At 37.0% G+C, this 107153-nt stretch overlaps 9 protein-coding genes across 15 annotated transcripts; 3 read left to right on the top strand and 6 right to left on the bottom strand.

Annotated features, from left to right (window-relative positions):
• Window positions 1-14510: 14510 nt before the first annotated feature.
• LOC121235685 (protein DJ-1 homolog B-like) lies at window positions 14511-19467 on the bottom strand. The gene is made up of 8 exons (XM_041132051.1): window positions 19302-19467; window positions 19022-19222; window positions 17586-17735; window positions 17280-17462; window positions 16616-16696; window positions 15407-15607; window positions 15194-15334; window positions 14511-14879 (listed from the first exon to the last, which is right to left on the bottom strand). The coding sequence occupies exons 1-8, from the start codon at window positions 19422-19424 to the stop codon at window positions 14673-14675; spliced, it is 1287 nt and encodes a 428-aa protein (XP_040987985.1). The 5' UTR covers window positions 19425-19467; the 3' UTR covers window positions 14511-14672.
• Window positions 19468-21749: 2282 nt separating this feature from the next.
• On the top strand, window positions 21750-49170 carry LOC121235684 (increased DNA methylation 1). Of its 6 annotated transcripts, XM_041132050.1 has the most exons (13): window positions 21751-22105; window positions 22236-22376; window positions 31847-31887; window positions 32094-32212; window positions 32302-32832; window positions 32965-35603; window positions 42944-43067; window positions 43556-43638; window positions 45081-45322; window positions 46516-46602; window positions 47344-47443; window positions 48074-48275; window positions 48372-49170. In XM_041132050.1, exons 5-13 carry the CDS (start codon window positions 32676-32678, stop codon window positions 49136-49138), a joined length of 4401 nt encoding a protein of 1466 aa, XP_040987984.1. In that variant the 5' UTR covers window positions 21751-22105; window positions 22236-22376; window positions 31847-31887; window positions 32094-32212; window positions 32302-32675; the 3' UTR covers window positions 49139-49170. The 6 variants fall into 6 exon arrangements, with proteins under 6 accessions (XP_040987978.1, XP_040987979.1, XP_040987982.1 ...); XM_041132044.1 differs by having other exon boundaries at window positions 21750-22105; window positions 32302-35603; XM_041132045.1 differs by lacking the exon at window positions 31847-31887 and having other exon boundaries at window positions 21750-22105; window positions 32302-35603.
• Window positions 49171-50408: 1238 nt separating this feature from the next.
• LOC121235651 (probable beta-1,3-galactosyltransferase 14) lies at window positions 50409-54372 on the top strand. 2 transcript variants are annotated; one of them, XM_041132005.1, is made up of 7 exons: window positions 50414-51040; window positions 52076-52228; window positions 52309-52391; window positions 52516-52615; window positions 53057-53170; window positions 53391-53533; window positions 54136-54372. In XM_041132005.1, exons 1-7 carry the CDS (start codon window positions 50667-50669, stop codon window positions 54219-54221), a joined length of 1053 nt encoding a protein of 350 aa, XP_040987939.1. In that variant the 5' UTR covers window positions 50414-50666; the 3' UTR covers window positions 54222-54372. The 2 variants fall into 2 exon arrangements, with proteins under 2 accessions (XP_040987940.1, XP_040987939.1); XM_041132006.1 differs by lacking the exons at window positions 53391-53533; window positions 54136-54372 and adding an exon at window positions 53262-53384 and having other exon boundaries at window positions 50409-51040.
• Window positions 54373-66087: 11715 nt separating this feature from the next.
• LOC121234817 (TPR repeat-containing thioredoxin TTL1-like) lies at window positions 66088-70440 on the top strand. Its single transcript, XM_041130928.1, has 7 exons — window positions 66088-67453; window positions 68067-68262; window positions 68363-68547; window positions 68639-68972; window positions 69062-69266; window positions 69370-69476; window positions 69612-70440. Exons 1-7 carry the CDS (start codon window positions 66516-66518, stop codon window positions 69762-69764), a joined length of 2118 nt encoding a protein of 705 aa, XP_040986862.1. The 5' UTR covers window positions 66088-66515; the 3' UTR covers window positions 69765-70440.
• A 2430-nt stretch (window positions 70441-72870) lies between these two features.
• LOC121234832 (ubiquitin-conjugating enzyme E2 36) lies at window positions 72871-80190 on the bottom strand. The gene is made up of 8 exons (XM_041130948.1): window positions 80020-80190; window positions 79700-79727; window positions 79346-79432; window positions 78059-78117; window positions 73944-73985; window positions 73775-73848; window positions 73265-73362; window positions 72871-73150 (listed from the first exon to the last, which is right to left on the bottom strand). The coding sequence occupies exons 1-8, from the start codon at window positions 80053-80055 to the stop codon at window positions 73113-73115; spliced, it is 462 nt and encodes a 153-aa protein (XP_040986882.1). The 5' UTR covers window positions 80056-80190; the 3' UTR covers window positions 72871-73112.
• A 2804-nt stretch (window positions 80191-82994) lies between these two features.
• LOC121268808 (AAA-ATPase At3g50940-like) lies at window positions 82995-85267 on the bottom strand. Its single transcript, XM_041173072.1, has 2 exons — window positions 84109-85267; window positions 82995-83796 (listed from the first exon to the last, which is right to left on the bottom strand). Exons 1-2 carry the CDS (start codon window positions 85087-85089, stop codon window positions 83236-83238), a joined length of 1542 nt encoding a protein of 513 aa, XP_041029006.1. The 5' UTR covers window positions 85090-85267; the 3' UTR covers window positions 82995-83235.
• Window positions 85268-87020: 1753 nt separating this feature from the next.
• Window positions 87021-90026, bottom strand: LOC121235320 (AAA-ATPase At3g50940-like). The gene is made up of 2 exons (XM_041131659.1): window positions 88861-90026; window positions 87021-87858 (listed from the first exon to the last, which is right to left on the bottom strand). Exons 1-2 carry the CDS (start codon window positions 89839-89841, stop codon window positions 87319-87321), a joined length of 1521 nt encoding a protein of 506 aa, XP_040987593.1. The 5' UTR covers window positions 89842-90026; the 3' UTR covers window positions 87021-87318.
• A 1216-nt stretch (window positions 90027-91242) lies between these two features.
• Window positions 91243-96137, bottom strand: LOC121235141 (dol-P-Man:Man(6)GlcNAc(2)-PP-Dol alpha-1,2-mannosyltransferase). The gene is made up of 10 exons (XM_041131405.1): window positions 95753-96137; window positions 94733-94820; window positions 94441-94600; window positions 94042-94259; window positions 93601-93896; window positions 92567-92681; window positions 92339-92477; window positions 91824-92020; window positions 91641-91730; window positions 91243-91565 (listed from the first exon to the last, which is right to left on the bottom strand). Exons 1-10 carry the CDS (start codon window positions 96040-96042, stop codon window positions 91434-91436), a joined length of 1725 nt encoding a protein of 574 aa, XP_040987339.1. The 5' UTR covers window positions 96043-96137; the 3' UTR covers window positions 91243-91433.
• A 1667-nt stretch (window positions 96138-97804) lies between these two features.
• Window positions 97805-105235, bottom strand: LOC121234178 (phosphoenolpyruvate carboxylase, housekeeping isozyme). Its single transcript, XM_041130012.1, has 11 exons — window positions 105102-105235; window positions 104595-104782; window positions 103538-103929; window positions 103230-103314; window positions 102112-102334; window positions 101520-101623; window positions 101318-101405; window positions 100570-100724; window positions 99176-100174; window positions 98700-99086; window positions 97805-98388 (listed from the first exon to the last, which is right to left on the bottom strand). The coding sequence occupies exons 2-11, from the start codon at window positions 104760-104762 to the stop codon at window positions 98092-98094; spliced, it is 2898 nt and encodes a 965-aa protein (XP_040985946.1). The 5' UTR covers window positions 104763-104782; window positions 105102-105235; the 3' UTR covers window positions 97805-98091.
• Window positions 105236-107153: the final 1918 nt, after the last annotated feature.

Raw genomic sequence — 107153 nt, 5'->3', positions numbered from 1 at the left:
TTAAATAATTATAAATTATTTATTATATTTTATTTATAAATTTAACATCTAATATCACATGATAAAAAAATAATAAAAAATAGATTTTTTCTTCATAATATAGTAAGGATAATGTTGGCGTGGAAACTAAACGTGCACTTCAAATATGTACATTAGTTAAATGAGTTTTTTTTTTGGTTTTCTTTTTTTAAATTAGTTTTTAAACTTCTTTAACCATTAAAAAAATAATAATTCACTAATTATTACTTTATTAATTATTAAATATATAGAGTAATTCTACGTACAATCTCCAAATGAAGATTGTATTGTAAGTCTAGTTAATTTTATCTTTATATTTTTTTAAAATTACAATAATATCTTTATTAAAATAATACTTTTTTCATTTAATGAAGAGTTTGTACATACCATCCCCGAATAGAGACTGTAAATATAATTTTTTAAATATATATATATATATATATATGAATAGGCATATTTGCTTGACATATTTATGAGTCATATTACTATTTTTCATATAGTAAATATATTAGGTCAATATTTAATCCTTTCCTTAAAAAAAAAACTCTCTTATGGATATTGTATTCATTTTTATGTATTAAATCGTCTAATTTTATGTGATAATAATAATAAAATAAAATAAAACTTCAAATGCTTTGAAGGGAAAAAAAATAGAGATAAATAAATTGTATAAACTAAGAAAACATTGGAGTCTAATTACTTTGTATATGTTAATTAAAACTAGGCGGGAGCAACATGCAAAGCACGTTTGCCTAGTTTTATAAAATAGTTATTTGTAAAAAATAATATAAATTGATTGATTTCACTTAATAATTTAACGCATAGTGAAAAAAATAAAAACATTAGTTCAAAATATCATACAATACAATACATGTTTATAACATCCATAATTTTAACAAAGCTTTCTGTGATAAGTTTAATAAAAGTTTAACAAAAACAGTATTTCAAAACATGTGTTGTTTGATGTTTGTACTATGATTCATCATTTTCTGTTATTATGTACAGGATCAATAGAGACGACGTTGAAATTCTTTTGCTGCTGTTGATGTAAAAAAATAACTGATACAAGTCAACCACCATTATATTTGCCTTTATCTAAAATGTTGTTTTCTACATTATACTATGAACACATTTTTAGATGAAGTGATTGTATAAATATTTTAATTTGTTAATAAGAATAGGATTTTACCTCAATTGGTTGCAAACTTTTTATCAACTCAGCGACATCAAAATTCTTGATTATTTCTCGAATTCTAACAGAGACAGAGATGCTGATGGATATTGTAATGATTTTGCAATAATACTTTCAAGTAATGAATCATTAATCACCTCCCTTAAAATTCATAAAATAAATGGAACATAAGGAATAAAAATATGATGATTTTATTATTCAAGTATAATGAAAATTATATTTTAAGAATATAATATAAATGTATTAACAAATAATGACTTATTTGTTACAATTACCACTCTTGCAATGAAGTGGCCTCAAGAATAATAGGATAGATTGTAAATATACTTTTTGGACGTGATGAAAGAGGTAATCCTTCGTTAGAAATAAGAATTGTGATTAATGCAGACATATATGATATAAAAAAAATATAAAAATGTTAATTATTAAAAATACCGTTATAAGAACGAACTCGTATACTTGTTCAAAGTATAATTGACTTTGTCTGAATTATTTTTGAGATTTTTTTGGATTCATCTTGTACTAATCGACTCCACAGAGTTAAATATATAAGGTATAAGCTACAAAATTAAAAAAAAATTAACAGAATATGCAAAACATTAAGACTTAAACATAATTATGAAAGAGCGAACAATCCTAAAAATATTTTTACATTTTATCAATAACGTATATTTATTGAATAGTTGTTGGTCCTTGAAGTTGCACACTTCTTTGAAATAAATGACTATTTCATATAATTTCAAATAAAAAAAATTGTGAATTCAAATCTTAATTTTATACTTATTAATTTATTTAAATATTTTACGCCAAATATAAATAATAAAATTTATTTATTTTGAGATGAAGAATGATTTGAATCTTTGAAAGACTTTTTCTGTTTTAGTTTTAATTATTTGAAATGATTGCAATTATTCATTAGCTATTTTCAATCTAAAATGTATATGTAATTATGTTCAACAATTGTCTTGACCATGTCTTTAGGCCCCTCGATTTATCCGCTCGTTGAAGGGTAACTTCGATATTTCGTGGGCAGTAGGGGGATAACATAGAGATTTAAATAAAATAATGATATATTTATATCGCAATAATAGTTTGTAGTGGGCTAAAACTAAAAAGAAGTAGAACCCCGCAATTCGCTGACACTGTATTAAAGAACATTCACTGTTAACGGACGGATTTAAAGCAACGCGTTAATTTTAACGGACAAAAGAATAAAATCCGTTAAAACAAGAATTTTTGTTACATAGCCACTTTATATATAATAGAGATATTTAGCCATAGAGCCTCTTTTGCACGCGTCATTCCCAACCCATTAAGAGGAGACACTAGATACGTTATATGAGAATAGCAATACTATATGTATTTATTTATAATTTTAAGTATAAGATTCATTTTATCTTGGGGTGTACAAGAATTGATGGGACCGATTGTCACCTATCGGAACCAGTCGGCAGTAAAAATATATATATATATAGGTAAAAAGATACCGTTTTACTTAAGTTTAAGTGAAACGACGTTGTTATATCTTAAATCAAACAATATCATTTTACACGTAACGTATACAATATATATATATATATATAAGTGAAACAACAACGTTATTTTGCTTTATCCCATTGTCTTCAACCTCCTCTCTCCTGTAACACCCTGTATTTTAATGTATTTTTACTGAAGGATTAGTTTTAATAATTCAAAAAATTTATTCTCTTATCTTATAATTATCGTATATTTTAAATGAGTTATTTTATGATCTTTAAATTGTTATGTTTTCTTAATATTTATTTATTGTTGTACATTTAAATTATTCTTCTTTTAATTTAATTGATTGTGGAATTAATTATTTTATTTTCATTGTATCATTACGTTTAATTTAATTTAATTGATTTGCAGTTTTAAAATCATTTCCATTGGATCATTTTCTGTGACCTAAGATGTGAGGATTGTACCTCATTTCTTTCCCTTCATTTTTCTTTTTCTCATTTTCTTTTCTTTCTTTTCTTTTTCTCCCAGTTTTCTTCTCTCCCGCGCGACATTTTCTCTCCCTCTCTCCGTCCGGTTTTGCCTTCCGCCCAGCCCGCCGCCATGAGCCGCCGGTGACCGACACCGCCCCCACCGTTCAACTCCCCACCGGCCGGCGACCTTCCCCCTTAAATTTCAGCTCCTCTATCGCCGGCGTTCTCCTCCACGCATGGCTTGAAGCCGCGGCCTTCTCTTCCTTCGTGAGCCGCCGTCGCGCCACCTCCGGCCACCATTTCTTCACTACCTCATCCCCGACCTCTTGGCAACCGAATGGACCCAACCCCGGCTTCGATCCGTCACCGGTGAAGCACAACCAAGCCCATCTCTGTTTTAGACTTTTTGGCCTTAAAACTGCCCTTTGCACAGCCACCCACGGCAAACCACAACCACCATTGGCTTCACCGACCTCTCTAGGCCCGATCCTATCAATTTCGGGTCTTAGTTTGTCCTCATTCAAAAGTGGGTATTTGAGACCCACGGCCACAGTGTATTTTACACTGTTACGTTGCTGAGTCACCACTTCTTGCACCTCCGTGATCCTTCGAAAATCATATTATAGCGCTGTAAGTATTTTTCCAAAGAACTATTGTGATTTAAATATATTTTTACACTAACTCATGTTATTGTGAACTGGTTGGTTGGACATGCCGGACTGAGTCCGAGGAGTTTGGGGGTCGGATGGACTATGAACGGAGTTGTGTGATTGATTGGTATTGTAAATTGTTGGTTGTTGGTTTTGGTGTTCATGTACATAGAATATTGCACGCATGATCATGTTTGTAAAGGAAACTGGATTTTCGTGTACATGCATCATGTTCATGTGTTTTATGAAAACTGGGTTTTCATGTGTTAAAGGATTTTGGGTGCGTGTGTATCACAACCCCAAGCCGAGATGAGGTATTATCTCGGTGGAGCTCATCTGATCACTCGGGAGCGGAATATACTGAGTGACGTCCCCCGGATTGTCGCTAAGCGATGATGGGATCAGACGAGATGGTCTCGTGCCGACCCCGTGGCCCCTTTGCTGGTGGGGGCTAGAGGATGCTTGGCCACGTACGCGCTGGGCGCGGAACTGGGCATCGCTCGTTGCGTAGTGGGTGCTTGGCCACGAACGCGCTGGGCGCGGAACTGAACATCGCTACGAAACCAGGACGTGCGGATGATCCCTAGGGGAGATCATGGTGCATTAGTTAATGGAATATTGGGTTATTTTTTAGAAAAATGACAGAGTATTGTTTTTGGGCCAAAATGGGATTTTGGTGTGTGTTGGAAAATATCTATTTTCGGAAAAAATAGTTTTTTTGGATTTAATGCATATCTCATCATATGCATGCATGTTAATAGCATTAATGTATTTTTATCTTGTGGTTATCTGGGTTATACTTACTTGCGGTACCATTTTGTGGTAACGCAGATTTTGATGCAGAGGAGGATGAGGGTGAGCCTGAGGAGTCGGCTCCGCCCGAGGAGTGATTGGATCACTCGTATTTTGGTTGGGACTTGTAAACATTTATTATGGATGACTTTATAATGTTAAACCTTTTAACTGGTTGTTTAAATTGTATTAACAATTCTGATACTTAGTTGTATTAATTATCTGCTGCGTTGTTTTTATACACCGTTGCATGTACACACACTTGGCACTAACGTTGGGATGTGTGACCCTGTTGTCATCATCCCGGTGTCTCGATTCCCGTGTCTCCTTACATGGAGGTAGTGGGCGCCACAGGTGGTATCAAAGCGTTCGGCTCTGGGTAAACCCACATGTCCTTTAGGTGAAGTACCATAAATATTATTTTAAAAATATAAGTTAAAATTATTTACTTTAAGGAATCTTTTAATATGGATTGTTATTTATTTTGTTTATATTATATTATTATATTTTACTTTATTTTAGTTATTTCAATGTTACTTTGTTTTGGTGTTTGATTTTGTTCGGGTATTTAAACGGAGTTAAAGATTGCTATGACAGGAAGATGGTGAGACCAAGAAGGCAAGCTAATGAGCCTGAAGATGAATTACTAAGAGGTGATGGAAATTATGCCATGGCGAGGGCGTTGAATAGGATGACTGAGTTCCTTCAACAGAATTTTCGACTGCCTGCAAGGAGATTTAAATAGAGATGTCCATGTTGGGTGCACCTATGAGCGCTTCCTAGCGCATAGGACTCCTGCCTTTACTGGGGAGGAGGATCCACTGCGAGCTAGGAGGTGGATAGAAGATCTGGAGAGAACATTTGAGATTTGTGAGTGCACGGAGGCCCAAATGGTATTGTATGGAAGCTATATGCTGCAAGGTGAAGCGGCAAACTGGTGGCAGACCAAGCGGCAACTCCTAGAGATGGAGTTGGGATCTTTTGCTGCTGTGTCCTGGCAACAGTTCAAGAAGGAGTTCGACGACTGTTTCTTTCCTGTTACGGTGAGACGACAAAAGGCTCGGGAATTCAATAATTTGGTACGAGGAGACATGACGGTTGAACAATATGCTAGGAAATTCTTGGAGCTTGGGCGATTCGCTACTCACCTCATTGCCACTGAGGAGTTGCGGGTTGAGCGTTTCTAGGAGGATCTGCGCCATGATATACGCAGACAAGTGGCCTGCCTAGAGATTGTGAATTTTCAGAAATTAATAGATTTGGCCATTATTGTAGAGCGGGAGAATACTTTTGTGGTAGGCTCCCCTCTAGGCCAGAAGAGGCGGAGTTTTGCTAGTGAGGGCAGTAGTTCTGGGTCACCGCAGAAATTTGTTCAGAGGACTGGGGCCCGTTTGCAGGCAGCCTCTGGGGTTCGTGCAGGAGGTCGAGCTTCAGTTTGTAGCAGGTGTAATAGAGCTCATAAGGGTGACTGTGGCCAGAGAGGGATCCGGTGCTTTAAATATGGCCAGCCGGGTCACTTTGCTCGTGAGTGTCCTAGTCAAGCTCAAGGAAGTCAAGGAGGACGAGGAGGTCGACGAGGCGGGAGGAGCAGCCAGAGACAGTTGGTACAGGCTCGAGTATATCCTGTGACTCTTGGTGATGTGGATAATGGGGTTCCAGAGACCCACGATGCTGGGGTGATTACTGGTATGTTTTTAATTTAATTGTTGGGCTTGATGTTTGGTGTGAGTTGGTTTTTAGATTTATCTGGTGTATGTATTTGCTTCAGGTAGAGTTCGTCTGTATGATTTTTATGCATGTACCTTGTTTGATTCTGGGGTGTCTCAATCTTTTGTGTCCGCTACTTTTGCGCGGATGTGCAATCTAGTCACCGAGCCGTTATCACAATCATTGGTAGTGACTCTTCCAAATGGTGAGCTGGTGTGGTGCTCCAAGGTTGCTTTAGGCTGTCCTTTGGATTTTGGTGGGAGGACATTGGATGCGGATTTGATTGTATTCAAGCTGCTTGGATTTGACATAATTTTAGGTATGGATTGGTTGCATCGATATTCTGCAAATATCAATTGTAGGAGTCGGATAATTGGCTTGCAACTTACTGATGGAGAGTATTTGGAATTTGCGGAAAGCAAGTTGAAAGCAAGACCTGCAGTTATATCTGCAATTCAAGCTAAGAGAGACATAGCATGTGGAGCAGATGCTTTTTTTGTTCAAGTGGTGTCTACGCCATCTGAGAAGAAGTCTTTAGTGGATATTCCGGTTGTGGAAGAATTTCCTGATGTATTCGTGAATGAGTTGCCCTGATTGCCTCCCGTTCGTGATTTGGAATTTGTTATTGATTTGGAACCTGGAGCGGCTCCTGTGCATAAGGCTCCTTACCGTATGGCACCGTCTGAGTTAAAAGAGTTGAATACTCAATTGCAGGAACTTGTGGATAAATGATTTATTCAGCCTAGTACTTAACCGTAGGGAGCGCCTGTTTTGTTTGTCAAGAAGAATGATGGTACACTCAGAATGTGCATCGACTATCGGGAACTTAACAAGGTGACTATCAAGAATAAGTATCCTCTTCCTATAATTGATGATTTGTTTGACCAGCTTCAGGGAGCAGCTGTCTTTTCGAAGATTGATTTGAGATCAGGGTACCATCAGTTGAGAATAAGAGATAAGGACGTGCCCAAGACTGTTTTCAGGACGAGGTATGGGCATTATGAATTTAAGGTGATGTCTTTTGGGTTAGCTAATGCTCCTGCCGCTTTTATGGATTTGATGAATAGGGTGTTTCGGCCTTTCTTGGATTCTTTTGTGGTGGTGTTCCTCAAAGATATTATGATTTGTTCGCGAGATGTGGAGGAACATGCTTGTCATCTTCGTTTGGCACTTGGACAATTAAGGAAGCATCAGTTATATGCTAAGCTGAGTAAGTGTGAATTCTGGTTGGAAAAAGTTAAATTTCTTGGACATGTGATTTCCTAGGAGAGAGTGGCCGTAGATCCTAGTAAAGTGGAAGTTGTTTTGTCATGGCCTCGCCCTTCAACAGTTCGTGAGATACAGAGTTTCTTGGGACTTGCCAGTTATTATCGAAGATTTGTGGAGGGGTTTTCTCGACTATCTGAACCTCTCACTGCTTTGACTAGAAAGAATGTTGAGTTTGTATGGTCTGATAGATGTGAGAGAAGTTTCCTTGAGTTGAAGAGAAGATTGACAACGGCACCTGTTTTGGCACTTCCGGAGCCACACAAGCTATTTGTGATTTTTAGTGATGCATCTAAATTCGGGTTGGGAAGTGTTCTTATGCAAGAAGATCGAGTTGTTGCTTATGCATCTCGCCAGTTGAAAATTCATGAGAGGAATTATCCCACCCATGATTTGGAATTGGCAGCTATAGTTTTTGCTCTTAAGATTTGGCGGCATTATCTGTATGGCGAAGTCTGTGAAGTCTATACCGATCACAAGAGTTTGAAGTATCTGTTTACTCAGAAGAATCTCAATATGAGGCAGAGGCGGTGGTTAGAACTGATTAGCGACTACCAATGTGAGATCAAGTATCATCCTGGAAAGGCGAATCTAGTCGCAGACGCTTTAAGTAGGAAGTCTCAACAGGTGGAAGAAGCAAAGTCGTCAGATGTGGATTCTCTCCTTTGCGGGATGAGGAGACTCCTTATTGAAAGTTCGCAGTAGGAAGAATTATTATCTTCGGTTTTTGATGTCCGGGTTGTGGATTTTGAAGAATTGAAGACTATTCAAAGAATGGATCCAAAGTTGTTGGCCATCAGAAAGAGAGTCAGAAAGTCTAAGGGACCCTTGCACTATAGTCTGGATAAGGATGGTATCCTTTGGTTTCGGGATCGTAGGGTGATTCCCTGAAATTCAGAATTTAAGGAGCGAATTTTGGCAGAGGCTCATGCGGCTCCTTATTCAGTTCATCCAGGAAGCACGAAAATGTATCGAGATTTAAAGAAAAATTACTGGTGGGAAGGAATGAAGGTGGATATTGCCATGTTTATCGAGAAATGCGACACGTGCCGTCAAGTTAAAGCTAAACATCAAAGACCTGCTGGTAGGCTTCAACCTCTCCCTATTCTTGAGTGGAAGTGGGATGACATTTCTATGGATTTTGTGGTGGATTTGCCGAGGACTCCTAGTGGAAAAAACTCAGTTTGGGTGATTGTTGACCGGTTGACCAAGAGTGCCCATTTCTTGTCTATCAATAACACTGACTCTTTGGGTAAGTTGACTCGGTTGTATGTTAAGGAGATAGTACGTTTGTACGGAATGCCCAAGAGTATTGTGTCAGATCGGGACCCGCGGTTCACGTCCCATTTTTGGAAGAGTTTGCAGGCAGCTTTAGGCACTAAGTTGAAGTTTAGTACTGCATATCACCCACAGACAGACGGTCAATCAGAGCGTACTATCCAGACTCTTGAGCATATGTTGCGTGCTTGTGTCTTGGAATTTCAGGGGAGTTGGGAGAATCACTTGCCACTAATTGAGTTTGCCTACAATAACAGTTTTCATTCCTCTATTCAGATGGTCTCATATGAAGTTTTGTATGGGAGGAGGTGTAGATCACCGTTGTGTTGGGATAAAGTCGGCGAAAGTAAATTGATTGGGCTTGAGATAATTTAAGAAATGAATGACCAAATTCAATTTATAAGGACTAAAATGGCGGAAGCCCAAAGTTGCCAAAAGAGTTATGCTGATACAAGGAGAAGAGACTTATCATTTGAGATAGGCGATTGGGTTTACCTTAAAGTCTTTCCGATGAGGGGGGTTAAGCTCTTTGGCAAGAAGGGTAAACTTAGTCCGAGGTATGTTGGCCCTTTCCAGATTGTAGAGAAAGTTGGGCTAGTTGCTTATAGAGTTGCCCTGCCGGATTATTTTGGAGATGTCCATGATGTGTTCCATGTGTTATCTTTGAAGAAGAGTTTTGGTCAGCTAGAGCCGCGTTTTGTCGACTCTGAACGCATTGAACTTCGGCCTAATCTTTCTTATGAAGTTGCCCCGACTCAGATTGTGGATTGGAAAGAGCAAAGGTTAAGGTCTAAGACAATACCTTTGGTGAAGGTGTCGTGGGGCGACCCGATGGCTCAGGATTTCTCTTGGGAGAGAGAAGCTGACATGAGAGAGCAGTACCCGTATCTGTTCGATTGATTCTGGCGGTATATTCTTAAGTTTGCTCTTAGTTGAATCTTATTCCTGTCTTAGCCTTATGTTTGACTTTGCCAATTTCGAGGACGAAATTATTTTTTAAGGGGGGAGGATGTAACACCTCGTATTTTAATGTATTTTTACTGAAATATTATTTTTAATAATTCAAAAAATTTATTCTCTTATCTTATAATTGTCGGATATTTTAAATGGGTTATTTTATGATCTTTAAATTGTGAAAATTAAATTGTTATGTTTTCTTAATATTTATTTACTGTTGTACATTTAAATTGTTCTTCTTTTAATTTAATTGATTGTGGGATTTAATTATTTTATTTTCATTGTATCATTACGTTTAATTTAATTTAATTTAATTTAATTGATTTGCTGTTTTAAAATCATTTTCTGTGACCCAAGATGTGAGGATTGGACCTCATTTCTTTCCTTTCATTTTTCTTTTTCTCCTTTTCTTTTATTTCTTTTCTTTTTCTCCCAGTTTTCTTTTCTCCCGCGCGACATTTTCTCTCTCTCTCTCTCTCTCTCTCTCTCTCTCTCTCTCTCTCTCTCTCTCCGTCTGGTTTTGCCTTCAGCCCAGCCCGCTGCTGTGAGCCGCCGGTGACCGACACCGCCCCCACTGTTCAACTCCCCACCGGCCGGCGACCTTCCCCCTTAAATTTCAGCTCCTCTATCGCCGGCGTTCTCCTCCACGCACGGCTTGAAGCCGCGGCCTTCTCTTCCTTCGGGCGCCGCCGTCGCTCCACCTCCGGCCACCATCTCTTCACTACCTCATCCCCGACCTCTTGGCAACCCAATGGACCCAACCCCGGCTCCGATCCGTCACTGGTGAAGCACAACCAAGCCCATCTCCGTTTCAGACTTTTTGGCCTTAAAACCGCCCTTTGCGCCGCCACCCCACGGCAAACTACCACCACCATTGGCTTCACCGACCTCTCTAGGCCATACCCTATCAATTTCGGGTTTTAGTTTATCCCCATTCAAAAGTGGGTATTTGAGACCCACGGCCACAGTGTATTTTACACTGTAACGTTGCTGAGTCACCACTTCTTGCACCTCCGTGATCCTTCGAAAATCATATTATAGCGCTGTAAGTATTTTTCCAAAGAACTATTGTGATTTAAATATATTTTTGCACTAACTCATGTTATTGTGAACTGGTTGGTTGGACATGCCCGAACTATGGACGGAGTTGTGTGATTGATTGGTATTGTAAATTGTTGGTTGTTGGTTTTGGTGTTCATGTACATAGCATATTGCACGCATGATCATGTTTGTAAATGCAACTGGGTTTTCGTGTACATGCATCATGTTCATGTGTTTTATGAAAATTGGGTTTTCATGTGTTAAAGGATTTTGGGTGCGTGTGTATCACGACCCCAAGCCGAGATGGGGTATTATCTCGGTGGAGCTCCTCTGGTCACTCGGGAGCGGAATATACTGAGTGACGTCCCCTGGATTGTCGCTGGGCGACGATGGGATCGGACGAGATGGTCTCATGCCGACCCCGTGGCCTCTTTGCTGGTGGGGGCTAGAGGATGCTTGGCCACGTACGCGCTGGGAGCGGAACTGGGCATCGCTCGTTGCGTAGTGGGTGCTTGGCCACGAACGCGCTGGGCGCGGAACTGAGCATCGCTACGAAGCCAGGACGTGCGGATGATCCCTATGAGAGATCATGGTGCATTGGTTAATGGAATATTGGGTTATTTTCTGGGAAAATGACAGAGTAATGTTTTTGGGCCAAAATGAGATTTTGGCGTGTGTTGGAAAATATCTATTTTCGGAAATAATAATATTTTTGGATTTAATGCATATCTCATCATATTCATGCATGTTAGTAGCATTAATGTATTTTTATCTTGTGATTATTTGGGTTATACTTACCTGCGGTACCATTTTGTGGTAACGCAGATTTTGATGTAGAGGAGGATGAGGGTGAGCCTGAAGAGTCGGCTCCGCCCGATGTGATTGGATCACTCGTATTTTGGTTGGGACTTGTAAACATTTATTATGGATGACTGTATAATTTTTAAACCTTTTAACTGGTTGTTTAAATTGTATTAACAATTATGGTACTTAGTTGTATTAATTATCCGCTGCGTTGTTTTTGTACACCATTGCATGTACACACACTTGGCACTAATGTTGGGATGTGTGACCCTGTTGTCATCATCCCGGTATCTCGATTCCTGTATCTCCTTACATGGAGGTCGTGGGCGCCACATCCCCTCTTATTCTCCATAGACACACACACTCTCTCTCTCTCCTCTCTTAGAATTACGTTCACGTTCCACTACCGACTAAAAAATCCTTAGAATCGGTAAGGTAGTATTCCTCCTACTCATCGACTGGTTTGGTTGATCTTACTATCAAAAACTTCCATATCAATCAGTTTCAGTCTTTGACAACAACCGAACCACTTAGTCGATTTTCAACCCCAATTTCATCAATTTTGTTTTTAAATTTAAATTTTAAATTTCATAATTTTCAACATATCTCATCAACACATTATTATGTAAGTACAAATAGCATTTTCTATATTAGAACTAATACTTTTAATAGATTATTCAAATCCACTAAATATTCTAAAAAATCCTTAATCTAACCAACACACTTCATTAATTATCTTGATGGGTAAATATTGTAGGGCAGCTTCTCTTAACAAGTCGACTTACGATGATTTTCAAAGAACCTAACGCACTTCATTAATTGTCTGGTATGATACTAGATCACACCAGCTTGTTGTAGTTGGATCTTTAATTATATTTAAAGCCTCAAGTTTGTGTGAAAAATAAATAAATAACCCTCAAGTTGTGGGTTCACGCGTTGATTCATTTTTTATTGGCGAATCATTTAGCTGACATATTAAAATGAAAAATATTATATATATATATATAGTATTATTTATTAATTATTAAATTCATATTTTCAAAAATAATGAATTTATCAAATAACCTAGTAATATATACTATCACATCAACGCATTATGAATTAAACATAAATCGTGTCAAAAATAATAACTAAATGGAAAGAGATTAGACGAGACTAACAAAAAAAAAAAACCAGTTAATAAATTAAAGAAACACAACATATATTGGCCATTACAAGAGAGAGCTGGAAAAATCAACGGAAGAGATGTTAAAAAAAAAACAATTCGAACTTGAAGATCTTTGATTTACGAGCAAATAATGAGCATATTTGAAAGTTTGAAGGCAAGTTATAGTAGCTTGAGAAAGTCTTTACAGGCCGGATTGCCTCGCCTCAGAATATAATCTTTAATTCACACTACCAATGCTATGAAGTGATAATAATTGTCAGTGGCGTAAGTGAAATTAGGAGTTAAGATCAATTTGATTGAAGTGCTCTGAAAATTTACAGGAACAATAATAAATTATTTTAAATTAATTTCATAATTAAGTGCGTTTATCTCTCATTCTATGTCTTGTGATTCGAGTAGAAATTCTAGGATACCCTAATCTGAGATATATAATTATTTTCATTTTCATTTATTTGGACAAATTGGACTTTATAATTTTCTGTGTGAACACACGTGGCCAACTTAAATCATAAAAGCCGAGACTTTAGACCAGGGAAAAATGTTCAGTTTTGGAAAGCGAAAGAAAATTATAAAAGTCTCGCATTAGCATTAAATTGGCCATCTTATTTTTTAAATTTTAATTAATATGTAACTTTTTCAATTTTAGTTAATCATTCAAAACTTGAAGTCTATATTAAATTAGTCACCACACTCTCCCTAATAATAAAATATTATTATTTTTTTAATTAATTTATATTTTATTTTTATAATCTTCAATAACCTCTAACAATTATATTCATTTTTATTTTCACAATCTATAATATAATAATCTCATATGTATATAGATGATAAAATCTCATATGAATAAAGATCTCATATCTATAATATAATAATCTCAAAAAATACTTTTAAATTTGCTATAGTTCTTTTCATATTTGAAAAGAATAATGGATTTACTGTAGCTTATAGTTTGGATGAAAACAATTTAGCTAATTTAATGTAGAGCAATATGGATGATATTTGTTAAATTTAAAGATAAAAAGGCATTTGGCTAATTCAATGCCAATGCTCTAATATATTTTGGTTGGTCTCGGTACGCAATTTGGATGTGTCAAACCGCTTGTACATAGCAAGGTTCATTAGCTTTTATACTCAGGCAAAATACTTTGCAAATACAATTAAGTACTCTTTTGGATAGTAAGATGAGATGTGATTAGATGAGTTGAATAAAATATTATTACAAAATTATTTTTTTAATATTATTATTATTTTGAGATTTGAAAAAATTGAATTGTTATTATATTTTATACAAAAATTTAAGAAAGTTATAATGATGAAACGAGACGAAACGGATTGAGAGTGTTTTCTATTTTCAAACAGACTTAAATATGATTTTTTTTTTCTTTTGACAAATCTTGAGTAGTAATGAAATATTCTCTCCTGCCTCATTTGAAGTCATTTAGAAGATAAGTAGAGTGGAGGATTACATCTCCTTATATATCTTCAAATAAAATTATTCAAAAATAATAAAAATAAATAAAATTACAGCGAAAACTCCTCTGCAAAAATAAGAAGTTACATACTGACTTGACAAGTCTTTGACTCAACACACATCAATTTGTTCTTTCAATCGGTGTATTAGAAATTCGAGAATTGTCAACATTTACCCATAAGAGAATATCCATATCTATTGGTGAAACTGCTACTTCTTACGAAACTCATTTATTTATACACGAAATCGTTGAACATAAGTGCAAAGTGTATTCATACTCAAACATGAACTCAAACCACCACGTTCATCTCGGTAGATAGTCCTACACAATTTCAGTTTATAAGCTCTATAACGGTCGATATACAATTTATAAGGTCTATGGTTGTAGGAAAACCATCGTCTTGGCGAGCTCTAGTGCTTTCTGGCGCCCAAACAGCTTCTCCACAATTGCAAGTGCAAACTCCATCGAAGTTCCCGGCCCTCTGCTGGTGATGAGTGTACCATCGACCACAACCCTGTTTTCAACTTCACTCTGATCCGACAGCTTGTTGCAAAGTGCAGGAAAAGCTGTAGCCTTTCTACCCTGGATCAGAGAATACATGTCAACCAAAGACGCAACAATGCAAATGATATAAATGGTCAAAACGCTTATATTATAAATTTCAAGAAACTATTGATGCAACGGGACTATAGATTTTGGTAATAATATTACATAGCATTGGACATAGATCAGAAGAAATTCAATAATTGTATGGGGAGTGAAGCCTCATGAATTTGGGCTTTCCAGTCTACAAGGCAGCACTGATTCAAGTGATATGCTTCCAAATATTGCAATTAAAAAGTGTGTTACTCCCAATAGAATTCCATGAGATAATATCTGGTTGTAAAAGGCAATACCTTGAGTAAGCCATGGGGCTCCAAGACTAAAGCTGGGGATGCACATATTGCTCCATAAGGTCTATTTATTTCCCTCTGCTTCTTGAGCAGGTTCACTAGTTTTTCAGAGTTTGCGAATGCTTGGGCACCACCAAGTCCACCCTGAAAATTTCCAGAATGTGGTTATGCTGGAAAATGTTTTGTGGTATATATCAAGCTAGATCCCCAACTTACGGGCAATACTATTAGGTCAAACGAATGATTAGTAGCATCATCTAGGAGCACATCTGCCACGAGTTTAACTTTGCGAGAAGCCAAAATTTCTAGTTTATCCTCAACAGAGGCCACCACAACATTTGCTTTTGCTCGGCGTAGAATACCAATGATCATAACAGCTTCCATTTCCTCAGTGCCATTGGCAATAGGTACAAGAATCTGAAAGGAAGCAAATGCAGATATCCATGATTCCCTGATTTGGTAACCCATGTGTGTGTAAGTGCAAGTGCAAGTAATAAGCCACACCACAACTTTTCATAAAGGAGGGGGGGATTCAGGAGATCTGATGTCAGTGCAGTGAAACTTATAATAAGAAAATATCCCAATTAAATTCTCCTCATTTTAATGGCGAGGGACATACATATCTGGCAACCGAACAAGGACAGGAACATCCCTAAGATATGTATTAAACTAATAGCCACAGATATACTTGTCCAAGTTTGCTTTTGACAACAGAAAAACGTCAAACAATCAAAGAAGGGAGCATATCCACAATAGCTGATTGCATTCTAAGTCGATTGTACATGAGAGGATGAGGATACTGAGTATTGTACCAAAATATTGAATTTGTTCTTTTATTTTAATCAATTGTTAGTCTGATAAAATTTATATTCGAATGATACTATAATTCTAAAGGATACAACTAATTTTAAAAAATAACTAGGAATATAACACAACTTAAGTGTTAAGGCTACATTAAGCAGCTACGTAGTTTGTATGGAATCAATTAATCAAACACAGTTCCAGACATATTTGCACAGGCTCCAACTCCCTATATATTTTCTTCCTCAAAATAGCAATACATTCGTAATTTGTAGTTTTGTACCGAGGCAAAGACTCTGACACCTACAATTTTATTAGACACAACTGGGATAATGTAAATCAATATAAATGTCTATTGAATGCAACCTTTTTTTTAAGTTATTGAAGGCTACATTTATCAAGAAATAAACTTCTTAGCCCATAGGACCCTATAAAATATTGTCTAACGCATTACTGGAACCAAGCAATTCATACAGTGCAATTTATTGAATGGTTGTAACCTAGGTTTTACAAATATGTAGAAACTATTTCTAGAGAAAAAAAGAGAGACAAAAATAAAAATTAACATGGGCTGAACTATGAAGACAGCAAGAAATATAAATGACATGACAACCAAAGCCTCACCTTAGGGCAATCATTAAATGCCCACTCCACCGGATTTAGCTCCCTTACAGTATATTCATCCCCATGGTTTGAACGCATAACCTAAACACGAGACAACAGTGATGCACAAGCTCAGAGAAAGAGAGAGAGGTAATCCCAGTCTAAAAAGAGAACCAAATACAAGAGCATCTAAACTGGCTAAAAAGGCAGCTACAGTTTTAAAAACTAAGCATTTCCATCCCAAAGAGGCAGTATTTTGGGTTGATTCTTGATCTATAGAGTGTAGGAGACTCTTTTTTGTTTTTATGAGAATAGAGTGAAGGTAACATTATAATCCAGGCAATACATTTTTTGATAGGGTAATCCGACAATAAGTAACAGATTAGGATTGTGGCACAAAAGTTGGCACACTCAGGACTCGCACTTCTGAATGGGGATTAACTTTGATAGCATTTGTAGCCACTCACATAATTTATAACAACTCAAGGAAAGTCCCAAGTCATATTTGGACCATATTCCAAACGAATAGCAAATGCTACAAATGAAGTTCTTTGAAATTATTATAAATTGCAAGAACTTCTCATTCCTAGTTAACATGGATCCATTCACCATCCTCTCATATTAAAGTTGTGGTGTTAAAGACAATATCAAGAAGAAAAAGACATGTGCCGGAGAATGTAGATACCAGTGGCCCAGAAACTTCATTTGCTTTCTCTTTCCCATACAATTGCTCTATCAGTGCAACAGCATATTCCATAGTAGTTCCAGGTCCACGACTTGTCACAACCATGCCATCCAATTGCACTCTTGATTCAACCGCAGTCGCACAGGGGGCTAATTGTTCCATAAACGATGGATGACAGGTTGCCTATCAAAACCAATATACCAAAACCTTTGGACTTGAGCTTCTATTATCAAGAACATCTAGCAACATTGATAAGAGTACAAATATATATATGACTGCTTAAAAACAAACAAATAGCTAACTTACTTTCAAGCCCTTCAACACACCCCATGGCCCAAGCGCCACAGCAGGTGAAGCACATACTGCAGAGTAAAGCCGCCCATCAGCCGCCTGCTTCTTCACCAAGCTTTCCAGAATGGCACAATCTCTAAGGTTGGTAGCCCCCGGCATGCCTCCCTATAGTTTAATAAAGTGAATACTTGAAAATTATTTTAACCCCCAATAGAACTCAGATAAATTAACAGTACTTGTAGAATCTTGTAGAGAGTACATGAAAAATACAGAATGAGATAGAAAGACATGAAATCACTTTCACGTGTCGATATAATAAGGCTTACGGTAGCCAAAAAGGGCAAAAAATACTTCTTGGTAACTGAAAAAGATGAAACAAAAACGAGTTTGTTTTTAAGTTGGTTAGTGGCTCCAAACCGAAGTTGCAGTAAACATAAATAAATTTTTTCAGTGAAATGGCTAATGATGGAACCAGAAACTTATATTTAGGGGGCCAGACTGCTTTACAATTATTAAATCTCTCTCTCTCTCTCTCTCTCTCTCACACACACCTAATGTTTATTCGCTGTATAATATTATGATTGTAATCCAGAAAAAAGGCTATTATTAATAACATGTTCATCGATCTATCGATATATAGCACATGCTCATGGTAATAAAATAATATATGAATTTTAGATAACGGTTTCCCTCTTCAAACGAATACATCTTATATTCCATGGTTTCCTAAGAGGGAAAGCAATGAGAAAGAAATTGGTTGAAGGGGGCTTGTTGGAGGATAACTGGATAAAGAAAAGTCAGGCGTGAATGGTGATGAGTTTTATAAAACGAATCTTTTGGCTTTTTAAAAATCCTTTTTGCGCAAACTCATTGTCGAGCGCCTGGATTAGTCGGAAGCTGTTCTTGAATAAATAAATAAAAATATCTGAAATTTAAGGAAATCGCCAAAACAAATCATAAGACTTCGGTTCAAATTTTGAGCTCTAGCAAAATCCTAAGTATGCATATTTTTTAGAATTTTGAGAAATAAAACTGGGTTTTAGTGGGGGCTAAAGGAGGCGAATGGCCTAACCCGCTTTTGTTCATCTGCTACATTAGCACGAGTAGTCTATAAACCACACCATTAACTAAATCATATTATTTTGATTTCTCCTATCATAACCAGAAAGTACTTCATCATGCTCAAAAACTTCAATTTTGTTTTTTTCCTTAGGCTTCTCCACGAGCATACCAGTAAAGTAGCAGAGCTTCACATGCAAAGAGGTGCGGCATTCACTCAATTTAACTGTGGCAAACCGACACAAAATAAATATTTTTTTTTATAAGTACACACAAGATACATATTAAAAGGTTAAGGAACTTAAGCACTCGGCAAAGCTAGATTTCGCCTCCACTATGGAAGCAAGAAGCACCATAAACACGCGCAGAGAGAGAGAAAGATAGAGGTTTACAGGTAGAGTGATGAGATCGAAGCCGCCATCGCCGCAATCAGAAATCAAAGCATCGGCAACAATCTTCACGCCCTGGCCAGCATCGACGGGAAGCTGCTTTTCTACTGAAGCCACCGTAACGTCAGCCCCGGATCTTCGCAAAACGTCGATCGTAATCACCGCTTCCATTGGCTCAGTGCCGTTAGCAATCGGAACCAAAACCTGAAAAGAATCAAAATCAGCCTTGAGCGAAGCTAAATAAACCGAGAGCTTTCTTCGCTATATCATCTTTTACGCTAACCTTCCGAGCAGGAGAAGCCATTGATGCCGAGACGGAGAGGAAGCGCTTCTTGGGAGAAAGGATACTGTTCAAGTGAGAAATGCGCAAGAGAGAGGAGTGAAGGCCCAAATGACGCAACGCCATTTCCTTTTAAAGTTGGGAAAGGTCGGGAGAGCTAGTGTACTCTGTGGATATGGCGGAAATGGGTCTCGAGTTTTTTTCTACGGTGGATGTTTGTCCGCTTCAGGATCGTTTCGCGTTGTGATTTTGCCACGTCGTCTATCGGTCGTAGATCAAACATTCGGGTCGGATTTCAAGTTCGACCCCCTTGCTGATGGGCGTGGCCCCGTGTAAAGGAACTTTGCTATGGGCTTTGTTCTTGAACCGTCTGGCATTAGAAACGAGATTTAGGATTAGTTTCCTTAAGCAGATTACGAAATAAGTTGAGATATTTTATTAAAAATTAAATAAAATATTATTTTAATATTATTTTAATATTATTTTTATTTTAAAATTTTTTAAAAAATGAATTGTTTATTATTGGGGTGCCCAATATTAATTTTACAATTATTAGAGAACGCTATATACTATTTCTAATCAGAAGTATTTGTAATTATAGTGTGTATTTTTTTAAAACAAATTAAATAAATATGAGATCTATATAAGGTATACCATTTTTAACAAGAAGTATTTGTAATTATAGAGTGTGCATTTAAAAAAAAAATGAAATAAATATAATATTTATATAAAAACTTAATTTTTTAATAATAAAATTAAATTTTACTCTTTTTTAAAATGAGTGTGCAACACTAATACAACTCATTCCTATATCTTTACTCTCTCTTCATAATTTTTTTTACAGAACATGCGACAAAAATAAAAGTAAAACACTATCTTTGCTGTAATGGTGTAACTCGAGACAGGTAACATATCAAAATTAAAGATATATTGCTTGATTATATAATCAAACTATATTATCTCATCTCATCTCATATAATTATTATAATTTTTTCAAATTTATATATAAAATATAATAAATAATTTAATTTTTTAAAATTTTAAAATAAAAATTATGTTATAAAATTATATTTTAATAATATTTTATTTAAATTTAAACTTTTACTCATCAAATATTATTTCTTTTGAGAAACTAAACAAGACCTTAGAAATTAACACTGCATGAGCTGTGAAAATTAGATCTAAATATGAATGTTGAGAGATAGGACATATGAAATAAGTTTATAATATTTATTAACAATTTAATAAATATTATAAAATTCACTATAAATAACTATATTTTAATGTTGTTATTATCTTCTCTTATCGTGGAGAGTTGAAAAGGTCAACCTTGAACTATCACTTATCGAACAACGATCATCATTATTACATAGAGTCCCTAAAAACGATGCCGAATGTAACTATGAATTGTTGATATATATCATTACAGTCGCCAAAATGGTTTGACCAAATACTGTACTCGGTCTAAAAGATCAAATGGACAGCATCTACCGGAATGTACTGACCATGCTGGATGAATGATTAGGCAATTTGTATAAGAAAATAATAAACACGTCACTTTTCATAATATATTATATAATTATATTTTAAAATAAAAAATAATTTAATAAAATACTTAATAAAAATAACATCACTTTAAAAAAATATATTTATTTTAAAACATATATTATAAAATATATTGTGTAAATATCATAACTCATTTTTATAAACTAGAAGTGATACGTATATAAATAAATAAATATTAAATTTATTAATGGATAGATTTGATATGATAGGTTTGAAATTACGATATGTTATTAATTTTATAATCAACATATTACATTAAATTATGTTAATTTATAATTCTTTTTAATAAAAAAACAGTTCAAACATAACTATTTTTTTTTAATAATATACACAAATGGTGGATGGTGTATAGATAGAATCTGAACCGCTTGACATATTTCAGTGTGCCAATCCGAAAACACAACCAGGTGCTATTTTATCAAATGTCTTGCTTAATATTTGGTTGTCATTTTTCATCTTCGTTGTGTGTATTAAACATTAGGAAAAAAAAAAAAAAACCGTGCTGTCCAAAATCTGTAAAAGCTGTCAATTCTATAAGAAAAATATACTTTTTTTTTTAAATCAAACTTATCTATTTAAAAGAATAATGTTAGAGATAAGTTATTATAGTAGTGTACATTTTACATTCACTATATATCTACTTCTAATTGATTATTTCTAACACTCATTTAAAGAGATGTATGGTCTAGATGATACCACATTATATATACAAAATAAATATTTCTAATAATAATTTCTATATATATTTATTGTTGGAGACAACATGATTAAAATGGAAAGGTAAGGCGAGACAGTTTTTATTATGCCATCAGTCAGTCGTTGTTATCTTAAAAACGCATCTTCCATTTGTCTTCTTCTTGCCTTCCCAATCTCATCCGAAAATCAAAACCCAAGATATATAAGAGCCGATTCAGAAGTAATTCAAGGTGTCCTCCTCTCCAACTCTCTTTGCCCTTATGAAGGACGGCCTATTTGGAAATCCCTATTCTATATTTCTATCCAAAGACGTAAATTTTATGACATCTGCTACTTGCAGCTATGGCCTCTTTCTTCACCATATACTGGCCAAAGTGGCAAAAATAATTCCAACAAAAGGTAAATGTATAATTCCAGTACCTTAAAAGCAGCAAGATGATATACTCCGTAAAACTCCATTTTAGCTGTTGCGCAGTGAATGAAACATTTTTTTAAGCCTCCCACACAAATAGACAAAGAAAAGCGGTTCGGAGTCTTCAGACTCAGTACAGGTAAGAAGATGCCATATAACTCACATGGGAGAGAGACTTGGAAAGAGAGAGAGAGAGTACGTGTCACTTTGGAGCACTGCTCGGGTTTCCCAAAGCTCTTTTCTATCTGGGTTTGGTCAATTAGCTGGTGACGAGGCCAAAGGAAACCTCCTTATCTGCTCTGCCCCAAGATTCTAATTTTGCTGTCAGCAAAACTCTTTAAGCTTCTTCAAATTTAAAACTCTAATACATTTTTTTTCCTTTCTCGGGAAAATGCATTGCAAAGGTGAGCTTCTTTTTCTAGGTATTTTTTTAGTTTACTTCTTTTGCGTGAAGGATCATTGGATGTGGTTATGGGAGAGGTTAAATGTGATATACAACAAAGGTTTTTTTTTTTTTTTTGGGGGGGGGGGGGGGGGGGGGGGGGGGTGGGGGTTGGGGGCTTTGCTCTGTTGTGGTTTAGATTGTTAATCAATTATTCGTTCCTGGAAATGGGCTTAAAGAATTGTGGCGAACTGTTCATGGACTTTTGGTTCTGTTCGGTGTTTTGCTCACTTGATTTAATGCATGGGTTGTTTCTTCTAGTGCTTCGTTAGGCAATTCACGTTTCCCTCTCACACTTTCCCTCTTCCTTTCTAATATATGCATCTATTTTTTCAAGGCCCAACCTTTTCTATGGGCATTAGAATTCTCACGGTATTGTCATGATCAATGTGCATTTGGTCTCTTGTGCTCACTGTTTCTCTGACCTTAGCTCACGGCGTCACGCATTGTCTAGTTTTCCAGTTTTGGAAATTTGAATTTTTTACAATGGAGGAGATCTTGTATTTTGCAGCTAAAAATTGATCAGTTTACTTGGAGAACATTCGTGGGAACCGTAATCACGCAAACCTAGGAAATTTTATTTATTGTCATCATAAATCCTCATCATTGGAATTTTTAGATGCTGCTCTCTTAAATGAGGAATTTAGTAATGTGAGAATGAATCAAACTTCTTCTTCCAGCCTTTTGTTTTCATTTGTTCATTTTTGCCTTTGCATGCATATGAATGTGGTGTTTATTTATGCTTGCTGGCTACATGCGTTTATTAAAGTGCATGCTTTAATACATAATGAAGGTCCGTTGCTTGATGAAGCTTAGTTAAGTTATGATGGCACGAGGCGATTAACGTAACATATGATAAACAAGGGTTAGAATTCATATCGGATTATTGAAACATTAATAAAAGGGACCTGTACCCTTCATTTGCGATTGGCTGGTTTGAAGTGAAATATCCTAGAAAAATAAAGTTTTTATGCTGGTTTCCTAACAATATTTTCTTATGTGTTGGAATATGGGATTGTATGGATGGTAGTTGTAGATTACAGAAATGGAAAGTGTGATAAGCTTTTCCAAAAACTCTGTTCTCCTATAAATAATCCTGTTACAAGTGCAAGGTGAAGAGGAACCAGTAGAAACCAGTAATAGAGTGACATGTCTTGCATCTTGCGACAATACAGTTGAAACCAATAAATTGGCAGAATTACCGATTGTGTTTGTTATTAGTTTTTGTCACAACATGCTTAGAAGTAAATTAAACTTTCCATCATTCTTTTTACCATTTCAAATCTTCTTTTTAGTTCACTATCTCCCCACAAAAATAAAAGTGAGCCATACTATTAAAAATGTGAGAGAAAATAGTGTGTGCTTAGTTCATCAGGTAACTTCCTCTCTCAATCATACGTGGTGCATATGAGGCATTGTGACAGCTATGGTGTCTTTGAATTCTTGTTTACTTCAAACCTTACAACTGTACATATCTCCTTGTTCCATGCAAAGTGTAGTGAGTTCTGGTCTGTTTTATGTCAATTGAATGAAAGGGTGGAAGAGACAAGAGACTTAAGGAGAAATAAGTGGAGATAGAGAAAGAGGAAAAGAGTTCACAAAAGTCATGTAAGCATGCGTAGAGTTAGAGGGAAGAACATAAAGGAAGAGTTATCAGATAAAGAAGAAAGGCCGCCCGGGGGGGGGGGGGGGGGTGTGGGGTGGGGGGAGGGAGGGAGGGAGCCAATGATGCTATTGTGCTTGGGACAGGCCTCCTGCATCCCTCTTTATGGATGGGTTTATATGGGGAATGCAGCTCTAGTAGAATGTATCAAACTAAATATGTTTTCAAATTTTCATGAGTTTGAGGTATGCTTTTTCATGAGAGTGAGTGAAAGGTGATGGTCATCCTTAACTGTTGGTAACATTTCACTATCACTGCATGTACATTTTTATACTTTTCCCTTCTCTATGACACTTAATTTGTTTAGTAGATCTGGATATAAAATTCGCAGAGAGTATATTTATTGTAGTTGTTTCTTGTTACTACTCATATTTTTGGAATTTTTTAATGTACAATAAATGATGGTTGTAGCATGCGAATCTTTAAAAAGTAGCATGTCCTTATAAGTTTATTCCTGTATTTTGTAATATAATAAGGGTAGTTGAGGAGGAAACATGTCTCATGACTCTTGGTTTACAACCATGCCATTAAAACCATGAATTGGCAGCTACCTTTTCTTTCTGGACGTTACTATTTGTTGTCTCCATATGGTAAATGAGAAGAGTAATGATAAACACACAACACTTTACACAACATTTTTCACAACACATGTTATAAAATAAGGGTATTTTTATAAAATGATGTTAGTTTTATAAGATATTTTACAAAAATACCCCACCTTTTAAAACATTGTTGTAGAAAGTGTTATATAAAGTCTTGTGTGTTTATCATTTTTTTTCTAAAAAAGCGCACTCTATAAAGTCATTCAGTACCATTTTCCTAATAAATATTAGTAGTGAAGATCGACTAATCCTTGAGCTTAGTCTGCAAAATTCTTCTTTTTTTTATTTATTTATTTTTTATAAGTAAACGATTATATTGATATGAATAGGCATAGCTCAAGTACACAAAATGGTATACAAAAGGTAAAACCTATTTAGGCAGAGGAAATAGAAACTAGAAATTCATGAAAATTGAGGCCATGAAAATCCACAGCTGTAGCCCATAGAAAAGAGTGCTGACAAAAAATAATCTAAGTTCTTCCAAAGAACGCTCCTTGTCTTCAGACGTCCGGTCATTTCGCTCCTTCCATAGGCACCACATAATACATATTGGAACCATTTTTCACACTGTTGAGATTTTTGGGAGACCTCGTAAATTGGTCCAACTGGCCATGAGCCCAATCACTGTGGCAGGCATCACCCAAGCAAGATCTAACCTGTTGAACACTTCATTCCATAACGTTCTAGCGACCTACAATGCAACAACAAGTGATCCACAGTTTTACCATTTTTTCTACACATGCAACACCACTCTACTATGATCATCCTTCGTTTCCGTAAGTTGTCCAAAGTCAAGATCTTTCTCAATGTTGCTGCCCATACAAAAAATGCCACTTTAGGAGGCGCCTTATTTCTCCAAATCCTTCTCCATGGGAACTCAATGTTCTGTGGTTGTGTGAGGGCCTTATAGAAAGGGCGAACTGATAATATACCTCTACCGGTGGGTATCCACTATATCGTGTTAGTGCCTTGTGTTCTCGGTATCACTGTGCATAGAAGACCAAAAACCTCCTCAATGTTGCTAACTTCCCAATCTTGGGCCGCCCTAGTGAAATTCACATTCCATTGGACTAGATCCCTAGAGAACTCCATACAATCAGCCACTGATGCATCTTTCTCACGTGCAATTCTAAAAATTGAAGGGAAAGAATCCTTTAGAGCATGATCTCCACACCACCGGTCAGTCAAAAATTTTATTCTAGATCCATTACCCAACACTAGTTGAGTGTGCCTAACAAAAATCCCCCACCCTCCTCTAATGTGTTTCCAAATTCCAACTCCATAAACCCCATGAACTTCTCTAGTGCACCACTCCCCTGACATACCTCCATATTTAAGATCAATCACCGACTTCCATAAAGCCTCCAGTTCCATGATGTATCTCCACATCCACTTCCCAAGTAAGGCTTGATTGAAAGTCTTCTACTTTCTGATACCTAACCCACCGGAGGAGACTGGAGAGCAAACCTTATCCCACTTGACTAGGTGAAACTTGAATTCATCTCCTAACCCACTCTGCAGAAAATCACGATAAAGTTTCTCGATGCATTTTGCCACACTTGCTGGGATTGAGAATTAAGATAAAAAGTAAGTTGGCAGATTAGAAAGAATACTTTTGATTAGAATGATCCTACCACCTTTCGAAAGATACATCTTTTCCAACCTGCTAGTCTGCATTCAATCTTCTTAATCACTGTATCCCAAATCGATATTGACCTTGCAGCTGCTCTCCAAGGGAAGACCAAGGTAATTCATGGGGAGAGAGGAAACCTTACATCCAAGGGTATTAGCCAACTACCGTATATTGCGAACATTACCCACTGGTAGCAACTCTGATTATGATAATTTACTTTCAACCCTGATACTGCTTCAAAACAAAGTAATATTGCATTCAATGCTTAAATTTGGTTTTGTTCTGCCTCACAAAAGATCAGTGTATCATCTGTAAACAATAAGTGAGATATAATAATGGAGCCCCTAGTAGGATTACCAACTGAGAAGCCATCAATAAATTTATTGTTCACCAAGGCTAGAATCATTCTGCTAAGCGCCTCCATGACAATGACAAATAGAAGTGGAGATAAAGGATCTCCTTGTCTTAGACCTCGAGAGCTGTTAAAGAAACCATTTGGGCTGCCATTCACCAAGACTGAAAACTTCACCGTTGAGATACACCATCTAATCTACGAGCACCATTTCTCCCCAAACCCCCCAAGCAAATAAAGTAGGAACTCCTAATTAACATGATCATACCCTTCTCCATATCTAATTTGCATGGAATCCCCGATTGTTCAGATTTTAGTCTACTGTCCAGACATTTATTGGCAATCAAAACTGAGTCTAGAATTTGTCTACCTTTCACAAATGCATTTTGGGGTTTTGTAATGATTCTCCCTAGGCCCTCCCCTAGACGATTTGCAAGCACCTTCGATAAGATTTTATACACCCCATTCACAAGGCTAATGGGCCGGTAATCCTTCACCTCCGATGCCCCAAGCTTCTTGGGAATAAGTGTGATAAATGTGGCGTTGATGCTTTTCTCAAACTTCCCAACCAAAAAGAATTCATGGAACACTTTCATTAAATCCTCGCTCACCACATCCAACAAGTCTAAAAAAATCCCATGGAAAAATCATCTGGGCCAGGTGCTTTATCTTTGACCATTCTCCTTACCACGTTGTGAACCTCCATCTCCTCAAAGGGTCTCTCCAACCACGAGGCTTGCTGTGTATCAATGGACTCAAAAGCTAGTCCATTGAGTTTTGGCCGCCATCCCACCTGCTCACAAAGCAATTGTTCAAAAAAGTCAGTAACATGTTCCCTAATCATAAGAGCCTCCACACAGTCCCTGCCATCTATTTTCAACATCTCAATGTTGTTAGTTCTCCTATGAGAGTTGGCCACTCTATGGAAGAACTTTATACTTCGGTCTCCTTCTTTCAACCACAATGTTCTTGATTTTTGGCACCAAGAGATCTCCTCCAATAACATAACCCTATCTAGCTCTGCCACTAATTTAGCCTTCCGAGAAAATTCCTCCAGGGAGAGAGCCTGGCCCTCTTGTGTCCTCTCTACCTCCTGAAGCTCCTCCAACATAGACTTTTTTTGGTCACCTACATCACCAAATGATTGAGTGTTCCATAATTTTAAATCATGCTTAGAGCTTTTAGTTTACCTGCGAAAATAAAACTTGGGGTACCATGGATCTGATACAAAGACCACCATTGTTGTACCCTTTCCACAAAACTTTCGGTTTTTAGCCACATATTCTCAAATTTAAAATACCGACGCCCTCGTTGAATGCCCCCACAATCAATAATAGTGGAAAATGATCCGAACAAAGGCAAGGCAATCTCTTTTGACAAAGGTCCAGATAGTGTGTTTCCCACTCTGATGAGACTAAGAATTTGTCCAATATAGACCAGGTATGGTTATTGGACCACGTATAAGCACCTCCCATGAGGGGGATATCCACCAAACACAAGTAAAAAATGCACTCCGAGAATTCTGTCATTGCTGGTCGCATCTTGTTGTCTCCTGAATGTTTGCTTGGGAATCGTATAACGTTGAAATCACCACCTATTCACCATGGTAAATTCCACTAGCAATGGATTACGGCAAGTTCTTCCCACAATAATCTTCTACTGCTGTCCAAATTTGGCCCTTAAATGCAAGCGAAGGTCCATACAAAATTATCATCTACATTCTTAAAAGAACATGCCACTGTATACTCCACATTAAACTCCTCCAATTTCTCCACCACCCTTCTATCCCACATCACCAAAACACCTCCCGATGCCCCATCAGAAGCAAGATAGGCCCAATCCACATATGTACAGCTCCATAAACTCCAAACAGTCCTCCTTGTGAGAAATTTAGTTTAGTTTCTTGTGAACACACAATGTCCGCCTTCCACTCATGAAGCAGGTTTTTCACCCAAAGGCACTTACTTGCCTTGTTAAGCCCTCAGACATTCCAAGATACTATTTTAGGCTTCATAAATGTGGAGCTTGTCCCCTCCCCTTAGCTCTTTCTTTGCTGGAGCTTGAGCTATCTTCATAATTTAGAGACCATGTTAGCCTCTTTAGTTCCTTTTGTGTTTTAGAATCTTATTTCTTTAACTAACCATGTCCCACTTCAATGGCTGTTAGTAAAGCCATAAATTGTTCCCCAAAACCTTCACACTCAATTCCTACACAATGATGGATTTCCTTTACCTTATGCAACACCCAGTCGGAAACACTGGACTGATCTGGCAGGAGGTATTGTAGCGGAATCGGGTCCCCCCTCATGTCAATCACATCCTTGGGTGCCCATTGTGTCTTCATCGACACTTTAGATTTTTCTCTATACAGATAGGCCTTTCCCCCCACTCAGACTCAGAGGAGTCCCTTGAAATAACTAGCATCCTTGAAGGCCCCACGGACTCTGAAAATGGTACACGGGCTACATCTATTGGGTAAAAGTCACTTGCCGGCGAAGCTGTAGGCTGAATCTCGAGAGGGGGCTCTCCACCTCTGTCTATTGGTCTTGTCTGTCCTTGTTGGGACTGAATATTGAAACTCATCTGTGCTACATCACCAGACTCTGAAAATAGCACACGGGCTACATCTAGTGGGTAAAAGTCACTCGCCGGCGAAGCTACAGGCTGAAGAGGGGGCTCTCCACCTCTGTTTGTCGGCCTTGTTTGTCCTTGTTGGGATTGAGTATCGATACTCAATTGTGCAACAGTTATAGGAATAGATTCGACCTCTTCCAACACCGTCGTCTCCACCTGGTTACTCACCATCGACAGCTTCTCGGTCAGGGATGAGACTATTAGGATCTTCTCCACCGGCGCACCTTGCAACCTCCTGCCGGTAGATGGGCCAGCCTCTCCTCCCTCCCTAATTCTCCAAACAAGCTGGGCTCCTGCTTTGGATTTGCCCTTGACGAGCCCTGTGGGTTGTGGCCCACAAAACTGGCCTTTTGGCCCTTACCATCCGATAAGCCCACATCCTTGTGCCCCCAAGCCCAAGCCCACCTCCTCATCTTCCTCCACGCACCATATCAATAAACTGATTTGCTCCTGCAATGCCTCTACCTGTGTTTGCATTTTTTGTAAGGTAGAGTGCACGCCTCTCTTCGACAAGCCATCAGAGGACCTGCCATCTCCTCATTCCCTCTACATGCGTACTATACCCAAGGGCTTAGGAACCATTACTAACTTCTGGCCATTACCATGAGTTGTCCTACCGCCAGTGCCTCCACCACTAAGTTGTTCCCTGGACTGCACCAATGCCTCCCTATACGACTGATGCTGTGTATTGAACTTCATCACCGATAACCTCTGCAGAATCCCACCTCCATAATGTTTCACACATTTTTCCTTCGAGATCAGGTTCTTCATCACATCTGCCAAACTCCTCCAGCCCCTTCCCTCCAGATCTTCTGGAATGAAGATAAAGTTACGTCTTCCACCTCCACCATATTCCACCAGTGCCATATATATGCCGCGAGTATTTGAGCACCTCTGTGCTATGAAGCTTCTGTCACCTTCCCCTGTCGTAGCGTACATCTCCTTCATCCCACCCCCCAAACATTCCTCCAATACTCTAATAAACCAGTGTACCATTGCTTTCCCTAGACGTATCTCCTTCAAAACCTTCCAACTCCTCTTAGTAATGATCAAGGAGCCTTCCTCCTGAATCAAAACAAAGTCTTTTGATTCAATAACTAACTCTTTTGGTACTCCCATTATATTGGAACTCACCTAAACTCACTATCCACACGAAAAACTCATCGGAGAGAAAAGTTGTATGGAGAGAAAACTCGTCTAAACGTTTCAACTCAGTCATGGATGTCCAATGTTGCCCACATCCCTTTCACAATGATTAACGAGCATTTATAGCTTGAGCCACAATGAAGATGAAGTTTGGAATATAGTTATTCACCTCCAATCTTTGTCCTCTTCTTCTTTCTTTTTAAAATCTTTTCCCTTCAATTTTACTTTATTTCTTAACAAAAATCAATTTCCAAATACCCAAAAACACGGAAGTGCTACAGAATAATGCTAAATGAGAATGCCAAGTGGAGATAAAGGGAAGAGAGTACAAATAAGATGACATACATGTTAACAGAGATAATTTAGGATACTTGATTGATACTATAATATTTGATTTGTAATATTTTAGGATGCTTTCCTTTATAACTAGCTTGTATATATAGCAGATAATTAGGTTGTAAATATGTTGGAGATACTTACCTTGTATAGCACATAGGCGCTGGAAATATGGCAACATTGATGAACAATCTATTCTATATAATGAAAGGAAACCCTATGGAAAGGGTATTTAGACCAACTTTGACATGGTAACAGAGCCCTTCTGATTTCCGTCGCTTTGGTCTTAATCACAGGGTGCGATTTTTTATCGCTATTCTTGGGAGGATTTTTTTTTCTGATGCAGCAAGTTCTTTCTTGCTCTTAGTGGGTCTCGGTGCTTTCTGTGGGGTCAATACACACACAGGGAGAGTCAGACGGAGGTAGAAAAGAGGGAGGGGGTTCTAGAGAGAGAGAGAGAGAGAGAGAGTCAAAATGGTGCTTTTGTACTTAGTAGCAAGCCTTACTGGGGTTTCCACATCTCTCTTGACTCGTGGACGCTGGTTGATTGTCTCTCTCTCTCTCTCTCTCCCTTGCACGCACTTATGCACACACATCAGCAAAACCCATTAAGCTTGAACGCTTTGACCCTTATTCTAAATGTGTGCCCTTGTGTCCTTTAAATGTTGATCAGAACATGGATGTGAAGGTTAGCCTTATTTTTAATGATTTTGTTTTTTTATGTAAAATTGTTGTATATAGTATATTTTGGATTATTTGGAATCAGAAGTGTTTAATTTCTGTATTGATTTGGTGGGTTTTCATCTGCAAAGATGGTAAGTTAAATAGTGGTGGTTGTTAATTTGCCATTATTTTTTGCAGAAGATTATTGTTTTTTTGTGTGTGTGTGTGTGTATGTGTGTGTTTTTTGTCTGGTGTTGATTTACGGTACAAATTTCATTCATGCTTGAACTTTGTTGGTGATTTCGGAATCTGGTGTGGTATAAGCATAGGAAGTCATTACTCAACACATAAATTTATTGAATACCTGCTTTGTTTGCATTGGTGTTAATTGATGTCATTAGCAGTAGTATGAAGTGATTTCTTGAGCAAAGTTTCAGTCTGATAGGTATATATTTCATGCTGACACCAGAAGTAGAGTTTCTTATATTTCTTGCCTTATATCAAGGTGTGCACTATTAGGAAGCTAATCTGAGGGTTATTTCCAGTTTTGGCCGAGGGAGACTCATTCATTATCACTAGATCACTTGTATTCTTGGTTTTGTTGTCTTTTAACAAGACATTTTGGACTCTATTGTGTTGCATGTAATGCAGGTTTTGGCAGTTTCAAGAGACTCATGTCTTGTGCTTTTGGTCTCCAAATTTTTGGTGCAACGTTAAGAGTTCTTATGTAATTTTGAGGATGATTTTAGTCTGTTTGTCTCTCTGCTGCTGTAAGTTTAAAGATTTAAAGTTTGCGTAAGAGTTTGATTACACCGTACCTGTTTCGTGCTAATTCCTATGGTACTCTTTCTTCTTGCAGATTTTGTAATGATTTTCCGATGCTGTTATTAAGACGGATACTCAATGCAAGCTATAGATTTACTGTTTTGTTACACTAGCTGAATTTTTTTAATTTTTTTGTTAATTCTTTTCTTTCTTCATGCAGATTTAGTAGCAATTACTGGATTCAGCTTGCCAAAAGCTGGTTGAAATGATTTCATATGGATTGACTGGGAGTTTGATCAACAATCAAGGAGATGCAGTTCATTGATTTCTTTTAAAATCAATTTATTAGTGAAGAACTCTTGTAATTTTTTACGACATTAATTTACAATGTGGAAGACTTTCCTTTTGTGATGTTACTTGTATTGAGACTTTAGGGTAGATGAAGTGGAATTCAATCAATTGGTAGAGATGTCACTTGGCCAAGAAATTGAGTTGTGTAATGATGACTTTGAGGGATCAGATGATGAGTGCCCTGTTTTCAGAGAGGCCGTCATTGGTAGTGACACTGATCACACTAGTAGGAGGTGCCTTGTTGCTGGAGCTACTAACTTTGAGTGTGAATCTGGTATGAACACAGACACGTCACTTTCTTCTAACAGTGAAAAATCAGCTGTAACGAGGCATTCTTCCACCAAAAATATACATTCAGAGGATATTTATAATGTATCTGAAGATTGTAGAGACAACTTTGCTCCAGGGTGTCCTGTGGACGGATTTACTTTGGTCAAGTGGAATGATGAGGATGTGAGTGTGAAGCGAATGAAGTTTTCAGTCAATGAACAGCCTAAACATATACCTGGTTCAGGAAAGATTCAGAGTTCATCAGTGGTTCCAAGAGAAATTGTTACAGACATGTTCTGTCCATCTAGAGACTCTGTTGGTGAAACAATAACAGTCTGTGTAGTTGAATCATCAAGTCATGGTGTCACATCTAGTTGCCATCTGTTGAGGCAATATTTAGAAATTGACAGACTGGGTGTTGCGAGTAACAAAGATGTTCTAAAGTGTCAAATTCTGGGCATAGATGGGAATGATGGAAAAGAAGTGGTTTCTAGTGAAGCCATCGCTTCACCTGTTTCCCAGGAAAGCTTTGCGACCAGTTTATTGTTTTCAAGCCCATCTGTCACCATTGCAGAGCAGTCTGGATCGCTACTTACTGAGGAAAGAACAAAGCTATTGGAATCTCCAAAAATGGATGGATCGAATTTGTATCTGAAGACTGACCCCGTTAAGGATCCTCGTCCTCTTCTCCAGTACTATGTCATTCACCTGCTTGAGGCAGCAGGATGGCGTATTGAGAGGCGTAAAAGACCCAGTAGGCGATATATGGAGTCAGTCTATCTAACACCAAAGGGAAAGCCGATTCGTGAATTCCCTAAAGTTTGGAGGTTATGTGGCAAGCTTTTATTCAAAGATAGGTGTATTTTTATGCAGGAAGATGATGGTAAGGAATGGGTTGATTTTAGTCACTTCTATTCAGATCTTTCTGATGTATTGATGAATATAGAAAGAGAGATGAATCATTCAGAAACTACTAGCACATTGGTTGAGAAGTGGAGGCTTTTAAATCCCTTTGTGACTGTTGTGTTTATTGATAGAAAGATTGGTGCATTGAGAAAGGGGGAGGTAGTTAAAGTGACTAAACGTTTAGTGATTGATAAGAAGGAGAAAACTGATGCTGTTTTGGTCTTGACAAGCAGTGTTGAACATCATTTTCCACAGAGACAGGTGTCAGCTGAAGATGCATTGACAGAGTTTAAGGGGAACTACCATGCCTGCCATAAAAAAGTCTCTGGGCAGAAAAATAATGGGGCTGTGGAATTTCTGACAGGTGTATCTGCTTATGAGGCTGATAGTACGTGTTTAGTGGATACCATTAAGGGGATGGAAAATCAATGTAGTGGAATATCTGGGAACAAAATAAGCAGTCTGGGTTTAACTTCTTTACAAGGTTGTGCATCTGATAGCACATTTTTCCATTTGGATTGTTGTCTCTGCAATGCTCTTGTTACTTCCAGAAACAGTAGTGATGAGCTCGGAGGGTCTGGAGACATTACCCCTCATCCAGATAGTAATACAAATTTGCCAAGCTCTGATAAACAGGCTTCTGACCACAACATGGACACACCTAAAGAAGTTGCAGAGTATGTGCCAATGCACTCTTTGGAGGAGAAAAATAAATGTCTAGTAGGCAAAAATACTGATAAGCTGGAAAGTCATCTGCAGGGATCATTGGTTGACCATCCAAACTGCACAAATGATCATCTGTATCAGTCACAGGACTCGGAGGCAGATCAGCAATCTGAACATAGTGAACGTGAACACAAGAAGTGCTCTGAAGCTTCAAAGTTCAAAATGGTGGATACATTTTCTTCAGTAGATATTATTAGGAAAAGGAAGACACGCAGGAAGTCTAGAAAGATCTCAGAAATCAAACTGAGCACATTATACCAAAGTGACATTGTAGGTACAACTTCTACCGACACGGTTGGCATGCCCAATATCAAAGAACATGGGACTCGGTCAGAGTTGAAAGAGGTCCAGGAGTTCCTCATTGCAGTTACTCCTGCGAATGCAAGAAATAAAGGAAGTTGCAATAACTCCTCATCTTTAGGCTCTTGCCACCATCAAATCAAGAAAAAATGCTCAAGGGTGAAGAAAATGTGTCGTGATCATAATAGTTCTAGATCGGGAAAAAAGAAACCTTGCCAAATTGAAGATGATGACCTATTGGTTTCAGCCATAATAAAAAACAAGGAATTCTGCCCAAGCACTGCTCAACATTCTTCTAAAAAGAAAGCCTGCAAATCAAGAGCTCTGAGAAAGCTTAAAAGCCAAAAGGGTTGTTGCAGGTTGCTTCCAAGAAGCATGGGTAGTGGAGGGAAGCAGTTTGCGGATGGAAAGTCGTATTCTGCTGGATCAAGAACAGTCTTATCATGGTTGATCGATGCTGGAGTCATATCTCTCAACGATGTGATCCAGTATCGGAACTCCAAGGATGATTCTGTTATTAAAGATGGTCCCGTTACCAGGGATGGTATTATTTGTAAATGTTGCTGTAACGTGCTTACGATCTCTGAGTTCAAGATCCATGCAGGTTTCAAACTGAACCGCCCCTGCTTGAATCTATTCATTAAGTCTGGTAAGCCCTACACATTATGCCAGCTTCAAGCCTGGTCCGCTGAATACAAGATCAGGAAAAATGGCACTCGGTTGGTGAAAGGGGATGAGGATGATCAGAATGATGATTCATGTGGGTTGTGTGGTGATGGAGGCGAGTTGATATGCTGTGATTACTGCCCCTCTACTTTTCATCAGGCTTGTTTGGCTACACAGGTTTGTCAGTTTGAGTGTTGTGTTTTACACTGGTTTGATTTTCTTTTTATCTGCTTCTTCTGTTCCTGTTCTTTTTCATGCAATGATTTGCAAACATTGCAGGAACGATTCTATGCTTTTAATGCCTCCAGATGCCTCCAGTATAATGTGGCAAATCTATATGCTTCTGCCCGTGTTGGATATCTGTTAGTTGGCAACATCTATGTAAATATCATTTCCAGTTTGTTCACTGCAAATAAAAGACGGTTTTTGTTAGATGCCCTTAAGTTGTAAAAGTTTGGAGACTATCTGGATGAGCTTCTGGAAGCATAGATTTCCTTGACGAGGCTATTATATTTCCATCAATAGTGGTATATTCTGATCAATCTTTAACATAGGCATGAATTTTACGTACATTTCTGCCCTCAGGAAAAACTGGCTGACATATGCAAATTGATTAGTTTTTGAATTAGATGGGATAGACATATAGGCTTATGAGTCCTTAATGCTCCAGCTGTAGATCTGCATTGCTTTCCAAGTTAAGTAGGGAGTAGGGGCCACTGATCCAGATACGTGTGACTGCCACAGAATCCTAAGTTCAGGTTTGGAAATTGTGATTTTATTGTATGAAATGGAGATGACTGTATTTTTAATGAAAGTGTAAATGCCTAGTTACTAACAAAGTAATGAGCTGTTAGTATAGATGCTTTATGCATGGTTTGCATGCAAGGGTGGTGGACAAATGCGTTGTCAATGGACAGCTTTGCTGTCCATATTTGTTTCCATATTTGTTTCCTTGATTTACTCTTCAGAATAATTAGCTTAATATTTGACAGATTGCATAGGGATAGAATTAGCATATCCATCATTCTTTCCATGTATAGAATCCTTTGTACAGTTTATATATTAGAGAGAAACCACAAGGCCGACCATTGGGCTATTTTCACACAATATTTCGACTTATCTTGACATGGTATCAAGAGCTGTCTCCTAGTTTCTTGCCGCCTTCAATTTTTTTTTTAGACTTTCAGCAATCTCGTTTCGGGTCTGGTGGTTTCGGCACTTTCTGTCGTTGGGTGGCTGTCGACGCAGCCTTCTCTACGTCTTTCGGAAATTTCTGTGGTTGGGTGACTGTCGGAGCAGCCCTCTAGTGGTGCTTCCGGCATCTGTGTCTTTGTAGTTGACGTTGCAGCTCTCTGGTGACTTTCGGCTCTGGTTTTCTCGTAGTTGTGACTTTCGGCACGTCTGGTTTTCCCGTGGGCTTCTCGACTTGGTCTGGGTGCAGCAACCCGCACGTGGGATTTTTTTTCTCTCGGCTTGGTCAGTATTTTTTTGTGGCTTTCGGCTTCTTTGTTGATTTTTTGGTGACTTCCGAAACTTCCAGTTTATTTTTTGGTCTCGGTTGATTTCCATTGCTGTTTCTGTTTTTTTGCTTTGTCTTGGATTCATTTATTTGTGATGGACTCTGCACCTGTATGTGTCAAGTTTACGGGCACAAACTACTCTACTTGGGCATTTCAGTTTGAACTTTTCCTCAAAGGAAAAGATCTTTAGGGTCATATTGATGGCACGGATGTCGCCCAAACATCCAATCCTGACAAATCCAAAGATCTCACGGCTTCTCCTTCATGGGCTGTACTTGATGCTTGGATTATGTCTTGGCTTCTTGGTTCGGTAGAACCACATATTGTTACCAACTTACGGGCTCATCGCTCCGCTCAATCCATGTGGAATTACTTGAAGAAAGTTTATTATCAAGCTAATGATGCTCGTCGCTTTCAGTTAGAACATGCGATTGCCATGTTTCAACATGGTAGTCTTTCCATCCAAGACTACTACTCGGCATTTCTAACTCTTTGGCATGAATATACTGACTTGGTTACAGCAGATGTTCCTGTTGCCGCTCTTTCGACTATTCAAACTCTTCACGAGACTAGCCGGCGTGATCAGTTTCTTATGAAACTACGGTCGAAATATGAATCTGTTTGCTCCTCTCTACTAAACAGATCGCCTGTTCCTTCTTTTGATATTTGTTTTGGTGAGTTACTTCGCGAAGAACAACGTCTTAGTACTCAAGCTATTCTGGAGCAATCTCATGGCAATTCTGGGACGGCAACTGTGGCTTATGCTACCCAAGGACGAGGATCACCTATGACTTCCAAAAATTTGCAGTGTTTCTGTTGCAAGGAATATGAGCATATTGCTGCCAATTGTCCTAAGAAATATTGTTCTTATTGCAAGAAAAATGGTCATATTATCAAAGAATGTCGCATCCGCCCACAGAATCGTCAGGCTCAAGCATTCCAGACTTCTGTTACTGTTCCTCCCGTAGCGACTTCTATATCACATGGCTCTTCCTCAGGTGCTTCCTCTGATCTTGCACCTCTTGCAGCAAATTACTGCACACCATAAACGGTGCAACAAATGCTAATTTCGGCATTATCTGCAATGGGATTTCAAGTTTAAAATTCTACTAGACTCTGGTACGTAGACTCGGGTGCTTCTAATCACATGACGAATACTCCCACAACTCTATGTCATGTTCGACCCTATGCTGGTCAATCTGCCATTCAGACTGCCAATGGCAGTTCTATGCCAATAGTTGCTGTCGGAGATGCCTCTTCTACATTTACTGATGTGTTTCTTGCTCCTCAGCTTTCCACGAATCTTATTTCTGTTGGTCAATTAGTTGATAACAATTGTTCTGTTAATTTTTCTGGTGATGGTTGTGTTGTGCAAGACCAGACCATGGGGGAGCCGATCGCGAAGGGACCTAAAGTGGGGCGCTTGTTTCCACTATTTTTACCTATTCCAGCACTTTCTCCAGTTTCTTCTATTAAGTCTTTTGCTTGTAATAATGTTCCTGATCTGAGTATGGTGTGGCATTGTTGTTTAGGTCATCCCAATACTCAGATCTTATCTCATGTACTGCACTCTGGCTTTATTGGTAATAAAGAACGTTCTTCTTCTTTATCTCTTGAGTGTGATTCTTATAAACTTGGTAAAAGCAAAACTCTTCCATTTCCTTTGCATGCTAGTAGAGCTTCTCACTGCTTTGATCTTATTCATAGTGATGTTTGGGGACCTTCCCGGTTAGTTCACATGAAAAATTTAAATACTATGTGACTTTCATTGATGATCATAGCAGATTCACTTGGGTTTATTTTCTTCGCTCTAAATCTGAGGTTTTTCGTACTTTCACTGAGTTTTTAGCATATGTCGACAATCAATTTTCTATGACTATTAAGACATTACGCACAGATTCTGGTGGTGAATATTTGTCTACTGAGTTTCAGGCATTCTTAGCTTCTAAAGGTATTATCCATCAACGTTCATGTCTTGCTACTCCCCAACAAAATAGAGTAGCCGAACACAAAAATCGTCATCTTCTTGATGTGGTACGTACTCTCTTGTTAGAATCATCTGTTCCATCCATGTTCTGGGTCGAGGCTCTGAAAACTGCTACTCACTTGATTAATCGTTTACCTTCCCAAGTCTTACACATGGAGTCTCCCTATTTCCGCTTGTTTGCTAAGCAACCTAGCTACGATAATCTTCGTATCTTTGGTTGTGTATGTTTTGTTTATTTACCTCCTCATGAGCAACATAAATTATCTGCTCAATCTATTAGATGTGCATTCTTCGGATATAATGTGTGTCAAAAGGGATTTGTTTGCTATGATCCTACATTACATCGCACACGCATTTCTAGGAATGTTATTTTCTCTGAAAATCAACATTTCTTTCCCGTGTCTTCTATGCCCTCTTCTCCTACTGTGGTCCTTCCCTCCTTTGAGCAGCAGTTCTTAGATCTTCATCAAGTCAATTCTCGCTTTAAACCAGGTATGGTGTATACGAGACGCTCCCGCCCACAGTCTCTTCCGGTGGCTCACCCGTTATCTGATCCTAACATGCACCGGAATCAGTCAGTTGCAGCGCCTCCAGAGCCTTTGGTACGTCGCTCTCCTCGAGTGTCTATACCCCCATATAGGTATGGGTTCTCTTCTGGCAATTCTATTTCAGCTCTTACTGCTGCATTGTCCAATTTTGATATTCTCACATGCTGTCAAGCATGACTGTTGATGACAAGCTATGCAAGAAGAGATTGCCGCTCTAGAGGCCAATCACACCTGGCACATTGAGCCTTGTCCTTCAACTATAGTTCCGCTGGGTTGCAAATGGGTTTACTCAATCAAGGTTCGCTCTGATGGCAGTTTGGATCGTTATAAAGCTCGACTTGTTGCCCTTGGGAATAATCAGGAATATGGTGTCAATTATGAGGAGACCTTTGCTCCTGTAGCTAAGATGACCACTGTTCGTACGATCCTAGCTCTTGCTACTTCCAATGATTGGCCACTACATCAGATGGATGTCAAGAATGCTTTTCTTCACGGGGACCTTAAAGAGTGTATTTATATGAAGCCACCCCCGGGATTGTTTCCCTCTCCGACCTCCAATGTGTGTAAACTTCGTCACTCTCTTTATGGTCTCAAACAAGCTCCAGGGGCCTGGTTTGATAAATTTCGAACTACTTTATTACAATTTTCCTTCAAGCAAAGCAAGTATGACACTTCATTATTTCTTCGGAAATCAGACATGGGTATTGTTGTTCTTTTGGTTTTTGTTGATGATATTGTGATTACTGGTTCTGATTCTGCTTTACTTGTCCAGCTTAAGACTCATCTCTCAGAATCCTTTCATATGAAAGATCTTGGGTCTCTCACTTATTTTCTTGGTCTTGAGGAGCATCGTAATCCCTCTGGTATTTCACTCAATCAACAAAAGTATGCTAGTGATTTGGTGGCTACAGTTGGACTACAGGAAGCTACCTCTATCGATACTCCCATGGAATTAAATGTCAAGCTTCACAAAGAGGAGGGTGACTTACTTGCTGATCCCAGTTTATATCGGAAGTTGGTGGGTAGCCTTGTCTATCTCACTATCACTAGACCAGATATTTCTTTTGCTGTACAGCAAGTCAGCCAGTTTCTTCAGACTCATTGTCATCTTCATTTGGCTGCTGTCCGTAGGATCATACGCTATGTTCAGGGCACTTCTGCCCGTAGCTTATTCTTTCCTACAGGCAATTCTCCTCGTCTTGCTGCTTGTAGTGATGCTGATTGGGCTGGTTGTGCTGATACACGTCGCTCCATCACTGGTTGGTGTGTGTTCTTAGGTGATGCGTTGATTTCCTAGAAGGGTAAGAAGCAAGACAGAGTTTCTAAGTCATCTACCGAATCTGAATACTGAGCGATGTCTCTTGCTTGTTCTGAAATTATTTGGCTTCGAGGTTTACTTGTTGAGTTAGACTTCTCTGAGACCAATCCTACACCTTTACACGCCGATAATACAAGTGCTATTCAAATCACGGCCAATCCTGTCTATCATGAGCGCACAAAGCATATTGAAGTAGATTGTCACTCTATCTGTGAAGCCTTTGAAGCTTGTGTTATCACTCTTCCACACATTTCCACTGAACTACAAATTGCTGATATCTTTACCAAGGCTCTCACTCGTCATTGACATTGCTTCCTAAGTAGCAAATTGATACTGGTTGATCAACCCATATCAATTTGAGGGGGCTATCAATGGACAGCTTTGCTGTCCATATTTGTTTCCATACTTGTTTCCATATTTGTTTTCTTGATTTACTCTTCTGAATAATTAGCTCAATATTTGACTGATTGTATAGGGATAGAATTAGCATATCCATCATTCTTTCCATGTATAGAATCCTTTGTACAGTTTATATATTAGAGAGAAACCACAAGGCCGACCATTGGGCTATTTTCACACAATATTTCGACTTATCTTGACATGCGTAATGGACATGCTCAAAATACATGGTCCCATAATGAAAATCAAAAGCAAAACCGATAAAATATTATTGATCAGATCCGAAAAGGTTTTTCTCATTACCTGATCAACCAGTAGATAATGGCATTATTTCATCAAACTAGGAAATTCTTCTATGAACGTTTATTTTAGAAGTTATATAAGTAAGGTTTGAAAATTTATCTCATTAACTTTGTTTTGCATCAGAATAGGAGGTTGCATTGCAAAAGTTGTCCATTAAAATTTGTTACATAATATTTTTTTTTATAGGTAAACGATTATAATATATTAATATGAATAGGCATAGGCATAGCCCAAGTACACAGGAAAAATTTGTTACATAATATTGTGCTATGCGTTGCTAGTTATTATTATTCGTACGCTTTTTGTTTATGGTTTTGATTTTGGAAAGGGCTATGTATATTTCTTTTAGTTTTTTTCCTTAATGAACAGCAAAAGATGCAAACAAAAATTTTTCAAATAGAAGATAAATTTTTTTTCTCTAAAAACAGGGACCGATTCTAAGAACCCATTCAAGCCAATGAAAGGCTTTTATTTCCCATCCAAAATTAGCAAATTTTGTTTTTTGTCAGTTAAGAGAGATTGAAATCGCCTATACATTCGTTTTCAATAAAATCTCTTATTACTTATAAAAAAAATGAGAGATTGAAATGAGATAGAGTGAGTTGTGGAGGTCCCTATTGTTTACTTTGGCTGAAGGTCGTTGTGTGGGTAGTAGATATGTTCTACCAAAAGGTCCCTATTTTATGGTGGTTTTTATTTTGTCTTGTTAATCCATCCAGCTTGTTCCATGATTATTTCGGATTCGCCTGATCATTCTTGCTAAAACATTGCCCTTCATGTTATCCAAATTTATCTAATTGAGTAATTGGTCTTTCAAACATCGATCTGTTTGGCATATTTTGGTTAGTATCCTTCTTCTGATCTCCTATGCTTGTGTCCTATTTATTCCTTTTAAAAAGATATAGCTTTTCTAAAATAATTCAGCCTACTAGACATGTTGCATTTACAGTCTCTGGGATTCCTCATAAAAAATAAATAGTTCAGCCTGCTTTTGATAATATTTTCTTCTTCAATGTATGGAGTATGGACCTCTCTCTCTCACACACACACACACATGCGCCTGCACACACACACACACACACAGGTACATGTGTGCATGTAAACTTGAATTCCTGCAAATTGATCTTAGGAAAGAAGTTATTTCCACCAACTTGCGTATCATTACAGTACTTTTGTGTTGCTCTAGAATGTTATATTTTTACGTACTGTAATTTGACTGCTATCTGATTGTTCTCTTGCATTGGGAGAAAGGTGATGATATCTTTTTATTTACTCCCTTAAATAAGATGTCTTTGGCTCTTAGTAGTATAATGTCTGTGAGGAAATAATTGAATGTCATAGTTTACCTTAAACAGGTTTGTGTTGGGTGTATTTTTTAGGAGTTCTAGGTTGTTTCTATTCGTTCTGTAAATGAATGATCTAATTTTGCCTTTGTACTTCAGGAGCTCCCTGAAGGCAGCTGGTACTGCCCGAGTTGCACCTGTCGGATATGTGGAGAATTGGTTAATGATAAAGAGGCTTCAGGCTCTTCTGATGCATTAAAATGCTCACAGTGTGAGCATAAATGTAACCACCCAGCCCCAGTTCTTTCTTCCCTTATTCGTTTGACTGAGAAAAGACATTTTCTCAATAATGTGGAGGGTTTAAATTTTTAATTTGGAATCAATAACTTGTAGCATGACAGTATATGAATATTTAGTTCAGCATATGGATTGCCATATTGTTTAATTGTTTTAAATAGTATCATGGGGGGAAAACCAATGGTTAATTGCCATCATTATCAACTTCCCCATTTCTCTTATTATATCCAGGATCTTGTCTTTGCTAATCTCAGTTTTACATCAATTCCTCAGTTTATAGTTAGTGAGAAGCCCGTAGAGTAGTTGCAGGTTTTTATCCTTTTTTCAGCCATTCTTTATTTATGTTTCTTTTCCAGGAAATATGGTTGCCTGACATACCTGATGCTTATTTACCCAATATGATTGTGTGTGCGCTTGCGCACGTGTGCGTGAAACTTGACGTCAAATTTACAGGAGATTAATTTTCCTGAACAGATCATGAGGCATGCATGAAAGGAAGGTTTGTATATGAGGGAGTAGTAGCGGACACTTGGTTTTGTAGTGGAAGCTGTCAGGAGGTACTTAGCATCTTTTGGGAACTTTCCAAATTTTGATTTAAAAAAAAAAATCTGTTGAATTTAGCAAATGAAGGAATTAGTGATCTTCTCAGGTATATTAATCGTGTTAGTGAAGTAAGGATTGGCTATGAGTTTGATGCATTTTGTTCGTAAAAAGCTTGTGATACTTTCATGTGCAATCCTTTTGGTTTTGTTTAGTTGAACCCTCATCAATTTAATAATATTTTTTTAAGTAATCTTTTTAATAATAGATTGAAGCATGAACTAGTCTTCTTTAATTAGTGAGACTTGTTGTGTCTTATTTTCTTTTCTAAAAAATGAAAGGTATAAAAGTTTTGTTGGAGATGTTGGAACTCTAAACACACAAGTACACAGAATTCCTCTCCAGAATTACAAGTTAACACCACGAAGAACCTCATTTTTGCAGAAATGCCCCATTCTACCATCTTCAACCACGTGTTATGAAACCCAAAATCCTCTCCCAATCCACCCTTATCCAATGCGAAGACTGCATCCATGTGGTCTCCTTTATCAGAAGCACCCCAAGCTTCTCCGTGATTTCTTTCTTGATTACAGCTATCAAAAAGTGATTTTCTTCCTAATGCCACAGCCTTTTGCCAGGAGACTTGGTTGAATCTAGTTATTTCTCACTCCAACCCTCTATACATAGGCGGAGCATACCTGATTTCAAACCACCAAATGAAAACTAAATTCTTCACCTATCTCCCATTAAGAATCTCACTGCAAAACTTGTTTAGCTGATTTGGTACATGTGAGGGGATAGTGAATGACGGCTAGAGATAAGTGGCTAAACTCGGGAGTGCATTTTAAGGGTAATCCTACCTCCTGAAGTCATACAGAAACTTCTTCCAACCCTCCTAGTGCCTCTCCATCCTTTCAATATTAGAATTCCAAATTGAGGCAGCATTAAAAAAAGATCCCCTAAGGTACACTGAACTGAAGCGCTTCATGAATCGCAGAAGACCATCCAGCTCTTCCAAACTGTCAAGATCCCCCCAATGGGTCTCTCTTCCCAAATTCATCTTCAAATCCAAAAAAACTTTAAGGCATAGAAGTATGGATCTGTTATTAAGAATCTCTGGCATCAGCATCGCAGAAAAGGATGGTGTCATCTGTGGTTTGAATGCTGCTCACATCCTAAACAATATTTTGCTGCTGCTAAAGTCCCCAAACCTCAGATCTCAAATGGCGGTGCGGCTCACAGCCCTCAAAACCAACATCTTCCTTAATCGAAAAACCAATAGACACCTGAACAATTGGTTTGAGATTTTACCAGTGACCAACACTATTGGTTTGGCTGCTGGAAATGGACGGCAACTAAGCTTCTGTGCCTAGATCTACTATATGTCTATCATAAAATTTTTACTATAAATCTTATTAATATTAGCTCATTTAAGAACTTGGTTCACTGGAATGTGCAGGTGTACTCAGGTCTTCAGTCTCGTGTTGGGCTCATCAATCATATTGCTGATGGTTTTTCATGGATACTCCTTAGATGCATTCATGATGACCAAAAGGTTCATTCTGCCCAACGTTTTGCACTGAAGGCAGAATGCAATTCAAGATTAGCTGTTGCTCTTACAATTGTGGAGGAATGCTTTCTGTCCATGGTGGATCCAAGGACAGGCATAGATATGATACCCCAAGTTTTGTACAATTGGGCGTAAGCCACTTCTGAGTCTCCTTTTTTCAGTTTTCCGTCTCCCCTTCCCCTTCCCCCTCCTCCCCGCCCCCCCCCCCCCCCCCCCCCCCCCCCTCTCTATTGCAGTGTCATTGAATATTCATGCCAATGCGTTAATTATATACAATTTGCTAAAAATTACATCAAATGGGATGGTCTACGTTTTATCGATGTCAGCTATTTGGGTTATTAGTTCCATTCTTTTTCCTGGTTGATTTTTAAGTGCCACTTTAATAGAATATATCGCAACTTGCTTCGATTAAACCCCATTATTGTTATTTCCTTATAAAGCTTCCCTAAAGGAAAGAGAGGAAGAAAAAGGTAGGAGTTGCAACCCAATTGTAGGTTGATCAAAGGAGAAACACTTCCATATATGGAAATGCTATCGTATCTCAAGAAATCCAAGAAACTTGATAGAGGAAGAAAGATTCTTGATATTAAGTAGAGGTTGATTTTGCCCTAAAAGCACAAACATAAACACAGAGGAAAAGATCTCTAAACTTCTTCTCTCACTGGTAGCACTAGAATGCCGACTGATTTGCATCTCAAGGACTGACTCTAAGGCACAACTACAATCTGTTTAGCTTCTCGAATGCTGACTCTAATCAATTGCATCCTAATTTGTTTCTTACCAGGGTTTTCGTCTTGTATCAATAGTGATGTTTCCCTAGGCAGTTGTGATTTGGATTTTTGTGTTTCTTTTTCTCTGGGGAAATTTGGCATTGTGAAACTTGTGGGAATCTTTCATATTGGGAAATGCTCAACAAATTATTGTTTTACAAAGTTGAGTCCTTATTTGCGTTGTGTTTAACACAGGTTACATTTCCATTTTTTGGGCCGTTATTTAGTAATTTTTTTTTCCATCAAATTAACATCTAAATTGTTATTACATTGCTTATTGTTTTGTCGAGGACCCCAGATAACAGACATGACTAATAAATAATGAAGTATAAACATTAAAGTATTTGATATGACATGTTAATGCAGGAGGGAGCTTAATAGTTATGGTTGTTGCGGATATCAATATGAGATGCGCGTCTCTTTATGTAAATTAATGACATGATATTGAGACTATTATGAGCAAGATTTAATGTTTGTATGTTTCGAAATATTCTGAAATCTGGTGTTAGAGAAGGTACAATTGAATTATATGTCTTTTTCTCTGCAATATTCAGGTCAGATTTTGCACGTCTAAATTTTTATGGGTTTTACTCAGTGGTCTTGGAGAAAGATGATGTGCTTATTTCTGTAGCATCCATCAGGTAGTATGAAAATTTATTTGCCTGTGAGCATATTTTCTCAATCATATACCTAATTCTTATCTCAGTCTTGGTTGTTCTATATTGTTTGATTTTGGATTTATTATTTGACAGTGCTCTATGTTCTTCAACATTGATGACAAAATGAAGATCCTAACTGACAATATGCTATTGTTTAGGATACAAAGAAAACATGCATGTTATGTGATGCCAACTGTGCCATTGGTTTTAATTAGTTGACGTTAGTGGGTAAATATTTTTTTTTTTTCAATTTTTGAAAAGAAATTGGAAAAAAGGGGGCTGACTCTCCTAGATTTGAATCTTTTATATGCTTCAATCACTCCCTTTAACATTTGGATACACATTATTCAGCTACTATTTATTTACGCCAGATCCATACAGCTATCAAATTTTTGGTTAGCAATGTTTTCATGCACCTGACGTATTTATTTGCTATCTTTTCTGTTCTTAATAATATTTTATTCACTGCTACAATGTCCACTGAAAGAATGTTTAAAATTACCCTTTTCCTGATGAATTCTTGAGGATTCGCTGTCATGGTTCGGCATGATATATAAAGATTCTTCTCATGTTCTTTTCAGCTTTCCTTTATCCCTTTAGTTAGGTAAAGTCAATATCATTATGAAGTTTCCACTTTTGAGATCTTACTTTTTGAGAGCGTCCTGTGTACTTCCAGTTTACTGTTAGTTAATGTTCCTTTTTTGGGATCTTTATCTGTTACAGGGTGCATGGAACTACAGTTGCAGAGATGCCTTTTATTGCAACTTGCAGCCAATACCGTCGCCAGGGAATGTGCCGACGCCTTATGGCTGCTATTGAAGAGGTAAAAATCTGTAGAGTGACAATGAAAATGTGGTCAGTTTTTGTAGTAATCAGCTTTATCTGTTGCCAAAAGTTACCTGAAGTGAGGTTTGCTTGAGTTTTGTTTGGATAAAATTTTTTTAATATTTGTTTGAATTTTGAATTATAGCTCCTTTTTTCTTTATTTTATTTTATTTTATTTTTGTTAAGAAATCTAGTTATGAATCTTTTTCTCTTAATTTATATTCCTTCTTCTCTTTCCATGAGGGAGCTATTTCTTTTAAGCAGCATTCATTTCTTGGCTTTGCTGCATGGTGAATTATAAAGCACAAAAGGCCTTTTGGTCCAACTTGTGAATTTCCTTCCTAAACTATGTAAGAGATAAAAGGGACGTCTCTCCTTCCACCACCCATTCGTCCCTAACAAATTTCGTTCCTCCCTTCTCTTGTTTCAGTGAACTTTCTTGCTACTCTTATGTTTCATTATTCCACCATATTTTGGTAGTGTGTATGACTGGAACATACAATCTATAGTGTTCTGCACAACATGTTATAGACCACCAGCACTAAAATTATTCCCCAGGATTTCTTCATATCAAGATTTTCTTATCGCTTCATTGTTTTCTTTCCCCACCATGGCATGGTGGCTCCAGATGCTAATATCTTTCAAGGTGGAAAAGCTTGTGATAGCTGCCATTCCAGATGTAGTGGAGACATGGACTGAGGGTTTTGGCTTCAAACTTTTGGAAGACAATGAAAAGAAAAATCTGAATAAGATCAACTTGATGGTTTTTCCTGGGACAATTTTTCTCAAAAAACACTTGTATGAAAATCGTATGGCAGATAGACATTATGGTGAGTGTTTTTGCCCTTTTTTTTTTTACACTTATAAGTCCATGTTCTTGCTTTTTAAGTTTTCTGAGAGCTTAATTCAGTTCTTGGATTGTAAAGGACCAGGTGACAATTTACCCTCGGATTATAAAGTAGATGCTTGTTCCAAAGGAGAGACCATGACAGAGTCCCTACAGCAGTCTGATGGTAACACCTGCACGAACCTAATTAATTCTGAATCAATAATCCTCGACGACAGGTATTCACAAGGATGTAAAGGCGACAGTCAAGTGGCAATCATTGATGGTGATTTGGTAGATTTGGTACAAGTAGATAAATTGTCAGTAGGAATGGAAGAATCAACCAAAGTAGTTGTCCATTCCAGAGGAGAGGCAACAATTGAATCCATAAACCAAGTTGGTGCTGAAATAGACATTGAACTTGTGGAAGGCTACAATTTGCAGGAATTCAAAGTTGTTGCCAAAGCAGAAGTCAAATTGATGCAGCAATCTGATGGAACCTGCTGCGCAATTGAAGTTGGCAATGAAATAAAAATTGGACTTTTGGATGCAAATCTGCAGGAATCTGAAGATGGTCACAAAATGGAAATCGCTCGCAGTGAGAAGCAATCTGATGGAAACTGTTGGGCAGATGAAGGTGGTGCTGAATGGGGTATCAGGTATACAGAAGGCCATAAAATGCAAATAGGTGAAAACCAAGTAGGAACTTTGCAGGACCAATTTTCAGAGCTGTCCTGTGGAGGGGTCCCAACAATATTAGAGGACAGCCAGCCTAAAATAGTTTCTGGTATTGTATTCTCAGGAATGTATGATGAAAAACAGATTTCTTTGGACCTGCAGCAGCAGCAGCAGAAAAGTATGAGTTGAAAGAAAATTTGAAATAAATTATATGTTGGAAAGATTCTCTGAGGGTCAGAAAAATAAATAAATTATAAGGGGGAGGAGGAGGCATGAGAAAGGCCTTTAGAAAAGCCTGCTATAAATCAGGGAAAAATAAGGAAAACCAAAGATTTAAAGACACCCATAAATTAAAAGGTGTCTGTCTAGGTGCCCTCTGGAAATGGCAATGAAAGCAGAGTTTTAAATCTAATTTTAGGTAGAGTTTTAAATCTAATCATGAAGTTTTTCCATTTTGGAATGGAAGTTGGAAATATACAATGAATTAAGTAAACAAAATCATGAGGCTAAGTTTGGTGCAAAATCAAAATCTTATTTAGGTAACCGCTGTCTTCAAATAGAAGAAAGAAAAGAAGACAATGAAAGTTAGGTGGTGAATTTAAAAATAAAATTAAAAATTAAAAAAAGAAGAAAAAAAAAAAAAGAAGAAGTTGTATTTGGATAGTGGGGTATTCTAAAGTATTTTGTGAATAGTAGTGAAAAAATAATAAAAAATTAATGATAGAATATTGAATAGTAGTGAAAAGTATGTGAAAAATATTAATAAAATAATAAATAGTAGTGAGATATTCTAAATATATTAGACAAAAAATTAAATAGAAAATACCTCGCTACCCAAACTAGACAAAAAATTCCATCTAACAATCTACTAATATTAGAAGATCCTCTTTTTTTTTTTTTTTTTTTTTTTGGGTCTTGGATATTAGACAATTTTAAATAAATAGAGATAAAATCAAAACTAAGATAAAAGGAGAAGGTGCACAACAATAATCAGGTTTAGAGCAATTGAACTCTTTTAAAGCTGTATTTAGATGTTGAGTTTAATTGAATTCAGTTCTTTATGAGTAATAGTGACTTGAGTAATAGAGGGAGTTATGTTGAATCCATCTAAACTGAGTTTAAAGTGTGTTTGGATGTTAAGATGAATTTAATACTTTTTATTAGAAGTTGAAAAGAGTTGTGGGTCTCATGTATAAAAATGTGTTAAGTTAAAAAAAGGTCGTGGGTTTCACGTGTAGGAGTTTTGAGTTGAGATGAGTTTAGTAATTTGAGAATTAGGTGTTTAGATGTTAGATTCAGTTTAAAATTAAACTGAGTTCAGTTGAATCTTACAACCAAACGCAGGCTAAATAAAAAAAAAAAAAAACTCTCTAAAATGTCAACTCACTCTAATGATACATTAGCTAAATGAAGTTTGTGTTGTTATTAAAAAGCGAATTTAATTTAGAGATAAACTCGAATACGGACCCAATCCGAAAACAATACGGGCGAGGAAGATCCGGGTCCATACCCATTATAGTGTAACTGTCACTAACTGAAGTACGACACCGAGCCCTCTTCTCCGATCGTACAGACGCTGTCACTCGCTGATGACCGATGGGTTTTTGAATTGCTTTGCCATGAAACTAGATCTCCATATCAATATTTCCGTACGAACTCCAGAACCCTAGGCCTCTCATAGTCTAGGGTTGTTGCTCATTTTTATTGTTTTACCAGCATGCCTTCTTCGCCTAAATTCCTCCACGCTCAGCATCGCCAATCGCCTTCGCCGCGCAGATCTACGGTCCTTATCCTCGCCTCCTGCCTACTGATCGGAATCTCTGGGTTCGTATTTGGTTTCGCCGCTATCCTCAGCTCGAGTCGCGTTTCGTACAAATGCTCAAACGCCGAGCCGAGATCTGTCCGAGTGGTTTGGGAGCGAGTCGGAGGCGATGGGAATGGGAACGGCTTTGGAGGGGCCTCCAGTGGTGGGGATCCGAAGAGACATAGGGTTATGGGGTTCGTGGGCATTCAGACAGGGTTCGGATCCGTGGGCCGGAGGCGGTCCTTACGTCAGACTTGGATGCCGTCCGATCACCAAGGGCTTCAACGGTATCGATCTCTTTTTTTTTTTCACTCTATTCGTTGATACTTTCCTCAATTTAAATATATGTAAACATCAATACATGCACGTACGTACATATGTAGGGGAACTCTGCCTTATTGATTGTTACCCAGATGCTGTTATTCCAGCTAGTATTCCACTGATTATTTCAACTTCAAAATATTATTACTATGAACTTTTTCTGTGACACGCTTTGTAATAAAACAGATATTTTCTAGATCTCTGTAATCAAAATAATGAAAATTTAGACCCGCTTTATGAGGAAATGATGGATAAATGGTTGGGCAGCAAAGCATGAAGAAACCAATAACAATTGGAATGAATGAATGGACCATTTCGTATGTGGTACTATGAGGTAAAGTTTAAATTTTTTTAGTGTTATTGGAAAGGAGCAAAAAAAGTTGGTGTATTTTATCTTTCGGTGAGTTTAGAAACCATTTTTTAATCTATTAATCGAAATAAACTTTCCAGAAGCAGCATTTTGGAGCAAGCAACACGTAGTGTAGCTGTAATTGTTTGATGTTCACAATGATCCATTATATTTTACTTACAGTGAGCCAAGTCAATGGGCACTTTAGCAGATTGTAAAGCTCCCGCTGGCCCAGTTAGGAGCATATTTTGGAGTAGTGGTAGTTTAAAGGAGTGAGTTCCATGTAGAAAAGAATGGTCACATCATTCTGAAGTGGGGCTTAAATTGAGAATCTGGACTGATAAGCCAGTGATAAGTAATGGAGAAAGTTAAGCGTCAAAAGAGAAATCTATGTAGACTATGATTTTTAAAAGGAACGCAGCGGTCATTTCTTTTTTAACTAGAAATATTTGTTATTCCAAAGCTTGGGCTTACATTCAAACATGCTGCCTTTTCTCCCCCTACTTATTGATTTTGATTATTAGCTCTTGTAGACTGAATATAAATTAGCTTGGAAATTACAGTTAAGTACTTAATACCTGTCATCTGCTTCAGGCATTAATAACGTTATTCATGTATTGTTCTATTCATGGGATTGGAATATGGCTTGCAGCTTGGAAGAAGCAACTGGTTTGGCTTTCAGGTTTGTCATTGGTAGAACCAATGATAAATCGAAAATGCTAGAACTCAAGAAGGAGGTAGCAGAATATGATGATTTCTTGCAATTGGATATTGAAGAGGAGTATAGTAAGCTCCCATACAAAACGTTAGTGCAAACAATAATACATCTCTTCCACAGTTTTAGTTTGTTACTGTGAAGTCAAACTCTTCTTTGTTTCATTGCAGGTTAGCTTTCTTTAAAGCTGCATATGCACTTTTTGATTCTGAATTTTATGTTAAAGCGGATGATGACATATATTTGAGGCCAGGTGACAAACTTGGCAAGGCTTTTCTCAAAATATATATATATATATATATATATATATATATTCTGGTATTTACTTTACATGATTTTCTTCTTCATTCCTTTAATCACGTCCCATTAACTTTCAGATCGCCTCTCACTGCTCTTGGCAAAAGAGCGCACTCATTCTCAGACTTACATCGGGTGCATGAAAAAGGGCCCTGTTTTCACTGACCCTAAACTAAAATGGTTAGTCCTTTTTTCTTCATTTGAGGTCCAAGATTTAATTTTGTCTGGGTGATTGTTAATTCCTTTTGCTTTCGTTTGCTAATATCTTGTTGTTGTGTTATGGAAAACCCCCCACCCCACTCCCCAACATGCACACATGAGAGAGAGAGAGAGAGAGATCGGCCGCAATAGCAACTAGATTATGCTGCTCTGTTTAAGAAAAGGGTTGAAACATTCTTACGATATTAGCTTAATTATGCCAATCTATGACTTTGCTCTGCTAAGTTTGTACCAGTCTATCTGTGAAATGCTATGAGCTAAATTGCAGAGGCCAAATAGTCAATAATTCATATTTTACATCTTTCTATCTAAACATTTTATGCTGCATCTATTAGAACCTTTCCTTTTTTCTTTATCTTTTGGATAATTAAGGATGTGATCAAATCAGTTAAACTAATGCAGGTACGAGCCACTATCCCATTTGCTTGGAAAGGAGTACTTTCTTCATGCTTATGGCCCAATATATGCTCTTTCTGCTGATGTTGTTGCAAGTTTGGTTGCTCTTAGAAACAATAGGTAAGTTTTTTCCTCTGCTGATGTTGTTGCCATGCTTTCTTTTCATTTCATTTCCTTGGGGAAAATACACTTTTCACCCTCCAACTAACAGGTGCTCTACAAATTGCATCCCAAACGGATGTTGGTAGGAGGGTGGAAAGTGTATTGTTTTTTTTTTCTTTTTCCAATTTCAGAATCTTCATCTTTTATGCAACGGATCCCATCTTGTTCAACGTTACAGTTTTAGGATGTTCAGCAATGAGGATGTTACAATTGGTGCATGGATGCTTGCAATGAATGTCAATCATGAGAACAATCAAGCACTGTGTGAACCAGAGTGTACGGAAAAGTCTATTGCTGTCTGGGATATTCCCAAGTGTTCAGGTTGGTGTTTCTTCATGCCCAAATAATTAAACAATAGAAGTAACTGCAGGTAGTAGTAATAATATAGTCCAGTGATCAAAAGACGGGATTGGGATCAGCCATAGACTCAGACATCCTAGGTTCAATTTCACACTAAGAATACACAGATCTGGCAGGTGGGATCGTGTATCTGGTTACTTCCAAGAATGTGTTCGAAGGGCCTTGCCTCTGTGAGGTTCCATGCCATTAAAAAAAAAATGTAGTAATAATAACAACAGCAAGAGTCATTGCAAAGAATGGCTGGAAAATTTGGGCAACCTTTTGTTTGATAAATTAATGACACATATACGAGTCTATGCTGTAAAATCAATATTTTGTTCATATATTCACATGCTTTTTTTATTAGTAAAACAAGGATTTTATTGATATAAGTAGGCACAGCCCAAGTACACGTGTCACAGGACTATACAATTTCATATATCACATGCTGCAGCAAACATTATGAAATCTATGACAAATAATAGGATAAAATTATCCAATAGTGCTTGGTTATTGCTTAATTGATCAGGGTATGTTTACTGTGGGAGGAAAATATATATTTCATAACATCGCTCTTCCCGCAGGGCTCTGTAATCCGGAAAAGAAACTACTAGAACTTCATCAAAAGGAGAGCTGCTCAAATAGCCCAACTATGGCATCCGATGAGTAGCATTCGTGCTTGAATTTATTTTTTTTCCCACTAAAAGCCAATCAATTGAGATGGTACATTGAAGAATTGCTCTCCTATAAGTTCCTGCCACCACTAGATGTTATTCTTTCCACCTTTTTGTATTTTTTTTTTTTTGTTTTTGTTTTTTTAATTTCCTCCCTCATTTTGTTTTTGTAATCTACCCTTACTAGATGATAAAAGAAAATAGAATATGGTACTATACTGCTTTAGACTCTCTTCCTTGAGGATCAAGTTTATAGAGTGGAGGAAGAGAGGTAGTCATTAGAGATGTGTTAACACATATAAACTCTCATTTCTTTAATCAAATATTATTCTTTTAAATTTTCTGCAGCTCTCATCAATTATGTCAAATTCGCTTTCCCTTACAGACTGGAAGATATAATGGTGTATCAGCAATGCGACTTTATAAATTGTGTGTATGTATGTGTGGTGGTGTTGATTCTTGAACATAGACGTGCAGCAGTTTTATGCTTCAATGATATTGTTTCAATGTGTTGTTTTGCTGTGATTCATATTATCTATATTCTTAAGAACATCTGAACATACTATTAGCAGTGAACCAGGTAAGGTTGTGTAAATCATTTTTGGATTAGCCTCATCTTAATATATGGTTCTGTAATCTCAATTGACAATTCAGATTCATGATTTGATGGTCCATAATTTTTATATAAATATAAATATATATATATTTAATAATGACATGCAAATACCAAGATATTTGCCAGGCCTAGGTAGATGAACCCCACTACTCATAGTGATGCTAGGTTAAGCCCATAGGACCTTGCTGGGTTCCGGGCTGAACATAAAATTAGGACATTTAAATCAAACTACATCTTCAAATAGGACGTCAGAAGTTAAGAGACAGAAAAAGCAAAAGAGAAAAAAGAAGAAGTTAGGTCTCCTTTTCCTATCGTAAAGCCCTATGTGATTGTGAATGTGAGCCAGGCCTTGTCTCTATCCATTTTGAATTACATAATGGAATGGGTGCCCATATTCTGACAGTCCATGAGTGCCATGCATACTATCCTGATATGTCAATGCATGTGGTTGACATGCTTGCTAGTGATCCTTGCTATGTTAAATGCGTGTGGTTGACATGCTTTGGATTCCCTGATGAACACAAGAAAAGACGTGCTTTTTTTTTATTAAGATTCATGTCTGCGTTGCTCCCCCCCCCCCCCCCATCTCATGGTCCCTTCATACACGATGCATTTTAAAACAAGGAAATGCATTATCAGATTTTTTTTTCCTTTTTAGTACAAAAATTGTTGTTTTATTGAATCATCATTGGATGTTTTTAATGGGAAGGGAAAAAAATTCCATCTCATGCATTGCAAAAGATCTGTTGAAGAGTTGTTGGCGTCTTCTGAAACAGACATGTAAATGGAAGAGTTGGAAACTGATGGATCAGCATGAAAATTCTTGGAACTGTTTGATGGCCAAGCTAGAAATCTCGGACAAAGTCGCACGCCATGATGAAAATTTATTAGAAAGAGTTGTCACAGTTTAAAAGGATTGGACCTACGTCCCTGGAATCAAAATCTAATCATCCATGACTAATTATATTTGCGTGTTTGAGAAGAGTGTAGTTGAAGTGAAGTTTTCAACTTTCTTCTCCAAATGAGGTTATGATATTCTAGTTATTCCTAAATCATTCATGGAGCAGTAGTAGTAGTAGTTGAGGAAAAGAGTGCTGCTCAAGGGAAGAAAGGGGACAATAGGGCCTTTTTAATGATAGGCCCTTTGATTTGCCCAACAAAAAGTAATCAGGCAGGGCCCATCTAATACTTTTCCAACCAATCATTGGGGAACATGAAACATTCTTGCCGGTGTAAAATGTTGGGTTATGGAGTACAACTTGGGTAAATTTTGGCCTAAACCCCATTCTGGTCCTATAAAGATTTTCATGTATGTATTTGGGGCAAAGTCTGTTCTTTAAGGTTAAACTCTTTCGGATTATGAACCCAAATCCAAGAGAACCATTAACATGAGGACTGGAGGGTTCAGTTTTTGAGAAACAAACTGGATCATGAAAACGACTTAAGATCATGAGTACTAGAAAAACAGTCATCGGATGCCTTACATATATATTTTGACTGCCTTCAGAGCCACCAGGTTTGTTGATAGACATAAATGCAGATGTAGCCTCTTTCAAGTACTGTATATTTCTGAGAAAGGACTTGCCAGCAAAAAAATGTAGGCTTTTTTAATTGATTAGAGCCATTTTAAACTTTCTATTAGTGGGAACTACTTTAATTAGCTTTAGCAGAGTAGGTTCACATGATTTTTCATGATTTTATTGTTATGGAAATTACATTTTCTTTGCTAAGTTCTTGCCTTTGAGTTTTTAATGTGTACAGAAAGCAATAAATGCAGTCTGGCTATAGAATTCCGGGAGCAAGGTGAAGGATGTTTCTATTTTAAAACAAGCAGGGGCAGGTTATGGCCCATATATGGGAGCCAATGAAGCAAAGACGTGGTTGTAAAAGAACCACTGATCTTACCCGTCTCCGTCTTAATAAAGTGTCTGAAAAAAAGTTACAACTTTGAGCCATTTCAAGCTTCATCTGCAGACTGAGAGAGAGAGAGAGAGAGAGAGAGAGGCTTTCTAAATTTGTTCACACTTTAAACTACAAAAAGTATCCAATATCATTGTTTCACCTCCCAATAACTTTAATGGGCATCACATGCCTTTGGAGCTCCTCTTTTTTCTCCCCTCTCAATGACTAAAGACTCTTACGATATCCTTGATTATCTTAACAGATGTAAATTCTGTCTTATTCCTTGTAACAAAGGTTTGACAATAGCAGTGCCCTGACATGCTTTTTTTCACTGATCTCTTGCTTAGACAGAATCAATTTTTAATTCAAAGTCAGCAAAACTTTCTCAGAAGGGATCTGTATAGAGATAATAATAATAATAATAATAATAAAAATGACAAAGACGGTGACTGAAACGTATAAGTTCAGGACAAAATAACAGCAGCCGATGCATGAGAGGAACTCCTCAATCCTTTGGCTGTTAGAGCAGGAATCCAAGGTGCCCTTGGTTTAATGTACCATTCTGGCATATTCATATGTTCTGCATATGATATTTTTTTTGGTTTACCAACTATCAATATTCTTACAATGATAACTCAGATAATTTATAACCATATATAATGATTTTTTTTTTTTTGTTGTTGTTGGATTGATGCCCTCCTTTGCTTGTGTGTGGTGCGTGTGATGAGGCATTAAAACCTAAATGTTTGGTGTCTTGCTTTCTACACCAATCTATAAACTAACCCTTCAAGCGGGTCTGCTGTCTGACACTATGATTACTGTGTCTGGTATTTCAATCAATGTACTCTTACAATTTGAGGATCATCACATGTAGACATTCTAGTTTCTAGTACTCTAGCATTATCTCTTTCACATGGATTTAGTTTTCGTGGAAATTGACATGTTCTTGTATTTATAACTTTAGTGATATTAGTGGTTTCCATGGTCTGTGCGACAGCAAAATTGGAGGTGTTATTGGTCTTACATAATTTCAGTACCTTCCTCTCTTTTTTGCCTTTGGAGTGCTTTTTAAAGTCGCCAATTATTCTTGGCTCCACTGTTGGATGTTCCTGGTGAATAATGATTGAGATGGCCCAATTATTGTGAAAACAGTAAACAGCTCTGCAAATGATAATTTCCCCAAAAATTATCATCCCAGAGGGAGGTTTTCTGCAGCACACACTAGGCAATAAAAGCCATTGCTACTTGAAATTTTGGATGATCTAATCAGATTTCTATGGTTCCTAATTCTTGTTTCATTGGTGCAGTTGCATATGCAGAAACAATAGAAAAGCACAAGATGAAAACATTCAAACCCATACAGGCACTCTCCCCTACTGAATATGAGGTGGATAAGATAGGAACTGGCCTGCAGCTTTGCATGCAGTAGCACAGAAAGTGCAACATTTTGCTCAATAAACTTTGGCTGCAGTATAATTGAAAGAAGAATAAGATCAAAATATTGGTGTTGGCAACCAAATGGGCCATGGAGAAATTACAGAACTTGCAGAACAGCATAAGGATAGGCCTAATTTCAATAAAAGGTGGATAAGAGAAGCAGGTCCTGTGAGATAAGGACAGGAGATGAGAGTATTTTAGGAAATTCCAGCTGTAAATATACTCGTGTTTCTCCTTATTTGTTGCATTGTTTACATGATAATAGTTTCCTTGTACAGACCCTCCTAAACAGTTTGTATTTTCACTGCATGTATGATATTAGAACTCTATCTCATCCCGTGAGATAGAAATTCTCAAAAATAAAACATTGTCAAGAAATGGAGATGCCGATTAGATAGATATAAAAGGTGTAGAATTAAAAGGATTCCAAATCCACACTGCTAAAGTCCCTCCCCCAAAATAAATCATGGTTTCTCTTCCATTACCACATGACCATCACGTGCCCTTGCAGCTCTAGGACAAAGTCCCTTATCCACAAACATTTTAGAGAGAGAGAGAGAGAGAGAGAGAGGCACAACTGCCACAATAGCTGCGGTGACCTCCTTTTTGGCTCTGCACAGACAGTTTCTGTAAGAATCACCCAAAATTTGTAACACAAGGTAAAACTTTCTGGGGTTGGATCTGCATTTTGACAATAAGAATGAAAAAACAAAAATGACCAATGAAAGTAAGGTACAGAAAAATATGGATAAATAAGCTTTTGACTGACTATATCCACGCACTAGGACAAATTTAATAGCCAGAAACCATGAGGAATCGCTCCTTCCCTTTAATTGTAAGACATTACTCTCTCTCTCTCTCTCTCTCTCTCTCTCTCTCTCATGTGATGAACATGCATGTTCTGACCCCCATGATTATAGGGTCTGCAATAAAACTCCTTAGGAAATATACATATATGCAACTATACTCTTAACACTCGAGGTTCGGAAGTCCGAGACATTCTAAGCAGCGCACTTCCTCATCATCACTCTCACATGGCAGGTCAGACCCTTGGAAATTGCGAAATATCTATCGTAGGTGGACATATTATTTTATATCATATTTCTAAGGTCCTCGGTCGTCTTTGATCTGTAGGCAAGATTACTCTTTACAGGCGTTTTACAAGGGCTTAATTTTCGAGAATATATTTGAATAAACATGCATGTTTGTGATCAAGTGTAAATCAAGCATGCAGGGAATTGACATTGCCTTCTTCCTTTCTACCGATGGATTTGCTTGATCATTTCATCCATCCAACCATGCACCCACACCATTTGCAGTGATAACTTGATTACCTTTTCGTTATCTTCTTTATAAAAAGAGAAGCAGCTTGGAAAGGTAAAATACGCGTGTACCCAGATAAAAAAGAACATGCTTTTAACAAGTGGATAGCAGTTCGGATTAAACGAGAAGAGATGTTTTGAATAGTAGTTAAATAAAATATTATTATATATAATTCTTTTAGTATTATTTCTATTTTTAAATTTAAAAAAATTAAATTATTTAATATATTTTTATATGAAAATTTAAAAAAATTATAATAATAAGATGAAATCAGATATAAGATTTGTGTATCCAAATCCAGGGATTTGATTCCTCGACCTTCCTTCCCTTGAACTACAGCGCACCATGAGGCAGAAAATAAATCATAATTAACGAAGGACTCGTTTACTTTTATAAAATTATTCATTTCTTTTAATTATTATAATTTTTTAAAATTTTTATATAAAATAAAATAAATAATTTAATTTTTTAAATATTAAAATAAAAATAATATTAAAAAAATATTTTATAAAAATATTTTATTTATCTTTAAATTTTAATCTCATTTTATTAAAAACAAAATACGCCTAAGAGGCAGGATATTACTATTTTTTCTATTATTAGTAATTCTGGATCAGAGGATAAATATTGTGGACCGATCTCAGAACTAAAGACTGCAAGGAATCATAATTCCAAACAGTGTTTTATTTTTCCTCGAGAAAAGATAAAAGAGAACTCTTGGAGGAGATTTTCATTTCACTACTATATATATATATATATATATATATATATATATATATATGCTTTAGAAATCGAAATCAGTTTAGGTGACTGGTCAAAAGTTAAAGATGCTTACAATTTTTTTTTTTATTTCGGTTGTGAGTTTGATACGTTTGGATCTCAAATCCATTCTAAATCCATCTCAATTTATTTTAATTTATTTTAATTTATCTTAATTTATTATTATAATTTTTTAAAATTTTAACATAAAATATAATAAATAATTTAATTTTTTTAAATCTTAAAATAATAATAATATTAAAAAATAATATTTTAATATCTCAATTCAATTCAATTTAACTTAATTCAATTCAATATTCAAATGTATCCCGGATTGAAATGGCATATTTTTTTATACCAAATGATTTGATTGAGAATAATGGAGATTCTAAGGCTTCGTAGGGTTAACTTACACAGAATAGTTGGTCACTAAAAAGGGCAGCAGATTATCCAAGAATTAAGGGTTGGATTAACTAATTTGGACAGTTTGAAACGGACCAAGAAAAGCATGCATGGCCTTGACTTTTGAGGTCAGATTAGGCCAGAATAAAATGATGAAGAACTGCATGCATTTCCACTACCAAACAATGTTGAATTTTTCATAAACCATGAGTTCTGACCTCTCATTGTTTTTTGTTTTTCCTTTGTTTTTTTCTTTTTTTTGTTTAAACCATCCTGACTACAGACGTTGGTAATTCAATTCTTCTACCCATATTGAGGTATGATAAATTGTGTGAATAAGTCGTGTTCGTATCGTATTAAGTCGTATATATTATACGATATGAGTTAACTCGAACATGAACCGTTAAGCTTAACGGATTAGATTTTCAAATTCTAACACGACACATTAAAATAACTGGTTGACACGATACGGTCCGTTATGAATTAATTAAAAATATATCGATACAACACGATCCGTTTTGACCTGTTTCAATCCGTTTATGTAAATGGGTTGAATTGATCCAAATAATCTATTTGATCGATTGACATAATTTCACATAAAATTTAAAATCATAATATCTCTAAAAAAATATAAAACGAACTATATAAGTTTAAAATTACAATCAAAACAATAAAAACACCAAAATTACAATTTAAATGAAGTATGGGAGGCAGTCATGACTCATGATAACTAACTCAACTGAGAACTAAGAGAGAAAGTTAAGAAATACGAAATATGGTTAGGGTATTTTTGTTTTTAGATTAAAAATAATATAATTGTAATTTTGAGTAAAAAAATTTAACGGGTTGAGCGGGTTGACTCGTTAATGAATCGTATCTTAACAGGTTAACTCATATTATCACTCCTACTTCTAACAATATTATTATGATAACAGATAGTAATGTTAGATATAGTAGTTATAGAAAATAGTAATGATAGATACAAATCTCAAATAGACAAGTCTCATACAAGTCTTTTGTAAAAAAAAGTGGGTCCTACTAATAAAGAAAATTTTTTTTTACACTTTTTTTTATGGGGTCTACTTTTTTACAATAGCTTGTATGAAGCTTGTCTATTTGAGACGTGTACAAATCATTTCTCTCTAGGAAATGTAAGTCTAAGAAGACTGAATTCATTATGAGGAAATTTAATTTTTTTTTATGTGAGTCTCATATTTTTTTTATTTTTTTAATTGAAGTGTGCATGATTTGCATACTCTAAAATTGTATAGATCATTTTTCAAATCAATAAAGCAGCATCATATATTACCTTATATGTTTTTTTCTACTATTTCAAGAGAACAAATAGATCATAGAATAACAGGAGGGGCTTTTTCGGGAGTATTTATTTGTTTAATATATAAAATAATATTTTTTATATAGAAATATGAGAAATACTATATCAATCGAAGTAATTTAAAGATAAAACCAATATATTTACACACTGACTTATAAATATCATAAATCTAGCCTACTAATTAACAATTTAACTCCGGAACCGGAACCATTTCATGGCTAACTGTCCCATACCTATAAAGATGACAAGTGTCATAAATTGCAGTAAAATCACCTAATTCTGATAGCTAATTTAAAATCATAAATGCACAAAATTAATAATAGTAATGTATGGGTCAAATTAATTATAGCAATTTTAGATACAATCATTATGGATTATGCAAGTCTCATACATTTTTTTTTTAAAAATAATAAAATTTATTATTAAAAAATTAATTTTTTTTGAGACAGTGCTACTGGGATCGATATTTAACCAAAGAAAGTGTACAGATGAGCAAATGTACTTTTTTTCCTTTTTTTTAAATAATTTTTATATAATTTTAAATATTTAAAAAATAAAAAATAAAAATCAATTCACTAATATTTACTTCCTTAATTATTAAATAAAAAAATTAAAAATTAAAAACTCAATCGATTACTTTTATGGATTCAGTTAACATTTTTCTTCTTTTATATAAATAATATATTTACTTATTTAAAAATAAATAAATACTACAATTCATGATTATATGTAGCGTTGGTCCAATTTAATTAACACTATTATAGTAGTTGCAAGTATAGGTGCGTGGTGGCCGATTAGAAAAATAGTACTATTAAAGGCTACACACATTTATGTCAAGGCGTCTAATCCAAGGCATTGACAAATTCACTTGCATTAATTGCCAAAATGATCCAAAAACATATAAAAAAATAACTCAAATGTTGACATTACAAAGAACAATCGTATATAAAAGTATCAAACTTTAATTGCCTGTACAAATGCAAAGAAACCAAAGAGATTTTCACGCAAATAATATGCATGTGATGTGATCGAGCCGTCATATTAGGAAACCATGCTTCCATACTGGCCTGTGTTCTTGCATGTTATATTATTTACATTTACACGATCATGTACACGTTTTTGCTTGTCTTGATTATAAATAATACCATAATTTATAGTACTTATCTCATTCTAGTAACGTGACAATTTGTAATTATTTTTGCACAAATAAGTTAACAACAAGCAATTTAATAAATATAAATAAGAAATTATATTTATAATTTTAAGGTGTGTAAGTAGGCATCTTCATTCGGGTCCCATTTTTTCTTAACCCGATCCAGCTGGTTATCTGAGTTTCGGTTGCATAATTTTCTTATATAAAAAAAAATGAAATACATAATTAACTCATTGATTCCATTAAAAATAGAATTTATCCCATGATATTTAATATCTCATTCTAACAATTATTCTTTTAAAAAAAATATAGAAGAAATTAGGCTCAATCAATTAGAAACCATTTGCCCCAATTAAGGAGCACACATTGATCTTGGACTCGGACTAGCTTGGGACATGAAACACACACACACACATATATATATATATATATATAGAAAATAAATATTTTAGAGGATAAAGATATAAAAACTATGGATTCTTTTATGATTTTTTCTTGCGGTGTCGGTTGTTTTTTAGCTTAGTATTCATTTTATGGAACAATCGGTGGTCCACACTCTTCAATAATAATAATATTATAATAATACATATATACACACATTTTGGCCTTGCGTGTTGCCACGTCACATTCACATTATCTGGCCTTTTTTATCCCACCTCCACGTGACCAACACGTGCCCCCTACATACATTTGTCGTTCTACAACCCCACACTGCTGGTCTGTTGTTCTTACTTCTTCCTAGCCCAGGGTGCACCAGACTGTACCGGATTCCCCCCCAAAAAAAAAGGGATTTTTTGCTTAACTGGCGTGATTGGGTGGCCTCGTCATCATTCTTCCGCTTCTCTCGGCCGCCTCTGAGCACTGTGAACTGGGTGCTGCCTCTGCAATGCATGCGATGCGGCCTTCCCCTCCTTCTCTACTGTCGCCATCCTCCCCCTCCGATTAAGTGTACTGTATTGGACTCATCTAATATTTAAAATTTAATGATTTTATCTTTAAAATTATGACACTGAATTTATCGTATGTTCAAATGTTAAATTTTTAGTTACAATATATTTTTTTTTATCTTTAAATTTAAAGATTTACTATTTACACTCTGTAATTATTATTTTATTTATTTAAATTATTGTTTTCTAATTTCGAGTTACAATATATTTAAGTTAAAAAATAATAATTTAAGTATCAAATTAAATTATTAATTAACATATAGTTAGTATAATTGTAAAATATGAAAAAAATAAATTAAAAATATTATTATTAATAAAATAATATTATATTATTATTTTGATTAATTCAATAATTAATCTAATGTGAAATTATATATTGAGAAGTTTTAAATTTATTAAAAATAAATATTTTTCATTAAATTTTAAAAATAAAATTGATGCAATGCTAATGCTACGCCCGTTGCTCCACTCCAACGTCGAAATAGAGGAATAGTCCGGGAATCATAGTCACGCCGTCATCTGCTTAGCTGGACGCCACTGTTTGGCCTCTCAAGGTCCCTGCTGAATGGGCCAGCTGGCGCGCCACTCTCTCCTACACATGGCCAGCTACTTCTGTCCAAGACCGCCACCTAATTTCCCACATCACCCCTCGCTCCCTCTCTCGCTTATCCAAGCGTGTAATTTAAGAGCTATTATCATTCGAAACCATTCTCATAATTCAGACGACACTTTGAGGGTACTCGCGTAATTCCACGGATGTCCTTAAATCTAGTGTTGTCTTCTCTGGCTTACGTAAGACAGTACAAAATAAAAAAAATCTGGAAAGTACAGGAATCTAGGACCAATAAAAACCGGAAGAAACACTAGGGTGTAAATCCATCCACTCACACTGTATGAGCACCTTGGGGGTGGGTCCCACCTAAAGAGGACTAAAACCGAGTGGGGTTATGATACGGTGCCAGTGACAGTAGAGTCGTATTAATGACCCGCGGCAAAATGGGGCGCTCTGTAGATTCATTTGGTTGATATGGATGAGTGTGGGGCTGGGATCGGCCTGCATGCAACTCTTATAATTATAGAAAAGAATAATGCTAGAAAGAAATCACTGTAATAATATATACTTTATACTCATTACATAAATTTTTTTAATTTTTTAATTTTTTATTTTAAATTTGAGAGATGTGTAGTTTAGATAATGTCATATCACATGTATAAAATAATTACTCCTAACAATAACTTATATCTATATTTTCACTATAGAAAATCCTTTCTTCCTAAAGATATTATTAAGTTTTAATTTAGATAAGTCCTCTAAATTTATTTCATTTTATTATTATAAGTTTTATAAATTTGTATATAAAATATAATAAATAATTTTACATTTTTAAATATTAAAATAATAATATTATTAAAAAATAATATTTTATTCAATTTATCTAAAATTATCTCAACTCATCTCTAAAATAAAACGGGACGAACACAGTTTAGAAGACAAGAGGGAGTCAATATAATATTAGATTTAATATTTATTCGATCAAAAAAAATATATATAAATATATGTATATATATCATATCGATATTATTAATTATCATCCCATCGTTATGGTATTGAATTATTAATAAAAATTATAAAAAATTATGTTAAATATATATAATTTATTGTAAAATTTATTATAATAACTGTGTCGAATTTTTTTTATATCAAATTAGAGCATGTAAATATTTTAAAATATTTGATAATAAAATTTTGTATATTTATATTTTATACAAAATATTTAATATTGCATGTGTATTTATTTTATTTTACCATCTAATATAATGAAAGAAAATTAGAAATTATATATATATATTAAAAAAAAAAAAAAAAAAGGAGCAATGAAGGGTAGAGAAGAAATCAGGAAGTATTGACTGCAGAGTGAATAGAGTATATGAAAAGAAAAGAAAATAATATAAAGAAATGAAGAGAGTAAAATAGGAGTGTTGTGAGAGAGAGAAGCGAAGCTGTCTCGTGAAGCAGCACTGCAAGCAGGCAGCAGCAGCAGGCCAAGAGGAAAGAAAGAGGAGAGAAAAGAGAAAAAAAAAAATAATAAAGCTTTCACTCTTCTCCCTCTATTCTATTCTCTCTCCAAAATACAGATTACAGACTCTCTCTCAATTCCTAACCCTCACATTCATTCTTTGCTTCCTCCTTTTATATCACGAGATCCCCATCTCCCTATTTCTTTCTTCTATCTCTCTTTTTCATGTCTTCTTCCAAGTTTTTCCTTCCAATTCGGTGTCTTCCTCTGTTTTGTGTTTTTATTCATCTTACACATTCCTAGGAATCAGGAGAAATTGAAAAAACTTCATTTTGTGTTCAACGAGAGTAAAAATCTGAAAAATATAAGCTTTTCATTTTGTTTGGTTAGTGGGAAAATGTCGCGTTCCGGGAAGCCCATCTCGGAGCTAGGGCTGGACACGCTCAACGAGCGGTTCCGGGACTCGCTGACTTGCGAGGCGAACAAGCCCGATTTCCGAGAGCTCGATCTGGGCTCCCCCGTTTCGCCTCTCCGGACCCGGCACTCCGGACCCTCAAGCAGTGGACTCACCGCCACCACCACAACCACGAGCAGTAGCTCCAGCTCTTCCGGATCGGTATCCGGTCGAAATGGGTACAATCCCATCGGAAAAATCTCTAATTCTGGTCCAAACAACCATTCCGGTGAGCTCTCATGCTCCAGCGAGAGCAGTCCCATAGCTGGTGACAGCTTCCGATCCAGCGTAAGCGCCCGGCATTTCAAAACGGGTCATTCTAGATCCGATTCTGGTGCGAGCCTCCCGATAATATACTCGGGTCAGGGCCATACACATACACAAACCTCCGTGAATTCACCGCCACCGAATGTCCTTCCCACCGGCAACATCTGCCCGTCTGGGAAAGTCCTCAAGACAAGCGTGACTCCGAATCGGAGCTCTAGAAACGACGTTTTAGGTACAGGTTCGGGCAATTACGGCCATGGGAGCATAATGCGGGGCGGTGTAGCCCCCAAGGAGTCCGCAAATGCAAACGCCACTTATCTGCGGTCTAGCGGTGGCGGAGACTACGCGCGGAGATCGATGGTAGCTGTGGATCCAGAGGAGGTGAAGAGGGCTGGGAATGAACAGTACAAGAGGGGACATTTTGGAGAGGCATTGAGCTTGTACGATCGGGCAATTGCGCTTTCTCCAGGCAATGCGGCATATCGGAGCAACCGGGCAGCGGCGTTGACGGCTTTAGGGAAGCTTGGGGAGGCGTTGAGGGAATGCGAAGTGGCGTTGAGGTTGGATCCTAATTATGGGAGGGCTCACCAGCGGCTGGCATCTCTTTTTCTAAGGTGAGTGGTTTGGTGGGCACTGTAGGGGTTTCTTTTTGGTTGTTAGATCTGGGTTCTTTGCTAGTGCTAGGATGTCCATTAGGTTGGTTTGTGCATCTGTCCCTGAACGTTTTGGTTTCAGTGTGTTGGTTCTGATTTTGTTAGGAGTCAAGTTACTTGGAATTATTATGTTTCAATCCGGTTATTGTGTGCTTTACTTTGATTTTTTTATTATTATTTTTATTTGGCATCTTCAATCGCATAATTTTAGTTTGCGTAGCGTTTGGAAAAATTTGGTTCAAGCTCTTTGGATTGGTTATATTAATTTATAAAGCAATGTAAAATGTCAGACTCTATTTGTGTTTGTGTTTTAGGACAATGGATCCTCCTTATGAAGTGTGTGTGTGTGTGTGTGTGTGTGTGTGTGACCTATCTCTCTCCGGTAGCCAATGCAATGCCATATGTTTTTTAGAGTTCTGCTGGTTTATTTAGTTTTATTTGATTCCCATATTTTGGTGGGTGGTCGATTATAGGAGAGTTGAATGACTATTTATATTTGATATTTGTTCTTTGGCATCGTGCAAACTACGTTATAGGTTTAGGACCATACACGTTTAACCTAAATTTATCACAGGTTAGGGCAGGTTGAGAATGCCAGGAGGCACCTCTGTATTCCAGGAGTGCAGCCAGATCCAGATGAGCTGCAGAAGTTGCAGGCTGTAGAGAAGCATTTAATCAAATGCGCTGATTCCCGGAGAATTAATGATTGGAAAAGTGCTCTGAGGGAAGTTGATGCTACCATCGCTGCTGGAGCTGATTTTGCTCCTCAGGTAACTGCTCAGTTCTATTTTTTTTTTCTTTAGCATGGTTTAAGAAATTGGTGCAGCCCGCATTAATAAATGCCTGAACCGGTTCAAATTGAATTTACAGCTCTTTATGTGTAGAGCGGAAGCCCTTTTGAAGCTCCACCAAATTGATGGTGCAGAATCAAGCATAGTAAACGCTCCCAAACTAGAATCATGTACCACCTCCTGTTCACTGAGTAGGTTCTTTGGGATGCTTTCTGAAGCTTATCTTTACTTTGTCCAAGCTCAGATTGAGATGGCACTGGGAAGGTGAGTAGAAACTTATGCTTCTTCAGATATTGGAGGGCAAAGGGTTTTGTGGGAGAGTGGGAATGGATGATCTATGTATTGCAATTTGCAGGTTTGAGAATGCCGTTACAGCTGCTGAAAAAGCTGTGCAGATAGATCCCCGGAATGTTGAAGTTGCAGTGTTGCTTACTAATGTTAGGTTGGTGGCAAGAGCTCGTGCACGTGGCAATGATCTCTTCAAATCTGAGAGGTTCACTGAAGCTTGCTTGGCATATGAAGAAGGTCTCAAGCTTGAACCTTCCAACTCTGTTCTTTACTGCAATAGGGCAGCTTGTTTTTTTAAGCTTGGGCTGTGGGAAAGATCCATTGAAGACTGCAACCGAGCCTTGAGTATGCAACCCAATTACACAAAAGCACTTCTTCGAAGGGCTGCCTCGAACAGCAAGGTAATTGACTCAACTTTACTGTTCAATTAACTTTCTTTGGTATTTTTAGAATTTGTATGGTTTATGCCATTAGTTATTGTGGATTACAGTTGGAGATGTGGGCTGATGCTGTGAAGGATTACGAGATCTTGAGGAGGGAACTTCCTGATGACAATGAAGTTGCAGAATCACTCTTCCATGCTCAAGTTGCATTGAAGAAATCTCGTGGGGAAGAAGTCCATAATATGAAGTTTGGTGGTGAAGTGGAAGAAGTATCAAGTCTTGAGCAGCTAAGAGCTGCAATATCTTTCCCAGGTAACCTTCTTATCTACATATATAAAGAATGGAAACATCTTCTACTCATTCCTGCCCGAAATACTTTGTGATGTTCTTGATAATAAGGTTTTTGAAATGGCAGGCGTGTCCGTTGTCCACTTCAAAGCTGCCTCTGATTTGCAAAGCAGGCAAATATCTCCTTTTGTGGACACATTATGTAGCCGCTACCCTTCCATTAATTTCCTGAAGGTAAATAACTCAGCCTATATACGCGGTAATGGCATTCTATGAACTCCATGTTCCACATGAATTCTACTAGGAGAGGCAAATGAAAAATCAGTAAATGCTCATGCTCGTGTATTTTTCTGTGCTGTTTGATCATAGGTGGATGTTAAAGAGAGCCCAACAATTGCAAACACCGAGAATGTGAGGATTGTACCAACTTTCAAGATTTACAAAAGTGGTAAGCGAGTTAAGGAGATTGTGTGCCCAACTCGTGATGTGTTGGAACATTCTGTGAGGCATTACAGCTTTTAGAACTCGATCTCTGTGCTGTAATGCTTCTGTGCCCATTTTGCATTTTCTTCTTGCTGCCTAAACCCACAGTTTCATGGAAATTCTTCCACTGCCCTTCCAATCTGTCCTCCCACCATCCGTGTAAGGTTTACCAGATACCTGTGATATAATCAGAACCACAAAATAATGTCAGTAGCAGCCAATGCCAGTGGAACCCGGAGAGGTAGCTTAGTTCCTTTTACATTTTTATTTATTCATTCATTCCCCCATTGCTCCCTGGTTCCATGTCCTTCCTCCCAGTAATTTCTTTCTTTTCCTTTTTTGGAACTTCTTTCCTTTCATTTTAATGTAGGCCTGCCCCGTTCTCGTATCCTCACTTCCACTAAGAGAACGTTGAGAAGTGTGTACAATTTAATTAAATTTGGTCCTTAGCTACACTAGAGAGAGAGAGAGAGAGAGAGAGAGAGAAGTGGCTGGCTGGTAGAAGAGGATATATGTACTACGTGTATATATGTGGTGATATATACAAAAAAAAAAAAAAAAAAAAAATGGAAGCCTCGAGGGAGATTTGGATGTCTGGTTGGTACTTACACTAGGGTTAGTGAAAGAAGGATGAATATGTTGTTATTATTGTTGTTTATTCTCTGTTGTTACATTATTTCATCAAATAAAAGTTCTTCCCATTTTTCCCCTACAACCACTGCATTTCCATTCTCTTTAGTTCATTTTAATTCAAGCTGAATTCCATCAATCAAGGCCAAAAGATCTCCATAGGTTTCATTAGGTGCATTCTGGAAATTCAAAGAGGCAGTGAGAAAACACCGACTTGGTCTTGGAGGTGGTGCCAACCAGAAAGTACACGTGTTTTTAATGGACGGTTGGTTTTCTCTTATTAAGGGCGGACTGGGTAGTTGACACAATTGATTGCTATTTTCTGTGTGGACAGCCCTTCTAAAGAGAGTGAGAGGGTGGGAGTTTTTAAGGCACCACTGACAACTGTTTCTTCTTGCTTGTATGACCTTTTGCCAACCATTGATTATTTGTTTATTTAAAAGTCTTCTGATACTACACATATTGGAAGTGGTACTGAGTGCTATTGTCTTCCTATGAACAACAGATTAGAGGATATGATGTGGAGAGAGAGTTGTGAGGTGGTTGATGTTCACATCATTTGTGGGCATTTAAGTTGGAGGCATATCCCAAAAGACAATTACTAAACTCACACCTAATTAACAAAGTTGAGAAAAAGTGCAATGGGTGGGTGCTAAAATATGTGACTATGATTGGCCTATTTGGTAGGGGAAGACGGTGACCGCCCATTAATAAGCTGCTGATGGAACAGGACTTTTGAGTTGAGGGACCCAAAATGGGTGGGATATAGAGGCCTCCCCCACCTTGATTGGCTACATGACAAATGTTTTTAGAGATAAGGTAGGTTTTCTTTAGAGCCTAAACTAGCACAGTTACCAACCTTAAAAAGTGCATCCATAGCTTTCTTTATATTTTCCATAATTAATCTAATCCAACCCCTAAAGGAATATGGTAGATGGATGTGTCACCAAATCAATTACAGGATAACAATGTGATTTCACTTTGAACAATACAACTATGTGAAATGACACACCATTAAGGAATTTCATGAGTTTGTATTAAATTGTGGGGTGGGGGAGGGTGGGGGATATGATTATCAAGAATGAGAAACCATGCCCACTTTGGCTTTCAGTTTCAAGGGGAAGTCGTTTAAACAGGAATTGTGATGAGTGGCTACATCACACATGTCATTATGTTGCATCACACGTATGAATGTGCGTGTCGGAACGTCCTGTAGTCATAACATCAACTGACTGTTCACGTGGGGCACACCTGGTAAAAAAATTAAAAATTAAAAGAAGAATGGACCAGAGGGCAGAAAAAGCAGAAAAAATGAGATCCAAAGCGAAATGATGAAAGGTGAGGTAAGATAATGTACGGAATGCTACAGTTGATACGTTGTACGTAATTATATTTATTTTTTTCCAAAAAAAAAAAAAAAGAATTGTTTTTGTGTAGGGTTAACAGGGTCTGACAACGATGAGAGTCCTTGTGTGGATCAGAATTGGATTGGAGGAGAAGACACCAGAGGAAAAGCCCTGTCGTTTTGCTTACTTCTGGGCCCTCTTGGTAGCCTTTGGACCCAGTTTGGATATTAAGTTTTTTTTTTTTAGAAGTTAGAACACTCATTAGGGTTGATGTGAGATCAAAGCTTACAACTCTTTTATTTATAAATCTAAAGCGTGAACATGATTGCACTCTTACCCACTTATAACACTGAAGAACCTTGTACTCATATAAAATCTAGTTGGGATTGAGCTCAGAGCATTTAGAGCTGTTAGCTCCAAATGCTCAAAGCCTTCTAATTAATAATGATGGAGACAGTGGTGGGGTTAAAGGAAAAATTGGACTTGAGAAAGGTTTGATTGAGAATCCATTCATGCATGAAACTGAGATGCCATTGTCATTGTGGTTCTGTGCAGGGTTTTCCACTTCCTTTATAGCATCGGAGCCAGTGTGTGTTTGTTTCCTGATGCTCCTCTTTTTGGAGTTTTATTTTTTCTTTTGGACCCTTTTGCCACTTCTATAGTTTGGTTTCTGGGTACACGACAACAGAATCAAGTCATGCCAAAATCTCATGTAAGGTTAGCATATTCTTTGCCACTCAAAAAGAGTACAAACAAGAAGTAAATACAACTCGAGGAAGCTTATGTCGTCTTTCAACACAAGGTTTCTTACTTGGTTAGAAAGACACCATACATGCGTTTGCTGAGATTTGCTCTCAATTGGGCGTGTCAAAATGTTGCTATTATCGTTAGCAATAAAGTTCATAAATTAAGAGAGCCAATCAGAATCACTAGTCATGCCTCACAGTCATAGCTCTGCAAGAAAGAAAATCAATAGCAATCCATCCTTTCACATCTAAAGTTCCAAGTTTTTTCTTTTTTTTTTTTTCAGATGGGAGAGAGATAAAGACATCAATGGCCTCAATAAAGTCACAGCAAGGCTAAGATGCCTTTTCTTTTTTTATCTGTTTCTCAAAGGATACTGTACTTGTTGATAGACTGAGCAGGCTAGTTTTTAAAGGGCAAAATAGTTGAGGCCGACACAACTACTATATTATATATAGATCCTTCGCCAAATTAATGGCTGAATATATCATACAAGTCCACAAAGACTTCCATGAGAGATGGCACAACTGGAAGCTTTGGAGAAATATTAAACTCCGATTTTTCAAATATCAATTCTTCCAAATTTCCATTTAAAATTGACAGTCAATTCCATACAACATTTTCATTAAATGTTACTAGAGGGGAAGCAAAGCTTTCAGCCGTGTCCTCAGGCACCACTTGCATATAAACGAGTCCACTCCTTCGCTGCAGGGTAACAGAAAATAGTGAAACAGAGGATGGTAATTTCACTTTCTTTCTTTTTCTTAGAAAGAAAAAACTCATTTTAAAGAACCAATAAGTTGAGGATAGCAACGTTACCTGTTTCAACAGCTTCAGCCTCATTTGTTTTCCAATGCTTAGCGATGTTCTCAGAAAGTGGATCATCAGGGTTTGGAGCACTCAAAAGTGCTTGAATACTAACGAGGAAAACATTGCTAATTTAAATATTATCGATTTCAATTTTTTCACCAGAAAAACATATGCTATAAAGTCACCACCAAGTAAAAACAAACTCTATCGCTCCATGGAAGAAAGGGATTACCCAAATTCACATGTTCTTCTCCCTTTCTCCAAAGATATTTTCAATTTTCTCATCTTTTACAGTCGTTTAAAACAAGACTGACGAGAGCTGTAAGATGAACAGCTGAAATGACTGACTTATTCTTTTTTTTTTTTTTTTCATTCTCATGGATAGAAATAGCATGTGTAAATAAAAAACTTTTTTTGATATCACAAAAATAATTACGTTGCCCAGGGAAATTTTTCAGGAGAGAAAAGATTCAGGAAGATGTGCATAGAATACTGAAATAAGATCATGGCCAAATATACCTCAAAAGTACAGTTCGTATTTGGAGAGCAGGGCTCCATTTGTCTTTCAGAATATCAAGGCATATCCTTCCAAGCTGCATTAAGAAACTTGTTTCATAAGAGGCATAAGATATAATAGTAAATTCTTATACCTAAAATAAGTAAAAACATAATACAAAGTATATCCTACCTTGTCAATGTTAGGATGATATATTTTAGTGAGAAATCTGACCTGTTACAAGAAATGTGGTTAAACACTGAAGTAGCAAATTCATAAAAGTGGAAAAAGCATGGGAGCTTGAAAACATCAAGAAACAAATGCACACATTTCATAACCATAACCATATATGAAATGGTATAATAAGGAGAGAAATATTTTGATCACCTAATGCACACAAGAATTGTATCATGTTAGAGCTAGAGAGCAGTCCACGTTCTAATAAGATGTAAATACTGACTGTCACCTGCTGCAACCCTATTGCTTCAGGGCCCAGACTGACTACACAAAAGGATATGACAAGACAAAGACCAAGTAGATATACTGCAGCAAAAACAAATGCAACATTGCACAGCCAACGAGTCTAAAAAGAGTGACTATTGCCAACCAACTCTGCTTTACATGAAATGAAATCGTAAAGCACCTCATCCCACCACAAAACTCAACCAACTCTGTATCATGGATATAGATTCCCAATCCAAGCACTGGGTAATATCAACAAATTCAGATAACTGTCATTACCACGTTTATACTTCGCAACAAACAAAGCCACCCATGATTCAATCCCAAAGCAGATGCACGCAACCAACAGCACCAAGATGGTTATACTTTTTAAAAGACCTAAAAGATGTTCAGCCAGACATGCTAAAAAACCATGGAGTCAATTCCCAAGACCATCCAGTCTTAAGAGTTTAAATAAATCCCTTCCCATGCGTTAAACATTTTCTTTATTGGTACCAAGTGTCCGAGAACAAAGTCCCGACTAATCTTGGGGGTGCACAGGCCCTCGGCAAGGAGTTTCCCGCAAGAGCACCTTGGGTAATTCAAGGGGAAGTTCTCCCAGTCTGATGGCCCCTAGAAATTGTTTGCACCCAAGAGGATTCGAACCTTCCCATGCATTAACATTTAGGTACCTCATTAGTAAAGGGATATTGAGAGGGAAAAGGTAAAACAATAACCAAGTTCAAAACTATTAGAAGTCAGGTCAAGCCTTGCGTAGGATGATTTTGCCCCTAAAAAACCCATAAAAGCTTGTCAATAAATGGAATTTTACTAGGTGTGATCATACTAGCAGTGGACCCCGTGCTTGTGTGAGAGTAGTACTAGGCTAGTGACCTCCTGGGAAGTCCTCGTGTTGCACCCCTCATTTTTACAGATAAAAAAAATGGAATTTTACTAAATTCAGTCCCCAAACAACCACATAGTCCAGATTTAAAGGATGTTCTAATTCATAAGCATCAACTATCTATTTAGCAAATAGAAAAAAAAGTAAGGTTCGAACCCTTGGATACAAACAATTTCTAGGGGCCATCGGATAAGTTTTCCCTTAAACCACTTGAGGTGCACTTGCGGGAACTTCTTGCTAATGGTCTATGCACCCTTGAGATTAGTTGTGACTTTGTTCCCGGACAGCCGGTGCCAATCAAATGCATAAATAAATAAACAAGCATCAACTATCCGAATCATATATTCTCCACTTATCATTTACGTGTTGTATAGCGCATTCTAAGAAATTGGATAAAGACAGAAAGAAGCCAAAAAAAAAAAAAACCCATCTCAATAACAACAAAGCATGTGATATATAATCATTTTAATAAGAAGCTCAAGGTGAGAAACAGAAGCAGTTTATCATTGCAACATTGAATCAGATAAAACCAGGTTCAACTTAATTCTAAGAGAGCAAGCAGTGTATCAAAATGGGCATGTACATAATTGGGCTGGATTAGGGTTAGGTTCAAAGGAAAATAATCAGCTTACAACTCTTTTACAATTATTTTACAACTCTATTAGAATGGAGGATAGTTTTGTAAAATTGAAATTCATTTTTAATGAAGCGGCATGATTGCATTGGTTGATTATAAAATGAGCTGAAAAGAATTGCAAGTGTATCATTACTTAAGTTCAAGACAACCCAACTCGGCAATTTAGTCACATTGAACACCTTTGAGTCTCTTATCAAACATAACAAAAAAGTCGGTGAATATGAATTATGCTTAAAGATAACTTGGTTCTCTACAAAATTATTGAACTCAGAAACGTGTTTGTATATATCAATAGGAGTAACCAAGTACACTGGACGTATACAAGAAAATACCTAGTCCATACTAGCTAGCCCCAGATGACCCAAAAGGCCCATGAAAATTAGAAATCTATCCAAAATACATCAAGCCGGAATTTGTTTTTTTAAGTAAAAATATTGTATATATCAATAGGAATAACCAAGTACACTGGACGTATACAAAAAAACACCTAGCCCAAGATGACCCAAAAGGCCCATGAAAATTAGAAATCTATCCAAAATACATCAAGCCCGAATTGAAATAGAACACACCTCCCCAACCCCAACCCCTCGTAAGAGTACTCCACCCGAAACTCCCTCTACGAGATGTCTTCATAATGCCCTCCCAATCATCTTCCCTAGACTTGAGCTTACCTCCCTTAGCGTCGTAGTTGATTGCCCAACAAAGATGCTTTAACTCCTTGTTTTTCTTAAAACTTGAATTTGGTTTCAAGCGAGTGGCCCGCTTCTATCGCAGTGAGTAGTGCTTTAAATTGGTCTTCACATCCTCCATATGAAAGCCCCACAATATACTGAATCTCGTCAACCTTATGCAGAACCCAATTTGATGGTGAACCCACTATGTTGTTTGTTAGAGGAAGAGAAGAGAAACCAGGGGAACATTATCCCCAGACACAGCTCCCAATTGCTCTCCCAACGCTAGGCGTTCCTCCTCACAAGGCACCAACAATAAACCCATAATTTCCTCCCTGTAGTATCCTAAATTCAAATCTCGAACCTCCTCAACAGCTATATTGTTGCTGCCACCATTAGAGGTTCCTTCACCTCCGACATAGGTGCCGTGAAACGACGAGAACATTGCTTGTAGGTACTCCACCCCTCAACAACCCTTTTTGTGCCACTTTGTCAAACCCTACTACTCCCTTGGGAGGCATAGAACAGGTAAGGGGAACACTACCTTCTGTTATCCCATTTTCATCTTCTGAAAGAAGCTCGGCTGCTTCTTCCAAAGTACTCGAAACCTTGGAAGGACCCCCCATCTTCAACTGAAAGTGAACCTTGGAAAAATATATCAACCCCAATTGCAACTGGTGACTAAGGGCAGTCAGACGGTAAACCGGCATGAACAGTGATGTCGGTGTCCAATGACCCTATTTGTGACGGCATCAAAGTACCCTTTGCTGGCGCACTTGAGGCCTTCAAATCTAACCCCCCGCCCCCCAAGTCTGTTTTCAACCCACCACCCAAACCCATGACCAGGTCCAACCCCTTATCCACATTAATCATAAGATCTCTCACATACTCCATAACTCCCGTCAATTGAGCTTTAACAACCCACAAGACCCCCTCCACTTATGCCACACCCAAACACTCGACTGAGGCAGCCATTCCACCCTGCACCACATGGTGCTTACCCTCCACTTCTCCCAATTTCACCCAACAACCTGTCTCCTAGAAGTGTCTTACCCTTTCCTTCCACCATGAAGCTATTCAAATGCATGACTGGGGGCGTCTATCTGCCTGGCATCGCACTAAGAAACGTGCTTGAGCAAATGATAGGTCAAACCCAAGCTCGTCCACAAATATGGACCTTTAAATCTGTGTCCCTCAACCCCTTCTCTTACCATGTCTTTTTAAGCAGAGTTTGGAATGCAGAATTTAAAAAGCTATCCATTTGGAAAGTCTTAAGAGTCATCATGAACTTATATAAACCCCAGCCAACAATTACCTCTAGGGAATATATTTATGCCCCAAAAGACCTAGAAAGTCCCATGTACAATTAAATCTCTAATCCTCCCTCCTTCCTTTCAGATTTCTAACATTCATTTTTGTTCTTCAAGTCTACTATACAGCATACTACCATGCAAGATCTTATTGTACTCATATACTCAATAATGTTATTTCCTTACAATCCACAGAAGGTTCTAGCTTTTTGTAATTACAACCACTGAATGAATGTGTTTTCTATTTGAATCAAAGGAAACAACCACAAGTTCAGTGAAAATATGACCATCTCATAAATGTAGAAAGCCACGGTGCAAATGGAAATGACTGCAAATCAAAGTACCTTGGGAGCAGCCATTGGATATTCTTCAGGTAAAAACAATTCCAACTTGAAAACCCCTCCTAAACATATAGTTCAAAAATGAAAACACATCATGTCAAATAAAATTGTAAGTTATATTATTGAGAGAGGGGAGGGGGATTATTTAACTCAAAAGTAAACTCTCACGTGGATCATTAATGAAAACTAGCAATGAGAAAAGTAATAATTGGCTTTTCTTGCCCTGCCAAAGTCAAACTATAAACAAGTTCCAAGCTACTACGAATTATATTCATTTCAAGTTAACCAGAGAATAAGTCACTGCTCAATGAAAGATGCAACATTCTCAAGTGCTAAATAGTTTTACAATAACAGAAATTTTATATAATTGATGATGGGAACATACCAATCAAAAGAAATGATGATGGGAGCATAAATGATTCCTAATTAGCACAAATATGGTCATTGATCTATTCCCACAGCATGATAATCAACAGATCCAATCATGCAAATTTACCAAGCATACTAGTAGGAAACTAAAAAAGAACATAACTGTCATCCTTTAATCCATTATTTATAAGCTGCACTATTACTCATTTCTATCAAATGCCAACCAGAAGTCTCGATCAATCTAAAGCAACCATCATCACTTCTAACTACCTGGAAGAGCATTTATGTGCACATGGGGAGAGAGAGTCCTTGATAAAATACAGTAGAGGACATAAATAAATGTTGAAAGATTAATACCACTTTTGGTTGATATGGTTGTCCTTTCATTAAAAAAAAAGAATGCCAGATTCATATAATTGGCCAAGACTGGCTGAAATTTAAGATGACTGAAATAGGAAAATCTAATACTCTTCCATCTAAAACAAAGTACTTTTCCGAAAATGCCTCATCTATATGTATGTATATATATATATATATATATATATATATATTCTTGCGCACACTTAACACTCCCCCATTATCCATGCCTCCCACCAACAATCTTTTACACCCAATATAGAGGTAGAAGTCCCAAAATGAAGACAACAAAAATTAGGGCCCACGGAATTATTTTCTAAAACCACATCTCATATCAAAAGTGGGAATGTCACCTCAAAAGGAAAATGGTCACCTGAGCCTTTCCTATAAATGTCCAAAAAGATTTTCATGCAAAAGCAAATATTCAAGATCTTAAAACGACCTAAAAACAATGAGCTCTTTAACATACTTTCAGCATTCAATCTCAAGAGCGAAAAATCTTCAAGAAATTCCAACAGATAAGATAAATATGGCGTCCAACTTGCATACTTTCCAGCTAGTTACCTTCATATGGAGACTGTGTTGGGCCAAGGATCATTACATTAAAATATCGCATGTTGTCCTCCGATGGTGAAGCACTAATTCCCGGCGCTGAAACCATAGATCACAAATCAGATAGCCAATAAACCCCTTATAACCCTCACCCTCATATTATAATCGAAAACAGAGAAAGGCCAATATCATAGCTGTGTATACATCTATACATCTGCGAATGTTATACATTACATCAATACAGAACTTAGATTAATTTCCTTTTTCATTTTTTCAAAAGCAAAAATTAACAAAAAGGATGCAATTTAATGGGAGATTGATAAACAAAACCGAATGAATTTACAAAAACGAAGAGAAAAGACTTGCCAGGTTCACTTAGGAGACGCTGAGTTTCCTGTTGGATCAAGAAAAGAAAGTGAGCAAGAACAATCACGAATCAGATGCAAAAAACAAACACAGAAACCCTAAAGCTCCGTTTGGTTGCTGAAGAAGATCAAGAAAAAAAAGACCCGAGTCATTAAGTCATAGATAACAGCTCGGTCTAAAAGAGTGGTTCATCTTATCAGCCAAAAAAGAAAAGACAGTAAGACTACTTTCAGTAATTTTCTCAGGAACCAAGCAGATGGGTGGGGGGGAGGGATCAGGAAAATTGAGAGAGGGATCGAGGAGGAGATCGAGAAACGAACCTTGATGATTCTTCGCGGTAGATTACTGTTGGCCATTTCAGGGCCGATTACAGTGCACGCAAATGCCAAAGGGTTTAGAGAGAGAGGGAGGGAGAGAGAGAGAGAGTTAAAAGAGAGAACACCGTAGAGAATGCCCGATGTGACGAATTTCTGGAGGGGGGCGGGGGAAGCTTTATAGCGTAATGCACAATCGTATATACCTCTTTTATTATTTTTTTTTTCTCTTACCTTTCCCTTTACTTTTTGTTTTATAATTTTATTAGTTGGGTCCAACAGTGATTAGCTCAATTATTTTCGTATTTTTATTATTTTTAATTTCCTTTTTGTTGTTGAGATTGCTAAAAAAATTAAAATATTTACATATATATATATATATTTATATATTCTTTCTCTACATTAGCTCGATCTTTGCAACACATATTGGCATCAATATTTTCTTTTAGAGATTATTTAAACACTAAAGTCTAAAATACAAAATAGATAGAAACATAAAATAAATCTCATAATATTTTTTAACATTAATATTAATTTAAATTTATAATAATAAATACTTCAAGACGCTTCTAAATCTTAAAAATATTTTTCATTCATCTTAACAATATAAAATATAGATAGTTTAAAGTGTGAATTAAAACTTTGGATCGTTTACTATAGAAAATAAAAAATATGTAGTAGCCTATGAGTAGGAACTATAATTCCGGTAATAAAAATAAAAATAAAAATAATAATAATAATTAGAGAATACGTCCCCTAAGGTGGAAGAAATTTGCAAAGTAATGGAGAACATTCTTTGACAAGTTGGCACCCTTGATATGAAAAGAACAGGTCCAAATTCAGAGCCAAGGGAGGAATGTTTGCGTTATTCTAACGCTGGCCACCCTTCTCGCTAGGTGTGGATTTTGGCCCACAGGTCCCTCACTCGTAACTGAGATCATAGGATTTTCTTCCCCTCAAAGTTGGATCATCTCCATCTGCTCCGTTTTGCAGCTTAATAGTGCAATCGACATTCTCAATGACAAGTATGGATCTGTTGGATATACCAAGCAACATTGATCCAAGTCGTATATGTCATAGTTGAGGTGATTAATTAGCCATGGCTGCAATCAAGCTTGATTTGCCAGTACCAGGAGGGCCAGACAACAAGTAGCCGCGCTTCCATGCCTTTCCAATCCTTCTGTAGAGCTCCTTCCTCGTCAAAAAATCGTCCAAATCATTTATCAATGCTTGCTTCAGTTCCAGGTCCATAGCATAGGTCTTGAAAGTCATTGGGTGATCAAGATTTGAGTGTATCAGAATCCCAATAGCTGTAGTAAAAAGCATGGAGTTGTAGCACCTTGCTTTCTTCTTTAATGGCATTTCATCTCTCTAAGAATTCAAGACCTTTTCTCTATGCTTTTTGTGAAATGAAAACTTAACTCGTACCATCTTACTTCCGATCGTAGAGACGAATTAAGATCATTCGGATTTCTGGCAGAGGAGTCGGCCTCTTTGCACACCAAAGTCCACCTGAATTTCAAGTCTCCATAAACGTCAACAATTTCCTCATCGTTATCAATTTCCCACTTTGAGACTTTCAACCGAGGGGGACATCTTGCCATCTTGGTGCCTGTTAGCATATCCACTGCTCAAGCCGAGAATCAAACCAAAGAAAACATGGCCAAGCAATCTGCAATAAAGAAAGTCAACCACTGTAGATCAAGCAGCTCATTACTTCATTTCCTTTGCTGTTGTACAACGGTCTCATATCCCATAATTCATGGGATTGCATTTAATTCATTTTCATGTATATATTCCACTGCCATGTACAATCTGTTCAAGCCAATACGATACAATACACTTTCATCATATTCTGTCTTAGTACCCAAGTACGTATTGGCGGCATAAAACACTTGGTTTCGAGCGCGCACATGAAACTCTTCTATAACGAGGCTGAGTTCTGAAGCGCGTTGACCAGCAAGGCTACGCAAACCAGAAGAGATTATGCTTCGAAGTTTCAAGGGCAGCAAGTCATTGGCAAGGCCTCGGAGATTCTTTCCCGAAACAGCAAGAGAAGTTGCAGTGGACAAAAGGGCGTTGGGGTCGAGCAGTATTTTGTGGGACAAGAGCTTTTCAATGACAACTGCAACTTTGGTGGGTTTCTCGAGGCGACTTTAGATGAACACAAGGCATGTGGGTTTTGTTGGTAGAGATTGAAATGCTGGGGTAGATCTGGGATACGATTCCCCTTCGATCATAGAAGGGTTAACAGAAGGAAAGCCTCGTCACAACTCGGTCCCAAACATGGATTGGAGCAGCGTGAAATGAGACTGTATACTTCATCTGTCTGGGAAAAGACGGGTACGAAGAGAAAGGGACAGAGTTGGGTGGCCGAGTCGAACTCTGTGGTTTGTTTTCCAGATATCGGAGACCTTGGGGTATTGGAATTTTTGGAATGGACACATTGAGAAAGAATTAACACGGGCAACAAGCATACTATTAATTCCTTTCCAATTTTGAATAAACCAATAGAAATCTTGGCTAGTTATTAAGCAGTAAGGTATTGGGTCGAAACCAAAATGTTCCCAAAATGGCTTTTAGAAACGAAACGTTTTGTATTCCTAAAAGGGTTGTTTAGAATATGATGTTATGGACCAAAAATGAGATCTTTATGCTTGTATCTTGTAAACAAAGTAAGAGCGGTGCTACTTTTGCACCAAGTAGCACCGCTCATTGTTACTGCTAATTGCTTTTATAACTTTTTTTTTTTTCATTTTTCTATTCTCATTTTTTATATATTTAAATATTTTTAAAAAATAAAAAATATGCTAATACATTTAAAATCACTTTCTTAATCACTAAATTAAAAAAAAAAATTATCAAACGGTACATTTGAGCAGTATAATTTGGGAGGCAAAATAGCTTTTTCCAACCAAGTAAATACTCATCACACTGATTGATGTTTTGTATGCATAAAAAAATGTAATAAATCTTAGCTGTTTCTGCACAAAATCAGTACCCATATTCATTGATAAAGGAAAGCATTACAAAATTACAATGTTGTTGTCGATCAAATGAACATCATTTTTCACCATTTAAAAGAGTAATCTCCCTTGCAACTGCTATATAATTAGTAATTCTCCCCGTCTCTCTACCATATCGATCTTCACTCGTGAGTGGGGGAAGAAAAAAGGTTGAGGGAGCACTTTCGCAGGCTGTTTTAAGTCTTCTAATTTTTTCTTATATTTGTTCGTCGTCATCCTTTGCTACTTTTTCCTCTTCACCATCTTGCTTCTCTGTCCCTTTCTGATGGTCTCCTTTGACATCCTTGTTAGTTTCAGACTTATCATCCTTAGCTTGTTTTACCTTTTCCCCTTCACCATCTTGCTTGTCTGTCCCTTCTGGATGGTCTCCTTTGACATCCTTATTAGTTTCAGCCTGATCATGAGGCTGAACTTTCTTGTCCTCAAGGAACTTGACAAGGCCTTGGAGGGAAACTTCAGCATCTTTGCTCTTCATCAGCTCACCTGCAACTTCTGCAGGTGTGACTTTAACTTCCCCTATAAGCCCTTCAATTTCTCCAAAGAGTTGATTTTCGGAAATTCTGTGATAGTTGAAGGCCAATTGCTTGAATCCAGAAACGTTGCAATATGACATGTGAACATGCATGTCCATCCGACCTGGCCTCAACAAAGCAGGGTCTAGCTTATCTTTGTGATTGGTCGTGAAAACAATGATTCGTCCATCACCACAGCATGACCAAAGACCATCTACGAAGTTGAGGAGGCCTGAAAGTGTCACCTGTTTACATGATAGTAACAAAGATTAGAATAGTTAGTAATACTTGGTTGATGCAATAAGGATCATTACACCATTTCTACATCCAACTGGTTTTTTCCTAGGTTCTAGAAATGACTTCACATCACAAACATACACGAAACAAGTACACCGAAAACTTCTAACCAGTATCCACTTTTCATGATAATCTATCCCATTATACTTAAAAACACAGGGGAAAAAAAATAAAGTTGTGTTTTGCTACATCTTCAAGAAAAATTGGAGAGGGACTTGGGTCTGCAATGTTTGTGCACAGTAACATAATATCACACTGACCTGATTTTTGTTACTACTCCCTGATTCACTCTCTGTTTCTCGGTTCTGCAGCTTGATAGAGCAATCAATGTCCTCGACCACGAGTAGGCATCGGTTCGACATGCCAAGCAACAATGACCTTAAATCGCAGTTGGAGTTAACAGAGGTTAGATCCAAGTCGTAGATGTCATAAGTGAGGTGATTAGCCATGGCTGCTATCAAGCTCGACTTCCCAGTGCCAGGAGGACCATACAACAAGTACCCTCGTTTCCAAGCTTTCCCAGTTCTTCTATGGAATTCCTTCCCCTCCACAAAGCTGTTCAAGTCATCCATCAATGCCATCTTAAGGTCGGAATCCATGGCAAGGGTCTTGAAGGTCATTGGGTGATCAAGATTAATGGTGTTCGAGTCCCATTCCCCATAAACAACTGTGTGAAGCTTTATGGCCTTGCTTTCTTCGCTAATGGCCTTTGCTCTCTCCAAAATGTATGGCAAATATGAATTCAACACCTTCTCTCTATGTTTCTGATGGAAGGTTAGCTCGTAGGATTTCCTTTCCAATCGTGAAAGCGCAGAATAATGAAAAGCACTTCCACCACCAGATGGTTCAATCTCTGTACAAACCAATATCCAGCTTACTTGCACATCTTCATAAACATCAAGAATCTCTTCATCTCTATCCACAGCGATTGCTAGTTTCGTGTCCTCCTCCCCTTTGCTCACTTTAATTCGTCGAACAGATGGGGTCACTATAGTGCCCAAATAGACATCAACAGCCTCAAACACCTTGTTTCTTGAATGCCCTTGAAGTTCATCTATGACAATGGTCAACTTTGAAGAGAATTTGCGAGCAAATTTATCGATCCCAGAGGAGAAAAAACTTCGGAGTTCAATAGGAATGAAATCATTGGCAACGCTTCGAATAAGCATGGCCGTGGCAGCAAAAGAGGCAGCTGCAGTCACAAGTGCTTTTGGATCAGACAATCCTTTCCTTGACAACATCTTCGAAGGCTTGATAACACAGGTTTTTGAGATCAAATAACAAAGACAGAGGAGTTGGATGAAATCACCCTTTTGCTTTGGTACTTGTTTATTTGAGAGATCGAATAGGAGTAGGCAGGCCAACCTCTTTGACCCTCTCTGTATCCGTGCCCTCAAGCCTCAAACCAGTAATTTGATGAATGCATTGATTGCAACAACTCATTGGTTGCAAGTATGAAATTTGATGAATGCTCGGCCTACAAGCGAGCGAGCATGCACTTTTTGGACTTTGGAGGTTAGTGTTTGACCCCGCAGAACACGGTCAAGTGACCTATTCACACAAATTTATGACTTCAACGTTGTGTTTCTACGTCCACGTGCCTACATATTTAAGTCATTAGGGAAGAACCTTAACAAGCAAGTTACCAAGAAAGAGATGAGAGACCCAAAGAAGAAATAAAGAAGAACAATTCAACGTTCAAAATTGGCTTCTGGTTCATGGCCCACTTGTGGTTTTGCAAAGTTTTCTTCAACTCATTCAAGCTTAATTAATGATTTGGGCATGTTTTGGGTAACAACAAAAACTCTCAAAATTTTCCTAACTTAAAAATATTTTTCTATTTCAAATTTTAAACTTTCCAACAAATCATTACTCGAACACAGAAATTAATACAACTTTTATAAATTCAGAATAAAAATTATATTTAAATAACCTTTTAGCTTTGTCTATTCACTTTCACAAATTTCAAGACTATACTAGTATTTTTTTAAATATTTTTATAACTTTTTATCTATCATTTTTCAAAAATCAACATCATCGCTCAAATAATTTTACTACTATTCACAAAATTTTAAAATACTTTAAGCATCTAAACATGTCCCTAAAGAGCATTTTCATACAACATTTTGTTTTTTTCTTTTTGTGCACAAATTAGGTCAAAATTAAATAATCAAAGTGATACTTATAGGCATCTAGAAAAAAAGAATGTCATATTCATTCTCATAAGTTGTCACATCCTTAGTCATGCACGCATGCTTTTTATGATATTAATATATAATTTTTTTTAGACCGTTAACTTCTTTGTGGGGCAGGGCATTAGCTCTTGGCCTGTTTCTGTGTGTATCATCGTGGGGGATTGTTTGTTTATACCGAAAGTAAATGGAATCATCGATGACAATGAAATTAGGAAACCAAGAGAGAATATGAAAAAATAAATAAAAAATGGTAGAGTAGGTGATGTCTTCGTCATGCATCTAACTGGATGAATGAATATTAATTAATCCAGTTTTTGGATTCGATTTCGCTTCCTTATTATATGCATGATGAGTCTAACCTTAGTGTGCTCATGTGTACTTGGATTCACACATCCTACACGTGATAGAGTTGTCATATCTGTTAATATAAATAATTAAATCTATTTTTTTTATTAATTTAACTTTTTAAGACAATTGATAATTTTAACTACGATTTTAAATTTTTTTTTTAATAATATTATTGCAGATGAATTTTGGGGCTGACATGGAATTTAAATGAAAAAGGGTGGCAGTCAATTTATTAATTAAATTCTTGAGTTTACTACAAGGTTTGAATACCTCAAGGTGTTCTATTAAGAGGTATATACGAAACCAATAAAATCATCCCTTATTACATGGACATGGAACATAATTGCAAAGTTGTTCATGATTCAAATGAATATATAAGGAAAGATCAAATGAAGAATTTGTGAAATTACCACTTGTCTTAAAAGCTTAAGCTGATGGGAAAATGTAGATTTTATTATTTATTTTATATTTTAACATTCCCTCTCACGTGTGGGCCAAACTCCCTCTTAATGGGTAACACAACACGTAAAATATTTAATTAATTGAGGTAGAGTGTAGAGGCAGGGTTCGAACTCAGGATATTTGCTCTGATACAATATGAAATCACTACTTATCCCAAAAGTTTAACCTAATGGAAAGAGGTAGATTTTATTATTTATTTTATATCTTAACAAAACTTACCCTTCCTCCCTCACAACAACTACTGCATAAAGAGTTACTCTCACTATGTCTCCTCACCATTTGAACATGCACTCAGCCCTCACCCATTTCCATGTATCTTCACCAAGAAAACTCTTTTATTTTCCCGAAAAATGATGAGGATTCAACATGTGAGAGGGGGAAGAGGAATGGAAGGGGAGCACTTTCACAACCATTCAAGTCTTTCCAACTTATTTCTCATATTTGTTGGTCATCATCCATGACCAGCTAGTTTACTTTTCCCTCTCCACCATCCTGCTTCTCTGTTCCTCCTGGATGGTCTCCTTTGGCATCCTTGTTAGTTTCAGCCTTATCACCCTCAGCTTGTTTTAATTTTTCCTCTTCACCATCTTTCTTCTCTTTCCCTTCCTGATGGTCTCCTTTGACATCCTTATCAGTTTCAGCCTTATCATGAGGCTGAGTTTTCTTGTTCTGAAGGAACTTGATGAGGCCTTGGAGAGAAACTTCAGCATCTTTGTTCTTCATGAGCTCACCTGCAACTTCTGCAGGTGTGACTTTAACCTCCCCTATAAGCCCTTCAATTTCTTCAAAGAGTTGATGTTGGGAAATCCCGTGATAGTTGAATGTCAATTGCTTGAATCCAGAAAAGTTGCAATATGACATGTGAATGTGCATGTCCATGCGACCTGGCCTCAACAAAGCAGGGTCGAGCCTATCTTTGTGATTGGTCGTGAAAACAATGATACGTTCTTCACCACAGCATGACCAAAGACCGTCTATGAAGTTGAGCAGCCCTGAAAGTGTCACCTGTTTTGAAATAATTAAGGATAAATATATCAGACATCATAAGTAGTGTCGGGTTAATGCAATAGTGGTCCTCACATAATAAAAAACAAATATATAATATAGATATTCTCTTCAAACAAAACAGTGTGCACACATGCTTGGGTGGGAAAGAAAAAGCAGTGAGTACACGTTGATCGCTTCAATTATGCTTCTCCTTTACCAACTCAGAGGGGACAAAAGGAAGAAGTTAAGGCAAGGAAGTCAAGGAGACGACAAAGATAAGAGTAGGAGAGAGAGGATTGATGTTATAGTAAAGAGACATGGAAGAAGTTATGGTAATTTTTTTTTTCTTTTTAATTTTGTGGAAGTTGTATTGGTCTTTGAACGTAATATTGTTTTGGTGTAAAATGTTTGGATTGAAAGTAAGAAAATCATTTTAAAAACTTCTGAAATACATTTAATTCCAAACTTGACGAAAGGGTCAAGCTTGGACAGGAAAGAATGGCAAGTGGTGGACCCAGAGAGTGGAAATTTGGTTCTTATAACATTGTCACTACCGGAGGAGTGGTGACCAAGAAAAGCAATGGGTTGTTAAAGCACACTTTGACATCAGCTTGCACTTAAAATGTCATTTGTCTATGCAATAGAATATGAATAATGAAGCATCCCATAATTTTTTTGTTAGCAGATGAACATGGTGAGCCACAGAAACTATGTATTTCCCCAATGTAAAAACCATTCTGTTTAATGGAAGTCACTTGGTTACTGAAGTTTGCAAGCCAACCTTTTGAAATGATTATAGGAAAAATAGAAACCAAATGGATGTAGATTTCTGAAGTCGTTCTGAATGATACATAATCCAAGCAGACACAAGAAGTAATTTTGAAAACTTTAAAGCAGGGTGCACTTTTCATGATCTATCCCATCATGCGATGCTCAGTGCTTCATTGTCAAGAAAATTTGGAGAGGAGACGTGTGTTTGAAATGCTAGTGCAAAATAACATAACATAACAGCATACTGACCTGATTTTTGCTATTATCCCCTGATTCCCTCGAGGATTCTCGGTTCTGCAGATTGATTGTGCAATCAATATCCTCGATCACGAGTATAGATCGGTTCGACATGCCAAGCAACAATGATCTTAAACCACAGTTAGACCGTACAGATGTTAGATCCAAGTCGTAGATGTCATAACTGAGGTGATTAGCCATGGCTGCTATCAAGCTTGATTTCCCAGTGCCAGGAGGACCATACAACAAGTACCCTCGTTTCCAAGCTTTCCCAGTTCTTCTATGGAATTCCTTCCCCTCCACGAAGTTGTTCAAGTCATCCATCAATTCCATCTTAAGGTCAGGATCCATGGCAAGGGTTTTGAAGGACATTGGGTGATCAAGATTAATGGCATTCGAGTCCCAGCTCCCGTAAACAACTGTGTGAAGCTTTATAGCCTTGATTTCTTCTTTAATGGCCTTTGCTCTCTCCAAAATGTAAGGTAAGTAAGAATTTAACACCTTTTCTCTATGTTTCTGATGGAATTTTAGCTCGAAGGCTTTCCTTTCTAGTCTTGAGAAGGAATTATTATCACCACCACTTCTAGTACCAGATGATTCAATCTCTGTACAAACCAAAATCCAGCTTACTTGCAAATCTTCATAAACATCAACTATCTCTTCATCTCTATCAGCAGTGACTGTTAGTTTCGTGTCCTCATCGCCTTTGCTCACCTTAATTCTTCGAACATAAGGGGTCACTTTAGTACCCAGATAGGCATCAACAGCCTCAAAGACCTTGTTTGTGGAATGCCCTTGAAACTCATCTATGACAACGATCAATGTCGAAGAGAACTTACAGCAAAGTTTACCGATCCTGGAGAAGAAATAGCTTCGAAGTTCAATAGGAATGAAATCATTGGCAACGCTTCGAATAAGCATGGCCGTGGCAGCGAAAGAGGCTGCTGCAGTCAAAAGTGCTTTCGGATCGGACAGTCTTTTTCGTGACAACATTTTCTATTAGCTTTTGTTTTGGTTTTGGTAGGAAGTGGTTTTGGTACTTCCTGATATGAGAAAAAATGAGGCAGGCTCTCAAGCCTCAAGCGAGTTTTATGGCAAAAAACCTCGCAAAGACTTACATTTGCCTCGGTCTTCGCTTGACATTGGAGGATGACAAATGACAATTTAGTTAAGTGCTCCTAAACTTTATCGGTTTAATTCTCATATTTCAATATCATACGTGAAACATGGTACGGTAACGTCGTTGAACACCAAAACGGGAGGCTTATTAGGAAATTCCATTCGTATGTTTGCCCTGCAAGTAAGCATTGGCTGGAATGTTTGGAAACATGTTTCATTTTATCTCATCTCATTTCTAAATAACATTTAAAAATAAATACTTTCAAATTAATCATTACAACTTTTTTTAATTAATCCTTACAACTTTTTCAAATTTTCAAATAAAAAATAATTTGATATTTTTAAATTTTTAAATAAAAATAATATTAAAATATTATATTATAACAACATTTTAATTTTATAATATTTTTTATTCAATTTTTTTCCTCATATTTCACAAAATTTAATAAATACTTAACTTTATCTCACTATTAATCAAAAACTCACGTGCTATTGATCACAAATCTAGAGGCTACGTCCCTGATGTTTACCCCTCACCAAAAGAGGGTCATGTAGCCCTGTTTCCACATTGATGACTCAACATTCATTTCCTAGACAAGAAGAGGAACTTGCAAAGAAAGAGAGGTGTGCCTCTGCAGAATCTTTATCCTTGATCTTATCATCTTCCATCACACTACTGATGTGACATTTAAATCCACTATTTACATGAAATGCTGTTTAAAATATGATAAATCAACTTATGTGACTAAAGATGACAATGCACAACATTTCTCTTATTTCAAACCGGTATTAGCTTAATCCTCTAGTTTTTATATGAAAGTGGATTCTATCACATCATGAAATGTTTTAAAGTGTTTAATTTTTAGTGTATCAATGTTAAGATTTTCCCAACAAAAACTAATTGTTTTTTGGGTACGCCGATAATTCATGCTACTACAAACTCAAACGCATTAAAAGTGGATTTAAAAAGGAACCTTTGTTTTTAGCTGAACAAAAAAGTGAATTCCATGGTGCTTAATTTAAAAGAAATGATAGTTGGAATCGTGAGTGTGCAAACGTCACACAATCGCTTTGAAAAAAGTAAATAAATACATGATCAACATGAAAAAAAAAATAATTTTAATAATAGACTTTACTCTTTTTTAAAACAACTGTACGATTCTTGCATACTCTATAACTGTATGTAGTATTACTCTTTCGCACACATACAACAAAAGAAAAGGGAAAAGAACAAATATTTGCTGTAAACCAAAATATCTATAGAACACAAAAGCCTGGATCAATGTGCAACTCAACTCAGTTTTCAATACAGAATCAGGGTAAAGCCTCCTGGTGAGAAAAGGCTCAATCTAATTACCACATCAGTTACAATCTAATTCTAAACTAGCGGGGGGAATCAGGTCCAGTTACGAACAAACTGTTCAAAACTTATGGTCGTCCACAGTTTCTAGACTATAGCTCCCAAATCATTTTCGTATTCTTCTAAGTAGCTTGTACATACCAAACACATTCTTCTCCTGCCACAGGTACGGAATGAAAAATGACCGATACAAGGGAGGTGAGAGCTCCCGGTCCAGGTAAGGCAGTGCAGCGACTGCCTGAAGAATGTGGGAACAATTTTAGCACAATCACACGAGTGGAAAGGTGAAAACAATAAGAAAGCTGATTTTTACCTCCCACACTGACAAGTCACTTCCACGTGTAGGGTAGGGTCGATTAAGCTGCAGCTCAACAAGGAAAGTACAAGCCTCAAGATCCTGGAGCTGCAATGGCAATGATGTGTCAACAATGAAATAAAGGAAAGGAAAATAGAACACGTTTAGGCTTTATATCAACCAAGGACAGGAGTTAATTACGTATTGCTCATCTGATGCCTTGTTCTTATCGTTAAAATAAGGTGGTGCAGCTGCGGTCCCTCCAAGGGTAGCATTGAAAGGGAATGGGAGAAGACCTCGGAATCCATCATCAATCCAACGGACTTCTCCAACATAATCAGGAATAAAAAATGATGATGGAAAACGGTGCCATTCACTTCCAACACATACTACAGAACCTGCAGTGTATGGGACCCAAAATTTAAAAAACTCGCATGGATAAATCTCCTTACCGTTACTAAATAATAAGGTCTCTGGAATTGAAGAGGTACTCAAATTGACTTTCTTTTCCTATTTTCATGACCTTACTATCAAAACTTTGGTTGCCAGTGAATTGCAAAGACCTAGCCAATAATTCAGGGAATAAAGAGTATTTAGAGATTCTAAAAGTTTGAGAATTTCAAAAGGAAGATTGAAACTGTGTCCCCATGGTCTTTTCATCTCATGACAAAGAGAGCACTGCTTCATATATCTAAAGGCTATATGCTGGTTCTCACCTGTTCCTGCATCATCATGGTGCTCTAAAAGCTTGTAAATCTCCAACGGAGCAGAATAACCATTAATCAATGAAAAAGTTCGAGCATGGGAGGTACACAATATGAGGCTAAGAACCACAGGTCTAAGAAGTTTTGCTATCTGCATTTGCACACAACAAAACACTTGACTGTGAGTGAAAGCTCATTAATATAGATTGAGAATTGCATAGCAATGTAGTATACACATACTGTAAACATCAGGGGTTTATCATTCGGATTATATTTATCTTGGAAAAGATCAGGAAAGCTCTCAATGACAGCCGAAGCAGCAACACAAACTAGTGGATATATTGGATAAAGGAACCTGCAAATGTAGTTAGAAAACAATTGCCATCAATTTATATTACACTGGAGGCTAAATGGAATTGGATTATATGTTAACTACAGGACTCTAGATACCAGCAAAAGAGGTTTGAAATTTCAAAATAAAATCATATATGAAAGCCAGAAGATGAGTAGATAACCAAAAATGGCTTCCCACAAATGCAAAGATATAAACCTTTATATATACCTATAACATTACCAAAGCAAAAGATAATGGATAACAGTCTTTCTGGTCACTATAATATGTCACACAATGGATTTATGCATCTATGCCATTAGGCTTACCCAAGAGGCCTCCAAGCCCCAACCTCACCCACCACCCTATACTCATGGGGGGTGGAGGTGACATTTGTCCCAAAGGCACAAATGATTCTGATAAATGAAAAAGGGTCGATATAATATTTATTTTCAAGCGGAGGTGGTGATGCTTCAAATAGTTCATAGAAAATCAGCATATACACTTCATTCGTAAAAAGATTCTATTGGCAAGGATTTGTATATCAAAAATGGTTCATCACTCAATTTTAATTTGTAAATTTTTTTTTACGGGTAAAATAAAAGTTCTATTGATAGAAGAAAGTAGGTGTAGCCTAAGTGCATGGGAGGTATACAAAAAGAACACCTAGCTACAAGCTAAGAACTAGTAATGGATACAAGGAAATCATGAAACTAGCCACATTGAAATCAATAAGAATGCAAAATCCTTAGAGGACCTTGTTTCATCCCAAATCTTTTGTGATGCTAATGAATATGATATATCGCATGATTTCAAAACAACCACTGACACCAGCTCCAGAACCACACTGACTTGTGTTTTCATGTGTGGTAACACAAACAGGGAAAAAACAAAGACAAGAAGTATGCAAGGACATTGAAGAGGACAGCAAAATTAGGCAAACCTTTCTTCTTTGTGTGGCTGCAAAGACATAAATACCAGCCAAACATATACAGGAGAGACTACAACCAGCAGGTCTGGGGCGTACTTTTTCCTAGCTATCGGAAAAAATCCCAGGAAAAGTAAAGCAAGAATGAAACAGAAGTTGAAATTGTTAAATCCATTCCTAAGATAGTATAATGGTCCTTCAGTCCCATACAAGTGGCTTTCACCGCCTCCTACAACATTATATAGAAGCAGATTCAGCACAGATGATGTCCATCTTCTGTAGTAGTAGTAGTCAACAACGAGTGAGACTGCCTGGAAGAATAACAAAATTTTCATATTGTAATGGGCATGAAAAAATGATTAATTATAAGAATATTATAACTCTACCTAGTGCCGATGCTAAGAACTGGGATTGAAAGATCCAACAAAGTAATATGTCATGATATGATTAACTTACAAGAAGAGAAAGAGAGGTGACAGCCCCAGTTAAAAATGCTCGCTTAAACCTTCTATATAAAGAGTAGAACGTGACTGGCAGAAAAGCCAAGATTGAGAATGGCCAGCCAAGGATTACACCAACAGCTGCAACTGCAACTGCCATTGCAGGCTTCTCAAGAAGAAACAATCCTGATGAAAGAGAGATGGCATACATAGAGAATGAACTTGGCAAGAAACCTAGCAATCAATGTCAAGAAGGGGGACGTTAGAAAAATTCAAGCATATGGGAACAACTTAAACTCTAGATTATGACTATTCAGACCACATGGAAAAAATTAGTGCATTGCTACAAAAAACAACTAAAGAAACCAAATATTATTTTGGCAACAAAAGAGATGAATAGAAAAGGCCCACCCACTTGTACTAGCGAAGAAACAACCGCTGGTTAAGCATAGCATTGCGAGTGTGTAACAAGCAAGACGCTTTCCATACTTCCTAGAAAGGGCTACCACCAGAACAGTTTCTGTGATAACAGAGAGGAGACCTAGAAAGAGTCTTACAGCATAGAAGACTCTCACCTGCAATGGCAGAGGTATTAGTTTAAGCATAATCCTTTTATATTTTCTATTAAAACAAGTGGAGTTATAGAAGTATGACTTATTACTAACCCATCAGAAAAACAATAATCCTAACGTACAGAGATATCTTACCTTTTCCTCACCAAACAACCAGGAAGCTGGTCGACCAACTAATTCATGGAAAACAATGTATAAGTATGAACGCAGTGCAAACTGGGAACTGCAGGAGGCATAGAAGTTATAAGAACAATCAATATCACAGTGGAAAATCGTACTAAACCATTAAATCTTTCAAAGCAATTCAAGAAAGCTCGAGAAATAATAAATCTTCCTCTTTTGATACGAGGAATTGATTTCTAAGATCAATTTGAACTCCACCCCACCTTTGCAACCACAAAACAACATGAGAAGCCCCCTGTGGTAACTATTTAATAATAGCAAAAAAATGTAAAGCTGAAAGACAATTCTGCAGTGAATTGCAGCAATCAGTATCACCGTGAACTTTTGTAATAGAAAATTTATTCTTATTCATATGTTTGGTTGTGCGATCTAAACAGAACCCCAACTTTGCATTTTTCAGTTCAAACTCAGTTTCGTTAACTGTCTTCATACACAATAGATATAGGCAGCGTCTCATACTGTAACGCAATTCAGATTTTGGGGCACTGCTTCCTTTGAAATATGAGGATCCCATAAAATACCCTCTGGTGCTATTCAAGAGCTCCGCCCCATTCAATGCATTCATTATATACACCTAAATTAGTCATGGCACTTTGAAAATAATTTTTGTAATCTAAGGTATTGGACACATAATAAATGCAAACTAGCCGTAGTAAATGGTAAAATCCGTGCCTAAATTAGTCGCGTCTCCTACTAAATAGTTTGAGATAAATTACATATCGAAAAACAAAAACTAAACAGTTTGAGATAAATTAACTTTTTTTTCTTGATAAGTAAGTTTGAGATAAATTATCATTTGTTTTTTAAAGTTTGAGATAAATTAACTATCAGACAATGTCGCTTCATCTATCTGATATCGGTTCTATTAGCGTCTACAAGTGTGCAGTTAAGTACAAATGTGTAACCAAGTATAGTGCCACTTTTCTAAAACAAAAAGAAATAAGCATGCCCGCATATGAGTTATATATATACCTGTACTCCCAGGTCTGAAAGCCAGATTTGTAGAGAAGGAAATGGAGTGGCTCCCAGTAATTGAAGACTTCATCGCAGTCGTGAACGATGTTTGATGTGGCGCTCATGTAGCGTAGGGTTCCTAGTACGAACAACGGAAACATCCACCCTAATCCCTCGTCTCCCCCCTCTCCTTTTCCACCGCCCGATCTCCCCGGCTTATCGTGCTTCCCATACGACTCTGATTGCGACGACGATGACGACGAAGGATCGGGCTGTAGCGGACGTCTCTTCCTCGTCGATAGCTCCATCTCTCTCTGTCTCTCTCTCAATCAGCTCGGTCACTGGACCTATGAGACGCCGGTCAGAGAGAGATGATACTTCCTTCCATAGAACGTAATATAGAAACTTTTTTTTTCTCTCTCTCTAACCCGCTTTTGCTTTTTACTGACCAGTCTAATTTTTTATTATTATTATAAAGCAACCTTTTGTTTTAAACTTACTATTAAAACAGCTTTGTTACTTATCGTTCTAATATATTTTATTTTATTTTATTCTTCTTAAATTAAATTAATTTTGTTATTTATTATCCATATATGAATAAAAAAAATTATACATAATATATGATATAAAAATGATAAGAATAATTTTCCTTATTGGAAAGATAATAACGTCTCTATTTTCTTTCTCCGATAAATCATTTAAAGCTGCAAATAAGTATTCTTATTATTTTCTTTATAGATGGTGCTAGGTGCAGCACAAATTTATAATTTTTTTTCCTATCATTTTTTTAACATCTTTAGACATTAAGGATAAGTTTAGATATTGAAGTGAGTTGAGTTGAGATAATAAAATATTATTAAAATATTATTTTTTAATATTATTATTATTTTAAAATTTGAAAAAATTAAATTGTTTATTATATTTTATGTTGGGATTTAAAAAAGTTATAATGATGAGTTAAGATGAGTTCATGTTCCAAACGAAACTTAAGAAAAGTTTTATTCTAAAGCCAGTTTGTACAACATATATAATAAAGAACTTACGTGACAAAATTTGATTTAAAAGATAAATTATAAATTTTAAACCTTATAAATTAAATCTTACTATTTAAGTTGCATAAATAGTATCCTCTATATATAAGCTTAAGAATAGAATAAATCTATCATTTAACTTTGAATTAGTTTAGGTTAATATTAGTCACTTCCATAGATCCATTATTTGACTTAAAAAAATGTTTGTTAAAATCAAAAGTTGAGAGTTGATATTATTGAATTATGATATTATTGCTCAACGACATCAAGACAGGGAAAATGCTAGATGTTCCGCTGGAGGCTCCGTTGGGTCTAGCAATGTATTTTTATGTATTTTTTTTTAACTTTTTTAATAATTTTAAATATTTATAAAAAATAAAAAAAATTATAATATTATTGAAAGGTATTTTCTTAATCACGAAGTAAAATAAAAAATTATAAAGATTAAGAAAGTATTTTTAATGGTTTTTTTTTTTTTTTTACTTTCTGATTAAGAAAGTATTTTTTTAATGATGTTTTAAATTTATTTTATTTTTTTAAAATATTAAAAAGTATTAAAAAATCTATATAAAAAATAATTTAAAAAAAAACACATGTAAAATAATACTATACCCAGTGGGAGCTCCCAGCGGGAGATGTAACATTGTCCTTATGACAGACATCACTCTCAATCATAACACTACCTGAATCGAACAGAATTATGACACAATCTATCTAAACACAACATCCTAAGTACAACAGCCTTAAAAGTTATAACTCCCCCACAACGCTAGTCAGTTGCTGCTGTGGAGGATTTTTTGCATGGCACCTTACGATTTTCATGAGGCCTACAAGTCGGAAGGCAGTCAGTATTGTTCATCTTTGTGATCTTTATGGCCAATTATTTATTTATTTATTTATTTATTACACATTAATTAGGAATGGCATTATCTACAAGTCCGGATGATTTTTTATCCAGACAGGTCAGAGTCTCAGATTGAAATAAAATGGATAGCAACAAGCATGGGAATTGTCCAGAAACCAAAAACACAAACAATTATTCAAACATAATACTCATAGGATTCTTTATAGTAAAACATAAAAATAAAGTCCCATCAAGTTCAACTCTTGTATGGCTATATAATAAAACTGCTGGCTTTAGTAGTATTCGAGCACAGCTATATATGATATTACAACCATATAAGGTCACCCAGATTTGCTCAACCAAATTTCGATACTGCCGTGGATTATAAAAGAGCATCCACCTCTGGTGCATATAGTTTATGGTTGCTCGAGGCAAATTTTCTGCAGAAAGACAGCAAAAAGAAAACACTGAATTGCACAAGTCTAACCAGTGTTCTGCAAGCCTGCAGCAATACCCTTCATGGTCAAGATGAGGGTATCCTCAAGACCAGGGGCATAGTCACTTGTTGGATTCAGCTTCACAAGTTCATCAGCTGCTTTGTTTATTTCCATAAACTCCTTCGAGATGTGTGGCCGCACCTTCACATGGTAGTTTGGATCCCTGATTCTCTTCAATGTGTAGGCTTGGCAAACATTAAGGGTAGTGATGTAGGAATCACGGAGGCGGAGTCTTTGCTTCAAGTATGGGTCCCCTTCAAGAAGATCCTTGTGTCCAGCAATCTACAAGCAGAGGTCAAAAAGGAAAATCGTTTCTTTTAATCTTATGGTCATATATTATGTTCATTAACCAATAGAAGACATAGAAATCTTACAAAAGTTTGGCAGAATTTTATACCCTGTTATTGGGGAAATTCAAGGTCTATGCTACCCAATGCTTAAGAGCAACAGTTTAAAATTTTCAGAAAGCACTAACTGGAAACTTGATGAAAGAAAGCATTCAGTAGTGGTAATCAAAAAAGCAATAATGGCAGGCTAATCAATAATCTGCAACAAACTCGAGATCTAAACATATTCTATCCAATTGTTTTTACCTGCAGGAGAAGCCTCTTAGTTTCTTCATAATTGACCCTCAACTGCTCTCCAAATTGCCACAGATCTTCTGAAACAAGGAGCTTGTCATACAAAGCAGCAATTCCAGGATCTCCCTTGGCAAACACCATTTCGACCAAATCAATGGTGACTCGAAAGAAAGGCCATGCATTGTACATCTCTTGGAGCATATGGAGATTCCTAATGTCCTTCTTAACAACATGTTTGAATGCCGATCCAAAGCCTAGCCACACTGGAAGATGAAACCTTGTTTGTGTCCAGGCAAAGATCCATGGGATTGCACGGAGTGATTCAATACCTCCACTCGGCTTACGCTTCGATGGACGGCTTCCTATGTTCATCCGACCATATTCCAACTCCGGTGTAGCCTACATATAACAATAGAGAGTGGTTATTAAGTAAAAGATTAGTGAGCCAGGAAGAAAGATGATATTGATGCTATTTGCAGAATTCTTACAAGGCGGAAATATTCAACAAATCGTGGTTCTTTGAAAACAATAGAACGATATTCTTCCGTGGCAATGATGGCCATTTCATCCATCAATGCACGCCATTCTGGCTTCGGAGAAACGGGTGGGTGCATGCCATGCTCTAAAGTAGCAGCCGTGAAACGCTGGAGCGTTCTAAAGCACAAGTGCTCCTCTCCAAATGATTGCTCAATAACTTCACCTTGAACAGTAACACGGAGTGATCCATGAACGGTATCCGGAGGTTGAGATAATATGGCAAGATGGGTGGGTCCACCTCCTCTTCCAACAGTACCACCACGACCATGGAACATAGTTAGCTTCACACCATATTGCTTGGCAACCTTTATGAGCTCCTCTTGAGCCTTGTATAACTGCCAGGCTGCAGAAAACCGTCCTGCATCTTTACCAGAATCTGAATAGCCAATCATAACTTCTTGCTTTCCATTAATTCGATTTCTATACCAATCTATTGAGAAAAGCCGAACTAGAGCAGCAGGGGCAGCCTCCAAGTCTGCGAGTTTCTCAAACAGTGGAACAACTCTTAATGGTTGCTTCACATGGCATTCACGTTGCAGGAGCTCAACTGCAAGCACATCAGATGGTGCAGTTGCCATTGAAATTATATATGCTCCAAAGTTGTCTGATGGAAGTTCCGCTATGACATGAAACGTGTCCAGAACATCACGAATTTCTTCAGTTGTAGGAAGATCAGGTCCAAATAGTGGGCGCTTGCCACTGAGTTCAGATAAAAGCCATTCCTGTCGACGTTCTTCTGACCAATCTCGGTAGGACCCAATTTCCAGGTGCTTGGTAATGGCATTCATGACATCAGTATGACGGTCCGACTCTTGCCTAATATCAAGTCTCACAAGTGAAAGTCCAAAAGTTGACACTTGCCTCAAGAAATCAAGAAGGCTTCCATCAGCAATTGCTTGGTCACCAGATGCACAGAGAGATCTGTAACATAGTTCGAGAGGTTCCAAAAACTGCATACAATTTCAAACTTGATCAGTAACTAGACCAGTCAAACAATAAGTAAATAAGTAAAAGATGCAGTTTGAAACTTCATGGAACAAGTACTCATTTATTAGCAATGAACTTCGGCACCAAATCCACCTAATATATCTCCATTTCTTTCTTCACTTATCTAATGAAGATTTAAGCACAGTATGATAGCTTAAACAATTAAGAGTGGGGCTGTGAAGGATGGTCCTTTGGCTGTGACTTATTAATGGATAAATCACAGGTATGGCAGGAAATGGGATAAGGATCTACTAGCCCAGCCCGCATAGTTGGATATGGCCTTGTTGGGGTGAGGAGAAAGTGATATGAACAGATGTGAAATATAGGTGGAGATGGCCACACAATTATAGGAAAATACCTCCTCAACACTGGTGAAAGTTGCATCCTCTGGGATGTCGGAGTACCCATTGGCCAACAGATGGCGAGAGCGTTCACGTGTCTGATAAAGCCTATCCCTCACTTCACCAAGAATGACACGATACGGTTCACTGGAAGGAATTTGTTTCCAAAATTCTGTGTCACACAAAAAATCAACGAGTCTTATAACATTAGAAGTTTTCAGTCCCTTCAATTGAAAATTCACTATATACTTCTAACAATAAGGCTGATGTACACTCAATCTTAGAGAAATAGTGTCTCTAAGGGCTACAAAGAAACTAAAGAATAAGTCCAATCATAGGGGTATGGTTAAACATCAAAAGACAATAACACAAAATAGGGGCATGGTTAAAAGGCAGATTATTGCGGAAAAACACTATTTGCATTTGTTCTTTTCTTTTTCTAAAGCTGAAACATTTTTGGGCTGAAGGTGAAGAAATTGGCAAGACATTTCAGAATGCCAATGAACATTGACACGGTTAAGGGAACTATGCATCTATAAATGTGAACGATTTATTGGAAAGGCAAACAAGAAAGTGTCGTGCATTAAAATCTACTCAACATTTCTATGGACGAATAGTTCGAAACGATGAACCAGTGTTTATGATATCTAATACACTATTTGAAAGGCAAAACATGGAAATACCTTATCTTTCTTGAAAATTGAAATGGTGCATCGTGTGAATAAAACATGCAAGAAGAAAAGCATTACATCATAGATTACTTACCTATGTAGTGTTTTGCATCTTTCTTGGAGGACCTGTGGAGTTCATCTGCACGAACACGAAGCTCATCATTGCAGCGCCACATAGACAACTGTCCCCCAACAAAGGAAAAAAGCAGAAATTAGTTGACACATATGACAAATTAATAAACAAGCAACAATCCCCCAACCATGGAAGATTGCAAGACCTCGAAGCTATTAAGTACCTCAAACATGAGATCCTCTATTTGGGAATAGTACAAGTTGGCAGCCATCATTCTAGCTAATAAGCAAACATCCCTTGTAACCTCAGGAGTAACCCTAGGATTACCTGCATCCAATACAAAATAAATGCCAAGCTTTGAGAGAGAGAGAGAGAGAGAGAGAGGGAGATAGAGAATCCCCAAGCTTCTACAACTGAAATAAACTAATTAGACCAGCCAATAGCAAACCCAAAAAAAAGATCATTCCAATAAATACCAAAAAATCAAGTCAGGAATCATGAATTTGAAATCCCATTCCAAAATTCAACACTTAAAAGCTGTTCTGTCCACTATTTTTCTCCTTCCGAAAGAACTATATTTATAAGTACATGACAGATTTCTGTAGAATATAATCATTCTATCAAGATCTTCACCATGCCATTAACAAATAAACCATACCAAAAATCACACTGACATTATAAGAAACATTCCAACTAAAACAAGCAACACATTCAGGAAAGTTCGCTACTACGAAGATACATTGATGGTTACGCTTTTTTTCCTCTAGTTTGAAATTGTTATGACTACAAGTTTGCCCCGTGGGGAAGGATCTTACCATCACGATCACCACCCATCCAAGATGAAAATTGAATAAGTGGGGCATTGTAAGGAACGCGTTCATTAATTCCTAGGTTCTTCAAAGCTGTGTCAACACGGCGTAGGAACTTTGGAACACCCTTCCAGATTGTTTCATGGAAGTAGCTCATTCCAGCCCTCATCTCATCTTGTGGAGTTGGAGGGGTTCTCCGAATCTCATCTGTGCGAAATGCAGCTTGGATCTACATGATATAAAGTAGCAGGGAAAGGTGAAAAACTAAAAATGCCATCAACTAAGGCAATGTTTTCTTTTTCTGTAGAACTTTTTGTCTTTTTCTGCAGAACTTCCCCATATAAATCCTCTAAAGTTCAGATTCATTCCATGACTGAAGTTTTGTGAGAGTTAACATGTTGTCAGTAATAACTTTCTTTTGTAAGACACTTTTCTAAATTATCAAAATCATCTCCCAAAACTTGCGAGCAACCAAGTTTAAACATAAAACATATAATGCATGGGAGTAGCGCAGCCAGTGTCTTGCATGGCAGATTACTATAAGAACATTATATTTCTGACTGGCAGCATTTGAGCAGTTAGCTTATTTTTTTAATAAGTTAATTAAGCAGTTATCAACCCAGATCGACAGGTCAACTTCTGCCTTTTGTCTTCCACATGAAATACAGGTTCGAGCATAATTCATATGGCCAACACGCTACTGAGAAAAGTTGGCTTGTGACAAACAATTCTGAAGAAAACCTAAAACTTGGAAAGATCACAGAGCAGCAATAATTATGGCTATGAAGATCCAAAAGACATACATAATAAATATGAAGTACAGTAGCATATGTAATATCCAATATTTTACTGTATATTCCTTGAAATTGAAGCACAACTAAGGGGAGGAACAGTAACTATATCCAATGCTCTTTAGAAACTTTTTAATAATAAACAAATATTTTATTGAAAAACACAAAAGGGAAAGAACAGGCTGGGCCTCATATGCAAGAAATATGAGTTGTTGTATAAGTTTGTTAACGTTGGCCCACCTTTCTCATCAAAATGTAAGATGAATTCAGTAATATGTGGTTCTAGAACACTTTGATAACAAGTTAATGATTTCAAAGGATGTTGATATTCACCTCCCTCTGAAGAGCCTCATCAAGCTCCTGCTTATCATCAGGAGTAATGTCTTTGGCATACAATTGGGCCAAACAATCCCTTATCCTGATCAAATGCGACAAAGTGAAAACATTAAAGTACGACAAAAGAAAGAAAAGCGCTGCAAGAATGCAACTTCATCACTCTTCCCCTCACGTAAACCACAGGGCTTTCCATAAAGAATTGTATAAGTAAAGTTACATTAGGTAGCTTGAATTTTAGGAATCTTCAGCCCAAAATCAGAATATAAAATTCAAGGACGCAAAACTACAGTAACGAGAGAACAAACCTTCCATGCTTCTGAAGCAAAGACCGACGAATTGATTGTGTGGGATGGGCAGTGAAGACCAGATCCACGGTCTGGTTCTTCAGAGCATCAAAAACTTCTTGCGGCGACTTGTTCATTTGTGCAACCAGTCTCTTGAGAGTTTCTTCTATGTCTGATTCGGTTGCTGCAGAGTTCTCATCAGCAAAATCTCCCTTTTTCAACTTGTTCCGTCTGCGGTAAGCAATCTGGACCTCCTCAGCCAAGTTGGCCAAGTTAAGCATGTGGGAGAAAGACTTTGCAATAACAATAGAGTCCCCTGGATCCAAGCTTGTCAACACACTTCCAAGCTCTTCTAGCTTCTTAGGATCATGCTTACCCTCATACTCAGCAGAAAGCTCATAACACTCTTGAACCTTTACAGATATCAATGGAAAAAGAAAAAGAAAATCATAACTAATGATTAATTACTGTAATTCATTAAACAAACTGTAAATCCAAAACATTATTCTTATTTAATATGACAAAAAGAAAAGGAGTACGCCCATCTTTCCATGTCAAAGGAAAAATGCCACATACGGTGTGATCATATCTTAGATGGCCCTTGGTCTACCCGCTAATGTGATTGATGAATCAAATAGAATAGCACGGACAACGCAAACAGTAGATCCCCGATCCCACACCAAATCATGATTGGAAGAGCTCTCGAGCTTGTACGCACATTACATAAAAATTAGCATAATGACTTAAGACTCGATGAAACTACCACAGAATGTTAAACAGATAGTACAGATAATCAGATATCAGACACAGTTTGAGGGTCTTCATTACTACAGAATCACCGGAATATAGTTATTTAAATACTCCGTTAAACCCAAACCAAAACAGCAACCTCAGTCTCCAAAATTGCCAAATCAAGAATGAGTACGCATATAAAAAAGGGTATTCCATTCCCACACAAAAATCAACCTTTTTCACATAGAACTAAAATTCCAAAACTTCTCAACGCAAAGTGAAGAATTGGGCCCCTCGTGGGCATTAATCAAATTAACAGTGGAAATGGAAGAAATCAATCGCTTACCGTTTCCTTGAGATCCTCCCCATGTAAATCTTGGAGAATATCCAGAAACCGATCTAAAAGCAGAGCATCATACTCGACCAGTTTGTCATCCTCACTCACTTTCCCCGGAACCAAAAGTCGAAGCTGGGCGTCGATTGACGCCAACTTCTCGATATTCCGATTAGCCATTGCTCGCTCTCAGTCTCCCACTGTGATCACAAAACCAAACAAAGAAATTTTGCAAAGAAAATCAGAGAGCAAACACCCAAAAAAGGAAGCTGGGAATCTCCTTTTCAATCAAGGGCCAAGAGTCACAAATTCCGATCATGAACCATTAAAGTATACCCCTATGTAATCGAGTACGTGGTGGAGATAGAGGACACGTCTGAAAATAGTGTACGGTAAAATGGGATTGAAAAAGTTCAAAACGCTTTAAAAAAGGGGGAATCTCCGATACTCCCGGAAGGAGCTAATTTTGTACGACCCATATGTCAATTTTCTAGCAGAGTTGTGGATAATGGATCGTACCTGAATCCGGGCGAGATTGAAGCAGAAAATTTGGATCGGATACAAGTGAGAGAGAGAGAGAGAGAGTGTGTTTTACAAGATCCAAAGAGGTGCAAAGGATGCGACTTTATAGAGAAAATAAAAGCCTGTCGTTGTCAATGTCAGTGCTTTATTTTTCCCTTTCTTCCCTTCTCTGCACTGCTTTTGTCTCTTCTGTCTTTCTTTTTCTCTCTTGATCGAGTTGGAATAGAATATGCCCACCAAAGATGCCTGATTGAGTTCCGCCTTCCTTTGAATAAATTGTACTTTCCAACGCTGGTTTGACGGGAAAAGTAAAACCCAAAAAATCCAAAACAAAAGAATTGAATTTTCCAAGAAAAAAGGAAAATAAATAATTATTCGGTTGATTATATAATGGAATTTTTTTTTTTGTCTAATTCAGGGATTTAGCTTCTGTACGGTTTCGGTTTTATAAGGAGACACGTGTTACTCATTTAATAAATCCAATTCCAATAAAAATGCGACCCAACAATGATCTAATATATAAAGTATTACCCAGCTAATTACATATATATAAATCTAACAGAATACGAAAGATATTATGTTTTTTTTTTTTGCAAGAAGATTACTATTTTATAGATGAAATCAGAAAACTAGTACACCATAAGTTATCTGACAGAAACTTAATTATTTAAAGGTGAATCTTTTTCACTATGAAAGAACAACAGAGAAGGGGGAATTTGGATTAAAGGGATATTGTCGTAAGCTTGCGTCGTTGCTACCCATTGTACCAAGTTGTACGTGCATCGATTTAATAAACGATATATTTTCCTAACTTTCCATTCTTTTAAAAAAAGTGAAATGATGTTTGATGTCACTCGTGGTTGGAATCATAGTCCAGTCTTGTGCAACAGCAGCATTAGATATTGCCTCTATGGTGGTGCTTGAATCCCCTTCTAATAGTATTTTTTGCATACCCAATCTTTTTGCTTCAGTAACTGCCATCAAGGCTGCCTTGGCTTCTCCTAAATTTGGACTCACACTGCATATGAAATCAGTAATTGCAAAGATAGCTTCTCCTGAATCATTCCAACAAATAGCTGCTATGATAGAGCCTTGAGCCCGAACTGCAACATCAAATCTGATAAGGAAATGGCCTACTGGATGATGCCTTAGTTCCATTTTTGGTGATTGATCTTTAATAATAACCCAAGCAGCTAAGTGTTGATTGAAAATAGAGGAAACAGACTCTATGAAGGAAAAATGTGTTAGAGAGGAGGGAACCTGATTATGGATTTTCTTATTTCTAATAAACCAGATACTATCCATAGCTATGAGAGCAAAAAGTTGAAATGAATGACATTCTTCCTCAAGGATTTTAAGGACGACTGAAGGATTGAGAATATTTTTTAGCCAAGTCAGAATGAGTTGTCTCGAGAAAGAAGAAATATCAATTGGCCATTTAGAATGCCTCTACAAAATTATTGAGTAAAAACAATTTAGGAAGAAGTGGGAGGTATCTTCTGGTTCGGTGTTGCATAACGGACAGAGAATTTGATCTTCAGTGAGGTGCAAGACATTTTACTTTGGTAGGAAGGATATCATAACTTGTTTTTCAGAAAAATAATTTCAATCTATCCTGCACTTTCATTTTCTATAAAATCTTCCAATTGAGGGTTTGATTATTGGGATTGGGAGGGTTATTTTCCTTGGCAAGGGCAGCATAAGCTGATTTAATGGAAAATTTTCCAGAACAGTGATGAGTCCAATTGATCTTATCTTGAACATTCGGAAAATTATGATTAGCCAGGGGAACTTTTTGGATTTCTCTAGAGGAATGTCTTGAGAAGAGAGGATTGGGGAGAAGAACATTCCAACGTCTTGGTTCCTCTAGTATGAGTTCCGAAACATGCATATTAAGGTCAGGCTTAAGATTGTTATCAGGGTTTAGATCAGGGATGGAGTTATGAATGGTAGGGATCCAGGGATTAGTCCAAATCTTAATAAAACTCCCATTATTGATTTGATAGCAAACGCTAGATCTCAAGAATTCTCTCATTTTAAGCAAACTTT

This window comes from Juglans microcarpa x Juglans regia, chromosome 6D (assembly GCF_004785595.1).
Source record: "Juglans microcarpa x Juglans regia isolate MS1-56 chromosome 6D, Jm3101_v1.0, whole genome shotgun sequence".
Classification (NCBI taxonomy): Eukaryota; Viridiplantae; Streptophyta; class Magnoliopsida; order Fagales; family Juglandaceae; genus Juglans; species Juglans microcarpa x Juglans regia.
The sequence above is the reverse complement of the archived record's forward strand: the minus strand, read 5'-3'. Positions and strand labels throughout refer to the sequence as shown.

Bases quoted from the DNA above. Each gene is read 5' to 3' on its own strand.
- LOC121235651 (XM_041132005.1), top strand. From the start codon at position 50,667: ATGCCTTCTTCGCCTAAATTCCTCCACGCTCAGCATCGCCAATCGCCT. The intron at 51,041-52,075 runs GTATCGATCTCT...TATGGCTTGCAG, and splicing joins GATCACCAAGGGCTTCAACG to CTTGGAAGAAGCAACTGGTT. The intron at 52,392-52,515 runs GTGACAAACTTG...ATTAACTTTCAG, and splicing joins TGACATATATTTGAGGCCAG to ATCGCCTCTCACTGCTCTTG.
- LOC121235141 (XM_041131405.1), bottom strand. From the start codon at position 96,042: ATGGAGCTATCGACGAGGAAGAGACGTCCGCTACAGCCCGATCCTTCG. The intron at 94,821-95,752 runs GTATATATATAA...TGCCTCCTGCAG, and splicing joins TTTCAGACCTGGGAGTACAG to TTCCCAGTTTGCACTGCGTT. The intron at 91,731-91,823 runs GTAATTAACTCC...TTGCCATTGCAG, and splicing joins AGGCATCAGATGAGCAATAC to CTCCAGGATCTTGAGGCTTG.
- LOC121235320 (XM_041131659.1), bottom strand. From the start codon at position 89,841: ATGTTGTCACGAAAAAGACTGTCCGATCCGAAAGCACTTTTGACTGCA. The intron at 87,859-88,860 runs GTCAGTATGCTG...ATTTCAAAACAG, and splicing joins GGGATAATAGCAAAAATCAG to GTGACACTTTCAGGGCTGCT.
- LOC121268808 (XM_041173072.1), bottom strand. From the start codon at position 85,089: ATGTTGTCAAGGAAAGGATTGTCTGATCCAAAAGCACTTGTGACTGCA. The intron at 83,797-84,108 runs GTCAGTGTGATA...TCATGTAAACAG, and splicing joins GGAGTAGTAACAAAAATCAG to GTGACACTTTCAGGCCTCCT.
- LOC121234178 (XM_041130012.1), bottom strand. From the start codon at position 104,762: ATGGCTAATCGGAATATCGAGAAGTTGGCGTCAATCGACGCCCAGCTT. The intron at 103,930-104,594 runs GTAAGCGATTGA...ATATCTGTAAAG, and splicing joins GGGAGGATCTCAAGGAAACG to GTTCAAGAGTGTTATGAGCT. The intron at 103,315-103,537 runs GTTTGTTCTCTC...GCATTTGATCAG, and splicing joins TTGCTTCAGAAGCATGGAAG to GATAAGGGATTGTTTGGCCC.
- LOC121235685 (XM_041132051.1), bottom strand. From the start codon at position 19,424: ATGGCGTTGCGTCATTTGGGCCTTCACTCCTCTCTCTTGCGCATTTCT. The intron at 16,697-17,279 runs GTATCTACATTC...TCTCGTGTTTAG, and splicing joins ATGAAGTTTCTGGGCCACTG to GTTATGCGTTCAAACCATGG. The intron at 14,880-15,193 runs GTATTGCCTTTT...TCTCTGATCCAG, and splicing joins AGCCCCATGGCTTACTCAAG to GGTAGAAAGGCTACAGCTTT.
- LOC121235684 (XM_041132048.1), top strand. From the start codon at position 32,676: ATGTCACTTGGCCAAGAAATTGAGTTGTGTAATGATGACTTTGAGGGA. The intron at 45,323-46,515 runs GTAAGCCACTTC...TGCAATATTCAG, and splicing joins CAAGTTTTGTACAATTGGGC to GTCAGATTTTGCACGTCTAA. The intron at 46,603-47,343 runs GTAGTATGAAAA...TATCTGTTACAG, and splicing joins ATTTCTGTAGCATCCATCAG to GGTGCATGGAACTACAGTTG.
- LOC121234832 (XM_041130948.1), bottom strand. From the start codon at position 80,055: ATGGCCAACAGTAATCTACCGCGAAGAATCATCAAG. The intron at 78,118-79,345 runs GTAACTAGCTGG...CTATATGTTTAG, and splicing joins AACACAGTCTCCATATGAAG to GAGGGGTTTTCAAGTTGGAA. The intron at 73,363-73,774 runs GTATATTTGGCC...TTTCCTCGTTAG, and splicing joins ATACGAACTGTACTTTTGAG to TATTCAAGCACTTTTGAGTG.
- LOC121234817 (XM_041130928.1), top strand. From the start codon at position 66,516: ATGTCGCGTTCCGGGAAGCCCATCTCGGAGCTAGGGCTGGACACGCTC. The intron at 68,973-69,061 runs GTAATTGACTCA...TGTGGATTACAG, and splicing joins GGGCTGCCTCGAACAGCAAG to TTGGAGATGTGGGCTGATGC. The intron at 69,267-69,369 runs GTAACCTTCTTA...TTGAAATGGCAG, and splicing joins AGCTGCAATATCTTTCCCAG to GCGTGTCCGTTGTCCACTTC.